This window comes from Salvelinus alpinus, chromosome 4 (assembly GCF_045679555.1).
Source record: "Salvelinus alpinus chromosome 4, SLU_Salpinus.1, whole genome shotgun sequence".
Classification (NCBI taxonomy): domain Eukaryota; kingdom Metazoa; phylum Chordata; class Actinopteri; order Salmoniformes; family Salmonidae; genus Salvelinus; species Salvelinus alpinus.
Genome location: NC_092089.1, coordinates 68,440,790 through 68,575,068, shown reverse-complemented (window position 1 = coordinate 68,575,068; position 134,279 = coordinate 68,440,790). Strand labels below are relative to the sequence as shown.

Here is a 134,279-nt window from a genome sequence, read left to right as displayed (position 1 = left end):
TCTTCCTGTCTGTTTTTCTGTGTCTGTTTGTCTGTCTTTATCTGTCTGTATGTCACGGCTGTCTTCTTCCTCCTCGTCAGAGGAGGAAAAGTTTGAAGGATCGGAGGACCAATATGCAGCGTGGTATGTGTTCATCTTGTTTTTAATAGAAAGAGAACACTTTGCGAAACTAATACAAAAACAATAAACGACGACCGTGAAGCTAAATAACAAATAGTGCTGACACTAAACACTACACATAGACAATCACCCACAACCCACAATACAAAACAGGCTACCTAAATATGGTTCCCAATCAGAGACAACGCAAAACACCTGTCTCTGATTGAGAACCATATCAGGCCAAACACATAGAAATAGACAAACCAGACATACAACATAGAATGCCCACTCAGATCACACCCTGACCAAACAAAACATAAAACATACAAAGCAAACTATGGTCAGGGCGTGACAGTGTATCTGTCTGTGTGTCTGTTTAAGATCTTATCATGAACCACTAAGTAGATAATTATGTGCCAAATAGTGGTTTTCTTACTTAACTTTTTCATGTGGTTATGTCACTAAAACTCTCTCATGTGGTTATGTTAATAAAACTCTCTCATGTGGTTATGTTAATAAAACTCTTTAATGTGGTTATGTTACTTAACTCTTTAATGTGGTTATGTTACTTAACTCTTTAATGTGGTTATGTTACTTAACTCTTTAATGTGGTTATGTTACTTAACTCTTTAATGTGGTTATGTTACTTAACTCTTTAATGTGGTTATGTTACTTAACTCTTTAATGTGGTTATGTTACTAAAACTTTTTCATGTGGTTATGTTACTTAACTCTCTCATGTGGTTAAGTTACTTAACTCTCTCATGTGGTTAAGTTAATAAAACTCTTTCATGTGGTTATGTTACTTAACTTTTTCCTCACCCCTTTTTCTCCCCAATTTCGTGGTATCCAATTGGTAGTTACAGTCTTGTCTCATCGCTGCAACTCCAGTACAGACTAGGGAGAGGCGAAGGTCGAGAGCCGTGCGTCCTCCGAAACACAACCCAACCAAGCCGCAATGCTTCTTGACACAATGTCCACTTACCTCGGAAGCCAGCCACACCCATGTGTCGGAGGAAACACTGTACACATTGGCTGGGCCAATTGTGCGCCGCCCCAAGGGTCTCCCGGTCGCGGCCTGCTGCGACAGAGCCTGGACTAGAATCCAGAATCTCTAGTGGCACAGCTAGCACTGCGATGCACTCGAGGCCCCCACTAAAACTCTTTCATGTGGTTATGTCATTAAAACTCTCTCATGTGGTTAACTCTTTCATTGTGCACAGTCCTGTCTCCACAAAGAAATAGCTCACCAGTGTTTCAAAGGGGAACTAAAAAACAGCACGGTCTGGATTGCTATTTCTGATTGGCTGGTAAAGCCAACCAGGAACAATGTTCTCTCAAGTGGATGGTCTGTTTATTCCACCAAAAGGTGGCCTTTTGTTCAGTCTGGTTTTGTTTAACCTGATAGAAGTAAAGCTTTTGAACATGTATTATCATATAAAAAGTTATCAATGCATCAGGAATGTGGGCAGATGTATGATATGTTACATTAATGTGTTTGTTTATTAAGACAGTAATAATAAATAAAAATGTCCCTCTTGTATGGGTTAGACATGGTGTAAAGTGGTATTAGGGCTTGTGTTTTGGTTCGTGTTGTTGCCAGGACAACAGATGGTTGTTCAGCCAAGTCTTGTGCAGATGGCTGGCACAGCGAAATGTGAATTGATCTGTTGACTCGAATGGTGCAGCACTCAACGTGATAAGGAGATTATGGGGTCTCTCCAAATTATCCCTCTGACTTGATGGTGTAGGTAGGTCAACATGAGGTCAACAAGTGAAAGGTATCTCTATTGTGTTCTTACATGTTTGACACCATTGATATAATAGTTGACATCAGTGATACAATGGTTGTCAGATAGGGTTTAAAGCAGTACTGATATCCTTTCCACTATTATGTGGAGACCCCTACTTTTATGATCTTTCCTTGTATTGGTTGTCATTTCCACTTAAATGCACAGTCTGTAATAGCAATCTCTGTCCAAATTCACACAAGACAGATGGTGACACTCAGGTAGCTAGATTGAATGATGTCTGGCCTCAGCAAGCTCTCACAGTCTCTCTGCAGAGTCAGACGTCCAAACCCTTGTCCCTAAACGTCAATCAACTCCATGGCGAACTGAATGGTTAAGGGTTCAGGTTTGGGATAGGGTTCAAAGAAAACCAGCACCTTGCACTGGGATTGAACACACAACCCCCGGAGCTGGAGCGTGTGGCTTACACACATTCACCATTCACATCCACAACGCCCTAATAAAACCCAAGCAACAATGACAAGCTACTGGGGACTGACAATCTGGATGGAAAATTACTGAGGTTAATAGCAGACGATATTGCCACTCCTATTTGCCACAGCTTCGATTTAAGCCTACTAGAGAGTGTGTGCCCTTAGGCCTGGAGGGAAGCTGAAGTCATTCCTCTACTAAAGAACAGTAAAGCCCCTTTTACTGGCTCAAATAGCCAACCAAACAGCATGCTACCAACCATTAGTAAACTTCTGGAAAAAATTGTGTTTGACCAGATATAATGCTATTTTACAGTAAACAAATTGACAACAGAATTTCAGCATGCTTATAGGGAAGGACACTCAACAAGCACTTACACAAATGACTGACGATTGGCTGAGAGAAATGGATGATAAAATGATTGTGGGGACTGTCTTGTTAGACTTCAGTGCAGCTTTTGACATTATAGATCATAGTCTGCTGTTGGAAAAACGTATGTGTTATGGCTTCACACCCCCTGCTATAATGTGGATAAAGAGTTACTTGTCTAACAGAACTCAAATATAATCCAGTTAGAATCAGGAATTCCACAAGGTAGCTGTTTAGGCCCCTTGCTTTTTTCAATTTTTACTAATGACATGCCACTGACTTTGAGTAAAGCCAGAGTGTCTATGTATGCGGATGACTCAACACTATACACGTCAGCTACTACAGTGACTGAAATGACTGCAACACTCAACAAAGAGCTGCAGTTAGTTTCAGAGTGGGTGGAAAGGAATAAGTTAGCCCTAAATATTTCTAAAACTAAAAGCATTTTATTTGGAACAAAACACTCACTAAACCCTAAACCTCAACTAAATCTTGTAATAAACAATGTGGAAATTGAGCAAGTTGAGATGACTAAACTGCTTGGAGTAACACTAGATTGTAAACTGTCATGGTCAAAACATATTGATGCAGTAGTAGCAAAGATGGGGAGAAGTCTGTCTATAATAAAGCGATGCTCTGCCTTCTTAACAACACTATCAACAAGGCAGGTCCTACAGGCCCTAGTTTTGTGGCACCTTGACTACTGTTCAGTCATGTGGTCAGGTGCCACAAAAAATGACTTTGAAAATTGCATTTGGCTCAGAACAGGGCAAGCCGGCTAGCCCTTGGATGTACACAGAGAGCTAATATTAATAATATGCATGTCAATCTCTCCTGGTTGAAAGTGGAGGAGAGATTGACTTCATCACTACTTTTATTTATGAGAGGTAATGACATGTTGAATGTACCGAACTGTCTGTCTAAACTACTGGCACACAGCTTGGATACCAATGCATACCCCACAAGACATGCCACAATAGGTCTCTTCACAGTCCCCAAGTCCAGAACAGACTACGGGAGGCACACAGTACTATATAGAGCCATGACTACATGGAACTCTGTTCCACATCAAGTAACTGACGCAAGCAGTAAAATTAGATTTAAAACACAGATAAAAAAACACCTTATGGAACAGCGGGGACTGTGAAGCAACACAAACATTGGCACACACACACACACACACACACACACACACACACACACACACACACACACACACACACACACACACACACACACACACACACACACACACACACACACACACACACACACACACACACACACACACACACACACACACACACACACACACACACACACACACTATACATGCACATGGATTTAGTACTGTAGTGGTGGAGTAGGGGTAGTGGTGGTAGTATATGTGGTAGTGGTGGAGTAGGGGCCTGAGGGTACAAAGTGTGTTGTGAAATCTGTGAATGTATTGTAATGTTTTTAAAATTGTATAAACTGCCTTAATTTTGCTGGACCCCAGGAAGAGTAGCTGCTACTTTGGCAGCAGCTAATGGGGATCCATAATAAATACAAATACAAATACAAATGTTAATAGCGCTCACCGTTGCCCCTAGTGGCCATTTTGACATCATCTCCTGACATCCTGCTTACCTGGAGGGACATCTAATTTCGCAGTGGATCTTGAGCGATCCCTCTGCTGGCACCGTGGCACGGCCCTGCCTGCTGCCATTCATGCGCCAGAAAGAGTGGGATCTCCTTAAGCGTACCCAGGCAGAGACGCCGACCAGATTACATCACCAGACCATGAGATGTTCAAGAGAAGGCCGGCCGAGGGTTAACCAAGGGTAACTGGGAATACCTGTAAACACGTTAATACCTGTCTCCTGTACTCCTCCTCAGTGGCCTCACTACCTCTTCTGCTACTACACGTATCACTGTAGCATAGAAATAGAGTGATTCTATTTATATGTACTGTACACTTCCTTGAAAGACACCTGGTACTCCAGGAAAGATGATGTGGCAATGTGCACTGCAGCAGAGAAAGCAGCAGGCACATCTTTAGTTTCATTCAGGTATTCCGTTTACACAACACAAACAATGAAGCTTATTCCTCAAAAAAAGTTCATTTTGGGTTCCACTGGGTCTGCAGTGAGCATGATTAGGTTATTTTCTCCATTGATTTGAGTATGACTCTGGTGTAGCTTATACGGTCATCCATATAAGGGTGATCCTATCTTATTGTAACGTCTGCCTTATAGTCATTCTGATAGTACACCGTATTGCTCTACTGATCAAAGATGCAAAATGACAAAAATGTTAACTGTAAATATAATGTGGCGGAACAATGAACATCTGCTCTGTGTACAATACCTAAAAGGAACCAACACTTCCTCATTCCTGTATCTCAGTGTTTATTGGTCAGGTCTGTGGTAAAGTGAATACTGTTTTAGGAATTATATTTTTTGGACTAATATTGATACCATAATATAAATCTAAACCAGTGTATACATTTAAACCAGTGTATACATCTAAACCAGTGGATAAATCTAAACCAATGTATACATTTAAACCAGTGTATAAATCTAAACCAATATATACATTTAAACCAGTGTATACATCTAAACCAGTGGATAAAGCAGTGTATACATATAAACCAGTGTATAAATCTAAACCAATATATACATTTAAATCAGTGTATACATCTAAACCAGTGGATAAATCTAAACCAATGTATACATTTAAACCAGTGTATACATCTAAACCAATGTACAGTGAGGGAAAAAAGTATTTGATCCCCTGCTGATTTTGTACGTTTGCCCACTGACAAAGAAATTATCAGTCTGTAATTTTAATGGTAGGTTTATTTGAACAGTGAGAGACAGAATATCAACAAAAAAATCCAGAAAAACACATGTCAAAAATTTTATAAATTGATTTGCATTTTAATGAGGGAAATAAGTATTTGACCCCTCTGCAAAACATGACTTAGTACTTGGTGGCAAAACCCTTGTTGGCAATCACAGAGGTCAGATGTTTCTTGTAGTTGGCCACCAGGTTTGCACACATCTCAGGAGAGATTTTGTCCCACTCCTCTTTGCAGATCTTCTTCAAGTCATTAAGGTTTCGAGACTGACGTTTGGCAACTCGAACCTTCAGCTCCCTCCACAGATTTTCTATGGGATTAAGGTCTGGAGACTGGCTAGGCCACTCCAGGACCTTAATGTGCTTTTTCTTGAGCCACTCCTTTGTTGCCTTGGCCGTGTGTTTTGGGTCATTGTCATGCTGGAATACCCATCCACGACCCATTTTCAATACCCTGGCTGAGGGAAGGAGGTTTTCACCCAAGATTTGACGGTACATGGCCCCGTCCATCGTCCCTTTGATGCGGTGAAGTTGTCCTGTCCCCTTAGCAGAAAAACACCCCCAAAGCATAATGTTTCCACCGCCATGTTTGACGGTGGGGATGGTTTCTTGGGGTCATAGGCAGCATTCCTCCTCCTCCAAACACGGCAAGTTGAGTTGATGCCAAAGAACTCCATTTTGGTCTCATCTGACCACAACACGTTCACCCAGTTGTCCTCTGAATCATTCAGATGTTCATTGGCAAACTTCAGACGGGCATGTATATGTGCTTTCTTGAGCAGGGGGACCTTGCGGGCGCTGCAGGATTTCAGTCCTTCACGGCGTAGTGTGTTACCAATTGTTTTCTTCGTGACTATGGTCCCAGCTGCCTTGAGATCATTGACAAGATCCTCCTGTGTAGTTCTGGGCTGATTCCTCACCATTCTCATGATCATTGCAACTCCACGAGGTGAGATCTTGCATGGAGCCCTAGGCCAAGGGAGTTTGACAGTTCTTTTGTGTTTCTTCCATTTGCGAATAATCGCACCAACTGTTGTCACCTTCTCACCAAGCTGCTTGGCAATGGTCTTGTAGCCCATTCCAGCCTTGTGTAGATCTACAATCTTGTCCCTGACATCCTTGGAGAGCTCTTTGGTCTTGGCCATGGTGGAGAGTTTGGAATCTGATTGATTGATTGCTTCTGTGGACAGGTGTCTTTTATACAGGTAATAAACTGAGATTAGGAGCACTCCCTTTAAGAGTGTGCTCCTAATCTCAGCTCGTTACCTGTATGAAAGACACCTGGGAGCCAGAAATCTTTCTGATTGAGAGGGGGTCAAATACTTATTTCCCTTATTAAAATGCAAATCAATTTATAACGTTTTTGACATGCGTTTTTCTGGATTTTTTTGTTGTTATTCTGTCTCTCACTGTTCAAATAAACCTACCATTAAAATTATAGACTGATCATTTCTTTGTCAGTGGGCAAACGTACAAAATCAGCAGGGGATCAAATACTTTTTTCCCTCACTGTATACATCTAAACCAGTGTATAAATCTAAAGCAGTATATACATCTAAACCAGTGTATAAATCTAAAGCAGTGTATACATCTAAACCAGTGTAGCTAATCACTGGGAGAGGAGATTAACATAACGATGTACTGGTCCCCTAATCTGAGTTGAGGTCAGATTAACACATGCCACTTCTGCCTCTATCCTCTCCCCTGTATCCAATGGCTGTCCTAACAAATTCAAGACAACTTCATGTACATAGACACACTGTTATACGTGCTAAACCTCCCGTTTTTTTCTGAAGTTCACTCCATAAGTGGCAAGTAGTAAAGTTATTGAAGGAGATTTTGCTAATGCCTAAATTAAATTGGATAGTGCAATGTAAACATGTTAAAATATGCATGAAATGAGCTGGTCCGAGTACACTGTCTAGACCTGACCGAGGCTGCCATTGTAAACATACTACAGCACATCGATTGCCAATAGAGAGCAATGGTAATGGCATATTACTGTAGCCACAAACTCCGCTATAGTTCATTCAAGCCTATAGCGAAATGAATGGAGTTTTTGTAGGGGTTTTGAATGAACTCTGAAAAGAAAGTCTGTGGTAAACACAGGCTTAGGAGATCTTATACGTTTTGTTCTGAGATAATCTTAATCAGTTAATGTCACGTTTTATGAATTGTGAAGCATTTATGTAATAAGAAAAAGCACATAAAGGCTTCATAATTCATAAAGTTCATGTTAACTGATATTATCTCATAGAACAAAACGTATAAGATCTCCTAAGCTTGTGTTAACCTCAGACCTTATTTTCGGCTCTTATTCCAAAACCCTATTCTTTCCCGATTCATTTCCCCCATAGGAATGGCTGAACGAACCAGAGGTAACTCATTTCTGGTTTTTAGGACTACAAGCTGGCGAGCTCTATACAGGTGACAGATTCATGTATTTCAAATGGGCACATCACATGTCCTGTCCATACAAAGAAGTTGGTGAAATCCTCGCTATTCTACAATCGTTTTTTGGGATTATACTCAGTCCCTCGTGTCAGTTCTAAAGATCCCTGATAAATGATATCTGGAATGAAAGGTTAAAACAAATGTTCCTTGCATCCCATGACAATAAAGCAAGATAGGCAATTCCAGTGTGTGACTTCTTTATCGATGAGATACATTGTTTGGACTCATGAGGTCACATGAGAAGCCAGGACAGCAGTGTCTGTGTGCAATCATTAGATGCGTCTTATCAGTAAGCCTCTTATGCCTTGCTCTTCTGGCAACCTGATTCTCCACTCCTCAAGGAAAACCTAAGATGCTATAAGTGTATAGCAAATCACTTCTCTTCACACATTCACACTGGGCTTAACTGGGCTCAGCCCTGCTTTTAGACACTGTGAATTGAAGAACAGTCAATGGGTGGACTGGGATGCAATCGCCATGTGCTTTTGGTACTGTATGGTCCATACTTTGCATTGTAAGCATGCATTACACCAATCAATTCAATCAATATGTATTTCATATTAATCTCCTATTTTTAGCAGGTGACAAAAGATGGATGTCGAGTGATTACGGTAAAACAAATATAAGCTTTGTTCAGGGTTCATTCATTCCATCTATTTCCAGGCCTCTTCCTTTGTTATTCAATTACTTTCCTGGGTGTTCATCTGACAGTTTCAGCTGAAGGACGAGATCACAAAATAGCTTATGTCTTCATCTAATCCCCTTACAGCTAAGCTCTCTCCCATTTAGCCCCCATGTGGCTGAAACTATATATAGATACACAATAAATAACTTCATCATTGTCCCAGACCAGTGGCGAGACCGGTACCAGTTATAACACACCAGTACTGCACCATGCAGGGTTATAAAAGCCACAACAAGTGACATGGAGAGTCAGAGACACTGAGGGGGAGATGGACATCGATATGAAAGGAGACTAACGTGTATGGCTGAAGCAGAAATATGTGATTTTAGAAAATATTATCATCTAAAAAATTGCCCAGTTCAAACAGTTGTGGTGCAGCGCTCTGTGTTGACTGTATATTGAGCTATACACTATATTGATACACTGTATAGTCACCCAACTAAAGTAAATAACTTAATCAGCCATGATGTTCATATGTTTGTGTCCTCCCATGGTTTCTCAGTGGTGATGGGCAGGCACATAGAAATTATTTACTTCCTGGAATGGGTACACTCAAAATGGCTGGCATTCCACCCATTATGCCATCATTGACCATATTTCTATGGGCAGGCAGGTATTAGCTATGTGCTATACAGTGTCGCTAAATTATCAGATTAAAGATGAAGAATACCAGGCTTGGGGAAGTGACAGGGCATGCCTCTATTTTATTATGTAGACAGCTGCCTTGAGATAGCTAGGCTCCCTCCATCAGTGTAGAACTGAGAGACAGCAGAGAAAGTGAAAGCAGATAACTAAGTTACCAGAAAGGGCAGGTTTTCTGTCAGATATTTCTGTGTAATTCATAGCTTGCATCAACATAGCAGCCCTGGTAATTGAATGGACAGCAACAGTAATGGGATGAGCCCAGGGTTATAATAAGACAGGGTCAGACAGGAGCAGAGCATGCTGTCTGTGTGTTCGGGAATGAACCTTTTTTTACACCAATTGAAATGACCGCATACAAAATGCTAATAATGTGCTGAACCCAACTCCAAATGTCAGTGAAATTGTTAGCAAAAATGAGCACAAAACAAAACCTGGCTTGTCCCAAATTTAAACTGTATGATCAATCAGTATTAAACAATATTATACAGTATCCATATGATTCTAAGGAAATATCTCCTTACTATACCTGCAGTATAGAAGGAGGCAGTACAGAGTCTGCAAGGGCCATGGGGATGATAGGAGTCTGGGTGCTAAATCACTACCCAGCTGTCACGCCCTGACCGTAGAGAGCTTTTAATGTCTCTATTTTGGTTTGGTCAGGGTGTGATTTGGGTGGGCATTCTATGTTCTTTTTTCTATGATTTATATTTCTGTGTGTTTGGCCGGGTGTGGTTCTCAGAGGCAGCTGTCTATCGTTGTCTCTGATTGAGAACCATGTTGCCTTTTCCCACCTGTCTGTGTGGGTAGTTGTCTATGTGTTGTTGCCTGTCAGCACTCATTTTTGTATAGCTTCACGGTTCGTTTGTTATTTTGTTAGTTTGTTTAGTGTTCGTTCTTTAAATAAATTAGTATGTACGCATCCCACGCTGCGCCTTGGTCTCCTCTCTTTGACGGCCGTGACACCAGCAAACATGTCCACATTGGCACGATGTTGGCCCAATGCGGGTTAAAACACTGGACCATGTAGGCTGCCCTTAACTTAAAACTTTCTCATATGTCACATGCACTTATCTAAGCCTTTTTACAGACTGTGTACAAGATAAACTTTTATGTTGACATCACACAACAGAACACTTAAACTGGAACGACACTGGGCTGGTGTGGGATTGCTGTGGGCTAGCCCCTATCTACCTTGCCCACCAAATACCCAAATGGGGCCATGTTTGCTGTGTACCCTCTTCTGACCCACCTACATCTGTTGAGAAACACAACAGAGCTGGAAGAACAGACCACCTCAGGGACATCAGTAAGGTTTTAGATTTGGGGGTGGGTGAGGGGTTAGGATGGGTGAGTCAGCAGTCACTGACCTCCTATAAGAAAAAGCTAGAGGGAGCAACAACAATGACTGGTTTGTGGCCTTTGGAAAGTCGTGAGATGAGATTGGGCCTGTAATAAACAGAAGAGTTGAGAGGGCGGGTAATGGAATGGGCTTGTACTGACGTCAGCTTGTTTGTGTATGTTATGGGTTTGTGTGGTGGGGGTGGTGGGCAATGGATTTCTGCTGAGTTGTAAGAGGCAGCACAGCAAAGCTGGAGCCAAACAGCTGCCCACAAACACAGTTCCAACCACTGGGTGAAGAGAGGAGGGGAAGAGGAGGAGGAAGAGGGGCGTTGTTTGCATGCCAAAAATAAGCCTCCATATCCATTTGGAGGCTGCTTTTCTGCCGGGAGAGAAAGGAGAGATAGAAAGGAGGGAGAGAAAGGAGAGAGAGAAAGGAGAGAGAGAACGGAGTGATAGAAAGGAGGGAGAGAAAGGAAAGAGAGAAAGGAGAGGGAGAAAGGAGAGAGAGAAAGGAGAGAGAGAAAGGAGGGATAGAAAGAAGAGAGAGAAAGTGGGGAGAGAAAGGAGGGAGAGAAGGGAGAGAGAGAAAGCAGGGAGAGTAAGCAGGGAGCGAAAGGAGGGAGAGAAAGGAGGGAGAGAAAGCAGGGAGAGTAAGCAGGGAGCGAAAGGAGGGAGAGAAAGGAGGGAAAGGAGGGAGAGATGGCAAGGAGAGCAAGGAGAGAGAGAAAGGGATGTTAGGGAGAGTAACAAAAGAAAAGGGCGGGGAACGGAGAAAGAGAGAGGGGAATAAGCTAGCCAGCACAGTGGAAAAAAGGCTGGAAAAGAGGACAAGAACGCAGGAGTGAGACAGACAGAGGCTGTGCCAAGCCTCCCACCTGAGTGTGCACGGCACGGCTGTGTTTTGTGTTTGGGATTTCAGGGAAAAGGAGGAGGAGAAGGAGGGGAGGAGGATGGAGCGTGGGGTGGGCCAGAGAAAGGAAGAGTCTGCTGGCAGCGTTGGTTTCACACACCAGTGATGAAGTGAAGCCCCTCGCAGGAATTCTTTCTGCTGCTGCGTCAGTTTTTTTCTCTGCCCTCGCTTTTCCTTCTTACTCACATCTGGAGCGGAGAGTCACTTCCTCTGTCTGTGCTGCCCAGCGTTGTCTTGTGCTTTAACAGGGCTAGTCCTCTCATCCTCTAGCCCCCCTTCACCTCCTCCTCTGACGACACTCTAGGGAGATACGGAACACACCACGCCAGGGGGACGGGACACTCCCAACACACTCTCAGCACGGGACCGACCAGGGACCCTTTACACCCCCCACCAACACCCCCGACCTACCCTCTGTAATCTACGTCTGACAACAGAGAGGAAGAGAGAGACTGTGGAATCTGGAGAGAACTGCAACCATCAACTGAACTTTCTGTAGGGTGTTTGCCCTTTCCCTTATATGGCAAAACAACTGGAAAAGCATTTGAATTGTCTGATATCTATCCACCACAGCAGGCTGTGCAGCAGGGTTTGTTTGTATGGCTGACTGACTTCTCTTGGTTCTTCTTTCCTGTGTTGTTTGCATGCAGGGCTTTTATTGAGGGGACAGCAGGCAGGAGCATTGCCGGTCTTTGGGGTGAGGCTGCAGGCACTACCCCCAGGGGTGGTTGGCTATACGCATCATTGCTCCCCCCCTCTCTTTCTCTCTCTCTCTATCTCTGTCTGTCTGCCTGAGAGGAACATCCAGCTGTCTGTCTGCCTGAGAGGAACATCCAGCTGTCTGTCTACCTGAGAGGAACATCCGGCTGGCAGCAAACTGCACACAGACACTGAGACAGTTGTTCTCTGTGGGGGAACTAACAACAAGGTGGGCCAGAGTTCAGCAACTGTAGTTCTGGAATCTGGACACAGAGAAATCTGTGGGAGGGATATTGACTCTGACTCTATAACGACAACAATCCTCAAATGCAACAGGATGTGTAACCCAGTAGGACCCTGGAAGGCGTGCCTGTCTTAAATGAGGAGGACTATTGTTGTTGTCCTGTGCCGACCTTACTAATGAGGACGAGGATGCTGGAGAAGCTGTGAACACTCAAGAGGACTGAACAACAAGAGCTCCTGACTGGAGGGTTTCGTGGTGCCATGACACAGGTGTCTGGGACAGACTGTGTGTGTGTCATCTCTGACCGTACACCTTGTTGTGGATTACCCTGTTGGACGGACAGACGCTCCACTGACTGACAGGTGGACAACAACAGCAAAGGTTGTCATGGCGATGGCAGCGTGGTACCACCGTGACATCAGCCGCGTGCATGCGGAGGACTTGCTGGCCCGGGCTGGGAGGGACGGCAGCTTCCTGGTCAGGGACAGTGAGTCTGTGCCTGGAGCCTACGCCCTCTGTCTGCTGTGAGTAGCCTTCCACCACACACACACGCGCGCGCATGCACGCATGCACGCACGCACGCACGCACGCACGCACACAAACATAAAATTCCTTTCCATCTCTGAGTGTGTATGGTCAATATCAACTCAGTGATGCTCACAGTCAGTGGAAAGGGAACTAACCTCACATTCACATGTGCTATAGAGTGTCTCAATGTCGGCATTGTAAATGGATTCAGCAGCCTGTCTCTCTGTCATCTTTATCATTGTCACTCTGAGCTGGGACAGCGGGCAGGGAGAAGGCTGTGGCTCACAGGGCTGCTGGAAGTCTATAGCTCCTGAACCCTCAGGTTGCCCAGTCCCGATACAGCCCAACCAAGCCTGGCCAGTGTCCGTGTAACCCTGGCTTAGGGCTCCCTGTCCCCCCCGCTACTCTCCTCCCCCCTCCCTTCAGTCTTCCCTGGGGCCCCTGGAAGAGGGCGGGAGCTACAGTGACCACACGGCTCTCTGTGCACAGCGGCCCGAGCCAGACACATTCCTGAAAGCTGAGCCCCACTGCTGCTCATGTTGCTCCCACCCCCCTCTCTCTCCCTCTTAGCTGTCTCATTCTCTCTCTCCCTCTTAGCTGTCTCATTCTCTCTCTCCCTCTTAGCTGTCTCATTCTCTTCTCCCTCTCTTTTGCTGTTGTTTTCTATTCTGTGTTTTTTCTGTCCCTCTGTCCCTCTTCCTCCTCTCTACGTTGTATGTAGGCCTAGTGCACACTAATCTAATCTCCACATCAATACAGGTCTGCTGTTTCTTTACATTATTCTCTAACTTCATTACAGGGAAATATGAATTCATTCTAGATGAATGATACCTGTGATTTTCGACCAGGCATCACAAGGCCATGCTTTCAGCAGGGGGCTTTCAACTGGTGTCTTTTCAACAGGGGGGGGGGGGGGGGGGTAGGCATTTACTGTACTGTGTTTAGAGATAAAGTAGAGATAAAAGTTAGCCATCTATTGGATACTTGACACAGACTAGTGGTATGATTTTGCTACCAAATGGTTATTATCGAACATGAAGCCCGCATGCGGGCCAGATGAGTCACTCCCCTCTGGCTAGTTTGTGTAGGTTGTGTAAATAGTGGTGTGTAAAAACGTGAGATGTGTGGGTAGGTTATTTCCATGTAAAGATGAGCACCAACATGTGGCGTTAATAGGATCATGTCAAAATGGGTGTCAAAAGAAAGCTAATTAAGAGTCTATATTTTTTTTAATTTAGGCATATATACATTATACAAGAGTTTTCCATCCTTAGAACATGGAATAAGCATAGGTTTTAATTCCTTGTCAAACAGATGGAAAAGGAGTCTGAGAAAACATCTACCAGAATAAGTCATAAAAGGAATTAGAAATACATCTAAACACAAGAATGCTGAAGTAAAAACCCTGCCAACTAATATCAACACTTATATTTAGGTTAGGAAAATATTTTCTGCTTTCTGTAAGTTGAAGATACATTGCCTTGTGCCTTGAAATTCTGTTACCAAAAACCCCCATATTTTAAAGATATTTTTATGTGGAGGGAGAATAATGAAAGTTCACAGAAGTAACCAGTAAAGGTAAATTAGTTATCAATTAGTTATAGAGTTTTTACCAATATCAATTATGTTAATGAATTGGCAACAGAATTTCAGAAAAATCTGCAACAGAATTTCAGAAAAATCTGCAACAGAATTTCAGAAAAATCTGCAACAGAATTTCAGAAAAATCTGCAACAGAATTTCAGAAAAATCTGCAACAGAATTTCAGAAAAATCTGCAACAGAATTTCTTCCTCCCTTCCACTGTCATGTTGATAACTGTTTTCTTTCACTTTCTGTCATCTGATGGTCAAAGCTAATGTGTCTGGACAACCCCTCCCCTAGGTCTATTTATTTCTGCAACAACATACTAACTCATCACAATTTGTGAGCAAGCTGGTTACAGTGCCTCCTAAAGACATGATTGACATCGGGAAAAGAGGGTGGGCTTGCTGATCAATAGGTGCCTTTCTTTGCGAGGCATTGGAAAACCTCCCTGGTCTTCGTTGTTGAATCTGTGTTTGAAATTCACTGCTCAACTAAGGGACCTTACAGATAATTGTATATGTGGGGTACAGAGATGAGGTAGTCATTCAAAAAATCATGTTTAAACACTATTATTGCACACAGAGTGAGTCCATGCAACTTATTATGTGACTTGTTAAGGACATTTTTACTCCAGAACTTATTTAGGCTTGCCATAACAAAGGGGTTGAATACTTACGTATTTACTCAAGACATTTCACCTTTTCATTTTTTATTAATGTCACGACTTCCACCGAAGGTGGCTCCTCTCCCTGTTCTGCCGGCGCTCGGCGGTCGTCGTCACCGGTCTACTAGCTGTCACCGATTCCTTTTTCTTTTCTGTTGGTTTGGTCTTGATTGTTTTCACCTGTATCTTATTTATTGTTAATTAGGGGCTATTTAAACTCCCAGGTCCCGCCTGCTGTTGTGCGGGCTTATCCTTTATGTCAGTGGTATATTATTGTTTTTGCTTTTACGTGTTGGTTGTCCGTTATTTTCCCTGGTTGAGAGACTATTCGGTTTATTGGTAATTTTGCCTGGTTGTTGGCTGGACGCAGCTGAAATGAACGTATTCATTGAAAGCGCAGCTCTCTGCGCCTGACTCCACACCTACCATTCCTAGCGATCCGTGACAATTAATTTGTAAAAATTTTGAAAATCATAATTCCACTTTGACATTATGGGGTATTGTGTGTAGTCCAGTGACACAAAATCTAAACTTCCCAGTAAAGCAATAAAAACAATCATGCATCCCAGATAAGTGCAAAAAATAGCCAACGTTAACATATGTAGCTTAAGAAACAAGGTTCAATAAATCAATAATTTGCTAGTAACAGATGACATTCATATTCTGACAATCTCTGAAACTCACTTAGATAATACATTTGATGATACAGTGGTAGCAATACATGGTTATAAGATCTACAGAAAAGACCCAAATGCCAAAGGTGGAGGTGTGGCCGTTTTCTATTCAGATACACAGTTCTGTAAGGCTTAGAGAGGATCTCATGTTTGTCACGGATCCCTCCGGAACTGTCATTACTATTCCCATTGATTAGTAATTGTATAAGTGTGCCCTTTGTTCACCATTATTCGGTCGATTATTTTTACAATGTCCGTTGGTCGTGTGAGTACCTGTGCTGTGTTGTTTTGGCTTTCGTGCCGCGCGTATTGCGCAGATGATTACGGGTCTCGTCCGGTGTGGTATCTTTATGTGCTTGTGTATTTATTCGAGGTACTCCTCGCTCTTTTGTTTGGGTCTCAACCCTGTGTTTTGTATACGTCTTTGTTTGGTCTTCGTCCCCGTGCCTTTACATGGCACGCTGTAATTTGGGTAGAAAAAAAACAAAACTATTACGCATTCCTGCGCCTGTCTCCTGAACATTTATACCAGTGTGACAATGTTAAATACTGTTGAAGTAAGATGGCTACAGGTTCATCAGTTACACCTAAAGCCCATTCTGGTGGGAAGCTGCTTTGGATCACCAAGTGCTAACAGTCAGTATCTGGCTAACATGTGTGAAATGCTCGATAACGTATGTGATATCAACAGAGGTATATTTTCTGGGTGATTTAAATATTGACTGGCTTTCATCAGGCTGCCCACTCAAGAAAAATGAAGAAAAATAAATTGTGTATATATGTAGTTTTGTCGATGTAAACAAATCAAAAACAGAAACGTCCCTTTTTCAGGACCCTGTCTTTCAAAGATAATTTGTAAAAATTCCAAATAATTTCACAGATCTTTATTGTAAAGGGTTTAAACACTGTTTCCCATGCTTGTTCAATGAACCATAAACAATTAATAAACATGCACCTGTGGAACGGTCGTTAAGACACTAACAGCTTGCAGACGGCAGGTAATTAAGGTCACAGTTATGAAAACTTAGGACACTAAAGAGGCCTTTCTACTGACTCTGAAAAACACCAAAAGAAAGATTCTCACGGTCCCTGCTCATCTGCGTGAACGTGCCTTAGGCATGCTGCAAGGAGGCATGAGGACTGCAGATATGGAGAGGCATGAGGACTGCAGATACGCCTATGTGCCAAACCCACCGTCGCTGGACCAGACACAACTGGCAAAAAGTGCTCTTCACTGACGAGTCGCGGTCTTGTCTCACCAAAGGTGATGGTCGGATTTGCGTTTATCGTCGAAGGAATGGCGTTACACCGAGGCCTGTACTCTGGAGCGGGATCGATGTGGAGGGTCCATCATGGTCTGGGGCGGTGTGTCACAGCATCATCGGACTGAGCTTGTTGTCATTACAGGCAATCTCAACGCTGAGCGTTACAGGGAAGACATCCTCCTCCCTCATGTGGTACCCTTCTTGAAGGCTCATCCTGACATGACAATGTCACCAGCCATACTGCTCGTTCTGTGCATGATTTCCTGCAAGACAGGAATGTCAGTGTTCTGCCATGACCAGCGAAGAGCCCGGATCTCAATCCCATTGAGCACGTCTGGGACCTGTTGGATCGGAGGGTGAGGGCTAGGGCCATTCCCCCCAGAAATGTCCGGGAACTTGCAGGTGCCTTGGTGGATGAGTGGGGTAACATCTCACAGCAAGAACTGGCAAATCTGGTGCAGTCCATGAGGAGGAGATGCACTGCAATACTTAATGCAGCTGGTGGCCACACCAGATATTGACAGTTTTTTTTTGTTCAGGGACACATTATTCCATTTCTGTTAGTCACATGTCTGTGGAACTTGTTCAGTTTATGTCTCAGTTGTTGAATCTTGTTATGTTCATACAAATATTTGCACATGTTAAGTTTGCTGAAAATAAACGCAATTGACAGTGATGAGTTTAATTTTGTGCCACAAAAGCCAAGTAGATATACATGTTTATAAACACAGGGCCGCTACAATTATTGTTATACAGTGAATTTCGATCTATCCCTTAGGTAGAAAACTTGAAGACGTCATGACGAACTTGCGGGCAAACATTTCTGTGTAGTACAGATCAGGGACCCATGAAAAAAATTATGTTACCGCAATTCCGTTACCGGGTGTAAATCCACTTACTGTGGCTCAATAACCAAAATAGATTTTTTCAGAGTCAAGGTGTCATGTCACCTTCCCATTCTTTCGGTAGACATCTTTTAATCTTAATCTTGAGGAGATATTTAACAGATCTTTTGAAAAACATGGTCACATGAAAAACGGAGGGAGATTTTACCAAAATTATTTTACTAAACGTTGCATATGCACAGTTCTTCCAGTAAATGTTTCTGCAAACTGTTCTGTGTAAATTGTTAAAAGCAGTCATTGTGCATAGAGTTGTATGGTTTGTTTAACTTTGAAATCAAAGGTTTTTGTTTGGCATACATTTTAAGTGAAAAATCTGAGTCTCAGCGCACTTCCGTTTCCATGGAATTGCCTGGTAGTAGTCATGTAGTCCCACGCTGTGCAGTGGACCATGAAGTTGCTATAATAACCATCTAACTGAGTCACACCATCAACAAATTAGCGTCTTGTTTATCTTTAACAAGGGCAGCACATCTGCTCATCCATATTTCATTGTCACTTTAAAGCGTGTTTTGCCTTTGAATGTTTATTTCTGGCCCATGACAGTGGTATAGTAATGTGTAGTGCTGTCTTGGGGTATATAGTACATTTGTAAATGTTATTTTCCCCTTTTCAGGTTCCAACGGCACGTTCACACTTATCGTATTCTTCCTGATGCAGACGGCCTGTTGGCTGTACAGGTGAGTGACCATCATCAGTTTAACTTTCCAAACCCCCCTCACATACACACATGACCTAATCCTGACAGTAACTAGGCTAATACTGTAGCATTTCCTACATGTGCAAGCATGATATTATCCTCTTGTAGCAACCACTTTCGAGAAAGAATGGACAGTACAATACTGTAGTTGTTATCGTTACAAAAGAGGTGTGTTATTGTCTGTTGTAAGGGAAACAGGAAGTGTCTTGTGTTCATATACTAGGCTCATTCTGCCTTAGGCCTTTTTGTTTGAATGGCATCCCTGCCATGCGGCTGCATGCTTGGAGAATGACCGCTGCACAGAGGAGAAATTGTGTGTGTCTCACAGATTCCTGACCTACCCACTCATTGACCAGTGCTCTGAGGAGGATGGGTCTGTTTGTGCTTTGTGTGTGCATGTGCCGTGGACAAGGATGTGTGTGTTGAGGGTTAGTTGGGTGGGGGATCGGGATGGTTCGGATTAGTTTGTGTGTGGCGGTTGTATGGGTGTGTTTTAGATAGTGACTATAGGGGACGACTCCTTTCAAGAGCCGCAGCTCCTGGTCCTAATTATCAGGAATGAGGGAAAAAACACAGTAACAAAAAACATTTGAGGCAGCCCGCAAACCAGCCTGTGCATTCCTTTACCATATCTGGTGCAAAAACAACAGCTCAATAACAATTGTCTCATAGAGACAGTCATTTAATGAGTCTTTGATTTGAAAACACCATGTAAACGTTCTTTTCAGATGAGGGCTGTGCTCCGTGTACTGTATCGCTGCTTCGCTTGTCAGTAAGTCAGTAAAGTCCCCAATAAGCAGTTTGTCTCACTCGCTTTGCTATTAAAAAACATTACCACATAGGGATTGCGTGGTTGCTTTCTTGTTTTTCTGAGGGTGCTATTTTATAGAAGGGATATTTTGAGCTAAAAGACAGGCCGTTTTTGTCTCCCTGAGTCGTTTAGTCTGTATTTTCTTTGTAATCACTTTTCAAGAGTTCCTCGAAAAAATGCATAAACCATTAGAGGAGTCCCTGGCAACTGGGGCAGGTAATGTCTGCCAAAAAGGGTTTTTCAAACCACACAATGAAAACAAACGTTTCTAAAATAAGACGTACAGGAAAGGGGCTTTTAGTTTGCAGTGTTGCTGTGTGCGCCCTTTGGGTCCTGTGTCTGAGAGTGTGTCCGTGGCATCTAATATGTCTATGCCCGCGGTGTGTGTGTGTGTGTGACTGGCACTTAATGTGTTTGTCTATGGCTGTTGAATATGTGTTTCCCCTCCATGTTTACTGTACGTATCTGAGACAGCTGGCTGTTGGAGTGTTTATAGCGGGCAGCGTTTGTGCGTGTGTACGGTAGACTGGCTCAGAACACAGAGGTCGGCTAGTAAACTGCTGGAACACTGTGACTCGTGGCAGCCAACCTTGCCAGTGACCAGAATTTGGGGGGGTTGTTTGTGACATCATCTCCTGTCCTGTGGCTGATTAGCAGTGGTTTCTGCAGCCTGCTTGGCAGTGAGTGTTTGATGTGGTTCTTGTTCTGGCTATGCAAACAGAGGTGAGTGGTTGTGACTTCTGTTTGGCACCTCCAGGGCCTAAGAGACCGCACCTCTACTCCAAGGGATCCTCCTGAGTATATCCAGGTCCATTTTGTTTTGGTGGACACTGTTCGAACAACACATGCGTATCCTGAACAGGTTCATATGGATTTGAGACATTTGTACGGTGTTCCAAGCTTTAGGAACTTTAGAGAAACAGTTTATAAATATTATCTTGATGGACGGTTTGCAGATCATTGTGGCACCAGTTCAGGGAATTTGTTCATCTATCCTGTACATAAAGGAAACTCTCATGAAGATCACCTGTTGTGTAGGTTATGTATCATGTGTTTATGGTATTTTTGACCTTTCTGGGTAACCACAGCCCATGTATGTATAACCACAGTATGTATAACCACAGTGTGTTTCCCCACAGACATCTCAAGGGGTGCAGGTGAACTGTTTCCGTACGCTGGGGGACCTGGTGTTGGGGTACCAGCACCCTCATAAGGGTCTGGTCATCCCCTTGCTGTACCCTGTGGGGAGGGACACAGAGCCTGGTGAGGAGAGCTCAGGTGATGATGAGAAGCAAGGGCTGGTGTGGAGTCCCAGCCCAGCCCCAGTCTCGGTCAGTACACCTCCCCCAGCAGGACCCCCAGTCACCTCATCCCCCCACCTCCTCTTCCTCCACAGGCTGCAGGAGCTCAACACACCCAGGTACACATAAATAGGGAAAAATGTGCAATATTGGTCTGGGGCTATTTAGGGTACTTTAGCACTGTAGTACTTTCCTGTGGCATCTAGGTATCTCCCTTCCTCTTCAGCTTGCCTGTGTGCTGCTTTCAACAAGGCTTACGTTTGCGAACACTCACGAAAAACGTTAGTTCCGTTATTCCGTTAGTTTCATCTACTCTTTCTGGTAAAATGATGGAAAAACCACATAAAATGTAGATTTTTTTACTGTGGTTTCACAGCATGGCAGGTGAGGTGGTTGGGCTGCTCAGTGAGTATCTGTGCAGTGAGCTGCCTCTGGATGTGGAGGGTCTACGTAGAGGAGCAAAAGGCCTACGCCATCTACACCACACCCTGGGCACCGCATGCCAGGGACTCAACAGGTGGGTTTCAGCATTTTGCTACTGCTATTACAGTTAAAGTGTTGTATGTCATTTAGTGTTTGTGATGTGATGGATTTGTTGGGAGAAAATGAAACTGATTGTCTGATCCACAGTGAGATTGATCTGACCATGTCCAGTTTGGAGACGCTGGCCAAAGTGTTTGACCATCCCACCTGCCCTTTAACCTCCACCAAGTCACAGGTACATCCCATCTGTGATATACCCTGTCTGTCCTACCCGGTCTGTTCTTTTTTTTACCCCATTTTCTACCCAATTTCGTGGCATCCAATTGGTAGTTACAGTCTTGTCTCGTCGCTGAAACTCCCGTACGGACTCAGGAGTGGCGAAGGTCGAGAGCCGTGGGTCCTCCGAAACACAACCCAACCAAGACGCACTGCTTCTTGACACAATTCCCACTTAACCCGGAAGCCAGCCGCACCAACGCGTCGGAAGAAACACACCGTGCACCTGGAGACCGTGTCAGCGTGCACTGCGCCCGGCCCGCCACATGAGTCGCTAGTGCGCGATGGGACAAGGACATCCCTGCCGGCCAAACCCTCCTTTAACCCGGACGACGCTGGGCCAATTGTGTGCCGCCCCATGGGTCTCCAGGTCGCGGCCGGCTGCGACAGAGCCTGGACTCGCAGTGCCTTATACCACTGTGCCACTCGGAAGGCCCCTACCCGGTCTGTCCTACCCTGTCTGTCCAACCCTGTCTACTCTACTATGGTCCACAACAGACCCACAAACTAAGAAGACAGGAAATGAATGGAAATCTGATCTGCTACGCCATCTAGTGAACTAATTGAGAAATTACTTTCACAGCGCATCACTGTTAAAAAAGTTTTAAATAAAACACCTCTAAATATGTTCCATTCATGGGGTACAATTCTATATTTATATCTGTATTGCACATAGCACATAGCTACTTAATACAGTATATTACTGTCCCTCCTTTTAGAATATGGGTAGAGGTCCAGACATGGAGTTGGACAGCCTGCTGTGTAAGATCTCTGCCCTGGTCAGCCTGCTGTCCTCCCTGGAGAAGAGGGTATGTACCCCCATACATACACACACACACACACACACACTATCCCCCAATGCAAACCAGTCTGATATTAATTTACTATACAGTCTAAAGCTCTCTATGCTCTTACTGTGCAGGTGCTGAAAGCTCTTCAAGATGCTGTGACCAATCACAACCTGGCTGTGCAGCCTGCCCCTTCCCGTGAGCCCGCCCCTGTCTCAGCTCCAGTCCCAGTCTCTGCTCCATCCCCTGCTTCTGCCCTTGCTCCAGCTCCAGCCCCTTCTCCAGCCCCAGTCCCTGCTCCAGCACTAGTCCCTGTAGCCAAGAACAATGCCAGGCCCATACCTGTCCACTCTTTTCAGGTGACAGAGAGAGACAAAGGGCAGCTCATACTTTTAGGGGGGCATACCAGCTGTTTAATCATATTTTGATAATTTTTGTGGTACAATATTGTATATCTTGCATCATCTTTGTGTGTGTGTGTGTCTAGATTAAGATGGTGCGTTACGGCAGACAGACAGTGTCAGTGGACTTGGACACAGGAGTGCTGCTGTTTGACAGGAAGGCCGGGTCATTCGGAGCGGAGACAGTCTCACACGACCGGAGTAAGAGAATAACATCAACATCTGACATTACTTGACCGAGTTCGATGAAGAAGCATTCAATGATCCTAACGATTCCCCTCTTTTTCCTTGCGTGCGCACGTGTCAGTTCTGCAGCTAGTCAAGTTCCAGAGCAGTCCAGCCAAGCTGCGCATGGTAGTGGACAGTCATCACAGCACCCCACGAGAGCTCATGTTTGAGAGTGCAAGGGTACATACAGGTCTACATTCATCTGTGTATGTTGCCACCCATTGGATTCCATTGTAGTTTTTATATTGACTGAGAACACTCTCTCTTCCCTCCAGAAACGGGAGGCGTTCTGCCAGCTGCTACAGCTGATGAAGACCAGACACTCCCATCTGAGCGAACCTGACGTCATCTCTGTGTTTGTGGGCAGCTGGAATATGGGTAACTATGACATCAATAGAACCTCACTGTCCTAGAGTAATATGTCTTCCGCTGTTACTGTCTGACATCAGTACTTTTACTGGTATGGCTACGGTTATTACAGGGTTATTACAGGGTTATTACACTAGAAAGCCACAATTTTCTTGTTAGAAACACCCTTTTTTTATTTGAAGCACTAGATGGTGGTCTATACTGAGTTGGACCCTCACTAATGATCTTAATGGTTGTGTGTCCAGGTGGCTCCCCTCCCCCTCGCAGTCTGCAGTCCTGGGTGACGTGCTGTGGTCTGGGGCGAACCCCAGATGAGTCCACAGCTCTGCTGCCTCATGACATCTACGCCCTGGGTACCCAGGAGAACTCTCAGGGGGAGAAGGAGTGGACCGAGCACGTTAAGGCTACCCTACACAGCTACACTCATATAGAGTACAAACAGGTGAGCATCAGTTTTTCCTCTATTGTCCTCCATTTAACTATAAAAAAAAATTGGGACAGAGACAATGTACAACAAAAACATAGAACACGGAGAAAGGAAATGTTGCACCAGATTTAGCAAACAGCTCATTTCCATCTGTTGTCCCCAGTCCTCTTTCTCCATCTCTCTCTGCTTATTTTTCTCCATCTCCATGTCCCTCTTTTCCTCCATCTCTACTGTATGTGTCGCTCTTTCGCTGTCTTTCTATCTCTGTCTCTTTCTTTCTGTCCCTATACCTTATTGGCCCTTTCTCCCAGCTTTCAGTGTCTCTGATTGTCATTATGCCCTTGCTCACCTTATAGGATATCTGTTTGATATACTTTTTCTTTTACCATTCATCCTGAAGCAATGAGAGCTGTTTATCTCTCTGTGACAGTTACTTTACACGCTCTTTGTATTTGCACAAAGAGGTAATAGAAAAGAGTGTATAAACCAATGACTTATATAAACCCTGGATTGCGAATGCTATGTATTGGCCAATGAGAGGATTTGAAACCACCATATTGGCACTCCCTAGGAGAGAGGGTTCTCCATAGGAATGAATGGAATTCTACAGTATTTCAATGAAATGTTTTAAGAACAAAATGACATCGATTTCAGTATTTTGTTGTTGTAGTGGGGACAGTAACATTCAGACTTTCAAAAAGTATGCTTTAAGGAAAATAATTGTATATATTTTACACTTTTTATTTGTATGTTTAGCTCACATAATATAATGAAAAAGTGTGCATTAATGTGTCTGTAATGGAATAAACGTGGCAAAAACTATGCATTTCTATAGCTTCCCCCCCAAAAATGTACAACAGTGGAGGAGTGCCAAGATGGGGGTGCGGTGGCTTCAAAATAGCTTCCCCTGTTTGTCATCTAGTGTATATATAAATCGTTGGTATAAACTGGAAGTTAAGGTTTATTGCTCATCCATTTACCTGATACTTACTGGAGTTAGCCTAGCAATAAAATGTCTAAAAACGATTGCTTATGTCTATGATTATGATACTTCCATGAAAAATCAAGATATATATGTTATCATTACTTTAGCTTTTTTCAATCAGCAGTACTGTAGGCCTATGTCTTGATTGCTCTGTTATAGTGTTCTGTGGTTATGTGTCCTGCAGGTGGCAGTACAGTCGCTGTGGAACATGAGGCTAGCAGTGTTCGTGAAGCCGGAGCACGAGAGTCGCATCAGTCATGTAAACACAGCCAGTGTGAAGACTGGCCTGGGGAACACACTGGGTATGATACCAGGCCCCTACTTGGGTCATCTATGGGTCGGCTACCCATAACACCACACCCTCCTCCTCGTCTCAGAAATGAATGCGTAGTATACACATACCAGTGGAGACTGCTGAGGGGAGGACGGCTCATAGTGATGGATGGAATGGAGTCAATAGAATGTCAAGGAAACAACATGTTTGATACCATTCCATTGACTCTATTCCAGGCATTATGAGCCGTCCTCCCGTCAGCAGCCTCCACGGACACATACTGTATCTTTGGCATAGCCTACAGCCAAAGACACGTGTCAAACTCATTCCACGGAGGGCCTACGGGTTTTTTGCTCCTCCCTTGTACTTGACTGATGAATTAAAGTCACTAATTAGTAAATAACTCCCCTCACATGGTTGTCTAGGTCTTAATTGGGAGGAAAAAACAAAAAGCTGCAGACACTCGGCCCTCCATGGAATGAGTTTGACACCCCTGATCTGTGATATCAGAGCACGATTAACAGGAATGAGATGTTGTCTTTTATTAACTAAATGAGGTTAACCTTTAAATGTCAAATCTGTTTGTTTCCAGGAAATAAAGGTGCTGTTGGGGTTTCCTTACTCTTCAACAGTACTTCTTTTGGATTTGTCAACTGCCATCTGACCTCTGGCAGTGAGAAAGTAGTCAGGTATGTACATATTGTATACACCAGTGGAGGCTACTGAGGGGAGGACGGCTCATAATAATGGCCGAAACCGAGTGAATGGCATCAAACTATGTGTTTGATGCATTTGATACCGTTCCGCTAATTCCGCTCCAGCCATTACCACGAGTCCGTCCTCCCCAATTGAGGTGCCACCAACCTCCTGTGGTATACACAACTGTATACACACCTATTTCCAATGGACGGTATATCATTTGGGTGTTAGTTGACAGATAAAACATTAGGGTAATGTTCAACACAACTATCATCAGATTGATGTACACTCTGTCCTTTCTATATAAGGACATGCCAGGGCTGTAGAGTGTATACGTTTCCAATGTATGTACGCAGCGTGTCTATGTGTGTGAGTTGATGTTGTCCCTCCCTGTGCTTGTGGTCCTGTCAGGAGGAACCAGAACTGTGCGGACATCCTCAGACTGTTGTCCCTGGGTGACCGGCAGCTCAGTGCCTTTGACGTCAGCCTGCGCTTCACACATCTCTTCTGGTGTGGAGACCTCAACTACAGACTAGATCTGGACGTACAGGTCAGACAAGCCCTGTCTCCTCTCCGCTCTCTGTTTCGTTGTTCCCCAGCAAATAGATCAGATGTAGTGTAACCCGAAATCAAGAATCTCCATAGACCCAGAGCCGTACCTTGAATCCTCTCATACTGAATCGCTATTGCTTTACAGGACATTCTGAAACATGTTTCCAAGCGGGAGTTTGATGAGCTCATGTGTGCTGACCAGCTGACACGAGAACGACACAAGAGGAAGGCCTTCCTCAATTTCAGTGAGTAGCATCCTACTGACGTCATGTCAAACTGTATGTTCCTGTGCGGGTGAAAATACCTGTTATTTATTCTTGTCAATAATTTCTCCTCTTCGTTGCTTTTGTCTCGGAATCTACCCCTTCTCTCTCCCTTTCTCTCTCTTTGTCCTGGTTAAGAGGAAGAGAAGATTGCGTTTCCGCCCACCTATCGGTACGAGAGGGGGTCCAGGGACAGTTACCTGTGGCAGAAGTACAAGACCTCTGGCGTGAGTCTATCTCCTTGTGACACTATCTGACACAACCTCTCAAAGCTACATTGTGTCCAAATCAGCGTGTTGTCTGAATTACATTCAAGCAGTAAGTGATGAATAATCCACACAAAGCATCATTTGTGAGCCTTGTGAAAGCAGTCAGTAAATAAGGGAATTGCATAATGCTAGGTTGGAAACCTTCGCCTTTGCAACTAGTGTAACTTGCCCCCCTAAACATTCTACACAAATAAGTATAGCTCACGACTGGATTTACTGTATGTGTAACCCAATCAGTCTCTATTGGGGTCACAAGGGGTGGATGCTTTGACGGCAGCTGTCATCATGACTACTAAAACTACCTCACAGAGTGAAATGGCTTGTATGATTGGAATGCAGTGTTCCCTACATTATATAATACCATTTTTCTAAATCAATTCTATGTTCAATATGTCCGCATCGAACACACACAAACACACAATAAATATAGCCATTCTTCTATTCTGTGTCTACAGGTGCGTGTCAATGTGCCATCATGGTGTGACCGGATTCTGTGGAAGTCTTACTCAGAGACACATATCACCTGCAACTCCTATGGTGGGTTTAGGTTTACGACATGGATGATTTTGATGGGGCTGGGGGCCACAAAAAAACGGAACTCATCATGAGGGGCCGCAGTGGCTCATGGGTCTGCGTACCCCCCCAACCCCATCCCCTTGTGAGAAAGCATTTTAGCGGCCCCACTCATGACAGCGATGACCGATATTTACATTTTAATGTTAATTTCCTGCAATTCTACTCATTTTGCCACAGGGTGCAGGCAAATGTTTGCAGTTTATGTGATAACTGATGATCAATGGGCCCCACCTCGGTCAGTAATTGGACCATGCTTACTACAAGTTTAGATAGCTGGCCGCTAGACTAACTTACCAATCGTTTTAAAAAATGCTGACGTGCTAATTGAGTGACTGCTGATGCACATTTCTAAATTGCACCATTACTCTAACTCTCAACAGAAAGTTGAGACCCCGATTGAGTTCCAACAAAAAACAAATATATATATATAATTTATTTAATAAATAGTATTTTTGTTATTATTATTATTGGGCCACAGGCCTACAAAAGGGCGGCTGTGGGCAGCTAGTTGCCCATCCCTGGTTTAGGACATAAACTCAGCAAAAAAAGAAACGTCTCTTTTTCAGGACCCTGTCTTTAAAGATAATTCGTAAAAATCCAAATAACTTCACAGATCTTCATTATAAGGGGTTTAAACACTGTTTCCCAAGCTTGTTCAATTAACCATAAACAATGAATGAACATACCTGTGGAACGGTCGTTAAGACACTAACAGCTTACAGACGGTAGGCAATTAAGGTCACAGTTATGGAAACTTAGGACGCTAAAGAGGCCTTTCTACTGACTCTGAAAAACACCAAAAGAAAGATGCCCAGGGTCCCTGTTCATCTGCGAGAACGTGCCTTAGGCATGCTGCAAGGAGGCATGAGGACTGCAGATGTGGCCAGGGCAATAAATTGCAATGTCCGTACTGTGAGACGCCTAAGACAGCGCTACAGGGAGACAGGACGGACAGCTTATCGTCCTCGCAGTGGCAGACCACGTGTAACAACACCTGGTCTGCCACTGCGGGGAAGACATCCTCCTCCCTCATGTGGTACCCTTCCTGCAGGCTCATCCTGACATGACACTCCAGCATGACAATGTCCCCAGCCATACTGCTCGTTCTGTGCATAATTTCCTGCAATACAGGAATGTCAGTGTTCTGCCATGGCCAGCGAAGAGCCCGGATCTCAATCCCATTGAGCACGTCTGGGACCTGTTGGATCAGAGAGTGAGGGCCAGGGCCATTCCCCCCAGACATGTCCGGGATCTTGCAGGTGCCTTGGTGGAAGAGTGGGGTAACATCTCACAGCAAGAACTGGCAAATCTAGTGCAGTCCATGAGGAGGAGATGCACTGCAGTACTTAATGCAGCTGGTGTCCACACCAGATATTGACTGTTACTTTTGATTTTGACCCACCCTTTGTTCAGGGACACATTATTCCATTTCTGTTAGTCACATGTCTGTGGAACTCAGTTTGACGTCTCAGTTGTTGAATCTTACGTTCATACAAATATTTACACACATTAAGTTTGCTGAAAATAAACGCAGTTGACAGTGAGAGGACGTTTCTTTTTTTGCTGAGTTTATTTTTTGTTGGCTCGTAACATTATATTCAGACATAGTGCCTTCGGAAAGTATTCAGACCCCTTGACTTTTTCCACATTTTGTTACATTACAGCCTTATTCTAAAATGGATTAAAGAAATAAAAATCATCAGCAATACCACTTGATGAAAAAGCTAAATCTGTTTTTTAGAAATGTTTGCTCATTTATAAAAAAAAAAAAAAAAAAAATACCTTATTTCCTTAAGTATTCAGACCCTTTGCTATGAGATTCGAAATTGAGCTCAGGTACATCCTGTTTTCATTGATCATCCTTGAGATGTTTCTACAACTTGATTGGATTCCACCTGTGGTAAATTAAATTGATTGAACATAATTTGGAAAGGCACACACCTGTTTATATAAGGTCCCACAGTGCTTGTCAGAGCAAAAGCCAAGCCATGAGGTCGAAGGAACACAGGATTGTGTCAAGGCACAGATCTGGGGAAGGGTAACAAAACATTTCTGCAGCATTGAAGGTCCCCAAGAACACAGTGGCTTCCATCATTCTTAAATGGAAGAAGTTTGGAACCACCAAGACTCTTCCTAGAGCTGGCCGCCCGGGCCAAACTGAGCATTTGGGGGAGAAGGGCCTTGGTCAGGGAGGTGACTTGGTCACCTGACAGAACTCTTGAGTTCCTCTGTGGAGATGGGAGAACCTTCCAGAAGGGCAACCATCTCTGCAGCACCACCAATCAAGCCTTTATGGTAGAGTGGCCAGACGGAAGCCACTCCTCAGTAAAAGGTACATGACAGCCCGCTTGGAATTTGCCAAAAGGCACCTAAAGACTCAGAGCATGAGAAACAAGATTCTCTGGTCTGATGAAACCAAGATTGAACTCTTTGGCCTGAATGCCAAGCATAACTTCTAGAAGAAACCTGGCACCATCCCTACGGTGAAGCATGGTGGTGGCAGCATTATTCTATGGGGATGTTTTTTAGTGGCAGGGACTGGGAGACTAGTCAGGATTGAGGCAAATATGAATGGAGCAAAGTACAGAGATCCTTGGTGAAAACCTGCTCCAGAGCGCTGAAGACCTCAGAATGGGCCGAAGGTTCACCTTCCAACAGGACAACGACCTTAAGCACACAGTCAAGACAACGCAGGAGTGACTTCGGGACAAGTTTCTAAATGTCCTTGAGTGGCCCAGCCAGAGCCCGGACTTGAACCCAATCGAACTTCTCTGGAGAGACCTGAAAATAGCTGTGCAGCAACGCTCCCCATCCAACCTGACAGAGCTTGAGAGGATCTGCAGAGAAGAATTGGAGAAACTCCTCAAATATAGGTGTGCCAAGCTTGTAGCGTCATACCCAAGAAGACTCGAGGCTGTAGTCGCTGCCAAAGGTGCTTCAACAAAGTACTGAATAAATGGTCTGAATACTTTTATTTTTAATAAATTAGCAAACATTTCTAAAATCCTGTTTTTGCTTAGTCATTATGGGGTGTTGTGTGTAGATTGAGGGGAAAAAAACAATTAAATACATTTTAAAATAAGGCTGTAACCATAACAAAATGTGGAAAAAGTCTAGGGGCCTGAATTCTTTTGACCTCCTTCAGCAAATACTCCCCATACAGCATACTCCATCATAGCCATTAAAGGATCATTACTTTAGTCTATGCCACAGGTTTTGATTGAGGTTGAATAGCATAGAGTGCTGAAGTGATCATTAGTGACATAAGAATGCTTGTATGATGGTGCAGTTAACAGAATAAGGATAATGGATACGGTTGTATCATTATGACTGAGATCTCTCTGTCTCCAGGTTGTACAGATGACATCTTCACCAGCGACCACTCGCCTGTTTTTGCCACATTCCATGTAGGGGTGACATCACAGTTCATTTCCAAAACAGGTGATTGTGGTTATTTTGACATAAGAATTTTGATTAATATACGTCGTATAATATAACTGTGATACTTGCTTGTGAGCCTCGATTTCTTTGCACTACAAAACAGACCCAAACTCTAGCATGGAGAGGGCCTGGATGGAGTTGGAAGGTGTTGAGGCCATTGTGAAGACGGCCAGCAAAGCCAAGTTCTTCATTGAGTTTCACTCATCCTGCCTTGAAGGTGCTTTGTCCTTAACCCTTTCTCATCTAGTTCATCTATAGTTCTATAATATACTCTGTGACTTATGTGATGAATAATTTAAGTCGATATCTGTCTTGAGCAGAGATCCGCCGTTCCGTAGAGAATGACTCACAGAGCTGTGATGTGCCTGGCTTCCTCAAACTGGGCTGGTCCCCCAAGCAGCTGCCCAAGGTAAATACATCAATCTGGAGCTAGATGAGCAAACTCATACCAAAGACGCATAGCTAACCTGTTTGTGTGTGTGTGTCTACATATCATAGCTTCTCCCGATCCTCTCAGACATGGAGTACCTTCAGGATCAGCACCTCCTGCTGTCTGTCAAGTCATGTGACGGATTTGAGTCATACGGTTGGTCATTACTCCTTCCCTTCCTGTTCGTAACCACCACCATTCACTATTTCCCCTCTCATCAGTCACTTAGTCAATCAATGCCCCTTGACCCTAGTCATTGAGATGTTTAGATTTTTTGAAGTGTATTTTAGGCACAGATCAAAGACCAGTGTACAGTCTTCAAATCTTAACTATTAGGAGAGAAAAAAGGTAAACTTACCAGAGATCGGTGTCTAGGCCGGGATCAGTGTCCACTCCATTGTTGATCCTACTGTTGACTCTGTAGGTGAGTGCTGTGTGGCGCTGCGCTCCCTTATCGGCGCGGCAGAGCAGTTTGAGACGTTTCTGACCCACCGGGGCGAGGAGATGGGCTCCATACGTGGGCGGGTCAGGGTCCACGTGCCCAAGGACCGGCGAGGAACACGGGAGAAGATCTACGGTGGGTTCGCCTGGCTGCCCTCCCGCCAACCTCATCACTGTCCTCCTCTCCTTCCTCTGCTCGCACTATCACTTCCCGCTGGGCTTCTGTTGCGACAGTCCATATGCCCTCTGGTTCTCCTGTGTATTTCTCATTGCTTCCTCTATTTGGTTCCTGATTGATCCAAGGCTTGGCTTTCTCTCTCTGTGGTCTCTGCCCTGGCTTCCTCTTTTGGCTCCTCGCTGACTGACCCTGACCAGATGCATCCTGAGACATTCAAAGGACACACAGTGTGAGTGGGTGCCATTTGCCCTATAGGTCAGGCATTATGCATTGCCATGACAACACACATGAACACTGCCACCACACGCCAGGGGCAGCCTTTACCCCAGACAACACAGGACATATGGAGAAGACATTAGTTAGATGGTGTCCAGTAAACATCTGTTTTGTCTTTTTCAGAATGGTTCTGCTTTGAGAAGGATGAGAAGGCTCTGGTGGGGGGATGCTTGTCTCCTCCTTCCACTCAGGCACCTATCAGCCGGTGAGGATCTTTTTGGTGTTTTTCAAGTCACTCATTGTAAAACCAGCCAACATACATTGTCAGCATATGATTCCGAGATATGATTAGTGATGGGAGATTATAGTATAGTTTGTCATTTAGCCTACTTTCATTATTATCTGTCCACCCATTTCAGATCCTCACCGCCTCCACCCAAGCCGGCCCCTAGCAGTTACACAAACCCTGCCTACTTCATATTTGAAGGTGTGTCTGTCCTGGGAAGAGTAGAGGAGTCTCCACCCCCTTGCAGGGACCCTCAGGTGGTCTGGGCCGGCGACTCCGCGCTGCAGTTACCCAAACTCTTCGGGGGGCGTGGCTGTGACAGGAAGTCCCCTCGCAGGTCTGACTTCACTGAAATCGAGATTCCAGGGATCCTGCCCCACTATCCTTCCACCAATGACCATCATCCACCCCAGACCAACTCCTCCTATCAGCTCTTCCCATCAAAGGACCCATCGCCAATCCCCCCTGCCCCAAGCCCCACCTCTCACTATCATGAACAACCCATACAACCACGACCAAGCAAAAAAAATGTTGTCCAGGACTCCATCCTGCCTGCCAAGAACCTGAGGAACATGTACATGAACCACTCCGCCATCATCAGAGAGACCCCCAGGAGAGAACAGCCTAGGGTGCACCAACAGGAACAAGCCATCCCTGTACGGAGCAGCAAACTCCCAGCCTTCTACCCATATGTGTCCACCTGTGTACCCCACACCCAGGCCTCAGCACCGTGGGTGGTGGAGCAGCCAGTTGGGCCCCTTGGGGACCACTCCCTCACAGCCCTGCAGATAGCCAAGTCACTCAGCGAGGTAGACTTCTTCCCAGTGGACCTTGAAGCTCCATCTACCCCATGCCAGAGACCGGCCCAGAGGAATGACCTGGCCATGGCGGCAGAAAGAGGCTACTGCTGGGAGAAAGAGGTGGGTAGATATAAAATGTTTCTTTTATTTTTTTATTTCCCCTTTATTTAACCAGGTAGGCCAGTTGAGAACAAGTTCTCATTTACAACTGCGACCTGGCCAAGATAAAGCAAAGCAGTGCGACAAAAACAACAGAGAGTTACACATGGGATAAACAAACGTACAGTCAATAACACAATAGAACAAATTTAAATCTATATACAGTGTGTGCAAATGTAGTAAGATTAGGGAGGTAAGGCAATAAACAGGCCATAGTGGTGAAATAATTACAATTTAGCATTAACACGAGTGATAGATGTGCAGAAGCTGACGTGCAAGTAGAGATACTGGGGTGCAAAAGAGCAAAAATAAAAAACAATATGGGGATGAGGTAGTTGGGTGGGCTATTTACAGATGGGCTGTGTACAGGTGCAGTGATCGGTAAGCTGCTCTGACAGCTGATGCTTAAAGTTAGTGAGGGATTTATAAGTCTCCAGCTTCAGTGATTTTTGCAATTCATTCCAGTCATTGGCAGCAGAGAACTGGAAGGAAAGGAGGCCAAATGAGGAGTTGGCTTTGGGGATGACCAGTGAAATATACCTGCTGGAGCGAGTGCTACGGGTGGGTGCTGCTATGGTGACCAATGAGCTGAGATAAGGCAGGGCCTTACCTAGCAAAGACTTATAGATGACCTGGAGCCAGTGGGTTTGGCGACGAATATGAAGCAAGGGCCAGCCAACGAGAGCATAAAGGTCGCAGTGGTGGGTAGTATATGGGGCTTTGGTGACAAAACGGATGGCACTGTGATAGACTACATCTAATTTGCTGAGTAGAGTGTTGGAGGCTATTTTGTAAATGACATTGCCGAAGTCAAGAATCTGTAGGATAGTCAGTTTTACGAGGGTATGTTTAGCAGCATGAGTGAAGGGGGCTTTGATGCAAAATAGGAAGCCGATTCTGGATTTAATTTTGGATTGAAGATGCTTAATGTGAGTCTGGAAGGAGAGTTTACAGTCTAACCAGACACCTAGGTATTTGTAGTTGTCCACATATTCTAAGTCAAAACCGTCCAGAGTAGTGATGCTGGGGTGGGTGCAGGCAGCGATCGGTTTAAAAGTATGCATTTAGTTTTACTAGCATTTAAGAGCAGTTGGAGGCCACGGAAGGAGTGTTGTATGGCATTGAAGCTCATCTGGAGGTTAGTTAACACAGTGTCCAAAGAAGGGACAGAAATATACAGAATGGTGTCATCTGCATAGAAGTGGGTCAGAGAATCACCAGCAGCAAGAGCGACATCATTGATGTATACAGAGAAAAGAGTCGGCCAGAGAATTGAACCCTGTGGCACCCCCATAGAGACTGCCAGAGGTCCGGACAAAAGGCCCTCCGATTTGACACACTGAACTCTATCCGAGAAGTAGTTGGTGAACCAGGCGAGGCAGTCATTTGAGAAACCAAGGCTGTTGAGTCTGCCGATATGAATGCAGTGACTGACAGAGTCGAAAGCCTTGGCCAGGTCGATGAATACGGCTGCACAGTACTGTCTTTTATCTATGGCAGTTACGATATCGTTTAGGACCTTGAGCGTGGCTGAGGTGCATCCATGACCACCCCGAAACCAGACTGCATAGCGGAGAAGGTACGATGGGTTTCGAAATGGTCGGTGATCTGTTTGTTAACTTGGCTTTCGAAGACTTTAGAAAGGCAGAGCAGGATGGATATAGGTCTATAACAGTTTGGGTCTAGAGTGTCTCCCCCTTTGAAGAGGGGGATGACAGTGGCAGCTTTCCAATCTTTAGGGATCTCAGACGATACGAAAGAGAGGTTGAACATGGTAGTAATAGGGGTTGCAACAATTGCGGTGGATAATTTTAGAAAGAGAGGGTCCAGATTGTCTAGCCCAGCTGATTTGTAGGGGTCCAGATTTTGTAGCTCTTTCAGAACATCGGCAATCTGGATTTGGGTGAAGGAGAAGCGGGGGGGGGGGGGGGGGGGCTTGGGTAAGTTGCAGCGGGGGGTGTGGAGCTGTTGGCCGGGGTAGGAGTAGCCAGGTAGAAAGCATGGCCAGCCGTAGAAAAATGCTTATTGAAATTCTCAATTGTCGTGGATTTTTCGGTGGTGACAGTGTTTCCTAGCCTCAGTGCAGTGGGCAGCTGGGAGGAGGAGTTCTTATTCTCCATGGACTTTAGTGTCCCAAATCTTTTGGGAATTTGTGCTACAGGATGCAAATTTCTGTTTGAAAAAGCTAGCCTTTGCTTTCCTAACTGACTGTGTATATTGGTTCCTAACTTCCCTGAAAAGTTGCATATCGCGGGGGCTATTCGATGCTAATGCAGAACGCCACAGGATGTTTTTGTGCTGGTCAAAGGCAGTCAAGTCTGGAGTGAACCAAGGGCTATATCTGTTCTTATTTCTACATTTTTTTAATGGGGAATGCTTATTTAAGATGGTGAGGAAAGCACTTTTAAAGAATAACCAGGCATCCTCTACTGATGGGATGAGGTCAATATCCTTCCAGGATACCCGGGCCAGGTTGATTAGAAAGGCCTGCTCGCTGAAGTGTTTTAGGGAGCGTTTGACAGTGATGAGGGATGGTCGTTGAACCACGGGCCCATTACGGAAGCAGGCAATGTGGCAGTGATCGCTGAGATCCTGGTTGAAGACAGCAGAGTTATATTTAGAGGGGAGGTTGGTCAGGATGATATCTATGAAGGTGCCCGTGTTTACGGATTTGGGGTTGTACCTGGTAGGTTCCTTGATAATTTGTGTGAGATTGAGGGAATCTATCTAAGTTTGTAGGTGCCTAGTAATGGGCCCAGACCTAAGGCTTTATCATTCAGTTTTTTGACTAGACATTTGTTTTGGTGTTTGATACAGGTCCTATATGGAGCTCCAGAGACGGTGCGAGAACTACTCAGCACCCTGGGTCTACAGAAGTACACTCTGGGACTCAGCCTCAACGGCTGGGACGACCTGGACTACTTCAGGTGAGAGGAGGAATAACGGTGGATGGAACCTGATTTGTTTGGTCTCGGTGGTCTAAGTCAGTCAGGGATACCTAAATTACCTTTGCTCTCTCCACAGTGGCATCACAGAGGAGGACCTGCGTGCAGCCGGAGTGTCGAACCCGTCGCATCGCCGGAGGATCCTGGAGAACCTACCCAGGATCTGGGATTCACTATAGACCTACTCACGTTGTTTGAGTTCTCAAACGGAACTTAATGGACATCGGTGACTGATGCCTGCCCTAATGGACTACTCGTCCTCTCTTCCACTCACGTCCGTTTATATACAGTAAAAAATAGTTTCTGGTAAGCAAACACACAGACATGGTGCGTGTCCCATGAAATCCTCATCTCATATCTGTTTCCATTCACACGTCCACATTATAATGCTCAAACATTTTTTTATATCCAATTTTAGATCCACATAGCTAAATATTGATTTTATGTCTCCCCAGCAGTCACCAGACGAGTGTTTACTGAGCATTCACACGCTTCACCTCCTCCCCTGCCCTTTCCACTGCTCTGCCGTTTATATAGAACAGCTTGTAAAATCACTCAATAAGGGCCGTGGAGGATGAAATGTACAGCTGTACATATTTACCAGTGCACATTTTAACATGGCCTGGAAAGTTAATAATAAGGTCTCGCTTTCTGTTTACTGTCCGATGGTATTATTATCTTGTCACTGTGGTGTAGCTGTTAGTGATAAGAGGGGAATCCAGTGGGAGGAAAATGCGAACCCTGGGCCCGTTTATTTACATTCTTACTATTACATTGTATATGTTTTTCTATTCTCTCCCTTGTCCCATAACTCTCGTGCGCTCACGAGATAATAAAGTGGCACCCACCCATTTAACATGAACATCACAGTCACTTAATCAATGCTTCTGTGAACTTAGCTTTCTTTTTTTACTGCCTTTTTAAACCGTTATTGTATAAAACTAACTGTTGACATATGTGGGTTCTTAGACACTGCTACTGTGTGAAGATTGAGGGCCTGAAACTTGTGCTTGACGCCTGTGGTTCCTTTCCTGTGGTTCTTTGCCAGTGGTGCTACTTTGGTCATCTGAGTTTTAGATATGCATTTAACTGTGGATCATAGAAGTTTACTACTTTATTTTCTGAAGGTTGTTGAATTAAGGTAATGAAGTATTACATGCAGGTGATGTTACATTTATTCAACCAAATGGGACACGACGTGAATAAAACAATGTTGTGTCAACATTATGAAATAAACTCTAGATATTTATTAGGACATTTGGGACCATATAATCCAAAGGAGATTGAGCATGGGGAGGTTTCATATCCCAGACTGTACTATGGAATTATGTTTGTTTTGTCTTCATATAAAACTATAAATTATCCACACTCTTAATGGTACAGGCCTTGCTGGCACAAAAATACAATAGCGGAAAAACAAATCGACCATGCCTTGATATAATCATCAACCTAAAATGGTATACCTAGCTACAGCATATAAACACAATTATATTGCAATCTTTATAGAAATGACAGAAATTCAATTGAATAGCTGTCATCATTTGCTTAATTTGCAAAATTATAACAGGTTTATATATTATTTTTGCTAATTGTTATTTTTTCTTGAAGCCTTTCTTTGTTGGATATCTTCCCCAAAACTTCCTGTGTCTGGTTTCACACTATATTGTCAGTTACACCCACAAAAACCACACTACTCTGTGCTGTACTCACCTGTTCCCATGACATGATTTGGGTCTTTTACATAATGCAAGTCAATGTCAGTACCACACACAATAGCTCAGTGGATGTTATCAAGGCCTGCATGTTTGAACAGCAGAAATACTTTTACTCTTGTGTAAATTCCAATGTAAAGTGTACCCATGGAGCGACAGTCATTATGGGAAAATAATAGGTATTTGTCCTTACAGCAAATGTTCTATAACTACGAGCTGTATGTGGGTCCGATATAACTTCGGAACCCAGAACCATTTCCTGTCTGCGCTGGCCATGTAAGTTCTACTCGTTCTAACACAGGCAAGAGTGGAGGACGTGTGTCCATGTGAGATTCTGAGAAATCTGTTGATATTATCGGTCTGTGTGTTTGCGGCCTGTGGTGGTGCATACGTACAAGTTAGTCATTCAAAAATGAGCCAACACATCCCTTTGTGTCCCCTGACAGCAGGTATGTGTCAGTGACCCCCTAGCTGACCGTAGAGGCAAATGTGTACTAGTCTCCCCTCCTGGACTCAGACACTGCGGTGGGGTGATGGCCACGGTGATAAGACCCCCGGCCAGACTGGCTCCGGTGGAACTCTCATGATGTCATCACAGGACATCCTCAGGGGATTCTGGGACTTTTGGCAGAATGTCAACATAGTGATCCTGTCTGCTCCTCTATAAACCCAACAGCCTTTGTCCACTACAGTAGGTTAGTTTAAAGCCAGGAACAAGATGATAGTGTGGCTGTGATTCTTTTCAAATAATTCTAATCCAACTGCTACAACTAATAATAATAAGGCTGTGGCTGCGGAGCTGACTTTTCCGGGACTCTGACTTTTTCCCGAGCGCATGTGTTTCTTTACCTCTACGTTAGGCACATATTTTTCTGGTCTCCTTCCCTTCACATTTCTTGCTGCCAGTCGTGAATGATAATTCACGACTGGCAGCGTTTTACTGGTGAAACGTCCATGCAGCGTCTGCATACCAACCATTTGATCTCAGATCAGTTTCATTGGGATATGCGCTTAGATCTTGAGTTATACTATACAGTGTTGTTTCCAAGTAGCCTGCAGAGCCTACTTTTGTGTTTTGCCTAGCGGAATGCGCTGTTGAGTTTTAGCCACATGAAAGGAAAATGTGGTGGTGTTTTTTGTCTTACAGTAATGCAATGCTATTATTTTATTTTATTTTATGTAGAGTACTATCCTCATGTGATCTTGCAGACATTGATTCAGCTTTCATCTATCTTTATTAAACAAGCACCATTCGCAAGAGTTCTCTAAAAGTAGAGCACAGAGAGCACATAAGGAGAGAATTAACACATGCGCAGGAGCTTGGGGACCTTTAACGTTAGAAAAAAAAGGTCTGGGAAAAGTTGGATCCTCAGCCACTCCATAATAATAATACACTGAATCTATAATGTGCAGTGAGTGTGTTAAAATAAATCAAATTAAAAAACACTAAATAAGGGCACAAGTAGACAGGGTACCTGAAACAAAGAACAAAGGGACAAACAGCAAAAAGAGCTGACGCTACAAACACAACAAGGAACACGTCTACAGTGAGCTCCAAAATTATTGGGAAGGTGACACATATTTTGTTGTTTTGGCTCTGTACTCCAGCACTTTGGATTTGAAATGATACAATGGACCTGGACCCGGTGAGGGGTAGAGCCTCGGTTTTGCGGCTGTTAAGTTGAAGGGAGTTTTGATTCATCCAAGCTCTTATCTCCTTAAGGCAGGTGTTTAGACGAGCACAGGCAGCAGAGAGACTTGGGGCAGTTTTCACCAGTGTTGTTCACCAGTGTTGTTCATCAGGGTTGTTTAAGATGAGGGAGGACGATACACATTTTTTATTATTTTTTTATTATGGGCATGGCCTTATTTCTATTAAAGCATATTGGATGACTGTCATTTATATTACATTCACCCAGCTCAATGTAACATCAATAAGTTTAGGCTACTACATGATACTCTAGTTTTCCCTATACTCTTCGCGAGGTTGCTACAACCTAGCCTATGAATGAAAGTTTACAACGTAGGTGCGCAGGTCGAGATACATTTTGTAATCAAGGTGACAGACATTGGCACATTCAATCTCGCCTTGCACACTTTTGCCTGCATCTAGCTGATCTAGGGTGTAATCATTCGTCCAACAGTTGCAAATGAGTTTCTATTGGACAAATTCAGGTTATGTTTATCCCCGTTTTGTTCTGTTTGCTTCTGTTTAAGAAACGTTTTTCAACAGAATCGGCGGAATGAATACACCCCTGATCACATGCAAACACAGTTCACTTTCATAGCAGCCACATAGAAACAGCCAGATAGAAACAGCATGATCCCTTGATCGTTGTATAATTCCTTCTCGCATATGCTCTCCTCCTCTCACCTTTTCCCTTCGCTTGTGGACTTCAGTGTTCAAAACGTCAGCAGGCTGTCATGTGCCTTTTACTGAGGAGTGGCTTCCATCTGGCCAATCTACCATAAAGGCCTGATTGGTGGAGTGCTATGGCCCTGACCTCCCCCGATTGCTCAGTTTGGCCGGGCGTCCAGCTCTAGGAAGAGACTTGGTGGTTCCAAACTTCTCCCATTTAAGAATGATGGAGGCCACCGTGTTCTTGGGGACCTTCAATGCTGCAGAAATGTTTTGGTTCCCTTCCCCAGATCTGTGCCTCGACACAATCCTGTCTCGGTGCTCTACGGACAATTTATTTGACCCCATGGCTTTGCTTTTGCTCTGACATGCACTGTCAACTGTGGGATCTTATATAGACAGGTGTGTGCCTTTCCAAATCATGCCCAATAAATTGAATTTAACACAGATGGACTCCAATCCAGTTGTAGAAACATCTCAAGGATGATCAATGGAAACAGGATGCACCTGAGCTCAATTTCGAGTCTCATAAAAAAGGGTTTAAATACTAATGTAAATAAATTATTTCTGTTTTTTATTGTTAATACATTTTCAAACATTTATAAAAACCTGTTTTCGCTTTGTTCTTATGGCGTATTTTGTGTAGTGTAGATTTTATAATAAGGCTGTAACATAACAGAATGTTGAAAAAGGGAACGGGTCTGAATACTTTCCGAATGCACTGTATTTGGTGACGTGAATACGTATATTTAGTATAGATTTATCTAAAAAGGATAACTTCCCTTTCCCTATTTAATTATTTTAAATTAAATTCACTGAGGGGATGGTCCTCCCCTTCCTTCTCTGAGGAGCCTCCACTGGTTTTCACATATAGCTGGGTGTCATCAGCAGGGGAATATCATTGATATTATCTGTATGAGTGCTCACCTGATGCTAACTCATTACCCTGGTAGTTTACTACAGATGGTATCGGATTAGATTTTATTTTTTTAAATACAATACACTGACTTTCTGACTGTGAAAGTTATATAAAGCAAGTCAGCCTGTCCTATGATTGGTACTGAGTGGGTTTCTGACTTCTCCATGGGTCAGGGGTCAGGGTTTAAAGGAGAAGGGAGAAGAGGGGCTGCACTGACCCCAGGATATGAGCAGTAGAACTGCCAGCCGAACAGAAGAAATGCATAGTAAATTAGCACCATAACACCATGACACTGCAATGAGCCTAATTTGTTTGAAGAACCAAAGAAGCACAATTACCCTAAATAGTCACTTACAGTATAAATCCTCAATAGCAATCGTTCACACGTGAAAGTTATGTTGTTTTAACAAGGGCATCTGCAAGGGTAAAGGAAAATTCCATTCAAAAGCTTTTGGTATTTGTTTAATTAGTCCACTTTTGATACAGTCCCAAAATGTTTTGTCAGCGATCAAGTTTTCAAGATGTAGAACAGTCAAAATACAGAAAGTGTAACAGTATGCTACGTTTGAAAACTTGAGCCATAGATATTCAAATCTACAATCCCAACAGGGCCACACCCATGGGCTCATACACACACAGTCTACATACCACAAGCTACAGTACAGGGATCAGGTCCCGTCTCAGAGTAGGAGCGCTGGTTTAAGATTAGGTCCCCCCTGTCCATGTAATCTTATTCATTGTGATCTAAAAGGCAAAGCTGTTCCTAGATCAGCACTCCTACTCTGAGATGCTTTGTGAATACGGGCCCAGTTCTGATGCATGCTATATGGAACTAAAAGCATAAATATTGTCGTTTCTGACCGTCCTGTTTGGAGTCACGTGAAAACTGTTACGGCTCTCGTCAAAAGGAGTGGACCAAAGCGCAGCATGGAAAGTGTTCATGATTTTTATTGTCAAAAAACACTCAAACATAATAACCAAAGTGAAAACGAAAGCGCACAGTATTGTCAGGGACAGACACGAAACAGAAAACAAGATCCCACAACTGAATGTGGGAAAAAGGGCTGCCTAAGTATGATCCCCAATCAGAGACAACGATAGACAGCTGCGTCTGATTGGGAACGATACCCGGCGAACAAAGAAATATACAAACTAGAATGCCCACCCCAAATCACACCCTGACCTAACCAAATAGAGAAATAAACAGGCTCTCTAAGGTCAGGGCGTGACACCCAGATAGATAACACCTGGACTATGCATCTCTGCCAACATTAGCTTACTGCTCATCCTGCCCACATTTATTTCTTTATGATCATGTTTTATCATTTTATCATTCACATTTCCGGAAAATGATGACGATGACGTGGAAAGATGGCCAGAGTCAATAGTACATTTCTCCTGTCATGCCAGGATCAACCGCTGTGTAAATGTGCTACTTTGCGACAACCATTTACAGAACTGTCTAAATATTAACCTTAAAGCTGTAGCAACGACCCACCAATATCAGGCTTGGCTGGCAGTAGAGTAACATGAGAATGAGACAAGCAGGACAGAGTTGAAGAGAAACAGTAGCATACTTTTTGATAGAATACAGTCTGATTAATCACTTTCATGGTATATTAACCTTAATACTCATTTGGAAAATCAAATACATAAACAAAGGCTATTTAAACTTCTGCCATTTAGCAAATGCTCTTATCCAGAGCAACTTACAGTAGTGAGTGCATATATTTTCTTGGTGCCCTGTGGGAATAGAACCCAGAACACTAGTGTTGCAAGGGCCATGGGCTATCAACTGAGCTACACAGGAATGGTAAAAAAGTCATGCATTACTCTCCATATTGATACAGCTGCCCTGGTCAATTAGTAGGCTAGTGCAGTAGGCCCTACAGTAGGTCATTACTGCTAATCGCAGTTCATGTTATTTCCACTTTGATTTATTACAGTTTGTTTCCAATTAAATACACAGTGGGTCGCCAACGGTGTTGAGTCATAAGATTTCGGCGCTTTTGGTTATGTGCCAGTTCTCATGAAATTGTTAGGGTTGATTCCTCTTCTATTGAAAGGAAGTTGCAGACTTAGGAGGTCAGACATGCACGCAGTGTCAACACATCTCATCAATTTTACTTCCCAATTTGGTCCCCGACACAGCTCATAAGCCGTGTGTTTGTGTTTTTCTGCTTGATATGATATTTGTGGTTGCGGTTATATGTGAATCATTTATTTTTGAGAAATCACTAATTCCTGCAAATACACTGAGTGTACAAAACATTAAGGACACCTTCCTAATATTGAGTTGCACCCCCCTTTTGCCATCAGAACAGCCTCAATTTGTTGGGGCATGCTCTCTACAAGGTATCGAAAGAGTTCTACAGGAATGTTGACCCATGTTGACTCCCACAGTTGTCTCAAGTTGGCTGGATGTCCTTTGGGTGGTGGATCATTCTTGATACACACGAGAAACTGTTTAAGCGTGAAAAACCCAGCAGTGTTGCAGTTCTTGACACACACCGGTGTGCCTGGCACCTACTTCCATACCCCGTTCAAGGCACTAAAATATTTTGTCTTTCCCATTCACCCTCTGAATGGCACACATAAACAATCCATGTCTCAATTGTCTTAAGGGTTAAAACTATTTTTTTTAAATCTGTCTTCTCCCCATCTATACTGATTGAAGTGGATTTAACAAGTGACATCAATAAGGGATCATAGATTTCACCTGGATTCACCTGGTCAGTCTATTTAATGGAAAGAGTAGGTGTTCTTAATGTTTTGTACACTCAGTGTACATGAAGCAATATTGTGAGAATTATGCTACATCACTTCAAAAGGCACATTTACAAAAAATAATCAAGTAATCAAAAAGTTAATATTGAGCACTATTTGAAATCAGTGTTATTATCATGCTAAAACATTGATTGAATATCGGGTTTAAAACGAATAACTTGCCTCAGTAATATCTGAGTTGTATTTCAGGGGGAAGGATGAGAAGAACGGGGCATATTTCCTTTAGACCGGACAGTCAGTCAGACGCATATCCCGTTTCCCATGTCTATCCAAGCCGTTTGCAGAGATAGTGCACTCACTGCACTGAGAGCAACGGTCACAAGTCAAGTCCGTCTCGGCAAGTCAAGTTTGTATCTACGGTGGGTAAGTTGTACATCTCAGTTCAACTTTGAAGTTATATATCCCTTATGTCAGGGTTATTAACTATAGTACAATTATTACGATGAGCCACATTGCGTTGCCAGGTTATCTAGAAGTGCGCATCCTCGTCAGTTTTTTTAAATTTATTTTTTAAACCATGCGCGCATTTCTCTGAAATCTTCCGCGGAACTATTTGGATTACAGATTTAGATACAACACCAATGTTCTCAGTTTATGGTTATAGCTCGGTATTTGGGGTTTATTTCAGGATAGGCTTTGTAGCAAATTAAATATTTTTTTAGGTTAGGCTATAAGCAGAGCAGGCTCTAGCCTTTTCGGTCGGGGGGGCCCACCAAACGGGCCTAATCTTTTAGTGGAACCCTTTGACAGCTGAGAGAAAAATGTACATTTGAAAATGTATTTCATGCAGTTTTAAGCATTTTGCCATGGGCAGAGATAAAATGTTGCCATGTTATTTTTTAACTCCTTCAATTCCACTCATTTTGCCATGGGGCAGAGATACATTTTTGCCATTTTAAAGCTAAATTCCTGCAATTCTACCCATTTTGCCATGGGGTGGAGTGAAGTGTTTTTGCCATTTTAAAACGAATTTCCTGCAATTCTAAACATTTGGCATGACTTATCCCATGTTAAAGATATCTGAGCGAGAGTGACTAACAAAATCAATGTGGCCTGCGTGCCCAGTCAGTATTCAGCCATGATTACAACACGTTTAGATAACTGGCAGACTAACATACTAACATATCCAAATTCTTAGCTGACATGGCTAATTGAGTGACAGTCAGTGACTGACAAAACAAGAGAAAAACTGCTAATGCACAACTAAAATTCGAACTTGCACTTTGTCTATTCTATTATTCTAACTCTCAACAAGTTGCGACCCCGACTGAGTTCCTAAAAAAAGGCTACTGCTTATATTGCTTATGCCTGGATCCGGCCCTGGCTATATGCAGTGCAGTAAACTTTTATGAGCATGTTGAACTTCAGTTCATTCTTCAAATATGTCAACAAGACATTTGTATTTCTAACACAACGTGCTGTTAATATTTTTCTTTCCGGAAAAAATTGAATCAGCGACTGCTTCAAAATTAGAATTAATACTAAATATATATATTTTTGGTGAAACTGTCATTTTCAGAGTGATGTAATTGTGGATTCCAAATGTATTCAATGTCTCCACAGATATTACAATACAAGCCTTAGCTCTCTGCTGAAGAGACAGAAGATGGACTCAGCCATTAACAGCCACCTTGTGCAGAACCAGTCCATTCTTCTGAGTGCTGGTCATTCCAACGAGACCTGTCGCTTCGATGAGGAGTTTAAGTACATCCTACTGCCTATTTCCTACAGCCTGGTGTGCGTTCTGGGTCTGGTGCTGAACTCTGTGGCTCTGTGGATGTTCCTGACCAAGATGCGACCGTGGAACACCAGCACCGTCTACATGTTCCACCTGGCCCTCTCGGACTTCCTGTACGTTCTCTCTCTGCCCACCCTCATCTACTACTACGCTAACCGCAGCCACTGGCCCTTCGGCGTGGCCGCCTGCAAGATCGTCCGCTTCTTGTTCTACGCCAACCTCTACTGCAGCATCCTCTTCCTCACCTGCATCAGCGTCCACCGCTACCTGGGCATCTGCCACCCCATCAAGGCCCTGACCATGGTGAAGCCACGCCATGCCCACGCCGTGTGTGGAATGGTGTGGGCTGCTGTCACGGCGTGTCTGGTGCCCAACCTCATCTTTGTCACCACCAGCCAGAGGGACAACGACACGATGTGTCACGATACGACCAATCCCGAGCAGTTTGAGGAGTATGTGGACTACAGCTCCGCGGTCATGGTCCTGCTGTTCGGCGTCCCCTTCATAATCATCATGGTCTGTTACTGTCTGATGGCACTGGCTCTGTGTCGGCCCAGACGGGGGCTCTCGTCCTGCCAGCAGAACTCACCCTCACGCACCAAGTCCATCAAGCTAATTGTGGTGGTGCTGGTGGTGTTCGCCGTGTGTTTTGTACCCTTCCATATCACACGCACCCTCTACTATACCTACCGTGTACTGAATGCCAAATGTGAATTCCTGAACGTCGTCAACTTTGCCTATAAGATCACCAGGCCTCTGGCCAGTGTGAACAGCTGTATTGATCCCCTCCTGTATTTCCTGGCTGGGGATCACTACCGCTCTAAGCTGGTCAAAGCTCTCACTGGAAATAGACCGACAACCACCAGCCTCTCTGCTGCCTGCCTGAAAAAGCGCCCCAAAAAGAACCATGAGATCGCGCTGGTCTATAAGAACCCAGAGCCTAAAGCCAGCGCTGAACCTATGAGATAGTGGGTTATACATATGGACAACTATGGGTCATCATATAGATATGCCTAAACTCCATGATATAAACAGGGAGGAAACAGTTAACAGTCCTAGGCTGGCCACTACACAGCTGCACTTTCTTTGGATGCTGTTCTGTCATTTCAGACACAGGATGACTACTGTCCAGGGTGAACGAAGGGGCCTCTTGACAGAGCTCAGACCTGAATGAGAAATGCAGTTCCTATAAGGCTGTTGGGTCAACGCAGCTAATGTCATATTAAAGAGAATGAAGAAGTGGGAGTACGGTTGAGTTCAGAAAACAGTGGTGGAAAAAGTACCCAATTACCATACTTGAGTGAAGTAAAAATGAAAGTCACCCAGTAAAATACTACTTGAGTAAAAGTCTAAAAGCATTTGGTTTTAAATATACTTAAGTATCAAAAGTAAATGTAATTGCTAAAATATACTTAAGTATCAAAAGTCAAAGTAAAACTATACATTATTTCCAATTCCTCATATTAAGCAAACCAGACGACATCTTTTTCTTGCTTTTTTATTTATGTGTGTTTAGTGAGTCCGTCAGATCAGAGGCAGTAGGGATGACCAGGGATGTTCTCTTGATAAGTGCGTGAATTGGACCATTTCCCTGTCCTGCTAAGCATTCAAAATGTAATGAGTACTTTTGGGTGTCAGGGAAAATGTACAGAGTAAAAAGTACATTATTTTCTTTAGGAAGTAAAAGTTGTCAAAAATATATATAACTAGTAAAGTACAGATACCCCCAAAAAACGACTTAAGTAGTACTTTAAAGTTCTTTACACTGCTGTTAAACAGTCTCCTTATCTCCACTAACACTTTAAAACAGTGTTGTAAGTATGTAGTACCGTGAGACATCTACATTCCCCCTTGTTAGTAAGAAGCTACGGCAGGTAGCCTAGTGGATAAGAGTAACTGAAAGGTTGCTGGTTCAAATCCCGAGCCGACTAGGTGAACAATCTGTTGAGCAAGGCACTTAACCCTAATTGCTCCTGTAAGTTGCTCTGGATAAGAGCTTCTGCAAAAATGTAAAAGCCAAGTCTGTTTAATACATGTACTCTACAGTCTCTTCCTACTCTGAATACTTATCTATTAATTTAATTCTGCCGGTTATAGTGCTTGTAAGACAAGAGTTCAAATCCTTTCAACCAGGGAAACAAAACAGTTTATGTGCCTCTGTCTGAGCCAAACTGTAGTCTCATAGACTTAATTCTTAACTGACTTGCCGAGTTAAATAAATAACATAAAATAAAAATATTACCACAGACTGTTATGCAAGGCCTGTTATGCACAGTAGTTACAGGACTCTGAAGAGCAGGAGGAAATGTATGTAATCTGTCATCTGTTTGTTCAGATTTGTGTTATTATGGTAGCACGTACTCAGAGAGAGGCTCTGTGGATGGGTATGACAGAATGGATAATTATGGATTATCAGTGAGTTACTGTGATCATCAAAAGCATCTCTTCCTATAACATTTTAAAAATATGATCCAAGGAGTTTGGCTGGTAAAAATGTCTTCCAGTCAGAGTGGAGGTGACGTTACAATTATCAAAAAAACTCAGAGGTTGAGGCATGCTGAAACAGTTCAACAGAAACAGTGTGTGTTATCTAAAAAATGTGTGGTAGCTAAAGCACTAGTCCTCTCCCAGCTGTATGTGTCCTTCAGCACAGTCTCCACAGCTGTCTGTCTGTCTCTGCTGTGAGGAAACCAGGGGAGAGGTGGTGTGAGGGAGTAGAGGGACTGAATGGGTGTGTGGGCTGGAGTATCAACTCCATCCAACAACCCACAGTTTGGATAAAGAGGAGATTTTCCTGCATTACCCCATTTGGATTCATTACTTGACCCAACATGGTCTTTTTCCGCACTAGTTTTGGTTGTTGTTGTTGTTGTTGCTGCTCTCAGAAAGACTGCCTTACTTTCCATGTGAAAGCAGATGTCTCTGTAAAGCAGATTGCAGGTCAGAGGTCCATTCCTAAGGGTATTTGAAGTACTATGTCGTGTTTATAAAAGGCATTATAACTCAGGTTCAAGGTATGATAGGAAGGCACATGGTTCAATAGGTTTATAACAATATCATGCCATTAAATCTATTTTTATAAATCCACATTTGCTCACTGTCATTTGGTTATAATTTTATTTTGTTATGTGCTATGTGTTATGTCAATATTTGTCAATATTTATCCATGACATTGGTTGATTAACCAAAATCTAAGTTGTGTGCGTATATCGAATTGAACTCCTTCGTGCTGCAGTGTCTTGCAGACTTGAATGGGGTTATGATAGAGGGAGAGTGTGGGAAAGTAATTGTTGGTTGCGTGTCTCATCCAAACATGAGGCGTTATCGGATGTAGGTCCTCCATGAATCAGACATGGGTGAAGCGAGGAGACCTGAGGAAGTGGGAGGACGGGATGGATGAAGAAACAACAGCAGGAAGTGAGCTGGTCATGGTACTGGACTGTTTGGGTTTTTCCTTCCCTGGTCCGTGCCAAGAAAACCAAGCTGGCCCCACCAACACCCCATGGAAAAGATCTTGTGTTTCCACTTTCCAGCCAAGGCTCTGTATTGATTGTCCATCGTAATCATCCATAAACAAACTGATATTGAGATCTGAAATAGGGGAAGACCAACTCTCCATAAAGCAATAGATGGTGTTAAAATAGTCACAGTACACAACAGGTGTATTCTCCATATTTCTGTAGAGCATTGTTAGTTGTTGTCAATGACAACTTTTACTTCATTACATTCCTAAAGTAAATAATGTACTTTTTACTCCATACATTTTCCCTGACACCCAAAAGTACTTTTGAATGCTTAGCAGGACAGGAAATGGTCAAATTCACACACTTATCAAGAGAACATTCCTGGTAATCCATATTGCCTCTGATCTGGCAGACTCACTAAACACGCACGCTTCGTTTGTAAATGATGTCTGACTGTTGGAGTGTGCCCCTGGCTATCCGTATAGAATGAAAAAAAGCAAGAAAAAGGTGCCGTCTGGCCAGCTTAATATAAGGAATTAGAAATCATTTACACTTTTACTTTTAGTTTTGATACTTATGTATATTTTAGCAATTACATTTACTTATGCATTGTTTGTTGTACGCCTTCAGTTATTGGTTGTCCATTGTCATAAACTAGTCAAACTAATGTTCAACTAATTGTCTGCAATTCATTGTTTTGCAATGATTTAGTTGTCTTGTATTCCCCGCTACCTTCATACCTCTGCTCTCCTTTCAAACAATGGTGCATTAAAGGGCATATTTAAATACAGATGTTATGCTCAAAGAGACGAGCTAGTTGCTAAAGCCGTCCACTGATGTAATAGCAAGCCCCAGGAAGAATATGATTTCCATGGATATTTATCTGAAGATTTGTAGTCTGGTCAGATTTGGAATCCCATGAGCACTAGCGCCACTCTGTGGGCTGACTGTGACAAAACCGATTAGTGGTGTGCATTGGTGCCTCTTACGTATCTAAAATTGAATATAAATGTAACAATGGAATACAAATTATATCTAGGCTTAAATGTAGATGTTTAGTACTGATGTACCTATCCATTAAAAAAAACATTTAATTTGAATGACTTTTTATATACAAAATAATTTGTCACATAAGTCTTAGGCCCAACAAGAAAATGTACAGTCGTGGCCAAAAGTTTTGAGAATGACACAAATATAAATTTCCACAAAGTTTGCTGCCTCAGTTTGTATGATGGCAATTTGCATATTCTCCAGAATGTTATGAAGAGTGATCAGATGAATTGCAATTAATTGCAAAGTCCCTCTTTGCCATGCAAACGAACTGGATCCCCAAAAAACATTTCCACTGCATTTCAGCCCTGCCACAAAAGGACCAGCTGACATCATGTCAGTGATTCTCTTGTTAACACAGATGTGAGTGTTGACGAGGACAAGGCTGCAGATCACTCTGTCATGCTGATTTAGTTCGAATAACAGACTGGAAGCTTCAAAAGGAGGGTGGTGCTTGGAATCATTGTTCTTCCTCTGTCAACCATGGTTACCTCAAATCAAAGTTTATTTGTCACGTGCGCCGAATACAGTGAAATGTTTACTTACAGGCTCTAACCAATGGTGCGAGAGAAAAAAAGGTATGTGTCTGTGTGTGTAGGTAAGTAAAGAAATAAAACAACAGTAAAAAGTAATTTGAAAAAAGAGTAGCAAGGCTATATACAGACACCTGTTAGTCAGGCTTATTGAGGTAGTATGTACATGTAGGTATCGTTAAAGTGACTATGCATATATGATGAACAGAGAGTAGCAGAAGCGTAAAAAGAAGGGTTGGCGGGTGGTGGGACACAATGCAGATAGCCCGGTTAGCCAATGTGCGGGAGCACTGGTTGGTCGGGCCATTTAGGTAGTATGTACATGAATGTATAGTTAAAGTGACTATGCATATAAGATAAACAGAGAGTAGCAGCAGCGTAAAAGAGGGGTTGGGGGGGCACACAATGCAAAGGAAACACGTGCCGTCATCATGGCTTTGCACAAAAGGGCTTCACAGGCAAGGATATTGCTGCCAGGAAGATTGCACCAAAATCAACCATTTATCGGATCATCAAGAACTTCAAGGAGAGCGGTTCAATTGTTGTGAAGAAGGCTTCAGGGCGCCCAAGAAAGTCCAGCAAGCGCCAGTACCGTCTCCTAAAGTTGATTCAGCTGCGGGATCGGGGCACCACCAGTACAGAGCTTGCTCAGGAATGGCAGCAGGCAGGTGTGAGTGCATCTGCATGCACAGTGAGGCAAAGACTTTTGGAGGATGGCCTGGTGTCAAGAAGGGCAGCAAAGAAGCCACTTCTCTCCAGGAAAAACATCAGGGACAGACTGATATTCTGCAAAAGGTACAGGTATTGGACTGCTGAAGACTGGGGTGAAGTAATCTCTGATGAATCCCCTTTCCGATTGTTTGGGGCATCCGGGAAAAAAGCTTGTCCGGACAAGACAAGGTGAGTGGTACCATCAGTCCTGTGTCATGCAAACAGATAAGCATCCTGAGACCATTCATGTGTGGGGTTGCTTCTCAGCCATGGGAGTGGGCTCACTCACAATTTTGCCTAAGAACACAGCCATGAATAAAGAATGGTACCAACACATCCCCCGAGAGCAACTTCTCCCAACCATCCAGGAACAGTTTGGTGACAAACAATGCCTTTTCCAGCATGATGGAGCACCTTGCCATAAGGCAAAAGTGATAACTAAGTGGCTTGGGGAACAAAACATCAATATTTTTGGTCCATGGCCAGGAAACTCCCCATACCTTAATCCCATTGAGAACTTGTGGTCAATCCTCAAGAGGCAGGTGGACAAACAAAAACCTGCATATTCTGACAAACTCCAAGCATTGATTATGCAAGAATGGGCTGCCATCAGTCAGGATGTGGCCCAGAAGTTAATTGACAGCATGCCAGGGTGGATTGCAGAGGTCTTGAAAAAGAAAGAAGTGTCAACACTGCAAATATTGACTCTTTGCATCAACTTCATATAATTGTCAATAAAAGCCTTTGGCACTTATGAAATGCTTGTAATTATACTTCAGTATTCCATAGTAACATCTGACAAAAATATCTAAAGACACTGAAGCAGCAAACTTGGTGGAAATTAATATTTGTGTCATTCTCAAAACTTTTGTCCACAACTGTACTCTGTTGTTAGGATATATAACGTTGTAGAACCCAACCACATACAATATAATTACCAATAGTATATACCACTGCACATCTTTACAGAAGATTCAGTCATCTCATGTAGGATGTTCTCAGCTTGGTCAGTAGGTGGCCCCATCGGTTTCTTTACTAAAGCATGGGCATCATGTGAAACTATATCAGTTAGTTACCTATGGGCTTATCGCGTTTATTGAGATATAGGTTGAGATTATTATGAGTGATGTTGAGTTGAAAGTAATCTTAACCCAAAATAAAAGAGGGAAAGTTTGGCAAGGAGTTTCTTCAACTATATTTTTTTCGGTGAAGTCAGTACCAAGTCAATTTAATTGTTATAGACATTTACTATACGAAGGGCCTCAATATTTGCTATAATAGCTAAACATTATGAATTTATACATTTTCATTGGTATAGTATAAACAGGCAAGTAAACAGGCATTGTATAGCTCACTGCAGAAGGTGTAATGAAAGCATAATGTTTATCATAAAGCAAGTTTAAGTAGCCTAGTCTCAGCAATTAATTTACAGCAGACGATATTTTAATGTTAGAACTTGGTATAAAATGAAGCTAAATACAAACATTATTTTTTGAAACCTCTATTCTGTAAATATATGGGAACATATTGTCTCTTGATATATGGTAACATTTGGGTAAAATATTGTTGTTCCTTTCAGACCTCAGTAATGAGAACATTTATTAATGCCATAAGTTCTCTGACATTTATGAATGCTGTTGGACTTATAAAATGCAATGGACTTATAAAATAACTTTTGTAATTTGCAAATTGCATATTTTTATAGATGTAAATAAGTCTTATGTAAATATTATATTGAGCATACCACATGCATATGGAAACTATGCATTGAAAGCCTACAACTTTCAGAGTATTAAAGTATTAAGGTAAACATATTTTAATAGAGTAATAAACAAATCTATTAAGTTATTGAATGTTTCTAATCCCTAAACATCTCGGCTATTTTTCAGGATATGGGGTTATACATTTTAAAAGCTTGATGAGTTTCATAAATACTAACTTATCAGCAGCCTATTTCATATATTTTCCACAAAATACATAAATACGTTGAAATTGGACCGATTTAATTGAGAATGTATATTCCTTAAATAAACACAGGAAAGATTACAAATTGTCCGTTTTTTCCTGAATGTTTTCATTTTTTCCCCTCGTTTTTTGGGAGGTAATCAAAAGTTATTTTTGATAATGCATGCAGTGTTTCAAAGTAATGCATGATACATATCGCTGTATTTAACTCTATATTGTACTGTAATCTATGTATTATTCTTCATACACTTATTAATTACACCATTAGAAAAGAAGAGGGATCCGTACGCCCCCCTCCTCGCCTCATGAAAGGCGCCGCTGCTCCAAGGACATGGCTCTGCGCAGGTGAAGAACATCTGTGCTGAATACTCAGGGTCACAATATTGTAGACACCAGACTATGTCAAAAAAAAAATACCCAACGGATAATACGTTTCTAATAATTTATTGAAGTTACTCTGAGGAATGTGTAGTGTATTATATCAAGTGTGAAAGGATAGAGACGTTCTGCGGGCGAAGCAAATTATATTCTCCATAAAAATGTTTTGCCGAGGAACAATGTAATATTGTTACCCAACGTTTGTGGAGTCTCTCCCACTCTCTTCGTGTGAGATTATAACCTCTCACGATCTACGTCAGGGGTGGGAAACTCCTGTCCTCGGGGGCCTGATTGGCGTCACACATTTGCCCCAGCGCCAGCTAACACACCTGACTCTAATCATGATCTTCAGTTTAGAACGCAATTAGTTTAATCAGCTGTGTCTGCTAGGGATGAGGAAAAAGTGTGACACCACTCCGGCCCCTAATGACTGGATCAATTGCCTGGAAGGAATTTGACATATGAGACCAACATTTGAGATGTCCACAGAAGAAGCGGGAACGTATATGACTATTTCAAAAGAAAGGTGCATATGTTTTATTTAAATAAGAATATATTACTAATATCAGGTTCACATTTTAGGCCTATGGAGGCTATAAAAAATGAAGTTGTGCCTCAAGGGAATCTACCATAGGCTATCCATCTCCACCCCCACCCTCAAGGACAATGGTAGCATCCAAATTAATTGATTTAGCCTTGGTTTCAAGCCTCCTTATTAGGAAATGCGACTGAGAACGAGATTTGGGTCTTGGAGGTGTGATTGGTGTCATTATGTGTGTGTTTACATGTGGGAAGTTTTAGTACATTCAGTCTGCCAAAACAGTACACAGTTAAATACATTTAAACAGTCTAACCAGGTCTTGGGTTTGGAAGTAGCCTAGGCTAGCTAGCAAACTAGCCAACTCCTTTGCCAATTTCCAAAATTGGTTTGACTTTGGATAGTGGGGCTAGTTAGGGACAGTCAATAAATTACATGATGTTAATAGGACAATATTTTCATATTGCACACCTTTTAGTTTTCTCATTAAATACTTTCAATATGTGTAGACCCATAAACATTTCTACAACTTATAGTTGGTTTGAGGCTTTTAAGTCATTGACATTTGGAGCCATTAAAATGTTTAAAAATATATTTAAAATCAAATCAAATTTTATTTGTCACGTGCCGAATAAAACAGGTGTAGACCTTACCGTGAAATGCTTACTTACAAGCCCCTTAACCAACAATGCAGTTCAAGAAATATAGTTAAGAAATATTTACAAAATAAACTAAAGTAAAACAATTAAATAACATTCAAAAGTAACAAGAAAATTACATAACAATAACGAGGCTGTATACAGGGGGTACCGGTACTGAGTCAATGTGCGGGGGAACAAGTTAATCAAGGTCATTTGTAAAGTGACTATGCATAGATATTAAACAGTGAGTAGCAGCAGTGTAAAAACAAAGGGGGGGAGGTCAATGTAAATAGTCCAGGTGACCATTTGATTAAATGTTCAGCAGTCTTATAGCTTGGAGGAGAAGCTGTTAAGGAGCCTTTTGGTCCTATAGACTTGGCTGTCCGGTACTGCTTGCCGTGCTGTATCAGAGAGAACAGTCTATGACTTAGGTGACTGGAGTCTTTGACCATTTTTTGGGCCTTCCTCTGACACCGCCTAGTATATAGGACCTGTATGTCAGGAGGCTTGGCCCCAGTGATGTACTGGGCCGTAAGCATTACCCTCTGTAGCACCTTATAGTCAGATGCCGAGCAGTTGCCCTACCAGGCGATGATGCAACTGGTCAGGATGCTCTCGATGGTGCAACTGTAGAACCTTTTGAGGCTCTGGGGATGCATGCCAAATATTTTCAGTCTCCTGAGGGGGAAAAGGTGTTGTCGTGGCCTCTTCACAACTGTCTTGGTGTGTTTGGATCATGTTGAGATGTGTCTGCAACTCTGTGAGGCATTTATTTGGGCTGCCCTTTCTGAGGCTGTTAAAGTCAATGAACTTAACCTCTGCAGCAGAGGTAACTCTGGGTCTTCCTTTCCTGTGGCGGTCCTCGTGAGAGCCAGTTTCATCATAGAGCTTGATGGTTTTTGTGACTGCACTTGAAGAAACTTTCAAAGTTCATGTCTTAAAGTAATGATGGACTGTCGTTTCTCTTTGCTTATTTGAGCTGTTTTTGACATAATATGGACTTGGTCTTTTACCAAATAGGGATATCTTCTGTATACCACCCCTACCTTGTCACAACACAACTGATTGGCTCAAACGCATTAAGCAAAGAAATTCCACGAATTAACTTTTAAAAAGGCACATCTGTTAATTGAAATGCATTCCAGGTGACTACCTCATGAAGCTGGTTGAGAGAATGCCAAGAGTGTGCAAAGCTGTCATCAAGGCAAAGGGTGGCTACTTTGAAAAATCTCAAATATAACATATTTTTTGGTTACCACATGATTCCATGTGTTATTTCATAGTTTTAATGTGTCCACTATTATTCTACAATGTAGAAATTAGTAAAATAAAGAAAAACCCTCAGTAGGTGTGTCAAACTTTTGACTGGTACTATATATATATATATATATATATATATATAAACACCGCTCAAAAAAATAAAGGGAACACTTAAACAACACAATGTAACTCCAAGTCAATCACACTTCTGTGAAATCAAACTGTCCACTTAGGAAGCAACACTGATTGACGATAAATTTCACATGCTGTTGTGCAAATGGAATAGACAACAGGTGGAAATTATAGGCAATTAGCAAGACACCCCCAATAAAGGAGTGGTTCTGCAGGTGGTGACCACAGACCACTTCTCAGTTCCTATGCTTCCTGGCTGATGTTTTGGTCACTTTTGAATGCTGGCGGTGCTTTCACTCTAGTGGTAGCATGAGACGGAGTCTACAACCCACACAAGTGGCTCAGGTAGTGCAGCTCATCCAGGATGGCACATCAATGCGAGCTGTGGCAAGAAGGTTTGCTGTGTCTGTCAGCGTAGTGTCCAGAGCATGGAGGCGCTACCAGGAGACAGACCAGTACATCAGGAGACGTGGAGGAGGCCGTAGGAGGGCAACAACCCAGCAGCAGGACCGCTACCTCCGCCTTTGTGCAAGGAGGAGCAGGAGGAGCACTGCCTGAGCCCTGCAAAATTACCTCCAGCAGGCTACAAATGTGCATGTGTCTGCTCAAACAGTCAGAAACAGACTCCATGAGGGTGGTATGAGGGCCCGACGTCCACAGGTGGGGGTTGTGCTTACAGCCCAATACCGTGCAGGACGTTTGGCATTTGCCAGAGAACACCAAGATTGGCAAATTCGCCACTGGCTCCCTGTGCTCCTCACAGATGAAAGCAGGTTCACACTGAGCACATGTGACAGACGTGACAGAGTCTGGAGACGCGGTGGAGAACGTTCTGCTGCCTGCAACATCCTCCAGCATGACCGGTTTGGCGGTGGATCAGTCATGGTGTGGGGTGGCATTTCTTTGGGGGGCCGCACAGCCCTCCATGTGCTCGCCAGAGGTAGCCTGACTGCCATTAGGTTGCACCACAGACTGTCCAGGAGTTGGCGGATGCTTTAGTCCAGGTCTGGGAGGAGATCCCTCAGGAGACCATCCGCCACCTCATCAGGAGCATGCCCAGGCGTTGTAGGGAGGTCATACAGGCACGTGGAGGCCACACACACTACTGAGCCTCATTTTGACTTGTTTTAAGGACATTACATCAAAGTTGGATCAGCCTGTAGTGTGGTTTCCACTTTAATTTTGAGTGTGACTCCAAATCCAGACATCCATGGGTTGATAAATTTGATTTCCATTGATCATTTTTGTGTGATTTTGTTGTCAGCACATTCAACTATGTAAAGAAAAAAGTATTTAATAAGAATATTTCATTCATTCAGATCTAGGATGTGTTATTTTAGTGTTCCCTTTATTTTTTTGAGCAGTGTATATATATATATATATATATATATATATATATATATATATATATATTCTTTCTTTTGTGAAAATAAAATTCACAAAAGAAGTACACTGGGTCTTTACCAGTCCTGTGTTAGCGGTTCGATATAGCTGTCAAAAATAAACATCCACGACAAATTCTCAGCCCCCCCCCAATCCCGATTAAAATGCAATGGCTGTTTATCATAAGGGATGGCTTTAGGACCATGCGGAGAAGTGCTCGTAGAGCAGTTTCCAGCCTGTGCACCTTTTCTGTCACTTTTAAAAAGAGTGCCATTTGCTTTGTCGGTCAGCTGTTTAGGCAGTGCACCAATTGCTTTGAATTTGATGTCGGCATTTGATCTTGGCCTTATAAATCTTATTGTAATCTGAGAGCCAGGGGTTCATTTAATATGGAATTGGAAGGTGGGGAGCCCTCCTTGTTGCTATTTTCTTGAAATTAAAATATAGATTGTGAAAGCTGTAAGCCTAATTGCTATTTTCATTTATTTGCCCAGTAGGCTAGTGCAATTTTGGTTTCGAGTAGGCCTATTGGTATGAAAAAACAACATCTGAACAACTTGCTCTTTCCCCAAAATACATGTCTTGTTTTTGCCTTCAAAGACAATAACAATTGTAGACTATATCAAATGTACATTGTCATGCAGTGACATAACGATAATTGAGATAATGCAAATAGTTAATCATTACCTAGTTGGGCTAACTATTTTAACTTCTTGCTGTAGGTCTACATCATCATCATCCTCTGCCTTCATCTCTACCTGTAACTTACCTGCCTCTGGTATAATGCATTTCCACCTCTCACTCTATCAGTCTTGCTTGTCCATCTTCTCGAATTAAAATGATATATTGTAACAGGCCAATCTGGTTGGCAAAACGTCATTAAATATTGCTAAGTTATTTAACTATAGTGTGGACGTAGGGCTGTTTTGTTGTATATAATGAGCACCCAGATGCAGCGTAGGCAACACAATGACATCAGACAGAGCCATGCTGGCCAGGGGAAAAACGTTTGTGGGCCGCCTCGGTATGTTGCAATATTAATATTCTCCAAGCAGTCTAGTTGATTCAAAACGTTTCAATATTATCTGAGCCGCCTCGTTCGTTGGCTATGTGGGCAGCATTGAAATAAACCTGACTCAATGAAAACTGTTACTAACCCTATATTCTCGCAAATTGATACTGACTTTGTGACCAACATGATCATATTTACACTTTGTAGTTCATTTTGACACTAGAATAAATGTTTCTGACTCATATCGATACCACACAGACCGTTTTCGACTAGAGAAGTTGTTTGTTTTTGGTTCAGGTGCCGTTTAAATATGTTTCGAATGGTCAGAAAAAACGTTGTCTTACAGACAGGGTATCAAGAAAGAAGCAGCAGGAGGCCTAAGAAATATTTAATTTGGCAAGTGGCGAATATCATGTCTGTGCTCTAGAAATTAGAATGTACAGTTAGGCCCATCTTAATTAATCTCCTATGAGACGGGTAAATCAGGAGACCGCCTGAAAAAAATGCGCCAAAACAGCAGAATTGAAATCCACTCACCCAAATCGTTGACATCATTTGTTGAATAATTTCACCATTGACTTTTGTTTTGTTTAATACTTTTGGAATAATACATGTTTAATGTTTATCAATTACAACCAATGTTCTTATAATTCGGTGCAGGGCGAGTTTGGCAGAGAAATTATACAAGCCATGAGTGTTGGAGAAGATAAGAAAACCAATGCATTACTGAACAGAGGTCAGTCTTGGAGGTCGGTGTTTTGCCTAATATGGTTATTTGTTAGCCTACTAGAAAGCATAAAATGAACACTGGAGGCTATCTACCCCTTTTAGTTTTATTTAATGTATTTTCTAACCAAAAATAGTTTTTGAGTATTAGTATTAAGTAAATTAACTTGTTTAGATTTCTGGGATTATTATCAATATGCCATATAATAGGCCTATGGTATCTGTGGAGCTTCAAATCTCTCTCTCTCTCTCTCTCTCTCTCTCTCTCTCTCTCTCTCTCTCTCTCTCTCTCTCTCTCTCTCTCTCTCTCTCTCTCTCTCTCTCTCTCTCTCTCTCTCTGTGTCTGTGTCTGTGTCTGTGTCTGTGTCTGTGTCTGTGTCTGTGTCTGTGTTCTTGTTTGGAAGAACTATTTGAAAGAAATTCAAGATTTCAAGGACGCACGGATTTGAATTTAACTGGAGAGGCTGAGAGCTAAGGGGAAGAGTGACATAAAGAGGAGAGAAGTTCATTATCCAGCTGAAAAGGAAACCAATGGCTTTCACAGTCTCCATGGGAACCGGCCTTTCTTTTGCTGTCAAACCTATGATAAGGTACTTCACAGCATTAAGCACAAATGTTGCAAGGTAAAAAGAGGAAATATTGCTTTCAAATGCTAATAGATGTTAGATATTGATTGGCATGGTGATTCATGTAGAGCTGTGCCCTAAATGATCACCTGCTCTCCAGCCTTTTGGGAAATGGTGAGTTTTGGCATGAGTGGCTCGGAGGTTATCCACTTTATTTTATTTTTTTATTTTACCGTTATTTTACCAGGTAAGTTGACTGAGAACACGTTCTCATTTGCAGCAACGACCTGGGGAATAGTTACAGGGGAGAGGAGGGGGATGAATGACGATGGCTCTGTGAGGCACTGAGGGCCTAGACTGCCCCAGATAACTCTCTCTCACTGATCATAACATTTGGTAGGGAAAAACACAGGCTAGCCACACTAAATTCACTGGAAAAGGCAAGCGATTCGTGCATTCGTGTGGAAACTGAATTTGAGCTGAAATTTATACGCCAAGGGTGATATCTGTTTACTTATTTTCTTTACTTGGTGCGGTTAGGTACTTCCACTCTTTCATCACTAACATTATGTAGACACAAATCTTAATTGGACAAGTACAGAGGCAGATAGTCAGCAACAACCAGACCCCACCCCACCCCTCCATCTTCTCTCCTGTTTTAAAATGTAAAATCCCATAAATACCAAACACAGGCTGCTTCGTGTCATCAGCATGTCATCATGCCTCTCAGAGTGGCCTTCAATGAGCTCCACAACACAATGGTGTTCATAGCCCCGGGAGCAGCAAGGTCAGGCCCAAGCACAAGGGCAGGCTGTGGAGGGTGGTGGAGGCCTAGTTAGTGGGGACCAGGGATTAGCATAGCAAGAGGGAGGCAGACAGGCAGGGGAGCCGACGGGTGGGCTTGCTTGCTGAGTGGGCGGGTGGGCAAGAGGGGGCTGTGGCACTCCTGGCAAATAGTTTTAACCCCTATTATAGCAACGGTATGGCGCCTCATCTTATCTGGGCCACTGCAGCCACCCATTAATATTCCGGACATATGGCAACGCTATCTGTGTCATTGTCTATTAATGGGAGGGATAATCACTCATTCAATTATCAGCCAAAGAGCAATCCCGCCTGCCTACCCTTGGTTCTCACCAGCGCTGGAGCCAAAACAGAGATGCACCAGTGAGAAGGGGAGAGAGATAGTAGGGATTACACCATATTAGCAACTTTAATTAGACAGGTGGCAGGCAGCATGTGAACCAATAGGAGTCTGACTCTGCCGGCGAACAAGAAGAACCTCTACAGGAATCAACAAAGATCCCTGCATGAAACGATAAAGTGCCGTAGCTTAAAAAAAAGTATTTTTTGTGTTAATCTTGAAACTCAGCGATAGAGACGATCAATGTCTTCTTTGGCATTGGGCAGTGTATCGTTTTTGAGATAGCTTTACAGTCCGCTTTAGAAGCATCAAAGTAAGTCAGATCCTGGCTTTACCCCTGGTCAGAAGTGGAAGCTGATGGATACGACTCTTAATTGCTTCCTCTGTCTGCAGCCTGACCCTGGTCCCTGTGGACCAAAGGTTTGTGAAGTGATCCACTGCAGCATTCATCCCTGTTGATCTCTTTGGGGCCCCGGATCCTGCTCTGTCTGTCAGCCTGCTGTGGGATCCTGCTCTGTCTGTCAGCCTGCTGTGGGATCCTGCTCTGTCTGTCAGCCTGCTGTGGGATCCTGCTCTGTCTGTCAGCCTGTTGTGGGATCCTGCTCTGTCTGTCAGCTTGCTGTGGGGCTCGTGGCCTGGATATGAGGGGGCGACTAAGGGGCTACCACCATGATGACCTCTGGCCAGCTCCTGGCCTCTGGATGGACTCTGTTGCCTTTACCCACACAGGCATGCACTTACACACAAGAGGGCAAACACACGCACGCACACACATGGACTCTCTCTCTCTCTCTCTCTCTCTCACTCACACTATCGCAGTGAGTATATTTAGTTCTCCTGTGTGCACCCATTCCCTTCAGGAGGTGGGTCATAAGATTGGGGTCACAGGGAAGATGCAAGTAGGGAAGTTGTAGGGAGTGTAAGAAAGGTAGGAGGTGAAATGTTAACAAAATCGTATAAAATCCAGAGTTTGATAAATTCTCACATTTTAAATTAACATAGGTGTCTGTGGCTGTGGAAGTCCTTTGTTGGAAGGCCCATTTTTCCACTGGAGTTGCGCTCTCACAGGGTCAGCAAAGTTACGAAAGTAATTAAAGCTCCATGATTCACCACTTGCTGCAGTGAAAAGAAAGCAAGCTGTCATTCTGATTTAGAAAAATAAATTACAATTTTAATAATGGTGTAGGGTGGGGGTACGAGGACGTCTGGAGTCTTGCTTGGTTGAGAGGAGGTGGGGAGTTACACATGGGGGGGGGGGGGGGGGGGTCCAGGGGTTGCTGGCAGCCTACTTATCAATAGTTGCAATTTTTTGAAACCACATCGGTAGTACATTGCAGAGAGCACAAGTGCCCTTAAAAAAAGAAAATCCCGGAACATTAACATACTGATTTCATGTGCGTGGCAAAGGGCCTGAGCCAATATCAGAGAGGACTCAGCACTCCTATTGTCTGCTGGGACTCTGGTCCCCTCTGATATGAAAATTCAATTATTTTATAACTAGATCTGGCGCTGCGTTTCGACAGTCGACGGTAGCGCCTTGCCAGCTGCATCAGTGTGGGGGACCAGAGGCTCCTGATAGCGAGAGGGAGGCCTTTCACACCATTGGCGTGTTTTTGGGGGACAAGATTACCTAAATGTGTTGCATTTAATGAATGAAAGTTAATTTAATGCCCTGCCATTATCTCACTCAGGTAATTCCAATACCGTACCCAATCTATGTTTACACACACTCACGCACTTGCGCACTCACTCATTCTTTAACACTTTGAATCTGATTCCCCTATACGCTGTCTGCCTCCAAATATGTTATGTATATATTTATTTTTCCCTGATGTGTATATGCTTAGAAAGGTAGAAACTATATCACACTGAAGTCCTTTTCTATGAGATGTCAGTCGTTTCCAGGAAGCAATTTCATTGGTTTAGAATAAATGCAATGTGCAATATCTATATTTATTTTGAAGGTGCATGAACATTGTTCAAATATGCACACGTTTCCAGTTTGTTTACAAGGTGTCAATGTATTTGTTTACGAGGCGATAAGGTTGTGCGTGCTTTTATTTAAGGCATAAGGAAAAGGTTTTGGACCTTTACAAATCCAAATGTCCTTGAGAAAAGCAATATTGTAATAGGTGAAGTGTAGCGATTTACTGCCGGTAAGCATGTTAGCATCTTGTACGAGGCGGAAGTCTTCGTGACGTTACGGAGCTACAGAGCTGTATGTTGCTGCGTTCATTATCTAAAGACCGGCCTTGTCCTATATTTTCCCATCAGATACAGCAGCGTCGTCACCGTTATATATCCATGTTGTTGGCTGAGGCTCCACTGTGCTGGCCCCCTCGACACCTACAGTCCTCTCCAGTTTGGGGGGTGGGGGTTCTGTTATGAGCAAGGGGGACAGGAAACCCAACCCCCCCACCCCGTCTTTACCCAGCACTCCCCAAACCCCAACACGGACCTCCTTCTTTACCCACCTGGAACATGGTGAAGACAAACCTGCCTCCCACCTCTGCTCATTAGGACATGGTGGAGTACATTCAGTTCTCACCCAGTAACATTAATTAGTATTCTCTGCATGGGGACTGCCATTAGCACTTCATTAGCAGTAAGAGTACCATTCAGACAGGGGACAGTCAGTGTCCAACACAATATGTTCTGGCTCTGTCTCTGTGTGTCACGGCAAAATGCTCCAATGTGAAGGAAACGGCCTCCTTTTGTTAGCACGTGTGTTTGGTGTGTGTGTGTGTGCAAAGTGCGCGTGTGCTATCCTTTCTTGCATATGCCTGCCTTTTTGTCTTCATGGTTAGCTGAGGGCTAAGATTTTGTTTTAAATACCCAGGAACTTATATCCCCTCCAAACTACAGCCATGAAAGGGCTCATTTTTCCTGTCCTTAAGAAAAGCTGGCCACACAGGTCTGTGCTGTGTGAGTGTGTGTTTACTTTAAGAATAACTCTCTCTGTCCTCTCACTGCTCTGGTCTGCTGTAAGGCCAAGCAATGGCTTTTCTATCAGCAGTGTGTAAGCTCAGATAGTGGGGCTGGTTGGTGTGTAAGCTTTTTACCTCCGGTCACACGGAAGATCTGATGAGCAGGCATTCTGGTCCCCTTTTCTCTTCTCTCTACCTGCACACCAGAACTAGGGAACAGACATGGGGAAGAGACAGGGGAGTTCCAGCCCCCCCGCCTCACCCCTCGAACGTACCGCCCCCACCATCAGCTCCCCTGTTCCCCATGGCTCAGGCGGACGGTGGCGGTGGTACCTTTTACTTCCCTAAATCCTAGAGGCGGAGAGCTGTCATTTGCCAATTTGGCCTGAATGAGGCGGCGATGGATTGAATGTCGTTTTCCCACCAGGCTTCGCCATCCAGCCCAGCAGGAGAGGGAGGGGGGCAGTGTGGAGGCGGGAGGGCGGCAGTGGGGAGGCGGGAGGGCGGCAGAGGGGAGGCGGGGAAGGGGTGTAATGCTAGAGTAAAATGAGAGCTTTATGGCATCTAATAGTATGTGATGGTGTCACTGATGTGGAACTTCCAGTAAAGACACCGCAGGTTGTTTGCCTTGCTTGCTCTCTCTCTCTCTCTCTCTCTCTCGCTCTACCGGCTGGGCGCTGACACACCTGTAAGATTATATGGGCCCAGCCTCTCCTCTAAGAGCTGTAATTTCTCCCTGATCAATATAATTATAATCTCCACATCACCCTCTCTAATGTCAATGGGCCACGACTGGTCCTGTTCAATGTTGTTGATAAAGCCCCCTCAGTACAAACACACACACACACACACACACACACACACACACACACACACACTACATACATATATATACGCTACATAGCCAAAAGTATGTGGACACCTGTATTTCATATTCAGTGTATTGCATTGTGGGCTATGTAGGGGGGGAGTAAAAACATCTTATTGCAAACATTTCATTGCAAAATCATGGGCATTAATATGGAGTTGGTCCCCCCTTTGCTGCTATAACAGCCTCCACTCTTCTGGGAAGGCTTTCCACTAGAAGTTGAAATATTGCTGCAGGGACTTTCTTCCATTCAGCCACAAGAGCATTAGTGAGGTTGGGCACTGATGTCGGGCGATTAAGCCTGGCTCACAGTCAGCGTTCCTATTCATCTCAAAGGTGTTCAATGGGGTTGAGGTCAGGGCTCTGTGCAGGCCAGTCAAGTTCTTCCACACCGATCTTGACAGACCATTTTTGTATGGACATCGCTTTGTGCACGGGAGCATTGTCATGCTGAAACAGGAAAGGGCCTTCCCCAAACTGTTGCCACAAAGTTGGAAGTACAGAATCCTCGAGAATGTAATTGTATGCAAAGATTTCCCTCCACTGGAACTAAGGCCTAGCCCGAACCATGAAAGACAGCCCTAGACCATTATTTATCCTCCACCAAACTTTACAGTTGGCACTATTCATTGGGGCAGGCATAGCGTTCTCCTGCCATCCGCCAAACCCAGATTCGCCGTCGGACTGCCAGATAGTGAAGTGTGATTCATCACTCTAGAGAACGCGTTGTCACTGCGCCAGAGTCCAATGGCGGCGAGCTTTACACCACTACAGCCGACACTTGGCATTGTGCATGTTGATATTAGGCTTGTGTGAGGCTGTTCGGGCCATGGAAAACCATTTCATGAAGCTCCCGACGAACAGTTCTTGTGCTGAAATTTCCAGAGACAGTATGGAACTCGGTAGTGAGTGTAGTAACGGAGGACAGATGCTACGCGCTTCAGCACTCGGCGGTCCCATTCTCTGAGCTTGTGTGGCCTACCACTTCGCGGCTAAGCCGTTGTTGCTCCTAGACGTTTCCACTTCACAATAACAGCACTTACAGTTGACCAAGGCAGCTCTAGCAGGGGAGAAATTTGACGAACTGACTTGTTGGAAAGGTGGCATCCTATGACGGTGCCACGTTGACAGTCACTGAGCTCTTCAGTAAGGCCATTCTACTGCCAATGTTTATCTATGGAGGTTGCATGGTTGTGTGCTTGATTTTATACACCTGTCAGCAATGGGTGTGGCTGAAATAGCCAAATCCACTAATTTTAAGGGGTGTCCACATACTTGTGGCCATGTAGTCGGTTTGTGTTGTACTGGCTGTATAAAGCACACAGAGAAAGGGAGGGGTCACAGGAAGTAAAGTGGTTTCCTTTAGGGTCATTGTAATCTTCATTAATCCCAGGTAGACTGGGAGCTTTGAGTGTCCTCCTCTCGCACTCCAACCTAGAGATACGGGGAAGATGAAACTTAACACTGGGACATGGCTCAAGGCTATGAGCCTCCCCTCACCCCCAACACACACACACACACAGCCTACCTCTCGTCACACACACACACACACACACACACACACACACACACACACACACACACACACACCCACACACACACACACACACACACACACACACAGACACATACACACACACACACACACACACACACACACACACACACACACACACACACACACACACACACACACACACACACACACACACACACACACACACACACACAGTCAGACAAACACACATACACCAACACATGCACGCACACACAGACGGACACACACACACCAACACAGACATACACACAGAAACACACAATCAAGCATTACACTGACTGCCATATCGATTGCTAGCATGTTAGTCTAAAGCCCCATTGGGCGCTCATGCTCTGAGAGATGGGAGGTTAAAGGCTTCTTAAATGTCTATATCAATCTGCAGGGTTGTCACGGTGACAAAGACTGGAAACAGAACATCATTAGCTGTCAGCACGTGTCACGCAGGATCATCAGAACAACATCCTAGAAGTGGATGGATGGCCCTCACTGTCACTATCTCTATGGACATTAGGGCTAGATCAGCCTCTAATGGCATTGCTGTAAATACCGTTTCTGGCCCCAAATGTTTTTTATAGTTTGAACTCAAATGATCACTAATGTATTTGTACTTAGTTAACCTGCTCAGATGACATGAGTATGTCTTAGAAATTCAGAAATGCAATATCCAGTATTACAGTGGATCTAATAGCACTGGATTGCATTGTTTCTCTTAATACAATCTGTTGAATACTAATATGCTTTTGACCCAGTAAGGGTATTGTCCATTCACGGCCACACAACGAGCATTGTAGTCCATTCTCCTGGGATAGAAGACATTTTGTTTTTGTGCTCTTTTCACATCAGCGCTCCCTTTTCCCACAGAAACCCTCTCCTTTCTCCCGCTCCAAGGCAGCCCTTTTCAAGCTGGGAAGCTCCAGGTCAGTTTCCCTTTCCAAGTTTTACGGCCTGCCATGTTGTCTATTCTGTTCAGCTATTTAAAAAATGTTGAATATCAACAATGGCTTTCACTGGTGTATTGTCAACTTTTGTATGAAGCAATCTTGGCTGAATGAGATGGGTCCCAGAGCAGGGAGGGCTTGGCTGCGGCATGCACCGCTACACCACTGGCGCCTGCCTGGCTCTCTCTCTCTCTCTCTGCTGCAGGCAGGATCAGGGAGGCAGGAGCAGCCGTCCCTCTAGTCCCTGTCTCAGCCCAGCCGCTGGGGTCTGCATGGGGCTGAGAAAGCCACCCCCTCGTCAGTCCTCTCCGCGAACCCATCCTCATCCCAGTTTCCCCTCCCCCTGCCTCTGGTCCTGTCGTCTGGGAGCCCCCGAAGGTGTGACACCTCACACAGGGATCGGAGAGCAGGAGCCCCGGGGGCCAGTCAGAGCTGGGTGAGTGTTTGTGCGTGAGCTAGTGGTGGTTGTGAGGGAGGGAAGTGGGAGGGTGGTGTAGAGAGAGCTGGTGTGTGTCGCTCCGTTCTGTTCTCTGAGTTCGGTTCTCTATAGCTCTATGCAGTTCCGAGGTGGCAGAAAAGCTAAGGGCAACACGTTTTTGGCCTTCATGATTCACAATGTTTTTATTTGCAAATTCATCGAGTAGGAATGCATTTATTGTACGATAAATCATTGAAACATTGTCACGTCCTGTCTGGCAAAAATATCAGATGACTACAGATATCTAATTCTCTGTAAAGGTATTATCTGTTGGTCCTGATGCCATCATTGTGTATTGTGTGTCTATTGAGTGACAAAGTTAGTAAAAATTGTAGGGCAAAAATTCAAGTCACATGGTGGACACGGCCAACAAAGGAGGTAATGTGATAAGTATGGCTATCAGAGCAGGTGTGTTGCTTTAGATCAGAGCTCAAACTAATGGCAAGTTGGTGATATTTCTAATAAATATAAATACAGACACAATACAGCTTGCTGACTGTAATGTACGGCATTGTATTCATACACAAATTACGTTAGCCTAGCTCACATGGATTCAATCGGTACCACTTTTAGAGGACTCTAAATCGAGCTTCAAAACCACTCCAAAGACAACCCTCGTAACAGTTTATGTAATGCATGGCATGATTCACTATTCCCTTCATACGCCTGAATACCTTTGTGCGTTTATGCTGCTGATCATGTGTTTGTACAAGCACGTGCGTCCGTGTTTTGAGTGAGTGAATGAGTGAGTGAGTGAGTGAGTGAGTGAGTGAGTGAGTGAGTGAGTGAGTGAAAGAAAGTATAAAAGTGAGAGCGCTCCAGTTGGCGGTAGCTAAGTGTCATTGTGTTGCTGTCAGTGAGGAGTGCAGTGAGTTTGTGAGACATCTCCTCTCCACTGGAGCAGCAGCTTGTATCTGCCATTGACATGTCAGTCTCCGGGGCATTGAGCTGTCCTCATCTCACCCCTGTTGTGGGACACTTGCGTGCGGGCACTATGATTTCAAGTCAGCACCGTCTGATGCGCAATGTACAGTTGAAGTCGGAAGTTTGCATACACCTTGGCCAAATACATTTAAACTCAGTTTTTCACAATTCCTGACATTTAATCCTAGTAAAAACTCCCTGTTTTAGGTCGGTTAGGATCACCACTTTATTTTAAGAATGTGAAATGTCAGAATAATAGTAGAGAATGATTTATTTCAGCTTTTATTTCATTCATCACATTCCCAGTGGGTCAGAAGTTTGCATACACTCAATTAGTATTTGGTAGCATTGCCTTTAAATTGTTTAACTTGGGCCAAACGTTTCAGGTAGCCTTCCACAAGCTTCCCACAATAAGTTGGGTGAATTCTGGCCCATTTCTCCTGACCGACCTGGTGTAACTGAGTCGGGTTTGTAGGCCTCCTTGCTCGCACACACTTTTACAGTTCTGCCCACAAATCTTCTATAGGACTGAGGTCAGGGCTTTGTGATGGCCACTCCAATATCTTGACTTTGTTGTCCTTAAGCCATTTTGCCACAACTTTTGAAGTATGCTTGGGGTCATTGTCCATTTGGAAGACCAAATTTGCATCCAAGCTTTAACTTCCTGACTGATGTCTTGAGATGTTACTTCAATATATCCACATAATTTTCCTCCCTCATGATGCCATCTATTTTGTGACGTGCACCAGTCCCTCCTGCAGCAAAGCACCCCACAACATGATGCTGCCACCCCCGTGCTTCACAGTTGGGATGGTGTTCTTTGGCTTGGAAGCCTCCCCCTTTTTCCTCCAAACATAAAGATGGTCATTATGGCCAAACAGTTCTATTTTTGTTTCATCAGACCAGAGGACATTTCTCCAAAAAGTACAATCTTTGTCCCCATGTGCAGTTGCAAACCGTAGTCTGGCTTTTTTATGGCGGTTTTGGACCAGTGGCTTCTTCCTTGCTGAGCGGCCTTTCAGGTTATGTCGATATAGGACTTGTTTTACTGTGGATATAGATACTTTTGTACTTGTATCCTCCAGCATCTTCACAAGGTCCTTTGCTGTTGTTCTGGGATTGATTTGCACTTTTCGCACCAAAGTACATTCATCTCTAGGAGACAGAACCCGTCTCCTTCCTGAGCGGTATGACGACTGCGTGGTCCCATGAGGTTTATACTTGCTTCCTATTGTTTGTACTGATGAACGTGGTACCTTCAGGCGTTTGGAAATTGCTCCCAAGGATGAACCAGACTTGTGGAGGTCTACAATTTTTTTTTCTGAGGTCTTGGTTGATTTCTTTTGATTTTCCCATGATGTCAAGCAAAGAGGCACTGAGTTTGAAGGTAGGCCTTGAAATACATCAACAGGTACACCTCCAATTGACTCAAATGATGTCAATTAGCCTATCAGAAGCTTCTAAAGCCATGACATAATTTTCTGGAATTTTCCAAGCTGTTTAAAGGCACAGTCAACTTAGTGTATGTAAACTTCTGACCCACTGGAATTGTGATACAGTGAAATAATCTGTTTGTAAACAATTGTTGGAAAAATGTCTTGTCATGCACAAAGTAGATGTCCTAACCGACTTGCCAAAACTGTAGTTTGTTAACAAGAAATGTGTGGAGTGGTTGAAAAACAAGTTTTAATGACTCCAACCTAAGTGTATGTAAACTTCCGACTTCAACTGTGTGTGTCGTTCTGACGGAGATCCTCTTCATTTAATTTTGGGGCTCCCGAGTGGCGCAGCGGTCTAAGGCACTGCATCTCAGTGCTAGAGGTGTCACTACAGACCCATGTTTTGATTCCACGCTGTATCACAACCGGCCATGATTGGGAGTCCCATAGGGCGGCGCACAATTGGCCCAGCATCGCCCGGGTTAGGGTTTGGCCGGGGTAGGCCGTCATTGTAAATAAGAATTTCTTCTTAACTGACTTGCCTCGTTAAATAAAGGTTAAAGAAAAAATAAAATAAATGTTAAAAAATTATCCCCTGTACAAGTGAAAGGCACTGGCTCTCTGAACGTAGTGTATACACAGGCCACAACCTGCACCATGACAAACCGTCTATTCCTATATTGTTAGTACTGCTAAAAGCATATTACCCTCAGTCAGTAATGTTCAGAACCTAATGTCCTGTAAGTGTGATGCCATACTGTCTGTTTATTTTCCAGAATGGAAAATGCTCGTGTGGTGGGAAGTGTCTTTTTGAGGAGGTAGTTGTATTTTCTAATATAGGTCCCATGTTGAACCATATTATATTAGAACCCCCCCCCCCCCCCCCCCAAAAAAACAACATTTGTCCTCATTCCAGATGATCTTTTCTGCATATGTAGACCACAGGAGGCTGCTGAGGGGAGGACAGCTCATAATTTTATCTGGAACGGCGCGAATGGAATGGCATCATACACATAGAAACCATGTTTGGTGTATTTGATACCAGTCCACCTATTCCACTCCAGCCATTACCACGAGCCCGTGCTCCCCAATTAAGGTGCCACCAACCTCCTGTGGTGTAGACTATGCACACGTTCATGTGCTATTGCTTATGTTGTACATGTTACCAAATGTTTTTATAAACTTTGTAGTTTGGGTCCTGGATGCTGATTGGCTTAAAGCCGTGGTATATCAAACATGATAAACTGGGTGGTTCGAGCCCTGAATGCTGACTGGCTGACAGCCATTGTATATTAGACCATATACCACGGGTATGACAAAACATTTATTTTTTCCATTCTAATTACGTTGGTAACCAGTTTATAATAGCAATAAGGCACCTTGGGGTTTGTTATATACAGCACCTTAGGAAAGTATTCAGACCCCTTGACTTTCTCCACATTTTGTTACACTACAGCCTTATTCTAAAATGGATTAAATAAATGAAAATCCTCACTAATCTACACACAATACACCATTATGACAAAGTGAAAATAGGTTTTTAGACATTTTTGCAAATTTATGATAAAAAAAAAAATGATTACCTGATTTACTTAAATATTCAGACCCTTTGCTATGAGATTAGAAATTGCGATCAGGTGTTAAGTTTATCATCCTTGATGTTTCTACAACTTGATTGAAGTCCACCGGTGGTAAATTCAATTGATTGGACATGATTTGGATAGGCACACACCTGTCTATATAAGGTTCCACAGTTGACAGTGCACGTCAAGCAAAAACCAAGCCATGAGGTCGAAGGAATTGTCCGTAGAGCTCAGAGAGGGGATTGTGTCGAGGCACAGATCTGGGGAAGGGTACTAAAACATTTCTGCAGCATTGACGGTCCCAAAGAACACAGTGGCCTCCATCATTCTTAAATTGAAGAAGTTTGGAACCACCAAATCTCTTCATAGAGCTGGCTGCCTGGCCAAACTGAGCAATCAGGGGAATGACCAAGAACCCAATGGTCACACTGACATAGCTCTAGAGATCCTCTGTGGAGATGGTAGAACCTTCTAGAAGGACAACCATCTCTGCAGCCTTTATGGTAGAGTGGCCAGATGGAAGCCACTCCTCTGTAAAAGGCACATGACAGCCTGCTTGGAGTTTGCCAACAGGCACCTAAAGGCTCTCAGACCATGAGAAACAAGATTCTCTGGTCTGATAAAACCAAGATGTAACTATTTGGCCTGAATGACAAGCGTCACGTATGGAGGAAACCTGGCACCATCCCTACGGTGAAGCATGGTGGTGGCAGCATCATGCTGTGGGGATGTTTTTCAGCGGCAAGGACTGGGAGACTAGTCAGGATAGATGGCAAAGATTAAATGAGCAAAGTACAGAGAGATCCTTGATGAAACTCTGCTCAGGACCTCAGACCTCAGGTTCACCTTCCAACAGGACAACGACCCTAAGGACACAGCCAAGACAACGCAGGAGTGGCTTTGGGACAAGTCTCTGAATGTCCTTGAGTGGCCCGGCCAGAGCCCGGACTTGAACCACGATCGAACATCTCTGGTGAAACCTGAAAATAGCTGTGCAGCAGTGCTCCCCATCCAACCTGACAGAGCTTGAGAATGGGAGAAACTCCCCAAATACAGGTGTACCAAGCTTGTAGCTTCTTACTCAAGAAGACTTGAGGCTGTAATCGCTGTCAAAGGTGCTTCAACAAAGTACTGAGTAAAGGGTCTGAATACTTATGTAAATGTCACATTTCAGTTTTTTATTTTTAATACTTTTGCAAAAATTCTAAAAAACAGTTTTTGCTTTGTGATTATGGGGTATTGTGCATACATTGATGAGGGGGAAAAAAGCATTTTAATCAATTTTAGAATAAGACTGTAACCTAACAAAATATGGAAAAAGTTAAGGAGTCTGAATAGTTTCCGAATGTACTGTATGGCCAATATACCATGGCTAAGGGCTGTCTCCAGGCACTCCACATTGTGTCGTGCTAAGAACAGCCCTTATCCGTGGTATATTGGCCATATACCACAAGCCCTCGAGCATTATTGTTTAAATATATCACGGTATGACGCAAAATTACTTGTTTACTGTTATAATTATGTTGGTAACTAGTTTATAATGGCAATAAGGCACCTTGGGGGTTTGTGGTATATGGCCAATATAGCACAGCTAAGGGCTCCATCCAGTCACTCTGCGTTGCATCGTGCATAAGAACAGCCCTTAGCCGTGGTATGTTGGCCATATACCACAACGCCTCTGGCTTTATTGCTTAAATAGACCCTGGTTAAGTCGTGAGTTGATGTGTTGCTACCTCTGGAGGTCCAGCAGGGAGCACAATCATCTGTTTCACCTCTCAAATTGAGCTAAACTCACCCCTCCTTACCACAGACAAGGTGACCACCAGCAGCACCCTCTTCTGAGGCCAGCCCATCCATTATCCTGTCAACACGCCCACTTCCACACCTTACTTCGGGCTCCGCACAGAACAATGGCTGTAATGAAATCATCAGTAATCCCCCAAAATCATCTCGTCACGCTCAAGGTAATTAATGTATTTGGAGGGCGATGGCTAACTCTTAATTAAATTGTGCCCTTTTTTAATGAGACCATGACTGTGACAAAATGTATGGTCACTATCTCCATTATCAAGTGCTTGGCGTGCCACAGAGATTTGTCATTTTCACAAAAATTATGCACAGATTAGGCATAATGACGCTAATGATTAATATATCAATTTTATACTTGTTTGTTTCTCTCTTAAAGATTTGTTAAATGACCTTTTGTAATTACCTCAGCCAGCTTTGGCTGCTGTAAAAGCATCCGTTTCTGCAATTAATGCACAAGGTATTTCTATTCCACATTTATTTTGGGGGAAAATACAGATAACAACTTCATGGTATTAATCATATTACAACATTGGGTTTATTTAATTAATTAAAGATACACTCTGCCAATTAATTTAGCATTCTCACAATATTATCTTAAACTAATGACGGCTTGACAAAGAGACTTTCTTTTTCTTTTTTAAAGGGGCTAGATTAGTGTTATCTCAATGATGGCTAAAACAAAAAACAGCCGCGTGCTGGGGCATGACGCGAAGCAAGAAAGTGACAATCCAGCACTTTCTCCCAAACAATAAAGGAGAAAGTTTCTATTGTTTTGGGAGAACTGTAGAACATGCCAATGATTCAAAAGATACATGGGAAATAATGAGTGCTGTAATTAACCATGAAGCAGGCAATAAGAGTCTTTAAAACGATAATGCAGAGTAGACAGAGGTGGTTCATAAAATGTGATTTACAGGTGGCAACATCACTAAACAGGAAGGCATCATCAGCCTGCAGACAGACAGGGTATTGTGTTATAAAGCCAGCAGCCTAGGTTAGAACAATGACATTAAGCATACCTTACCCAGAGTCATATACACTCTCTATGGCTCTGACTGTACTTACCCCTCTGTCTCAGCACACGTCTTTTGTGCTGACTGCATAGTATTCGCCACATTACACATATAGTGAAGGCATCCACAAGACTAATAGACCACCACAGATACAGGGCTACAGTTCATTCAGAGAGGAGATGGCTGGATATGATTTGCCCATAGGGTCAATTGAGATGACAGAGATTACAACAGATTATAATCTAAAGGGTTTTTTTCAATTGAGGAAATTGTCAACTACAGAATCTGCTCTGAACAAACATAGAAGTTGTCATGTTAGGTCCTCATTCTAAAACAAGGGGTTGTTAGAACTCCCGGCTTGACTCACTAGCTCAGAAGCAATGAGCATATTTATAGAAACGTTCTGCTTAATTAAAACTTAATCGAAATTAGCTTTCAATGGTCGTGATCTTATAATGCAGGGTAATTCTTCATTTAACGCACCATATACCAAATGTGTTCTTATGGCTGTTTTTTTTAAATCATCCATACTAAAAGTAAGGGATTATTGTTTTAAAATGTGCTCCAGGGAGGAAAAATAAATGGTACGTTAATTTTAAATGCTTCTTCTCTAATGCCCTTTTTGTGTGACATATGTTAATTATAACTTTGAGTTTCATTGGTTTATAACCCTTATATGAAATGCATATTTTGCTTAAAGGCCCAGTGCAGTCAAACACGTGATTTTCCTATGTTTTATATATATTTCCACACTATGAGGTTGGAATAAGGCTGTGAAATTGTGAAATTATAATAATGCCCTTTTAGTTTAAGATATGTTTGAAAAGACTGCCTGAAATTTCAGCCTGTTTTGGTGGGATGGTGTTTTGCCTTCTATGGTGACATCACCATGCGGTAAATTAGTTAACAGACCAATAAGAAGGAGAGTTCCAAACCTCTTTCCCAATAAAAACTCATTTTCAGTTTCCCCCTCCCCACACAAACCACTCCCAGACAGTCCTAGCAAAATTCTTGCTCGAGAAATGTCCCTTTGCTAAGAGGCCATTTTTAGTTTTTGACCCTTTTTAACCATTTAACAGTAAGGTACTTAATTGTTACCCAGAAATGATATTGAGATAAAAACAGCTGCATTAGACCTTTAAGGAGTCCTTCAGGAGTGACTAAATGATTTCCTAAACTCAGTCTATTCAACTTAGTCACACATTAAGTGTGTTATTTATTCTAAAACACAAGTAAACAACCCATTACACTTTAGTGTTCAGGATATTCATTTGAAATAACCTTTTCCGGAGAGGAAGAAGCTATTGCTACAGTCCATTTAGGCCTGAGAGTTGTAGCTCAAAGGTCACTGTATCTTATGTCTGTAAGGTGAATGCTGTCTCCTCAGTGGATGTGTGCGTACGTGTCACACGTGTATCGGTGAGTCTGTGGGTGTGCCTGAGAAAATGTGTTTATGTATGCAGCCACGAATACGACACCAAGTAAGACACATAAACCCAGAAGTGGCTAGCCTCAGGACACTCTATTGGCTAATTGAGATGGAGCAGAGAGAGTGCTGGGTGGTCACGCCTTGTCTGCTGATGACAGTGGTGGGTTAAAGAGATTACACCGGGGACTGTGTGTATCAGCAGCCATGGCCCGGCCCTGCTCACACTGGAACACAATGAGCAACGACATGCTTGGGCTGCTGGGAAAAAAATAAGCCTCCATTTCAGGCATTCCTCACAGACAGCTACAGGAGGGTCATAACATGTTGCATGTTGTCTTTGCGTCCCAGCTCAGTTGAGATGGTTACATTCCAGAGGACCCAACAAAATCAAATCGCATTTTATTTGTCACATGCGCCGAATACAACAGGTGTAGAGCTTACCGTGAAATGCTTACTTCCAAGTCCTTAACCAACAATGCAGTTAAGAAAAATAGGTGTTAAGAAAAATATTTACTAAATAAACTAAAGTAAAAAAATAAAAGGGCAACAATAAAATAACAATAACGAGGCTATATACAGGGGGTACAGGTTAGTCGAGGTAATTTGGGTAATATGTTCATGTAGGTAGGGGTAAAGTGACTATGCATAGATAATTAACAGTGAGTAGCAGCAGTGTAAAAAAAAGGGGGGGGGGGGGAGAGGGTCATTGCAAATTGTCCAGGTAGACATTTGATTAGCTGTTCAGCAGGCTTATGGCTCGGGGGTAGAAGCTGTTAAGAAGCCTCTTGGACCTAGATTTGACGCTCCGGTACCACTTGCCGTGCGGTATCAGAGAACAGTCTAGGGTGGCTGGAGTCTTCCTTTCCTCTAGAGGTCCTGGATGGCAGGAAGCTTGGACCCAGTGATGTACTGGGCCGTACGCACTACCCAAGATGCAATTTGGGTGGTGGTGGTGAGCGTGGACATAATATAATGACTCAGAACTGAGCCTCACCGGTGCAATGAAAACACAACAAGTGACTCTTCTGCAGCAGTGAAAAGAATGCACCTCTCTCCATTAGCTCCAACAGACATATGAAACACCACTAAAGGTCATTGGCCCCCTGTGAAAAGGGGAAGTTAGTAATGTTCTGAGTGTTGGTTTTGTTTATTTTTGAAGGTGTGACGGACAGTCCCTCCATCTAATGACTGACTGGGTCATGGACATGGCTTTCAATGACATGATGCTCTAACAGTCACACACTGCCTCTCATCCTCTGGTTCACAATCACACAGCTTGTTTAGTCATGAAACCCACTTCCCCCAGCCCTCCTTTACACCCACTATGTGATGCATTGGGAGCAGTGATGCTATACATACAGGCATCTCTTGCATCTTTAGCCTATGGAATGAACAAATGTTGAGGAGTTGTTAGACCTGTCTGTTCTCTGCATTGTGTTAACAAAATCTGGGCATTATATTGTTTGAGAGAGAGAGAGAGAGAGAGAGAGAGAGAGAGAGCGAGAGCGAGAGCGAGAGCGAGAGCGAGAGAGAGAGAGAGAGAGAGAGAGAGAGAGAGAGATCACCCCAATCCACAAAAGTGGAGACAAATTTGACCCCAATAACTACCGTGGAATATGCGTCAACAGTAACCTTGGGAAAATCCTCTGCATTATCATTAACAGCAGACTCGTACATTTCCTCAATGAAAACAATGTACTGAGCAAATGTCAAATTGGCTTTTTACCAAATTACCGTACAACAGACCATGTATTCACCCTACACACCCTAATTGACAACCAAACAAACCAAAACAAAGGCAAAGTCTTCTCATGCTTTGTTGATTTGAAAAAAGCCTTCGACTCAATTTGGCATGAGGGTCTGCTATACAAATTGATGGAAAGTGGTGTTGGGGGTAAAACATACGACATTATAAAATCCATGTACACAAACAACAAGTGTGCGGTTAAAATTGGCAAAAAACACACACATTTCTTCACACAGGGTCGTGGGGTGAGACAGGGATGCAGCTTAAGCCCCACCCTCTTCAACATATATATCAACGAATTGGCGCGGGCACTAGAACAGTCTGCAGCACCCGGTCTCACCCTACTAGAATCCGAAGTCAAATGTCTACTGTTTGCTGATGATCTGGTGCTTCTGTCCCCAACCAAGGAGGGCCTACAGCAGCACCTAGATCTTCTGCACAGATTCTGTCAGACCTGGGCCCTGACAGTAAATCTCAGTAAGACCAAAATAATGGTGTTCCAAAAAAGGTCCAGTCGCCAGGACCACAAATTCCATCTAGACACCGTTGCCCTAGAGCACACAAAAAACTATACATACCTTGGCCTAAACATCAGCACCACAGGTAACTTCCACAAAGCTGTGAACGATCTGAGAGACAAGGCAAGAAGGGCCTTCTATGCCATCAAAAGGAACATAAATTTCAACATACCAATTAGGATCTGGCTAAAAATACTTGAATCAGTCATAGAGCCCATTGCCCTTTATGGTTGTGAGGTCTGGGGTCCGCTCACCAACCAAGATTTCACAAAATGGGACAAACACCAAATTGAGACTCTGCATGCAGAATTCTGCAAAAATATCCTCCGTGTACAACGTAGAACACCAAATAATGCATGCAGAGCAGAATTAGGCCGATACCCACTAATTATCAAAATCCAGAAAAGAGCCGTTAAATTCTACAAACACCTAAAAGGAAGCGATTCCCAAACCTTCCATAACAAAGCCATCACCTACAGAGAGATGAACCTGGAGAAGAGTCCCCTAAGCAAGCTGGTCCTAGGGCTCTGTTCACAAACACAAACACACCCCACAGAGCCCCAGGACAACAGCACAATTAGACCCAACCAAATCATGAGAAAACAAAAAGATAATTACTTAACACATTGGAAAGAATTAACAAAAAAACAGAGCAAACTAGAATGCTATTTGGCCCTAAACAGAGAGTTCACAGTGGCAGAATACCTGACCACTGTGACTGACCCAAACTTAAGGAAAGCTTTGACTATGTACAGACTCAGTGAGCATAGCCTTGCTATTGAGAAAGGCCGCCGTAGGCAGACATGGCTCTCAAGAGAAGACAGGCTATGTGCTCACTGCCCACAAAATGAGGTGGAAACTGAGCTGCACTTCCTAACCTCCTGCCCAATGTATGACCATATTAGAGACACATATTTCCCTCAGATTACACAGATCCACAAAGAATTCGAAAACAAATCCAATTATGATAAACTCCCATATCTACTGGGTGAAATTCCACAGTGTGCCATCACAGCAGCAAGATTTGTGACCTGTTGCCACAAGAAAAGGGCAACCAGTGAAGAACAAACACCATTGTAAATACAACCCATATTTATGTTTATTTATTTTAACTTGTGTGCTTTAACCATTTGTACATTGCTACAACACTGTATATATATAATATGACATTTGTAATGTCTTTATTGCTTTGAAACTTCTGTATGTGTAATGTTTACTGTTAATTTGTATTGTTTATTTCACTTTTGTATATTATCTACCTCACTTGCTTTGGCAATGTTAACACATGTTTCCCATGCCAATAAAGCCCCTTGAATTGAATTGAAAGAGAGAGAGAGAGAGAGAGAGAGAGAGAGAGAGAGAGAGAGAGAGAGAGAGAGAGAGAGAGAGAGAGAGAGAGAGAGAGAGAGAGAGAGAGAGAGAGAGAGAGAGAGAGAGAGAGAGAGAGAGAGAGAGAGAGAGAGAGAGAGAGAGAGAGAGAGAGAGAGAGAGAGAGAGAGAGAGAGAGAGAGAGAGAGAGAGAGAGAGAGAGAGAGAGAGAGAGAGAGAGAGAGAGAGAGAGAGAGAGAGAGAGAGAGAGAGAGAGAACAGTCTTTTGTTTTCTTTTGGAAATTGACCCTCACATATTTCCCAAATATGTATTTATAGATGGCATACAATCCTTGACATAGACTGTTTTTCGAAATGTTGCTAATGTGACAGACTAATCATGGCTGCTCAAAGATCGGCCACTGCTTAATATGCTTGGCTACAACAGTGACGTAGGAGTTGCCGCGCACATGATGCAAACTGGTGTGATATCATTAGGATCAATAAACAGACAGTAATTCCTGTCTGCTGCAGTGATGCTGTTGCTCGTTAGGAAAAAAAAAAAATATTATACGCACAATTGAGGAATATTGTCTGACACTGGCATCGACTATTATGCATGGCACATTATGCCATTTTTAAAGGGTCTATAGACAGCAGACTGAAAACATACTGTACAAAAATATGGAAATGGGAATACTGAATTAACATTCAGTTATAAATTAATTAACAATAATGTACGCCCTTTAGTTGTATTCATAGACATACGGAGTGTGTATCCTGGTTATTTAACTTTGCAGAAATCTTTCATTTGGGGGATTCAAAGTTGTGGTCATTTTGTCAATGCAATTAGTACATTATGTAATCTCTGGTGAAATGTGATTAGAAGCTAAAATGACCCTGCATTACATCCAGACATTAAACACGTGAAAATATAGCCTATATGCAGCAACGCATGCGGTTAATAACATTAAACATCTACAGGAGCATGCCTTCGTTCAACTGTTATTACTTTTACAATAAACGAGGGTAATAATCCCACTGTACTGCCCTTCCTTGAAGTGACACATGCATATTATTTTAGGACGCAGCCGTTCACACTGGCACAATGGGAACAGCAGACCGTACGTAAATTGCATCTTCATTTGCATTCCTGGTCCAAAAATCATGCAAATCTTAATGAGACAGTCTCTATTGTGGTTGTAATTGAAAACCCATTCTTTATTAATTACTGTTTCTCAAAGGCCTTGTCCGCAGTCACTGAGCTGAAACAAAAAAGTTATTGATTCCAGAGGCCGTGGGGTTTAAATGGACATCTAATGCAATGGTTTATAGTCCGTTTGAGGGGATATCCATATTTTCCCAGGCCAAATGTAGAGTTTTCCCTTATGGATTAAATAGAGAACTGGCGGATCAGTTTCACATTTATAACACATTTATTTTCTCTTTCATTGTATGCCAAGCAACAAACCCTTATAGCCAGCAACTAAAACCACCACAATGATTTATTTACAGGCATATTGATAAGGCTAGTTAAATACCACAGATACACCTCTCTATTCAATTTGGGGGGTTTAAATCAGTCAAAAGTCTTTATTTAAAAATGATAAACGCATAAACGGCCACGTCTAATATATTTATTTCAGTGGGGATATTATGTTTTTCATGCGCCTTGCAGCTCTGCGCCAGCACATTGTCCGTCCTGAATTCAATTTCTCTGACCAAAAGCTTTATTCAGTCAGTTACGCTAAGCTTGCATAGGGAACTGCGTCTCCTTTCAATGGGGGAATTAATGCAGCTTTTGTGTCAATTAGACCGAAGTAGAATGAATTTTAATTAGCCTAAAGCCCTGCGCAAATATCGTTGTTCATTATATACTATTTAGTATATCTACCTCCTTATCATATTGTGCGGATATGCGATAGCGGGGCTTTCTGCCATTTCGATATTGTTTATTTACTGCTCATTAACTAGATTCAGATAATCACTGAAATAGAGATTATACAACATGAAGGGTTGCACATGTATTAGTGTAGGCTATAGTGTTTTATCCTGAATTCACCATCTGGGGAATATGCTTTTACCCAATACATTTTATTTTAAAAATATTTTTGTATAAATTGGACTATTAAAAAAACCGTCTTGGTTGGCCAAGCCTGTTCTTGTCATTGAATGGGAGCTCTTGGCCAATTGTTGATGAGAGGGCTTCTGTTGGTGCTGGGGCAGGTTATCGAACGAGGCTTTAGTTGGATATTTCACAGAAAATATCTGTGTGTGTCTTGGATGATATACTATATTGAAGACATTTTTATAAAATAGGCTTTTTTATTTGCCACTCAATTGCTGCATCTATTGGTGATGCATGACAAGTTGATCAAATTAAAATGAAGGTCCTGTTCAGAAATAAACTATCAGATATGGCTACTTTTGTTTGCATGCTCGTTGCACATTACTCGGCATGCTTGAAAGTATTTGGAGTACATTTGTGAATGTTCAACAGTGTGATTCTGAAAGCCGTGACGCTCTGGGGCCTGAGGGGCATGGAACTCGCTGAGGCCGAACACTGGCAGGCTTTGCTGGTGGTCCTCCTCGCCCTCCACTGTCCATAATTAGGAAATTAGGTGCACATCGTAGGTCCTCCTTACTGAGCCCCGAGTTTTTATTTTCCCGCTGTCTGGTCGATTTCCATAAAACGATTACAAGCGGATCAGTTTTTGAATCTTCCCAGATAAACAAATGACTGGTTTCTGAGAATTAGATGGGTTAACTCAAGCACAGAGGTTCAGCGACATGTCCTGTGCTCTGTTAATGGCGGACCAATCAACACAGCTTTTCACTGAAATGCGCGGGGGGATGTCTGCTCTCAATTGATTAACGTCTAGGCAAATCAATATTTTGATCTATGAGCTGGATAGCAAGTGTAGAACTGCGTTTCTATGGCTATTAATTTATTTTGTCTTCAACTAAATGAAATGTACTCTTTCTCTATAGACACATTTTCAATGTTCGCCATCGTCAAATGTATTACATCAGGTTGTTATTATGTGGTAGGCCTATATGGACTCTGGATACATTTTTTAATGTCAGGCCTGTGTATTTTCAAGCCTAGATAATAATTATGTTGAAAAAAGGTTACAATATTTAATGTTTTGATATCGAACAATCTAACTTTTCGATATTGAAATCCAATTCATAAGCATAAATATGCTTACACAACTCCAATATGTTAGATGTAAATTGAGATTTTGAACTTCTTTTGGTGAAATCCTGAAGTATTTAGTGTGGAGAATTTCCTCATGAATATTTGAAACCCTCGATTGCTCACAGATCTGTGGTACTCAATATTGAGTGGCGGAGGTGTTAATTGAGGACGTTTTCGACTGGCGAAGGCTTGTAGTCATTAGCAGGTGTAAAGTTTGCCTGAGGGCTGCGAGAGAATGTCATATCTGTTTAAACTGCTCAACAGGAGCGGTGTTTCGGGTCGTTTGTAAAGCAACACATGTAAATCAGTGACTCTCCGCGGTGACCATTTTAACAACCATTAGCACTACAGAGCGAAAACGTTTTACGCACACGAGCTGTCGAATTTTTCGACAAGTTAAATAGGAATAGTAATTTTCTCAGAGCACCATCAACCCTTCAAAATAAACTTTTCGAGGAGGTACCTTGTTCGAGCTATAGGCAGTCGTCTCTCCACAAGAGGTCGTTGATGTATCAAGGTTTCGTCTTTCGCCGGTGTGCCAGTCCCAATGTTGGCTGTTTTTAGGACTGGCTACTGAGATAAACCAAAACTAGTGGAGAAATAGCAAGTGAAGTCGCACTTGCAAATATAAACGGACACGGTAAACTGACATTTTAATCCAGTCTATTGTGACAATTACGCACATTTACGCAGTTTATTCCAAGTAACCCACATCTATGTTTCCAAAATGTTCAAGCTTTTTTGATTAATCAGAATTTGTCAACATATTAACAATTTAATAAATTAATTCTAATTCAATTCATGACAAATCCCCATTTTGAAAATGATAATCAGACACATTTTCAATAGGCCTTTTTTAAAAACAGATTGGCGTCTGAAATTGGCTGCAATTGAAATGGTATTGACACAAACCCTTCCGTATGAGGGAGCACGATAACCTCAAATTCTATAGATGCCAGTCCAGCACAATAGTATTATCTTGATATTTAAAGGACGTGAGAGAATTCATGAATGAAGGGAGAGAATACCACTTTTCTGCCTCGATATTTGCCTTGCACTCATTTAGGCCTTTTGGAACCCCGCCTACATGTCGCCACTTGAATGGGATTATTTGATTTCCACCTTTTTCTTTACCAAGACCGTTTACAAATTAAGAAATTACGCCTGGCGCACTTGCTCTATATATAGACAGGGTTTGCCAGAATTAATTCATAATAGTTTTATACGCAAGTGTTACGTGTAAAATTGTATAGCACTTACAAGTCTATACCATTTACAAACTCCAACCTATATATTGCACTATTAGGCTAATATATTTGATGATCAATTTAAATTGTCGACGTGATCCGTTCAATCAAATGTATTCGTTTTATTTAAAACGCTACAGGCTAAGATTCCTTTTGTTTCTGTCCGGTTTCAGACATATTCTAAAATGCATATATACATTTAGAGTACGCTTTAATTACTTAGATGAACTAAAATATAATTTAACTGCCTTATAACGTGTTCTTTATGTATAAAGTTGAATATCTCTCTCTCCAACTCAGCCCAAAACAGAGCGCTGTGATTGGTCGAGAGCCACTCATTGTTACACTGTCAATCCAAATCACATGGCCCAGGCACTAATAACAGCTGAGGTTGGCGGACAAGTTTGCAGAGTTCTGTTTTAGAGCCGTGGTGAACAGAGCTTGCTGACGTGAAGTGAGACATTGGAAGCACCTGGCAAACTAGCAATACCTAAGCTTCTTTTGACAACTTTTTTCCCTCACATGAGACTGGTGGTCAGTACTATTTCTACCTCCCTTTTAGCCTGAGGGCATTTTGTTATACATTTTCCGCGCCTGAGAGTTTACATTTAAAGCCGTTTGAATGTATAACATGATGGAAACCGAGATCAAGAGCCCGCTCCCGCAGTCCAATTCGGGCTCCGCTGCGGGCAACAAGAACAACAGTGCCAACGACCAGGACCGGGTGAAGAGGCCTATGAACGCTTTCATGGTGTGGTCCCGTGGACAGCGGAGAAAGATGGCACAAGAGAACCCAAAAATGCACAACTCTGAGATCAGCAAGCGGCTCGGTGCAGACTGGAAACTTTTGACCGACGCAGAGAAGAGACCCTTCATCGACGAGGCCAAGCGTCTGCGCGCCATGCACATGAAGGAGCATCCGGATTACAAATACCGTCCCCGCAGGAAGACCAAAACCCTGCTCAAGAAAGACAAGTATTCTTTGCCAGGAGGACTTCTGGCGCCAGGTGCCAACGCTGTTAACAACGGCGTCTCGGTGGGACAGCGGATGGACAGTTATGCTCACATGAATGGCTGGACAAACAGTGCGTACTCCCTCATGCAGGACCAGTTGGCCTACCCTCCGCATCACAGCATGAACAGCCCTCAGATCCAGCAGATGCACCGGTATGAGATGGCAGGGCTCCAGTACCCCATGATGTCCTCGGCGCAGACTTACATGAACGCAGCGTCCACGTACAGCATGTCCCCAGCATACACGCAGCAGACCTCCAACGCCATGGGCTCCATGGCATCCGTGTGCAAGACCGAGCCGAGCTCACCTCCACCGGCGATTACCTCCCACTCCCAGAGAGCGTGTTTGGGGGATCTGAGGGATATGATCAGCATGTACCTGCCTCCCGGTGGAGACGGCGCGGATCACTCTTCCCTTCAGACCAGTCGGTTACACAGTGTACACCCGCACTATCAGACCGCGGGGACTGGCGTGAACGGAACGCTACCCCTAACCCACATTTGAGAAAATGACTAAACTTAAGTACTTCGGATACTTGAACATTTTGATTGCTAAAAGAGTCGACGTTCAGTAGTTTTGTTTAAAACAATGAAATTGTATTTTTTATCTCATCTCAATGAGTTGTCCATGTTAAAAGCATTTTTAAAACTACATATCCTGGACTGAAGTTGAATGTTGAGCCCACCAGAGTAAATTGCATTGCAAAGAGTCTTTTATCATGAGTATACGCAATCAAATTCTGTAGGAGAAATGGACTTCTATATTTTAATGCAATTTTTTTTCTCTATGAAAAAGGCATGTGGCCTCATGAAGACGCCATTGTATTTCAGAAAAGCTGGATGGAGAGTTGGATCATAAATGTTTACACTTAATTTGTAGAATGTCCGTTTGTGTCGGCTGTGTCAATCTTTGTAGTCTTTTTCTTTATGACCTAGGTTTTAATGAAATGTAAGACTGTGCGGGTCGCAAGCGCAAGTTTATTTATAGTAAGTTGTTTTTTAAGCTTGTGAACCCTCTGTAGGCCTCCGTCATGTTCCATTTTTTGTTTTGTGACAATTTCCCTTTCTGTGATGTTTTGACAGTGTCAGGTTAACCCATATCATGGGCCAAGAGGTTTTATTTAAAACTGACGTTTCTACTTTAAGACCATCCTCTATTCTTAAATGATGAATAAATTTGTACAAAACAAGATTACTGACTCCTATGTTTTTTTGGGGGTGATTGTGTGGGGTATGAGCCACCTGTGTTGTACTTGTCTATAGGGGATATGACGTGAGTTTGATGGGTGAAATCTGTCAGGTATCCTAGGAGATGCCGCCTCACAGAATGAAATGAGCATAACCTTGAACAGCAAGTGATTTATCGTAGACGATGTGTGTAACGAAGTGTGACTAATAAACTCAAACATGCTGGATGAACGCGGTCTATAACTCAAGTTTTCCTCAAATAGGCCTATAAACAAAAAGTGAAATCTAGGTCTAAAGTAGCGTGTAGCCCAATATTTAGGATAATTCTGTTAAGTTTAATGACTAGTCTAATCTCTTCCAATTATCGAAATATACGCCTATTTCAATAAACTTTGGTTGCAGAGTACATTTTTGACTCCATGAATATGTAGGCCTATTCCTAAATAAGGGGTATCCATGATTAGCCTACTGACTTGTACAATGTTGTTTTGACATAGGAAAACAACGCAGCACCTTTTAAATATCTCAATGTAAAAGATAATGGGCCTATAAAAAGTATACCTAACCATTCCAAGTTATTGCTGACATTTTCCCATACTTATCTGAGAAGGGAGATTGTTTAATTTACTCTGTCCTGAATTGAACTTCTTACTGATTTGCTTCTAGGCATATTGGACCGCTTTAATCAATAGTTTAACTTTAGTTTCTTCCCAAACCATGCAACATAGCGTAGCCTACTCAATATAGTTTTTATTTCGAAATGGAATGTTTTGTCGGTAAGCTATATTTACTGTGGTCTATAGTTGGTTTTATGGAATGTGTCTCTGAATGGTTCTATCAGATAAGTTATGGTGACAACTGCCAAGCTGGTGAACTCTGAAAGTTGTGTTGACTTTCTTTTATAATGTAATCGTTTAGACCGCTAATTTTTACACCTTGGAATTCAGCAACGTCTTCCTCAAGTCTTTCCAATATTGACTTTGGATCAATGTAAATCAACATTTTACATTCATACATATTATAGTGGGGAGTGGGATAAGTTGAGCCATTTTTTATATTCAGCGTCACTCTGACAAGGCAGAGATAGTATTCTTTCTAACGAAGATATCTATGTGTATTCCTGGAAATAATCAGAATTCATGTAAACATTACAGTTTTGAAAACTGGTCTCTTGGCACAACTTACCCCGGCTGCGGGACAGGGTAAATTAAGCTGCCTTAACATTTCTGTACAGAATGAAATATTACCACTACCTTTTAAAAACCATGTCAATCGTTATTTACAAAACACAATTCAACACAATCACAATCTCTTTTTTTATATTTTAATAAGTTTAATCTTAACACAGGCTTATCACCTAACATATTTTACTTTTTAAAACACGTTTAACATAGGCTCTGTTGTTACCTCATATCCCAACGATAATGCCTTGCATTACGCCTGGGAAGAAAACTCAACTTGCCATTGGCTCAACCGTTGGCTCAATTTATCCCATGGCCATTTGCTCAACTTACCCCAAGGCAAACATTTTGATTAGCCCACACAGCTGCTACAAGGATGCACATTCATGCTAGGTTTAGGACCTCATATTGAGGCTTATATAGACCCCCAGCTGATATATAGAAACATCTTAAAAGTATCTTCTTTGGTTCAGATACAAGCATAATGAAACATCTGACACTAAATTAATTTGACTTGGTGAAAATCAATTTTTTTTGGACCTAACTTGCTTATAACTTTTTCCATGTGGTTTCTTCCTTCAGACTTCATAAAATGATGACTTCTTCCTAAATATTTGGTAACATTATTAACTTTCTGTATGGTTTCCGAGAAACAAGGGTGGCTCAATTTACCCCTTTGGCACAACTTACCCCACTCTCCCCTACAATAGTAGCAGATACAAATGTGGATATAGGCCTATACCTGTAAATCCATTCCTTTATTGCACACAGTTTATCATCAACATGTTCAATTGGTTGGATAATGAGTGTGAATAGGCATATATTAGTCAATACTTTTTGAATAAATGAATTAACAAGCAAAAGATACAATTCATGTAAGAATTCATAGGTCTACACGTGTTATTGACAAAGTATAAGCTTCATTAAGCTTTTTGAAATACTTCATTTCCAGACACAAATATTTTTATAATCTTTTTTTGTCACACTATTCAAAAGCTGAAAAGTATTAGATTAAATTAAATAATTTAAATATTATGACATTTAATTAGTCATCCTTGTTTTGAATGTGACTTGACAAACTGAATAAAATGCTTGAATATGAAACCCGACTCATACACAGAAAAGGTATCCTCAGGTTTCTGCTTAGTTTTGGCTGCTGTTAGGAAGTAAGATACTTAAAGAAGGGATTGAGTCCATTTGGATGCAATTCCTTACAACTTCACACACACACACACACACACACACACACACACACACACACACACACACACACACACACACACACACACACACACACACACACACACACACACACACACACACAAACACACACAACAATCTGAGACCCTGTTTCTTGGCATTCCAGCACACTCCTTCTGTCCAACACCCTTACAGCAGAGGTATGGAGCAAGCAGGCAGGTCTATACTGGTGCAAAGCACCCTGGGATAGGCCACGCTGGCCACCAAGTGGGCCGGAGCGTTGGCTGTCCCGCTGGCCTTCCCACACTCCCTGTGGGATTTGATCCACAGCTCAGCAAAGCGGCCTGGATTAGCCCCACGCACCTTTGTGGAGGGAAAGATTATCCAGACCTCCCTGCATTCACTGAAAGGGTCTTAAATCACTCTAGTGCGCTAGCGGCCGCCCGTCAGCTAATCACCCTCTCCAAGTAATTTTTTTGCAATTAAGCAGCTTTTCCCTCCCCAGTCGGCCATGTCAGAGGTGTTTGCACTGGGCCGGAGTCAGAGAGAATGGTGGTTCTGTGCCATCTGTCAAAATGTGCTAGATCAGTCAGTTGGTATGTGATCCCCGAGCGGAGCGGCCTCAGCCCTCATAGTTTGTTTGATAACCGAGGAGGATTCAGTTCTGTTGTACTTTTCCATTAGGATAGCAAGGCCCTACAGGAAATATGATGCAAGAGTTATCAAAGTTCTACTGCTGCATTTGATGTAAGAGGTATCAATGTTTTTCTGGTGCATTTGGGTGTAATGCATTGTTTTCCCATCTGAGTTCTTTGAAAACCGTATACAGTACATGTAGCTAAGTAGCCAAACTATTATCCGTGTTGTTTTTCCTGAGGACGCTTATAACATGGCTAATCCTGATTTAGTTCTGAAATGAGATCTTGGAAAACCGTATACAGTACATGTAGCTAAGTAGCCAAACCCTGATCTATTGATTGGGTGTGAATGTTCTGGCAGTGAGAACATTGTTGGAGTGCTGTTGGCCACCGTCAGCCCCCCCCCCCCCCCCCCCCCCCCCCACACCTGCTGATCGCCCACAGGGCCTCTCTCAGGGCCTGTCATGTGGAGCACTGTGCACACTCAGCAAGTGCGGGCATATCCCCACTTCCATCTGCCTATGACCTCACTGGGCCTGTTTGTTTAACCCCCCTCTCCAAAACGAACCTAATTATACCCCTGTAGAACACGGATTCAGCGGATTCCCAGAGGATTCTATCTGCTGCTGTGTGGTGCTTGTGCTGGTTTGTGTTAATGCGTGTTTAACTGTTTGTGTGTGTCGTTATGCTTGATATCATTTTTTTTTCTGGGCATTTTTTATTCTCTTCCACTTACGTACATGTATTACATTTTTGTATTACAGAGCTTCAGTGTCATATTTGAATTTCTATCCATTTTTCCTGTTGTCTTTTCATTCAGTTGTGACAAGTCATGACACACTTATTTGGGTGTCCTAGTATGTTAACTAGGTGTTGTGAGGGATTATGAGTAGGTGTTTTAGATCTACATCAATGTCATAAATGGAAAAGTAATTCTTAAAGTCTGTGACAGGCCCACTGACTGATGTTGGTGACATCACGCGCCTACTATGTGGCCTGAACCTGCTCAGCAAGTCTATATCAGGACACACCTCGTTCCAAAAATGAACACACTTTTACATACTTAAATCAAGCTCTTACTCTTCAAACAGTCACTACGTGCGTCATCCAACATGGAAAATGGGTTAAGACTGATTTGTGCCATATAGTGTAGGTGACAGTTGCAGTGAGACAGAAACTCAGATGAGATGTTAGACTTAGTCTGTCTATCAGGCTCCATTCCAGTCCAGAAGCCGACTTAGGCTTTATTGGTATTGATCTGCTATGACTGGGATCTCCAGGAGGCCCTTCCCTCTGATCTCAGCTGGCCTGGCCTGGAGCGCACTGTATGTCCAGCTTGGGGCAGGCCTGTCCGGAGTGGTGACACTCGTGTGGGACCGGCAAGACTGACAGCCAGCAGAGGGGTGTGTTTGTGTGTGTCAGTCTGTGTGTGTATGTGTGTGGAGGTGCGGGGGTTGGGGCGATGTGGTGGGGGTTAATCTTCCTGAACTGGGGCAGATGTTGTTAACAAGCTCCTCTCAGGTCGGCTCCCTGCGTGGGAAAATGGCATCAAATCCTCCTGGGGTCAGGGCTTTGGGGCTGACCCTCTGAGAGCCATCCATCCAACCATCCCTCTCTCCTCTCCTGTCCAGCCACTCACACTCACTTACTCACAATGGCCCAAACTGACTGATAGACAGCCCTCAGTCAATAAACCGAAAATGAAATTGGACATTTTCTCTGTTCTCTCACATTTTATTGTATCACCTTAGTTTAGAATTTTAGTCCTACCCTTCCTGGGTGGATATTCAGTGCGTTCGGAAAGTATTTTGTTACGTTACACCCTTATTCTAAATAGCTTTTCCCCCCTCATCAATCTACACACAATACCCCATAATGACAAAGCAAAAACATGTTTTAGACATTTTTGCAAATGTATAAAACAATAAAAAACTGAAAGATCAAATTTATATAAGTATTCAGACCCTTTACTCAGTACTTTGTTGAACCTACTTTGGCAGCAATTACAGCCTCGAGTCTTTTTGGGTATGTCACTACAAGCTTGGCACACCTGTATTTGGGGAGTTTCTCCCATTCTTTTCTACAGATCCTCTCAAGCTCTGTCAGGTTGGATGGGGAGCGTTGCTGCACAGCTATTTTCAGGTTTCTCCAAAGATGTTCGATCGGGTTCAAGTCCAGGCTCTGGCTTGGCCACTCAAGGACATTCAGAGACTTGTCCCGAATACTCTCCTGCATTGTCTTTGCTGTGTGCTTAGGGTCATTGTCCTGTTGGAAGGTAAACCTTCACCCCAGTCTGAGGTCCTGAGTGCTCTGGAGGAGGTTTTCATCAAGAATCTCTCTGTACTTTGCTCCATTCATCTTCCCTCAATCCTGACAAGTCTTCCAGTCCCTGCCGCTGAAAAACATCCCAACAGCATGATGCTTCTACCAACATGCTTCACCGTAGGGATGGTTTCATCAGACCAGAGTAAATTGTTTCTCATGGTCTGAGAGTCCTTTATGGTGTCTTTTGGCAAACTTCAACCATAAAGGCCTGATTGGTGGAGTGCTGCAGAGATGGTTGTCCTTCTGAAAGGTTCTTCCATCTCCACAGAGGAACTCTGGAGCTCTTTCAGAGTGACCATTGGGTTCTTGTTCACCTCCCTGACCAAGGCCCTTCTCCCTCGATTGCTCAGTTTGGCCCGGGCATCCAGCCCTAGGAAGAGTCTTGAAGGTTCCAAACTTCTTCCATTTAAGAATGATGGAGGCCACTGTGTTCTTGGGGACCTTCAATGCTGCAGAAATGTTTGGTACCCTTCCCCAGATCTGTGCCTCGACACAATCCTGTCTCTGAGCTCTACGGACAATTCCTTCGACCCTATGGCTTGGTTTTTGCTCTGACGTACACTGTCAACTGTGGGACCTTATATAGACAGTGTGCCTTTCCAAATCATGTCCAACAAATTTAATTTACTACAGGTGGACTCCACTCAAGTTGTAGAAACATCTCAAGGATGATCAATGGAAACAGGATGCACCTGAGCTCAATTTCGAGTCTTATAGCAAAGGGTCTGAATTCTTATGTAAATAAGGTATTTCTGTTTTTCACTTTGTCATTATGCGGTATTGTGTGTAGATTGATGAGGAAAAAAATGTCTTTAATACATTTTAGAAATAGGCTGTAAAGTAACAAAATGTGGAAAAAGGGAAATGGCCTGAATAGTTTCCGAATTCACTGTAAGCACCAAGCCGCCAACAGACGTGCTCCCTAATGCAGATGTCTCTTGTTAATTATAGCTTATGGTTGCATTGCCGTGCATTACACAAACACAAAGAATGCAGATTGGGAGACGCTTGAAAGGCAATGCCACCGCCACTCCAGAATCAGAGTAGAGCCTTAGGACCAAATGACTTCCATTGATGTCAGTAGGTAAAATTATTAGAATGAAAGGTTTATAGACGTTGGACAGCAATCAGGTGTAAATGTCGAAGACATGCGTGTTAGGGAATGGTTCTTTGAATTAATTCAATTTAAAATAATGGTTTTATTTGTTTTTCAATCAAACATACACACTGTGTGTTACGGCTGTTTTCCTCCTCTTCGTCTGAAGAGGAGGTGTAGGGATCGGACCAAGACGCAGAGTGGAAAGTGGTCATTATTTAATGAACACTTCAAGATACAAAAAACAATAAACGTGACCAAACCGAAAACAGTCCCGTGTGGCAGGAACACTGACACGAGATACAAACACCCACAAACACACACGTGAACCCTGGCTGCCTAAGTATGATTCTCAATCAGGGACAACGATTGACAGCTGCCTCTGATTGAGAATCATACCAGGCCGAACGCACAAAACCCCAACATAGAAAACAACACATAGACAACCCACCCAACTCACGCCCTGACCATACTAAATAAATACAAAACAAGAGAAAACAGGTCAGGAACGTGACATAACCCCCCCCTCAAGGTGCGAACTCCGGGCGCACCCCCTAAAACTCTAGGGGAGGGTCTGGGTGGGCGTCTGTCCGCGGTGGCGGCTCTGGCGCGGGACGTGGACCCCACCTTAACAATGTCTTTGTCCGCCTCCTTACTCGCCCCCGTGGCCTCCTCCTAACAACCACCCTCCATGTACGCAGCACCGGACTAAGGGGCAGCTCCGGACTGAGGGGCAGCTCCGGACTGAGGGGCAGCACCGGACTGAGGGGCAGCTCCGGACTGAGGGGCGGATCCTGGCTGGCTGGTTCTGGCGGATCCTGGCTGGCTGGCTCTGGCGGATCCTGGCTGGACGGCTCTGGCGGATCTTGGCTGGACGGCTCTGGCGAATCCTGGCTGGACGGCTCTGGCGGATCCTGGCTGGACGGCTCTGGCGGGTCCTGGCTGGACGGCTCTGGCTGGTCCTGGCTGGACGGCTCTGGCTGGTCCTGGCTGGACGGCTCTGGCTGATCCTGGCTGGACGGCTCTGGCGGATCCTGGCTGGACGGCTCTGGCTGATCCTGGCTGGACGGCTCTGGCGGATCCTGGCTGGACGGCTCTGGCGGATCCTGGCTGGACGGCTCTGGCGGATCCTGGCTGGACGGCTCTGGCGGATCCTGGCTGGACGGCTCTGGCTGGACGGCTCTGGCTGGTCCTGGCTGGACGGCTCTGGCTGGTCCTGGCTGGCTGGCGGCTCTGGCTGGTCCTGGCTGGACGGCTCTGGCGGATCCTGGCTGGACGGCTCTGGCTGATCCTGGCTGGACGGCTCTGGCGGATCCTGGCTGGACGGCTCTGGCGGATCCTGGCTGGACGGCTCTGGCTGGTCCTGGCTGGACGGCTCTGGCTGGTCCTGGCTGGCTGACGGCTCTGTCTGCTCATGGCTGGCGGAAGGCTCTGACTGCTCCTGTCTGGCGGAAGGCTCTGGCTGCTCCTGTCTGGCGGAAGGCTCTGACGGCTCGGGACAGACGGGCAGCTCTGACGGCTCGGGACAGACGGGCAGCTCTGACGGCTCGGGACAGACGGGCAGCTCTGACGGCTCGGGACAGACGGACAGCTCTGACGGTGCTGTGCAGGCAGGCAGCTCAGACAGTGCTGGGCAGATGAGAGACTCTGGCTGCGCTGGAGAAGAGGAATGCTCTGACAGCGCTGGACAGGTGGGAGCAACTGGGGAGAGAACACGGAGAGACAGCCTGGTGCGGGGGGCTGCCACCGGAGGACTGGTACGTGGAGATGGCACCGGGTATACCGGACCGTGAAGGAGGACACGCGCTCTTGAGCACCGAGCCTGCCCAACCTTACCAGGTTGAATGATCCCCGTTGCCCTGCCAGTGCGGCGAGGTGGAATAGCCCGCACTGAGCTATGCTGGCGAACCGGGGACACCATTTGTAAGGCTGGTGCCATGTACACCCGGCTCGATGCCCAACCTAGCCCTACCAGTACGGCGAGGTGGAATAGCCCGCACTGGACTAAGCACGCGTACTGGGGACACCGTGCGCTTTACCGCATAACACGGTGTCTGACCAGTACGACGCCCTCTCACTCCACGGTAAGCACGGGGAGTTGGCTCAGGTATCCTACCCGGCTTTGCCACACTCCGCGTGTGCCCCCCCCCCCAAGAAATTTTTGGGTCTGACTCTCGGGCTCCCAACCACGTCGCCGCGCTGCCTCCTCATACCAGCGCCTCTCTGCCTTCGCTGCCTCCAACTCCGCCTTGGGACGGCGATATTCCCCTGGCTGAGCCCAGGGTCCTTTGCCGTCCAGGATCTCTTCCCAAGTCCACGAGTCCTGTGTCTTCTGTTGCTGCTGTCGCTGCCCTTTCCCACTCCGCTTGGTCCTTTGTTGGTGGGTGTTTCTGTTACGACTGTTTTCCTCCTCTTCGTCTGAAGAGGAGGTGTAGGGATCGGACCAAGACGCAGAGTGGAAAGTGGAAAGATACAAAGTGGAAAGATACAAAAAACAATAAACGTGACCAAACCGAAAACAGTCCCGTGTGGCACGAACACTGACACGAGATACAAACACCCACAAACACACACGTGAACCCCGGCTGCCTAAGTATGATTCTCAATCAGGGACAACGATTGACAGCTGCCTCTGATTGAGAATCATACCAGGCCGAACGCACAAAACCCCAACATAGAAAACAACACATAGACAACCCACCCAACTCACGCCCTGACCATACTAAATAAATACAAAACAAGAGAAAACAGGTCAGGAACGTGACACTGTGTATATTCTTTCTAGGCCTGTACCATTTTCTTACTGTGATATTCTGTTATCAGGGCGAAAACAGTTGGCAGTCTTGAGCGTGTTAATCTAGGATTGTTGCCCAACAGCTTCGATTGAGACTCCTGATAAGGCGTGTGGAATCTCAGAATGAAGACATACTGTCTCTGGCTTAGAGTGACTAATAATATCCAGTCATTCAGGGTTGGGGTAAATGTCAATTCTATTCAGGAAAAATATGAATGAAAATAAAAACAGGGAAATCGAAATTCTGATAGACAACAAGCGCAAACTTTATTTATGATTTTAATTTTAATTCATAACTTCAATTGGCATGCTATACTCAGCATAGTCCTATACCACCTGCCCACTCAGACATAGTGTGAAGGCAGGCCAGAGTATCTCCTCTTCACTCATGTCTTTATGCGTGCCTCACCCATGACTCACCAGTGTAGGGGCGTGCCACGCTACCAGCCAGATTACTTTACATATGCCTCAGATGTCACTAGAGTTACCTTTCCTCAACAACACCCAGCTCCCAATTTCAATATTTTATTATTTAGGAACCTAATCTGTCCAAACACTTTTTTTTTGCAATTTCACTTGCGATTTACTTCCTGAACCTTATTCTAGGGTTCCAGGGCGTTCAAAAAACATGAACAAAGACTCCAAAAACATCCAGGAAGAAGTGAGAATGACACAACTTCACGTGTACAACGTCTAAAGACCTGCATCACTATACTGAGAGCTTTGCTGTTTGTAAAAGGACGCATTTGGGTGTTTTTGGAGTCTTTGTTCATGTTTTTTGATGCCCGGGAACTCCAGAGTGAGGCTCAGGAAGTGAAGGTAGGTTCGTGAGGTAGGTTTCTCCAAATCAAGTGAAAAATGTCTGGATCCTTCTATAAGATTCCATTTATATAAAAATAGATTAGGTTCCTAAATAATGACATTCTCCTGAATCCACAGCCCTGTTTGTTTTTGCACGGCAGGTGTGTGTGAATATGAGACTCATCAAACACGAGACAGGCTTTACAGTCCCTTTGTCCACAAAGATAACAAACACAAATCACACCCAGGGCTGGGAAGGTAGAATTCGCTGGGGGTGGTGGTTGTTGGTATAGCGAGGTGATATTTTTAAAGGGTTCTCCCTACAGCGATTCTTTGGTTTGTGTCCCAGAAAGCCCTGTTGTTGACGTGCACTTGAACTTGTTTGGGAGGATGACTGTATGTAATTGGTGGATGACACACATACACAGCCGATTGGGAAATAGGGTTAGGGAGCTACGTTAGCATAGATACACTATATATACAAAAGTATGTGGACACCCATTCAAATGAATGGATTCGGCTATTTCAGCCACACCTGTTTCTCACATGTGTATAATATCGAGCACACAGCCATGCTATCGCCATAGACAAATATTGGTAGTAGAATGGACTTACTGAAGTGCTCAGTGACTTTCAACGTGGCACCCTCATAGGATGCCACCTTTCCAACAAGTCAGTGTGTAAAATGTCTGCCCTACTAGAGCTGCCTCTGTCAGCTGCAAGCGCTGTTAATGTGAAGTGGAAACTTCTAGGAGCAACAAAGGCTCAGCTGCAAAGTGGGAGGCCGCACAAGCTCACAGAAGCAACCGTCAGCACAATAACTGTTTGTCGGGAGCTTCATGAAATGGGTTTCCATAGCCGAGCAGCTGCTCACAAGCCTAAGATCACCATGCGCAATGCCAAGCCCCATGGATCTCCCAGTCGCGGCCGGCTGCGACAGAGCCTGGACTCGAACCAGGATCTCTAGTGGCACACTGCATCACTGCGTGCCTTAGACCACTGCGTGACTCGGGAGCCCCCCCGGTGACCACATACTTCTGACCATGTAGTGTACCTCCATCATAACCTGTTTAAAGAAATCAAATAACATACAGTAGTGGTGAGTTGGTAAAATCACCGGGGAAGCCAGGAAGAAATGCCATATTACAACCCATGTGTTGTGATAATTGCGATGTTTGCTCTATAGCCTGTTAGTTCATATGCCTTGCCACTGTGATATATAGGCCTAAGGCTGAGACAATAAGAACACAGTGGCAGAATAAATTCAACCACACCTTTGTTTCACCACAAAACCGCAAAGCAACATCTGTCCGGTGGATTCCAAAAAGCACATTGCATGTAACAAACCGTTACATGACCTACGACATGGTCAATCAAGTTAATGTTTCTGACATTTTCGGATTACTAAACAACTATTGATTTAGAACACCGGAGAGTTACCGCAAGTTGCAAAGAAAACAGGAGCTGCCTCCACTATTCCAGCACCATTTCAACTTCAACATTTCAACATCATCTAATCACCTATGCTAAGTCTAATACAGTGACAACTAAAGATACCAACAAATATTTAGTCCAATCAACGTAAACTAAATATCATGTGGCTGTCCAAGGTATTGATTTCTGTGTGTGTGTGTGTGGGGAGGGGGGGTGTAAGTCGAAAAAAACATGTTGACTCCAATGCCATCAAAAACACCAATGCCATCTTCCTCTCTTTCATGTTGCCAAAACGGTCTATCACTCTGTCATACAGTACACACTTTTAGTTGTGGTCTTAGGCTACCTGGCTAAAATGCTCGCTCGCTAGCCTAGCTTCCTTTCTTGGGCAACAATTAGCCAGCTTGTTAACGTTGGCCGACTACAACTAGTGTAACAGTATAACTTTAAACCGTCCCCTCGGCCCGACACGGGTGCGAACCAGGGACCTTCTGCACACATCAACAACGGTCGCCCACGAAGCATCGTTACCCATCGCTCCACAAAGGCCTTGCAGAGCAAGGGGCAACACTACTTCTAGGTTTCAGAGCAAGTGACGTAACTGATTGAAACGCTATTAGCGCGTACCCGCTAACTAGCTAGCCATTTCACATCCGTTACACTAGCTACATATTGAACTTCGGTCCTCTCAGGTCAGGGGCACAATGTATGAATTTAATGGTTGGATCAGAATCACCATTATAGTCATTGGCCGGTACAGAGAATTAAGTAAAACCACAAGGACTTCAGGAAACAGCAGAGGGAGCACCCCCCTATCCACATCGACGGGACAGTAGTGGAGAGGGTAGTAAATTTTAAGTTCCTCGGTGTACACATCACGGACAAACTGAATTGGTCCACCCACACAGACAGCGTGGTGAAGAAGGCGCAGCAGCGCCTCTTCAACCTCAGGAGGCTGAAGAAATTCAGCTTGTCACCAAAAGCACTCACAAACTTTTACAGATGCACAATCGAGAGCATCCTGTCGGGCTGTATCACCGCCTGGTACGGCAACTGCTCCGCCCACAACCGCAAGGCTCTCCAGAGGGTAGTGAGGTCTGCACAACGCATCACCGGGGGCAAACTACCTGCCCCCCAGGACACCTACACCACCCGATGTCATAGGAAGGCCAAAAAGATCATCAAGGACGAACCCCCACCCGAGCCACTGCCTGTTCACCCCGCTATCATCCAGAAGGCGAGGTCAGTACAGGTGCATCAAAGCAGGGACCGAGAGACTGAAAAACAGCTTCTATCTCAAGGCCATCAGACTGTTAAACAGCCACCACTGACATTGAGTGGCTGCTGCCAACATACTGACTCAACTTTAATAATGGAAAAATTGATGTAAAAAAGGTATCACTAGCCACTTTAAACAATGCCACTTATATAATGTTTACATACCCTACATTACTCATCTCATATGTATATACTGTACTCTATACCATCTACTGCATCTTGCCATCTTTATGTAACACATGTATCACTAGCCACTTTAAACAATGCCATATTTATATGGTTACATACCCTACATTACTCATCTCATATGTATATACTGTACTCTATACCATCTACTGCATCTTGCCTATGCCGTTCTGTACCATCACTCATTCATATATTTTTATGTACATATTCTTCATCCCTTTACACTTGTGTGTATAAGGTAGTTGTTGTGAAATTGTTAGGTTAGATGACTCGTTGGTTATTACTGCATTGTCGGAACTAGAAGCACAAGCATTTCGCTACACTCGCATTAACATCTGCTAACCATGTGTATGTGACCAATAAAATTTGATTTGAAGTGCAAATCCCTATCTCCATCCAGGAAAGAGACAATTTTAGCCAGTTAGCTAGCCACCAGAGGATAACAACACAACAAGATGCAAGAATTTAAGTTGTTTCTCTCAATTACGTTTGGCTTTTGATGTGATTGTGTGAATCCATATCCAAACTGGCTTCCCTTGACACTTTTTTGTTGGTGCGCCAGGACCATTCACAGTTGAGCTCACTCAGTTAAGCTCAACACTGATTGGCTATTATTTAATATTTGTTATCAAGGGACGCCAAATGCTCGTTGGCTTCCCTTTCATTCAATGCTATGGGCGGCAACTATGTCATACTCTTTTTGACCAGACCTATTGTGCGTGACCTAATATGTCCTATTTCACATTGTCTACGAACACTCGCAAAGAGCAGTAGTATTTACTCTGACCCTGGTTGACCCTGTCTTGAGAGCCTAGAAAACAGGGCCAAGTGTGTGTGTGTGTGAGTTAGGCCCGAGGTACATATGCGATATGTCCAGTGACATCGATCTGATTACGGGATTCTATAGGGACGATACAGTTACAATGCAGCGATTGGGGCGCGGGGGTTGATGGAGGTAGGGGGCGACGCAAGGGGCAGATTAGGCCTCTCATCTAGGCCACAGATATTGATTAGTGGTGGTTGGGGGACAGTGAGAAGGAACACAGATTGACAGACACACAATTGGCGCACGGTGCCGTAGACCCATCAGATGGCTCCTGATCGTATTCGTATTGTCACGATCTGTGTTCATTAAGCTCCTGGCTGTAACCTGTCTCAAACTCAATACCCATGCCGCCCCTCCATTCAACACCCTCCCACACACACACGTGTGCAAACACACACGTGTGCAAACACACACTCAAATCCCCCCCACACAACCCATACACATACAAAGCCCCCCCCCCCACAAACATATATATATACACACATACATCACACATAGACCCCCTCCACAAACACCCCACCACCACACTAACTCCTGTGCAGTGGGGGATAAAGTTCCCTCCCTGATCTGTGAGGGGTTTATGGGGGTCCCCTCCTGCCCTGTTCTACGGAGGAGGGGAGCTTGGTTACCCTGGGGACGTGGGGGGAGGTGGGACAACCTCAGCCGCGGCTCAGTTCTGACTGACTCTGTCACCTATTGATTAGTTGCCATGGTGAGTTAGTCAGTGCTCTCTCCCTCCCGGACGGAGATGAGTCCTGGAGAGTTAGGCAGTGCTACCCAGATGAGCCTCATTCTGCCCAGGCTTTGTCTGAAGGGGGCTGTGACCTCTCTCCTTCTCTCCACCTACTCCCTTTTGTCTTCTCTCACTTGTTTCTAGGACCGTGTCATTAGGCGAGTGTCTCTCCCGAGGCTGGTTCAGTTCATCTGCACTAGAGCCCTGTCCATCTCCTCCATCTTGGTTACAATATGCATACAGCCAGTCTCATGGGGACGGATAATAATATAGATTGTAAGTAAATAGCCTCAAGTTATTGAGCTGTGAAATCCCCCTCCACCACAGGGTTTCTATCTTGTATGATCCCTCTTCACTTATCTATGTACTGTCCTTGTTATGGTCATAAGTGGGGCCATGAGTTTTTCTTGACTATGCGATGTAACCAGAAAAACTCTGGGCCGTAGCTTTAGGCAATGACTAGGGTCCAGAGTTTTTTTCCCCCAGGCAAGGTCATTTGAGATCAGGAAAAACTCCTGTCCCTGGTCATTAGTTCTGAGACAAAGGCATGGTAGACCCATTGGAGGACAGGGTCCCTGTGGTTCCACCTGCAATAGCTAAAACCTACACAGTAGCTGGAGCCCAGAGGCCGTCATCCACCAAGGGCCAATCTGCACTTCACACCTCGGGGGCCATTAGCATGCAGCAGGGACTTGAAGGGAGGCCTGCTATGGACATCCAGGGCCGAGGGCCCACAGGTGGGGAGCAGGAGACAAGAGACATGAAGGAAGATGGAGAGTATAAGACAGAAGATAAGGAAAGCCAAAGCGCAGCTCAGCCACTCTGGAGTGTTTATGGTGCATTAGATCTTCCTATCACCTTCCTTGGCTCCTCTTTCTTCAAGGCTGCCATGAGTGCGTTAATGTGGGCTTGGCCTGGAGGCCTCACCTGTCAAAGCGATGAAGTGTAGTCTGCTTTCTTTCCATTTGAGGAAAAAAGTCATGGGGGGAAAATCTGTTAAGTAGGAGGCTGTTTTTTCTTCCTTATAAAAATCTTGGCAGCCTGTATTTAACTTTTTGGTTCTTCAAGAAATGCTCACTCTTCTCTCTATTTAGGAGCTGTGTGCAGTTCATCTAGTTTAACCGGAAGCTTGTCCTCCCCAATATCACACCTCAGACGCATAAACATGCCAGTGCTCCCCATCTCACCCCACCCAGGGGGCCTCCCAGGGGGCCTGCATGGCTTTAGTGCCTGAGCTGTGACACCAATCAGGGGAGATGGCGGGCTCCTTTGTCATGCTAACACCAATCGCCTCTAGTTTCTTATTCAAATGCCCCCCTCCTTTTCTCCTCGCTCTCGCCCCGCTCCCCACCCTTCTCTTCCTTCCTCTCTCTCTCTCAAGTCCAAGTAAATCCACTACTGAGCGAGGGGGAGAGAGAGCAATAGAGAGAGAGATAAGGGATGACAGAGAGAGAGGGAGAGTGCCTGTGCCCCAGGGCTACTGAGCTGATCTGATCTGCGGGAGAACCTCTCTCCTGGGGACCAGCCCGTGTCTCAGTAGTCTCAGAGCATGGGGCTGTTACCATGCCCAACGGAGGCCAGCCATTTCATATTCAAACGCTACACTCAGGCCTATGACCTGCGGGGGGCTCTTTATGGCCTAGGCCCTAGGTCAGGGGTCAAGATGGTGATTTAATAGCCCAGGCTAAAGAAGGAAAAGAGCGGGGGAGCAGGGTGATTTAGGGGCTGAATGAGTATTAAAAAAGCATTTTTCCTAAGTTGTCATGTAAATTGGAATCCCTCTCTCCTCGCTTTCCTCCTTGCTCGCATAACTCCTCTGTGTTCAGCCGTGGACTTTCCTTTGAAAAAAAAGTTCACTTTCGCCAGTCTAGACGCCATTCCCGCCCGACTTGTCAGACCTGTAAACAGTAGCTGTGGAGGAGGAGAAGTTGATGGTAGTGAAATGGACGAAGATTATAGATGGAGATAAAGAGATGTTAGCTAGGGCTTTTTAACACATCTGCTCTGTGCGGTGCCACCGCGTCTCAAGTGTCCGATGTGCTGCAGCTGCAGTGGCCTGTTATTCCGGTCCCTCTGGGTGTGTTCTCCTCTGCACTGGGAGAGGCTCCAGTGACATAGGACAGGTGTGTGTGTGTATGTTGTAACGGGGAATACAGGTGACTAATACCATTTTTCTGGCAGAGTTCCTGACTTGCAGATGTAATTAACATGCTGACTACACCGGGCACGCGAGCATGTTGATTTTGTCCATCCACACCAGACGCGATCAGGACACGCAGGTTGAAATATCAAAACAAACTCTGAACCAACTATATTCATTTGGGGACAGGTTGAAACACATGAAACATTCATGGACATTTAGCTAGCTAGCTTGTTGTTGCCAGCTCATTTGTACTGGGATATACCATTGGGTCGTTTTCTACATGGAATGCACATTGTCTTTTTTTTTATGGATCGTTGTAGAACAAAATCATGTGTTCTCTACTCCGACAATTAATCCACAGATAAAAGGGGAAACCTAGTCATCTCTCCTCCTTCAGGCTTCTTCTTCTTCTGTGCACTTTATATGTTGGTTTGCAACCAACTTTAAGGTGCATTACCACCAACTGGACTGGAGTATGGACCTCAGTTCATCTTTCAATCACCCACGTGGCTATATGCTCCTGAAAACTAATGAGGAGATGGGAGAGGTGGGACTTGCAGTGCATCAAGCATCAAAAATAGAACCAAGTTCTATTTTAGCGCCTGGCTACGCAGACAAGCAGTTTGGATGAAATGATTGAATAACATTTATGTGTACATCTATTTTGCAAGGCTCGCGCATGCAATGCGGGCGGTGTCGTCAGCATGTAAGCCACCTCTGTTATCCTTTACCAAAACGAAATATCTTGTTTTTACCCTTTCTAGTTTCTGCTCCCTCTGTGGCTCCATACTGTCTAAGCATTTGTGACTCCTACAGCTTTCCTTCCCCCAGAGGCAAAAGCCTTCCTTCATTATTTGACTCATCAAAACCACAACACCATATCAGCTTATAAGTAGTGCTGCAGATGAGGCTTTGATGGTGAGTGGATGTGAGGGAAGCTAGCAGAGGATAGATGCTGTCCTGAAAGACTTCGGTCACATATGAACTGTGGTGTTTCTGTCTACCTCGGCCTAGTACTCTTTTGAGGTTGTGGACTTGGCAATGACGTCTAGCCTTTGTGCATACATCCTTTTTTATCTTCATGAAACGCTGTGTTTATTGCTACATTAACAGGATATTGTGTAATCCGTTTACAGGTAGCCATGCCAACCCCATTGGAGATGTATGTTTGAAGATAATCATAGGAAATCCTCCACCCAACCCAGAGAAACCCTCTCCAGGTCAGCAGCAACCCTGGAGTACCCTACTACCTGACAGGTGGGTTGTACAGGCCCACTCAGGCTCTGACATGGGCTTTGGTGGACTTCTCGTTCTAACTCCCAAACCATAGCTAGGGTCAAGGCCATCTAAATTCCTGCCAATTCAGAAACGGACTTACTCTCCTATCATGGCATTAACTCTGATGACACAATGATCCTATCATGGTGGTCTGGGGTCAGGGGGGCTCACGGTTGTTGAGTGGTGTGTGTGTGAGGCAGGACCAGGGGTAGGGGGGTTTGTGTTGGGAGCGTGGTGAGGTGCACAGCTGCAGCCACACTGTCATTACTGATCCTCTGGTGGCTGGGAAGAAAGGGGCTCCTTGCCACATAGGCCGCCCTCCCCCTATTCATGCCTGCCCGCCCTGCGCCCAGGAAGGGTTGGTAGCGCCAGGCGGCCCCACTCACAGTTCACACTCTGTCACGTGTGGCAGCAGGGAGGTATGGAGGGGGGGGTTAGAGGGAGAGGGTAAAGTAGGAGGGAAGGGGTGTAGGGGTGGGCTCCCTCTCCTCTCATCTCCCCTCTGACCATTCTGTTTCCCACCCTTCACCCCTCTCTTTCTCCTTTCTCCTCTTCCCTCAACCCTCTCCTCTCCATTCTCTCCCATGCACCTGCAGCACTTGTGTCCAGGCCGTAGAGCTGAAGGATTGGGGTGTTCTGAGGGTTGGAGGGGGACACCGTCAAACAGCATGGGGAAGACATTTCTAACTGCTGCTTTTTGATATGGGACAGTGTAATATCACATTGTTTAGACTATATGTAATGTAGTTAGACAGAGAGGGAAGGAGTTTACAGTATTTGTATGGCATGTCTTTCTAGCTGTCCCATAAAGTAACCTTTATGGGTTGGTGTCAATACTCATCTATAAGAAGTGACTGCTAACAACCGATTAACCCTAAACATGCCTGTCCTCTATACAATCTGATGTTGCAGCTCCGGTCTGTTTAGCTTATAGCTAATAATACAGTAACTTAATCAGATATGTACTGTAGGTAGGACAGGTAGATAGGACAGGTATGTATGACAGTGGTCCTTACAGTACTGAAACATTCCTTATTTTTGAGCAGATTTTCACAGGGTAACCCAGTGGTTTAATTAATCACATTATTCATTTACGGTACATTGTGTTTTATTACCTTGAACCCTGTGTTTGGATTTCAGCCTCACAACTTAAACACATGTAAATCATATCAAGTCATGATATTCCCGTTGATCATCATATGCAGCGTTCTGTCTATTCCCCACCTGTTGTAATGTTCAGTCATGGAGAACTTTTCACTCCCTCCCCATGCACGCCAGACCCCCCACACTACAATACAGCTATTTGGAAGAAGGAGGCAAAAAAAATCTTCTTTTCGAAAGAAAAACCACGAAGGCTGACGAAATCACTTTAAACGGCCCTAATTCTGCCATTAGGCGAGCAGCAACGAGAGGCAGCACTGAGGCGATTGGCTGGGCCTGCACTCCATATTCACAGGCCCAGGATGAAGCTGGGCGGCCTGCTGAGAAAATGGTGTCGTAATCAGGAGCCGCATGTTCTGCCTGATCCTGTACGCCAGCCCCCACCCCTCTCTCCCTCTCCTCCCCGCCCGTGACTCCCTTTCCTTCCCTCTTTCTGGCTAGTAAGGAGATCCTAATGAGAGTTTGGATGTACTGAGCTCCTCATATGTGAGGAACTTGGCAGGAGGGAAGGGAGATTGGGCCTGAGGTGAGGGTGGGAGCTGGAGGTAGAGAGTTTGGGAGTTGGAGGGTGGGAAGGTGGGTGTATTTTTTTGTTCCCACATTTGATTATTCAGGTTGGCTGAATTAAATTCTAGACCCATAAAATTCGTATCCCCTCTGGGGTCTATTTGCATATATTTCAACACCCCCCACTTCCCTATTCCCCTTTTCACCCCAGAAAGTGAAAGAGATGGCGAAGCAACCAGGCCTGGCTAGGCTTTAAGATGTCACCATGGTGTGAAATATGGGTGAACAAGCAGGGGCTTTGAAACTCAAACTGACCCCTCTTAGACCTTTTTACACACACAGACACACACGCACACGCAGACGCGCATATGCATGCACACGCATGCACACACACACGCACAAACACACGCACAAACAAACACAAACTTTTATTCAAATGATCATTTACAACATTCAACAGTTATGTGGTTTGCAGTTTTTACACAATGGCTATAAATAATCACTCAGGGGAATAGTTGGTAAGGGGTACATTATGCCAAAAACACTTGATTGAATCACAATGTAACAAGTGCTTGTGATACGGAAACAGTGGTGTATCTTGACGTGACATCATTTGAGGTAAACCTACAGGAACATTATACAAGGGACATATTTCATAAATATGTCTAAAGTCCATTTTAATTGTCCCAATTTTACACTCAGTGGAGAAAGTTGGGGATTAATTTTCAGACAGAAATGTTTTGACGCCAGGTCTTAAAATTCCATTTGGGATATGTGCCCAATAGCGTATATAAGATGAGGGGAACACACAGGTAGCTAGGCAATGGGCACATGTTCTGTCTGAGAAGCTAGCTGGCTATAACAACAACAACAACACAAACCCATGCAGATAGCCAGCCATAGGAGACACCTGTTAGTTTGGCTAGCTGAGTTGAGCTTTTTGTTGTGCCCCGTGCCATGCTCTGGCCTAATGGCACTTGTTTTATGGCCCATCTGTGTGGAAATGTGAGGGGGCATGAGGGCTGAAGTTGGATGGTTATGGCGGCGTAATTGATGGCATTTAGTCACATGGGGTGTGCTGTTGCTGTAACCCCCCCCCCCCCCCCCCCTTTAGGACCCCCCCCCCCCCCCCCCCCCCCTCCCCCCCTTGCCCGCACCCCGGTGCACAGGCAGAATGCAGTGTCAGGAGGCTGAGCACTGAGCGGCCATTGTGTGTGCTAACCAAAGCGGAATGGCCGGGTGACAAAAGGGGGAGGAGTGGGCTCAGGGCGCACAAAGCCAGGGGGAGGAGAGGAGAGGGTTAGTAGAGGAGAAGGAGGGGGTGTGGAGGGGCGAGGGGCGTACTGCTGGGGGCTAAATAGACCCACTCAGTCCCATGCACCCCCAAAACTCCCTACAACCCCTCTCAACCCCCTCTGTACCCCTCTCTCTCCTCCTAGGGTGTGTGTTGCCTGGTTAGGTTGCCCACTTGTTCCGAAAGAGAGTGGAAGGGGGGAAATACAACACCTGAAACGGCAAACACGTTGTTATTTTTACATTCATGAATCATGTCTTTAAACGGGCTAAAATACGTAGACAGCACGTAGTAGTCATCATTGACCTAAATCCTTATCAAACTGTCCAGTGAGCATTTGGTCTCACTAGCAGGTGTTGCTGGCATCCTAAAATAGACTCAATGACTTGCTGCTCAGTTCACCCACGTTCAACATATACTGTAAGTTTGGAGTAAAAAGGTAACTGATAAACTGATCATTCAACATCATCTGAGATCCAATCTGACATCTGACCCTAGGTTAGATTGAGGAACTTGTTCTATATCCTCCTTTTATAACTTCCCCCCAACACAGCCATGTGGATGTGATTGATTGCTGAGGGCCCTGTGGTGTTAGAGAGAGAGAGAGAGATGGAGAGAGGGAGAGGGGTCTGTGAATCTGTCTAAACCAACCAGTAACCCTCACCAACCCTTCATAGAGATACCTGAGAGAAGAGACCACTCTAAAACACACAACACCAAACCCCTACCCTAATACCATCATCCACCCCAACCAGAGTTCTATTAGTAATATCCCTCTCTGGCCTACATCAATGGGGTTATTTGGATTCAACTAGATATCTCTCCGTCTGTCCAAAAGTGACTGCGGGGACAGCCAGCCAGTGAGATGTCTGCGTTAGATCCATGTCTTTGTGTTACCATGGAGATAACCTCAGATGGCCTCCAGTCATGGATATCCCCTGTCCCACCCCTTGGCTGGTCACCAAACCCACAAAGGGCCACAGGGCCACTTTGAAGAGGCCCCTCTTCCTTGTCGGGCCCTTCCTCTCCCCTCTCAGATGCAAGGTGGACTCAGGAACATCAAAGGGATGCTCTATAGAAACTCCCCTCCCTCCTTACCATTTGAAAACCTTCTTTATTGCTGCGAGCCTCACTCTTTTCTGTCTATTTACAAACCACACTGTAGGGCCCAATAGCAGTTTCCCTTTTTACTGGTTGTTTGCGGCCGGGTTAGGAAGTAGCTTGCTGGGTTGTTTTGCTTTATCTTTTGTGATGTAACTAGAGGGTCAAACCCAGGGGCATGCATAGGTCATATAGCAGTAGTGAACTGGTCGGGTCAACCCTGGAACGCCACAGCACACATCCTTCCCCTACCGCCACTCCTACAGGTGTGTGTGTTGTGCCCAGAGCTAGTGTCTTGGCCCTCCCTCACCTCCAGCACTGCAGCCCTCTCCATCAGAGCCATGACCTCCCCAGCCATTATCCCCATGCAGCCTGTAAATCAGCCTGCAATCAGGGCCCCTTGGCTCCCGGAGCCCTCACCTCGCCACTCCAGATGATTCCCCTGGCTGATTGGGCTAACTGGACTCCTGTCTGTGGAGGCATTAGCATGGATTGTTTTCTGGATGGCACACAGATGGAGCCGCGTTAGCATTCACACCTCACCTCCGCCACCGCTGAGCCCCTGAGACTGATACAAGGGAGACATTTCTGTCATTTTTATTTACAATTCCGTCTTATCAAAGCAGGTGTGACTGCAACCCTACTATAGTAAGTATATAGTTCACTCCCCAACCCTGTGTCTCATCCATGAGGGCCCCATAGGTACTCGGCAGCAATCAGAAACTGACCCATGGCATGTCTTACTGTCATGCCCAAGGAGAAGACCTGATAGACTCTGTGTCTGTGGTATTAGATAGGTAGGGATGATAAAGTGAGTGAGGACATCATCTAGCTTTCATACAGGCTGTCTTGGCCCTCCCTCACCTCCAGCACTGCAGTCAGAGCCCTCTCCATTGAGTTGGTTTCCATTCGCGAGAGTGTGAATCTGTGAGACAGAGAAAGAATCAGAGAGTGAGTGGTTGAGTGAATCTGTTTGGCTTGTGATTAATAGCCCTCCTCACAGGTCCAAGAGGCTTCTAAACAGCTTCTACCCCCAAGCCATAAGACTCCTGAACAGCTAATCAAATGGCCACCCAGACTATTTGCATTGCCCCCCCCCCCCCCCCCTTCTACACTGCTGCTACTCTCAGTTATTATCTATGCATAGTCACTTTAATAACTCTACCTGCATGTACATATTACCTCAATTACCTCGACACCGGTGCCCCCGCACATTGACTCTGTACTGGTACCCCCTGTCTATAGCCCCGCTATTGTTATTTACTGGTGCTCTTTAATTATTTGTTTTTCTTATCTCTTACTTTTTTTTGTTGTATTTTCTTAATACTGCATTGTTGGTTAAGGGCTTGTAAGTAAGCATTTCACTGTAAGGTCTACACTTGATGTATTCGGCGCATGTGACAAATAAAATTTGATATGATTTGATTTGACACACACCAACCCCCCCTCTCCCTGGATAAATTATGCCCGGAGACAGCCATTGTCTAGAGCCTCGTGGAATCCTGATGACATCACAGTTGCCCAGGCTCTACTGCGCTTAGTGACCACTCAGCTCTGGACAGGCCTCATGTCTGGCCCGAGAGAGAGAGAGGGTGGGGAGAGGTGGGAGGAGTGGAGAGAGGGGAGGGATGGGTGGGGCAGACAGGGGGATGAGAGAGAGAGAGAGGGTGGGGAGGGAGGGAAATATAGAGAGAGGGATAGGTTGAGAGGTGGTGTATTGGAGAAAGAGGGGGCTGATGGGGGGTGTATTTTGTATGGTATGTGCTGTATGGAGGGAGTTAGGGTTCTCATAGTCAGCAAAATCATTCCACAATGTACAAACATCCAACAGATTTGTCTTCCACGTGGAAGACCCCAAAAGCTACATGTAGGGCAAAATGGGAAAAAACGAACTTTCTGTATTTAAAACCAAATCACCTTATTCATCTGGTAAAAGTTCTGTCACTTACTCTTCCATTCTCATCAGAAAAAAGACTAGCACTTTAGAAATTGAATAACCCACTTTTTTTATCTGCCGCTATCAGACATATCTGGTTAATCAATGACGGGAAACCAGAAGGGAAGCTGGTCTCATTTTCTACCTGACCATAGAAAGAGAGGAGATACTCAAAGAATATCATTTACTTTCAGAGATAGGAATCACACAGTGGGTTATTCTAGCCTCTCTAAGAATGACTGCGTACGTGCGTGTGTGTGTGCGTGTGTGAGAGAGACGGATAAAGAACAACAGAGAGAGACAGATAGAGAGAGACGGATAGAGAACAGAGAAAGACGGATAGAGAGAGACAGATAGAGAGAGACGGATAGAGAGAGACAGATAGAGAGAGACGGATAGAGAACAACAGAGAGAGACGGATAGAGAGAGATGAATAGAGAACAGAGAGAGACGGCTAGAGAGAGACGGCTAGAGAACAGAGAGAGACGGATAGAGAGAGACAGATAGAGAACAGAGCGAGACGGATAGAGAGAGACGGATAGAGAACAACAGAGAGAGACAGATAGAGAGAGACAGCTAGAGAGAGACGGCTAGAGAACAGAGAGAGACGGATAGAGAGAGACGGATAGAGAACAACAGAGAGAGACGGCTAGAGAGAGACGGCTAGAGAACAGAGAGAGACGGATAGAGAGAGACGGATAGAGAACAGAGAGAGACGGATAGAGAGAGACGGCTAGAGAGAGACGGCTAGAGAACAGAGAGAGACGGATAGAGAGAGACGGATAGAGAGAGACGGATAGAGAACAACAGAGAGAGACAGATAGAGAGAGACGGCTAGAGAACAGAGAGATACGGATAGAGAGAGACGGATAGAGAACAACAGAGTGAGACAGATAGAGAGAGATGGCTAGAGAGAGACGGCTAGAGAACAGAGAGAGACGGATAGAGAGAGACGGATAGAGAGAGACGGCTAGAGAACAGAGAGAGACGGATAGAGAGAGACGGATAGAGAACAGAGAGAGACGGATAGAGAGAGACGGATAGAGAACAACAGAGAGAGACAGATAGAGAGAGACGGCTAGAGAGAGACGGCTAGAGAACAGAGAGAGACGGATAGAGAGAGACGGATAGAGAACAACAGAGAGAGACAGATAGAGAGAGACGGATAGAAAGAGACAGATAGAGAGAGACAGATAGAGAGAGACGGATAGAGAACAACAGAGAGAGACGGCTAGAGAGAGACGGCTAGAGAACAGAGAGAGACGGATAGAGAGAGAGACGGATAGAGAGAGACGGCTAGAGAGAGACGGCTAGAGAACAGAGAGAGACGGATAGAGAGAGAGACGGATAGAGAGAGACGGCTAGAGAGAGACGGCTAGAGAACAGAGAGAGACGGATAGAGAGAGACGGATAGAGAACAACAGAGAGAGACTGCTAGAGAGAGACGGCTAGAGAACAGAGAGAGACGGATAGAGAGAGACGGATAGAGAACAACAGAGAGAGACTGCTAGAGAGAGACGGCTAGAGAACAGAGAGAGACGGATAGAGAGAGACGGATAGAGAACAACAGAGAGAGACAGATAGAGAGAGACGGATAGAGAACAACAGAGAGAGACAGATAGAGAGAGACGGCTAGAGAGAGACGGCTAGAGAACAGAGAGAGACGGATAGAGAGAGACGGATAGAGAGAGACGGATAGAGAACAACAGAGAGAGACAGATAGAGAGAGACGGCTAGAGAGAGACGGCTAGAGAACAGAGAGAGACGGATAGAGAGAGACGGCTAGAGAACAGAGAGAGACGGATAGAGAGAGACGGCTAGAGAACAGAGAGAGACGGATAGAGAGAGACGGCTAGAGAACAGAGAGAGACGGATAGAGAGAGACGGCTAGAGAACAACAGAGAGAGACAGATAGAGAGAGACGGCTAGAGAACAACAGAGAGAGACAGATAGAGAGAGACGGATAGAGAACAGAGAGAGACGGATAGAGAGAGACGGCTAGAGAACAGAGAGAGACTGCTAGAGAGAGACGGCTAGAGAACAGAGAGAGACGGATAGAGAGAGACGGATAGAGAACAACAGAGAGAGACAGATAGAGAGAGACGGCTAGAGAACAGAGAGAGACGGATAGAGAGAGACGGCTAGAGAACAGAGAGAGACTGCTAGAGAGAGACGGCTAGAGAACAGAGAGAGACGGATAGAGAGAGACGGATAGAGAACAACAGAGAGAGACAGATAGAGAGAGACGGCTAGAGAGAGACGGCTAGAGAACAGAGAGAGACGGATAGAGAGAGACGGATAGAGAGAGACGGATAGAGAGAGACGGATAGAGAGAGACGGCTAGAGAGAGACGGCTAGAGAACAGAGAGAGAGAGACGGATAGAGAACAGAGAGAGACGGATAGAGAACAACAGAGAGAGACAGATAGAGAGAGACGGCTAGAGAGAGACGGCTAGAGAGAGACGGCTAGAGAACAGAGAGAGACGGATAGAGAACAGAGAGAGACGGATAGAGAGAGACGGATAGAGAACAACAGAGAGAGACAGATAGAGAGAGACGGATAGAGAACAGAGAGAGACGGATAGAGAGAGACGGATAGAGAACAACAGAGAGAGACGGCTAGAGAGAGACGGCTAGAGAGAGACGGCTAGAGAGAGACGGCTAGAAAACAGAGAGAGACGGATAGAGAGAGACGGCTAGAGAGAGACGGCTAGAGAACAGAGAGAGACGGATAGAGAGAGACGGATAGAGAACAACAGAGAGAGACTGCTAGAGAGAGACGGCTAGAGAACAGAGAGAGACGGATAGAGAGAGACGGATAGAGAACAACAGAGAGAGACAGATAGAGAGAGACGGCTAGAGAACAGAGAGAGACGGATAGAGAGAGACGGATAGAGAACAACAGAGAGAGACAGATAGAGATAGACGGATAGAGAACAACAGAGAGAGACGGATAGAGAGAGACGGCTAGAGAGAGACGGCTAGCGAGAGACAGATAGAGAACAACAGAGAGAGACAGATAGAGAGAGACAGATAGAGAACAACAGAGAGAGACGGCTAGAGAGAGACGGCTAGAGAACAGAGAGAGACGGATAGAGAGAGACGGATAGAGAGAGTCGGCTAGAGAACAACAGATAGAGAACAGAGAGAGACTGATAGAGAGAGACGGATAGAGAGAGACGGATAGAGAGAGACGGATAGAGAGAGACGGCTAGAGAACAGAGAGAGACTGATAGAAAGAGACGGATAGAGAGAGACGGATAGAGAGAGACGGATAGAGAGAGACGAATAGAGAGAGACGAATAGAGAACAACAGAGAGAGACTGATAGAGAGAGACGGATAGAGAACAACAGAGAGAGACGGATAGAGAGAGATGGCTAGAGAGAGACACAGAGAGAGACGGATAGAGAGAGACGGCTAGAGAGAGACGGATAGAGAACAACAGAGAGAGACGGCTAGAGAGAGACGGATAGAGAACAACAGAGAGAGACTGATAGAGAGAGATGGCTAGAGAGAGACGGCTAGAGAGAGACGGATAGAGAACAACAGAGAGAGATGGCTAGAGAGAGACGGATAGAGAACAACAGAGAGAGACGGATAGAGAGAGACGGATAGAGAACAACAGAGAGAGACGGCTAGAGAGAGACGGATAGAGAGAGACGGATAGAGAGAGACGGATAGAGAGAGACGGCTAGAGAACAACAGAGAGAGACGGATAGAGAGAGACGGATAGAGAACAACAGAGAGAGACTGATAGAGAGAGACGGCTAGAGAGAGATGGATAGAGAACAACAGAGAGACGGCTAGAGAGAGACGGCTAGAGAGAGACGGCTAGAGAACAGAGAGAGACGGATAGAGAGAGACGGATAGAGAACAACAGAGAGACGGCTAGAGAGAGACGGCTAGAGAGAGACGGCTAGAGAACAGAGAGAGACGGATAGAGAGAGACGGATAGAGAGAGACGGCTAGAGAGAGACGGCTAGAGAACAGAGAGAGACGGATAGAGAGAGACGGATAGAGAACAACAGAGAGAGACTGCTAGAGAGAGACGGCTAGAGAACAGAGAGAGACGGCTAGAGAGAGACGGATAGAGAACAACAGAGAGAGACGGATAGAGAGAGACGGATAGAGAGAGACGGATAGAGAGAGACGGATAGAGAGAGACGGATAGAGAGAGACGGATAGAGAGAGACGGATAGAGAGAGACGGATAGAGAGAGACGGATAGACGGCTAGAGAGAGACGGCTAGAGAGAGACTGCTAGAGAGAGATGGATAGAGAGAGAGTGAGGGAGAGAGCAGAAATGTGGCTCTGGTGTCTGAGCTGGTCTCTTTTTACGCTTGTTAGAACTGTCTCTGATAGTAATTATGGTAAAGTGTACAGCCTGTTTACACCATTACGTGTCACAGAGTTGTATGTTTCTGAGGGGAAAAGGATGAGAGTCTGAATTTACAGCAAAAGAGTGGAAAATATTTATAATTGTGTGGTTATAATTTATAGTGAGCGTATGTGACTGCTGGTATATTTGTATAACAGGAGGCTGCTGAGGGAAGGACGGCTCATAATAATTGCCGGACAGAGGCAGTGGAATGGCATCAAACACATGGAAACCATGTGTGTACTGTATGTGTGAATGTGGGTGTGTGTCACGTCCTGACCTTAGTTCCTTTTTTATCTCTATTTTGGTTTGGTCAGGGTGTGAGTTGGGGTGGGCATTCTATGTTTTTCATTCTATGTTTTGTATTTCTATGTGTTTGGCCTGGTATGGTTCCCAATCAGAGGCAACTGTCTATCGTTGTCTCTGATTGAGAACCATACTTAGGTAGCCTTTTCCCACCTGGTGTTTGTGGGTAGTTGTTTCCTGTTGTGTGTTGTCTTCACCTTTCAGGACTGTTTCGATTTTCGTTGTTTCACTTTTGTTATTTTGTATTTAGTGTTCAGTTCTAATAAATTATCATGGACACTTACCACGCTGCGTTTTGGTCCGATCTATCCTGTTCATCAGATGAAGAAGATCGTGGCAGTATGTGTGTTTTGCTGTGTGCGTCAGAGAGAGAGAGAGAGAGAGAGTGTGTGTGTGTGTATTGTGGGGCATGGAGTGTGGGATGCCAGCTCCGGGAAGCTCAGCACTATAGAAACCTGAGCCAGCAACTCCTGAGACAATGAGAGAAACATGTGAGGTTCTGGCACATGGTGGCTTGGATTACCTACCTGTCCTGCCTCACTCACTCTCACTCACGCTGCCTGCCTGCCCTCCTCCCACACTGAACTTTTGGCCCAGGGAGCACAGCTGCTGTTAACTTTCTGCACCACTCTATCTTATTTACTATTTTCATACTTTCCTTCATTACATCCCTCTCATCTCCCCAACTCTTCCTTTCCCCTGTCATCTCTCTTTCCCTATATCTCCCCCTCCTCTTTTTACTTCTCTGGGTCATCCCTCCCTCCCAGTCTTGATCCTCAGGTGTCTGGCTGACTGGGTCTCTGGGTCATCCCTCCCTCCCAGTCCTGATCCTCAGGTGTCTGGCTGACTGGGTCTCTGGGTCATCCCTCCCTCCCAGTCCTGATCCTCAGGTGTCTGGCTGACTGGGTCTCTGGGTCTTCCCTCCCTCCCAGTCCTGATCCTCAGGTGTCTGGCTGACTGGGTCTCTGGGTCATCCCTCCCTCCCAGTCCTGATCCTCAGGTGTCTGGCTGACTGGGTCTCTGGGTCTTCCCTCTCTCCCAGTCCTGATCCTCAGGTGTCTGGCTGACTGGGTCTCTGGGTCTTCCCTCTCTCCCAGTCCTGATCCTCAGGTGTCTGGCTGACTGGCTGACTGGTTCTTCCCTCCCTCCCAGTCCTGATCCTCAGGTGTCTGGCTGACTGGGTCTCTGGGTCTTCCCTCTCTCCCAGTCCTGATCCTCAGGTGTCTGGCTGACTGGGTCTCTGGGTCTTCCCTCCCTCCCAGTCCTGATCCTCAGGTGTCTGGCTGACTGGGTCTCTGGGTCTTCCCTCTCTCCCAGTCCTGATCCTCAGGTGTCTGGCTGTCTGGCTGACTGGGTCTCTGGGTCATCCCTCCCTCCCAGTCCTGATCTTCAGGTGTCTGGCTGACTGGGTCTCCAGACAAAGGGTGTCCCCCACCATCCATTCACAAGCCACAGGTGAACTCTCCTACACCGGGCAAACCTGACTTTCAAGTCTCCCACAGACATTTGCACATACATATTGGGCCAGTCTCCTCTCACCTGTGCAAATAGAACTGGTTAGGGTGAGAGAGAAAGAGAGAGAGAAAGAGAGAGAGAAAAGAGAGGGGGATGACAGGCAGAGTGAGGTAGGGAGAGAGAGATATATAGAAGGGTAGAAGTTGAACAAAACAGAGAGAGAATGACAGAGAGGGGACGAGGGGGAATGAGAGAGAGAGAAATGGAAAGAAAAAGAGTGAAAAGAAGAGGTCTGCTGAGTTTTAGTTACAGGGTGGGGCCCAGAATACCTCACAGCTAAGCAAACCTCCAGTACCACAACAACTCACCTGGGCTCTCTCTTCTACCTTTCACTCTGTTTACTCTCTCAATTTCGAGAACTGTCCGTACACTCATTAGAGAGTGAGAGAGAAACTTCCATGAACCCTCAAAAGGGTTTCTTTTTGAGGTTCAAGAGTTCATACATGTAAAGTCACTTTTTTCAAATGCAAAATGTCACCTCTCCCTGTCTCCCCCTCTCCCTCTCTCTCTCTCTTCCTCTCTCCCTGTCTCCCTCTCTCCCTCTCTCCCTGTCTCCCTCTCTCCCTGTCTCCCTGTCTCCCTCTCCCCCTCTCCCTCTCTCCCTGTCTCCCTCTCTCCCTGTCTCCCCCTCTCCCTCTCTCCCTGTCTCCCTGTCTCCCTCTCTCCCTGTCTCCCTGTCTCCCTGTCTCCCCCTCTCCCTCTCTCCCTGTCTCCCTCTCTCCCTCTCCCTCTCTCCCCCTCTCTCTCTCTCCCTCTCTCCCTCTCTCCCTCTCTCTCTCCCTCTCCCCCTCTCCCTGTCTCCCTCTCTCTCCCCCTCTCCCTGTCTCCCTCTCTCCCTGTCTCCCTCTCTCCCCCTCTGTCTGTCTGTCTGTTCTGTCTGTTCTGTCTGTTCTCTCTGTTCTGTCTGTCTGCGTGCAGGTCGGGGCCTGAAAGATGTACCAGACCTGCCAAACATTGGCCTCCACCTCGCCCTGCAGACATGGCTAAACTCAATCACACACACACACACGCACCTTTCAACAAACATACCATACTTCACTGTACAGACACACACAGTTTCACAATCACACCCATGTTCACATGCAAGAACACACATTGTTTTACATTGACATTTTTTGTCATTTAGCAGATGCTCTTAGCCAGCAATTAGGGTTAAGCGCCTTGCTCAATGGCACATCAAAAGATTTTTCACCTAGTCGACTGGCCCAACACTCTGAACCACTAGGCTACATTCCGCCCACACACACGTACACCAGGTGCGCAACTTTCGCTGGGGACAGGGAGGGACATGTCCCCCCACATTCTGAAATTGCATTTTTGTCCTCGCCAGTTTTATCATTGGAATGTGATACAAAACAAGGCAACAGTGGGCTTTAGGACCATGCGGACGCCTCCGAGCGGTCGGGTACACACGCACGTACGCACACACACAGTTTCACAATCACACCCATGTACACACACACACACACACACACACACACACACACACACACACACACACACACACACACACACACACACACACACACACACACACACACACACACACACACACACACACACACACACACACACTCTTTCAACATCATTCCCCTTTAATTAACCAGGTTAGTCTTGTTCAAGAGAGACATGGACACTAATTCCCATTCACACCCATGTAAACACACTGTCACTCCTTAACAGTCAATCTCCCACAGTTACATGCCACATCTTTCAGGCCCTAACACACAAACATGCTGCATTTTTCTGCATTCACACGGTCCCCCACACCCAAACATAAACACTAAGCATGCACTCAGCCTCTCACACATAGCTTGGCCCTATATTTGAACACCAACACACTATACACACATTCTTCCATGCTCCAACACACCCACAGGGGCCCTGCCTTAGTCGTAGACTCTCCTACCCAATAATGACAACGCGAAAATAGGTTTTTAGAATTTTGGGCCAATTTATACAAATTAAGGAACAGAAATACCTTATTTACATAAGTATTCAGACCCTTTGCTGTGCCACTCGAAATTGAGCTCAGGTGCATCCATTTCCATTGATCATTCTTGATGTTTCTACAACTTGATTGGAGTCCACCTGTGGTAAATTCAATTGACTGGACATGATTTTGAAAGGCAAACACCTGTCTATATAAGGTCCCACAGTTGACAGTGCATGTCAGAGCAAAAACCAAGCCATGAGATCAAAGGAAGTGGAGCTCCGAGACAGGATTGTGGCGAGGCACAGATCTGGGGAAGGGTACCAAAAAAATGTCTGCAGCATTGAAGGTACCCAAGAACACAGTGGCCTCCATCATCCTTAAATGGAAGAAGTTTAGAACCACAAAGACTCTTTCTAAAGCTGGCCACCTGGCCAAACTGAGCAATCGGGTAGTAGGGCCTTGGTCAGGGAGGTGACCAAGAATTTGTTTAACACTTTTTTGGTTACTACGTGATTCCATGTGTTATTTCATAGTTTTGAATTCTTCACTATTATTCTACAATTTAGAAAAAAGTAAAAAATAAAGAAAAACTCTTGAATGAGTAGGTGTGTCCAAACTTTTGACTGATACTGTATGTTTCCTGAGCTTTCTTATATCTCCTGGATATAGGAAAGACACTTCAAAACCTTATTCCTTATGATAAATTTTTTGGCATTTTTTTTGTTGCCATTGATGAATGTGTTATTCAATGCGTTTCTATGGGATTTGGTACTAAAGGCCAAATTCAATGTTTTATCAAATATATATTTTTAATGTATTTTTTAACACCTAAAGGGGTCCTAAAAGTCAACATCAAATAGCTAAATGATCTATTGTATGTACATCTTAAAACAATGACATATGTCAGTTTATAACCCCCCCCAAAAAATCTTAGACTCTAGAGAATTAAAAACATATACCTTTAATTCTCAGCATCAACAAAACTCTCTCTATCCTCTATCTTGTTAAGTGTGTTAAGATGTAGTGGCCGCAGCCACTTGATCTTAATGAGTGCTTGTTTCCTTTGAAACGGGGTCTGTTTGGCATGGTAGCTCCATCCTGGTGGACTAATTCCATGACTAGAGAATGGAAGATCATAGGTTCAAATCTCACTGATGCTGTGTCACAATACAAAATACATGTGTTTGCATGATCAATTCCTACGGAAATGAACCTACCTAAAAATGTCAACTCTTGGTCGTTTTTTCATTAGTCCACTGTTGATAAGGTCCCAAAATGCTGCATCATCACGTTGATGTGGCCGGTGACACTGTGGTTCTTGAGAGTACAATATCTTGAAAACCTGACTGCTGACATGCAAAACATTTTGGGACTGTATCAACAGCGGACTAATGAATATTATTATTATTATTATTTTTAAATATGATAGATTTTTTCCCCCTTGCCTTCCTTTCTGCATTACTAGGCACTAGTAACATCCGCATTTCGCTGCACCCGCTATAACACCAACTAAACTGTGTATGCAACCAATAAACTTTGATTTGATTAAGCTTGATTCTTTTGGGAGACGTAAAGTGGTAAGCCTTCTAAGCTATGGTGTGTCTGTGTCTGTTTGTGTTGGTATAGCGGACTGGGTGTAGTGACACGGCTTGTTTTGATACTACTCAAACAATGTTTATGATAGTATTTCTATGAATGGGTCTCTCTGAGTGTGGTTGTGGGTGCAGTATCTGAGGTTATGTTGTCAGCTGTGTTTGTGAGGTTGTTATGTAGTGGTTATGAGATAGCTAGGGCGGTTGTGAGGCGGTTGTGAGGTGGTTGTTGTTTTTCCACGGCCTCTGGGCCTTCCTGTGTGACAGTAACGTGAGGTAAACCCCAGTAAATATGTCTTAGTCCTCCTTCCTCCCATCTAATTCCTCATTACCTCACAGTAGGCTGTCTCAGGGGAGATTTAGAACGCCCCCAAGGCTGTGGTGTGTTTGGCTATGTTTTAATGAGTGTGTGTTAACCCATGCGGTGAGTGTGTTGGACCACAGAGGTTCACTGCGGGAAGCAGGTAGCCCTGCAGCCAGGTGTGTGACCGTTGAACACATGGGTCATGCAGGTGACACACTTTCTGGGGTCTTCTGAATATGTGTGTGTGTGTCTCTCTGTGTGTGGTTTCACAGCCCGTTCGTTACACTGGCTTACGTAGGTCCACTGTGTCTCTGTCCTGTTCTATATAGAAAGAGCTTTAGAAAGACTTCATCCAGAAAAAAAAACACACTGACTTAAGTCTACTCACCAATCAAGCCCTATGACAGTGTTCGATACAGATGAGTTAGTCTCAGATCTTATCCACACTAACAATCTTTGTTAAACGTTTAGAGAGGACCAAAAGAGGTGCGAGTCGGAGACACACTTGTGTGCTCTGTTGATTGTTGATTTGATATTAGTGCATTTGTCTGGGGACTCGGGGGTTTGCTCATTCTTTCAGCTTTTATCAGCGTAACTGAACGCCCAGCCTCGTCAATCTACCCTCTCTACTTGTCTACCTGACTGTCTGTGTCTTAACCTTAGTCAACCCTTGTCTTTAAACAAACTCATAAAATCACAGTTTGTTCCCAACATTGTTCAAACAAAGCCTAGGAAAAGCCAGAGGGGACTAGAGGGAAATCTGTCAGCCATGTTCACCAGCCCCCATCAGTGGAAGGAAGAAGTACTGCAGGATGGATGTTTTGATATTTTGAAGGAGAGAGAGGATCTACATTTTCATGTGCGTAGTTGTTTTACAATCGTTGATATTTTTGTTATTATCAAATGTTTGCTTGTTATTCAATCTCGCAGGCTGATTCCCACCTTTTGGAGGGGACGAACTACATGTTCAAGCTCAGCTTTGAACTGCATTACAATAGCCAATGTTATCAATAGCCAATGTTCTCAATAGCCAATGTTCTCAATAGCCAATGTTTTCAATAGCTAATATTATCCCAAAAAATAGTTCTCACGAACATCAAAACGGTATTCATTAGTGCATACCACGATACTACAACCTAAATAAATGTTCTGTTATCTTCTTTTAGTTAATTCATATCATTAACATTCCTTGTAACAAGAACCGTAAAGTTTTCCCTGTAAAGCCTTTCTAATGATGTTCTGTAGTCTGACAGAGCCAGCCACGCTGTGTAAGCAACTATAGGCATGAACTAGTGGTGTTGAATTGAATCCGTTTGCGATATGTGTGATTTCTCCTCTGGCATTGTGTCTTCTACGACAGTGTTTACTGATAATTGAGTAATTAGGTGTAAAAGATAGCACTCCCATGGCTCAGTACAGCTAATCTTACCTGCCTGGGTTCCACTGCAGATCAGGTTTCATCACCTCAAGAGGTTAAACACTGCAGTTTAGCAGCAGCACGTCATCGCTTCCCTAAACGTGTGTGTGTGTGTTAGCGGCTTTAAAAATGCTTAACTGTCCTCATGCTATTCACTAAACAGGCCTCAGAGATGAGGCAATCAGCAGCAAGAAAGTGCTTAGAACCTCTGAGAAAAGATGATTGTTTGGCTTCACAATTGCAACAAAAAAAAAGGAAGACGATAATTTGACATTTCTTTTGTGAGTTTCAAAATCGCACCCTGAAAGGAAAGTTGTCGGGCACACTTCATATAGCTAGCAGCCTCACCTGCGTTGGTATTCCAAAGACAAACAACAATGCGTGCTCTTGGCCACAGACAGAGAAAGTGGTCATTATTTTTTAGTTACAGTGGCCATTGAGGTTGTGAAAGTAGTTCAACATGATGTGCATGTCATTACGGTGTAAAGAGACTTTTGTAAGTCACTCTACTCCTCTTCCTGCTTTCGTTAGGCTCTCAGTTGAAGAGCAATGTGCACACGCACACGCACACGCACACGCACACACACACACACACACACACACACACACACACACACACACACACACACACACACACACACACACACACACACACACACACACACACACACACACACACACACACACATTTACCAAACAGATAAGGCTCTCTCACACCTCTGGCATGGGAAGCCATTACAGCACCATTACAGCACCATTACAGCACCATTACAGCACCATTACAGCAAACCCACAGAGTTATATGCTGCAGCGTCCCTGCACTCCACTAGCCTACTTTCTCTTCCTCTTTTTTACTTTCTTCACCAAATACCAAACTCCACCTGGGCCTCCAACCAGAAGTGGATTCGGTTACCGATGCATTTCCATTTGATTGTCCCAAAAGGGGACTCGAAGAAGTAAGCGGTATGACTACGGGGGATCATATTTATGTAACACACACACAGTAATCCCACAGGACTTCCATTCCAAGCCACACCCAGGAGTAGTGGTAACAGGAGAACACCTTTCACAGGGTCAGATTGGAAGAGGTGGGAAAAACAGGAAGGCAGAAAGGTGCACAAAGCTTAGTTTCACCTATCCATACCTGCTATCCTCCTTCTGTCTCTCTCTCGCTCTCTCGCTCTCTCGCTCTCTCTCTCTCTCGTCCACCTTTTCTTTCTCACTTTCTCTCTAAAGTTAGGGCTTCTGCAACATATCTGAGCCATTTGAATATTCGTATCTGCTGTTAATTTGTGGTGTTTTTCTTCTCCCCCCTCCCGTAGTGTTTGCCTAAGAGTTGGCTCCTCTCAAAGGGGACAGTAATATCCACTGATGTAATGAGTGAGATAGGGATCTTTTGTGCACAGCGTTATAAATTGTCACCGTAATGTGAGTGAGTGGGGAGAGCGGGAGAGAGGGGAGGGAGAGAGGGGTGGAGGGAGGGTTGGATAAAGCAGTACGGCTGGAATCCACAGTGTTGTGAGAGCCCATACCTTTCAGCTTCATTAAACCAATTTCACGCCGAGGTGAGCTATGAGAGGAAGCTCCGAGTCTCAGCGGTAGCAACAATGGCACATTGAAGGGACGAGGCGAAAGTAAATTAGGTACCACTTCACAGACGGCAAATTAAAATCTGAAAGTTGGATAGGAAAAGTTGAGGGGAGATGATTATGTCTTTATTGTGCCCCCCAATCTGAGAAAAACCCTCCTTCCTTTTACCAACATCCTTTGTCCCCCCCACCTCCCCAACCCAATCCTCAGAGAAAAAATTATCTATTTCTTGTCTGATAATTGGTTTTGAAGATGGCCCCACTCAAAGCCTTAGTAAATCTCAAACAGCAAGCTGCGTGTGGACCTCCTTTCAGAGACTTAATTTGCTTGAGCTTATCAGTAACATTTCATATCCAGGAAAATCCTATCAATTGAACTTTAATGTGCTGCTTATTTCTGTGCAATCATTGACCTCCCGTGGCCATTGAGCTGTTCTATTGGGCAGGGAGCTGGCTGTTTCTCAGTCAGCCCCCTCAAGGTGCAGGTTTTAGCCTTCTCTCTGACACAGACACAGTCCTCTCTGCTTATGGAGTTAGTATTACTATTTACCATGGCATTACATGGAAATCCATATTTGTTTGTGTCAGATGTTGATTTGATACATGTACAAAGTATATCTCTTAAATTCCATTGACTCTAATCTGATATGTAAAGTTCTATGTTTTGACAGTGTTTTTCAGAAGTGTGGTGAGAGAGAGGAGCGTCAGAAACATGAAACTTAAGATAGCAGAGTGGAAGAAGAGAACAAGTCTTTAGCACTTTGAAACCAGACACCGGGAGGTAGCAGATCCATTGGGTGGCTAAGGATCATGGGTATAGTGCGTCACGTGTATGTCAGTGTGTCAGCGTGTGTGTGTGCGTTCATGCGTGTGTGTGAATGTGTGTGTGAATGTGTGTGTGAGTGTGTGTGTGTGTGTGGGGAGGTGGATGCTGACAGGGTCTCTCTCTCTTTCTCTCTCTCTCAGGTTGACTGGGTCACTCGGGGGGCCCCGGACCCCACACAATGCCCTGGCAGCAGTGTGGGCTTTACTGGGCCTCTACAGAGCAGCGCCGAGCTGCTAGCTTTACGAGAGACAGACGGATGGATCCCCTCACCTCGCGCCATAAAGCCACCAGTCGGGGATAAAAGAGGGCAGGTGCGAGGGGAAGCATTGAGAGCTCACCTGCACCCAGCAGGGAACAGCCTCTATCCAGCCAACCCAAGAGGGCCTCCACATTCAGCCTCCTCTCACTAACACCACTAATGGGGAACAGGGGCACTGTCAAAGAAGAGGAGAATCCTTCCTTGTTTTGGATGGCCTGGGATCCTTATTAGCTGTTAGTGCTAGAACACAGCTATAATGGTGAAGAGTTCAGTGCAGTTAACACAGATGTTGACAGTGCAGTGCAGAGCAGGCTGCAACAGGTTGCTGCTAAAAGCTGTAATTACAGTATGATCTGGAGACTCTAGTTACTGGGAGAGTGAGAGTGGTGGGATCCTTATGAAAAGTGCCAATTCTGAATGTATTTTTAAGAGGCACTTGTTGGAGGGAGAACATGGTTAGGTAACAGGTTGATCAGGAGTCTGACAGGGAATGGGACATACAGACAGACTAACTGACAGAGGGTCAGGATTGGAGACAGGAGGCAGGCAAGGTGGCAGATGGGCTAAGCGACAGACAGAGACAGGTAGGCATGGAGTCATGGAGCCAGGCAGTCAGGGAGGCAAGCTGTCGACCCACCCTGGGTAGCTTCTGCCTTCCCTGTTGGAGTGACAGATGTGTGGTGAATCTTTAGCTCTCCTCACAGCTCCTCACTCTCCACTGTCACCGCATCTGTCCCTGGCAATGTCACCTCCTCAGTCCCCCTTGGCTCAGCCCCCTCCTGTGTAAATGCAGGACAACAAAAATGAGTTCAGCGGACTTATTGATTAGTCCAGCCTGCACTGGGTAGCTTCATTTAATGACCTCTGTGACTCATCATTGACAAGGCTTTGTCTTTGTGATTAGTTCAAAATTTCACTGGGCATATGGGAACCCTGTGTCTCACTCAGTAGGACAATTTAAACAGAACATCTGTAGCCTAGCAGATCAATGCAAAAATTTGCATGTTGATCTACAGTGCAGAATTATGAGCATATTTGAATATGTTGACATGGATCAAGCAGATAAACAAACATTTGGACGTTGATAAGTGGGTCATGTTTGTGGGACAACAACAACAGAAAAGAAGAGGTCAACGTATGCTCTCAACCGAACACAACGTCCTGTCTCATTGTCTGCCTTAAACCCCACTGTAAAAAACATATACTGCCTCGGCCATAGTAGATGGTAAGTAGCATTTTATCCTCATCAGTCTAATCTTCTCAGACGCCTCAATGTTAAAGTGTCTGGACTCGCCGTCTCCCATCCACTGTCCCTCTCTCCCACTCAGCTCAGCTCAGCCTGGCCCTGGCGAGAGATGGTTTATTTAAATTGAAAATTAGCAAAACAAAACAAGGGCAAGAGGATCCCTGAATGGGGCCCCTTTCTCTGGGAGCTCCTGTGCCGTTGAATAATGCATATGGGAGAAAGTAAACAGCAGCCTCGGGCTCCGTCCAAGGAACAATGGGCCGCACACAGCCCAACCACGGCGCCTGTTTTTATTACGGGCCCTGTCAGTCCCCTCCTCCCTCCCTCCATCCATCCCTCCCTCCAGTACCTCCTCTAGCCTGGGAATCGTGGGACGCAGGCCAGGCAGCAGCTGCTGACCGCTCCACACTGACCCAACACACTCCGCGACCTGCAGGATAACTCCACACACACGCCCTCCCAGCCAGCACACACCACCACTGCATACCTCCACTGTCACAGCCTGCATGCCTGCCTACCACCACTACAGTGCATACATATACACAGTCACACCAGGCAGCAACTGGTTGGCCACATCCAGATGGTGTCTTGTGAGGAAATGTTTGAATGCGCTGAATGTTCGAAACATAGAATTTATGTTTTTGTTCTTGTCATGAATGACTGACTCATTTAGACTCAGGAAAATATCAGACTTTACCAAATCCAACCCCTATTTCTGAGATCTTGGCTTGGACAGTGACGGGTCACTGTGGCCACTTGTGAACTTTTCTCTCCACTAGAACATTCTGTCTGTGTGTGTTCTCTCTCCGATCAGGCTGGCATTGAGATTCCGGTCTTGCTTCTGGCTTCAGCCTGGGCCGGTTGCCATGCCGACGGGCAAATTGGCTAGCAGGATGAGTAGTGATGTGATGTGGCTGTGGCTTTAAAGTCCCAACAAAGACTGTATTACAACCCAATCTTTGCATAACACACTATTGTTGTCACGTTCTACTGATATTAATCCTCCTGCTGCTGGAGACGTGTGTGTCTCTCTGTGGAAAGGTGTTGTGTGTGTGTATGTGTGTGAACGTGTGTGTATGGCTGGACACCAGAAGTCACACTAAAGATTATCTACAGTCACAACGACTGAAGATACATACTGAATAAAATAAAGGATTTTGCAATGATTTTGATAGTGAAGTTAATGTTTTAGTCAGTTTGTTGACATTGCTCTCTTTCTCTCTCTCTCTCTCATACTGTTGTAGTCCAGGTCTGTGTCTTTAGTCTGGCTTGAAAAAACTCAACAATGTTCATGGAACCTCCATACTCCCCGCCTCACCTCAGCAAACATCCCTGGGCCCTAGGCCTGAGACGAGTCTATAGCAGCCTGGCCTTATAGCCTAGTCCCTGAGTGTGAAGGGACATAAAGAGAGGGGGAGGGGGGGTCCCTGTAGCAGGAGCGCATGATACCGGGCGGCTGCAGGATGTTTGAGTTGGTTTAACAATATCCTCTGACAGTGAGGAGGGGACAGACACAGGCATGATCCAGGTCTTCACCTCTAGTCCATTGTTCCCCTTATCTCATCTACTGCTATCTGGGGAGGGGATGGAATGAGGGAGGGAGGGGGGAGGAGGAGGAATATTGGAGCATGGCCACTGATAATGAAGAAACACCACTTTTGTGTTTAGTGTGGACACACACACACACACACACACACACACACACACACACACACACACACACACACACACACACACACACACACACACACACACACACACACACACACACACACACACACATGCACACACACACACACACACACAAACTGCAGCAGCCAGTAGTGAACACGGTGGTATGGGTCAGTGGTCAGCTAAGCTAGGATTGTGCTGAGTCAGTCAGTCGTTGGATGTTCCACGACTTTACACATCAAAAACAACTTGGAGCCATGACTTGGCAAATATCCCAGCCTTGGCAGAGAACCTGAGATTTCAATGAAACACAGGATTTATCCATCTGAAAACCAAACGAAATATGATTCCTGTCAGTGTCATCTATGTCAAGCAGTAAGCGTGTGTTATTTTGTTGTGTGCAGGAGCTCTTCAATGGATTGTAGTGATGGAGCTCCCTGTCTCAGGCTGATGAGGCGTACACTCAGGTGTATAACACAGGATGTCTTGTCTTGTGTTTCTCTGGCCCCGTCCTGGCGGTCAGGAGAGAAGTGCTCCATGGGGGTTATCAGCCTGCAATCGCCATCCCACTCCAGACTCTGGTGCGTGGGTTGGGGAGAGGGGGCCTGCACCCCTGCGATACATCACTGTCGCTATGGGATTCCACATCTATCAAATAAAGTTAGGCATTTGCCTGTGTGGCTCAGGTGACGGTGGGGGAGGGGACTGAGAGGGGTTGGGGGTAGTGGGGTGGAAGCCCAGGGGTGACAGAGTAACCCTGACCCTGCAGTGGCGGGGTGGGGGAACCAGAGAGTTAGCCAGCCCAGCGGAGGGAGGGGGAGGGGGAGGGAGGCCTCGGCCCCATGGCCTGGCCCCGCCTGGTCCCTCTGTCCTGGAGGCAGACTGAGACTGTGGGAATATTTCCTCTCTAACAGGGCCAGCTGGTCCCAGGGGAGCAGTTCCCCTTCCGGGAGCGACAGCAGCAGCTCTCCCACCCTCCTCACCTCAACACAGCATCACAGGCCTGGAAGAACCAGTTCAATCACCATCCAGATCACAATCACCATTGACTACGGGTCATTCTTGAATTGCGGGGGCATTACATTTTTCTAGAATAAAAAATATATATATTTGGTTACTTCTTCCCATTCCAAATGAACTAATATGACAGCTTAATTACTTTAAATAGTCTTTATCATTATGATAATATCAGTGCCACCAGTAGGTGTAGTAACACCAATGACTGTTTTACCAATGATAAATTGGTAATTGATTTTCTTAAATCTTAAATATGCTCAAATCTAAGGTCATTAACCCTTTAAAGGTAATTTACAAAAGTTGTGATGAATCATTTTGCTCACAATTTAATTTCCCTTCATTTAAATTGGGTATCACCAATTACACTTTTTATTTAGCGACACCAAATTATCAATGGACTCCTCAAATGTATGACATACTAAAAGGGTGTAAAAAGCTCAAGGTCCTTGTATATATTTATAATGACTGATTTTCAAGGCGGTAACACCAATGACATAAAACGTAGGGATACAGTACATATTATATTTTAAATAAATAAATAAATAAAAACAAGGTATTTCAATAGCCTTCTTTGTTTTTATCTATACAATATATTAAATACTTTGTTTACTTTCTAGCATTACAAATAATAGATAGCTAACTTTAAATCTCCAAAACATGTCATTACAACTCACCAAGTACTTTCAACAATGCATACACATACAGTTTTGCATTAAGAAGGACTTGATAAACAGTTCAGTATAAACAAAAACATATCATGTGTGACTATTTGTCATTTTAAAGTGTTTTTCATGGTTGCAATGGCGAGGGACACAAATGCCACCGCAAGTCAAGAATGACCCCTACAGCACAAGGATGGGATAGGGCTACAGGTATTTGTCTGTTGGTATGACTTGTAACTTCTGTATTCATGTGTGCGCGCATGCACACACACGTGCGCGCGCACACACACACACACACATACACACACAATAGTACTGTTGTGGTTGATGACAATAAATCATCAGGAGTGTTTTTTTTCTTGTTTCAGATCAAATATCTCTGGTTCCCACCAATGAGAAACTCAAAAAGACGAGACAATGAACGTAATGCATGTTGTTATTGTTGTTGTGAGAAACCCCAACTCATCTCCTCTTCTAAAGGGGAAGTCTCACTCTTGTGCCACTGGTGTCGATCTCCCCTCACAGAGACGAGAGACGGACATGGCATCACTCAGTTCCCCCTCGGACTGGACAACAGGTCTTATGTAAAGGAGCAGAGTGGTAGTTTTTCTGAGTGTGTGTTCGCTTGTATGTGTGTGTGTGTGTCTGCATACATGGTGGGGTAAGAGGTTTGTAAGCTGATCAGGCTGTGTAATGATGTGCTGTGATCATCAACTGTGTCTCATTTCAGAGAGAGAGAGAGAGGGAGAGAACTCCTGTCTTACTACTCTGTAGGAAATATTTCACATATGAATCACCTACCGCCCCCACATTTATGATCCACATCAGGATAGATAGAATAATGAATTACATTCTAAAGCCATTAAACATAGACAGAACAGTTATGCATTTTAATTATCATCATCCTTTAAAAAAATCACATTTTAATTGATTTAGTTTCCATTACATAAGTGTAGGAATATTTTTCTTTTAAAAATACTTCCAGGTTATGAACATTTCTGTCACATAAGACGTATGATGTGTATTGAAACCCCACTCCCATAACTCATTGCGGTGACAATGCAAAACAGAGCCGAAGACACCACGGCTTGATAAGCAGGATATACGGTTACACCTGCTGATATGTAGATAAGATTACATTTAAGACAGAGGGATGAGTGGTGGAGGTGTAGGAGGTGGGTAAGAATGGGGGGATGGGGCTCCTCAGTGATGCATGAAGAACAACATCCAGGCTAGGGTAAGGTTGGGGTTGGGGCCGGGGCTGGGCGGATGGCCAAGGGGTCGCGGGGTTGTGTTTACCTGTGGTAGGTATTTCCTCTGGGAGCTGATAAGACCGACGGAGGGGAAGTGCTGCGTTCCAGGTGAGTGCAGAGGGTCCTGCAAAACGACACTAAACACCACCAACCCCCAACCTATACCTATACCTACCTCTCAGACTCCACCCCTACACACACCCACACACAGATCCCGCCACTCCTCGACATTCTGACGCACACCTCACGCTCTGGCACGTTCTCTCACTCACCAAGACACATTAAACACACATTATGGGCATGGTTTCTCGCAGTCATTCACAACCTCACTGACACACATAGGCCACTCATGTTTAGTCAGCCATGTTATACTATGTCATACTGTAGCAATGGTAAAAAGGCAATGCAATGGGATTGTATCTTTATAAGATATCCCATACAATTCATAATATCGTATAATAAAGGTAGGATAGCTTGTAGGTAAAATCCACTGTTGCTACATTCATTTTGGACTCATAAAGGAATTATATACTGTATACCCATTGATTCTTGAAAAATATAACTTATTAAGGCCCAATGAGCTAGTTCAACTGTTGTACCCCATCAGAACCCAAAATAGAAGCTTGTCTTACTCCAATGTTTGTAAACAAAGAAAATGTAAACAAACACGGTATAGTCTAAAAACATGGTTAAAACTATCATTTTGATACCACAGATGGTCGGTCCTTGTATCGATAACCTTGTCTATGAATTTGAGACTGGTTACATTTCTCCAGCCCCATCCCTCAGCTTTTACCAAAACAGTGGTGGGGTGGGCACTTTGTTATTGTTTCAACTGCGGATTGGTCTTTTAAAACTGCACGAGAAATCTTCAATTCACAGTCTGACCTGTTGATTGAATAAAATCCGTAGGCATAATTTATGAATTCTTCCACCCTGCAGGAGTGTCATAGGATTAGGCAGCTGTGATATGGAGTCCCTCTTAGTTTGTTTGTTATGATTCTGTCTTCCCCTTCCTCACCTGGCCCAGCTATGAGGCCCTCCCCCCAGGGTGCTGAGAGGAGTCAATGAGCTAGAACATGTTAACAAGGGAAGCCTAGACCAATGTACTGACAGTCATACAGAAAGGGCAGGGAGGAGGAAAAGGCCACTATGACAAAGCACGGTGCAAGAAATTATGCAAGAAATGATAGGGCTGCCCTTTTAGAAGTTGAATGGTAATCAAATGGTCCATTAAATGTTGTGTACCTGTCCTTTGTTGTTGATGGAAACCACACAGTACTTGCACCCTGGTGTTTGTTTTTGCAGAGCTTGGTGACAGGACTGGAAGCTCAGGTTCCCATAATAAATCACTCTACCTGACTATGACTAAACTTGACTACATTTAATTTCCTTGTTGTACCTCATATACTAGAATATAAAACATGAGCTGGCGCACACCCAGATTTTTCTTGTGTGGAGGTGCTGACTAACGGCGAATAAACTCTAAACTCTAAAAATAAAAATAATTGATTGGGTAAATCACCAACGTTTCGGGATCACGGTGCCTTCTTAAGGAGTTTACATATGGAGTGTGCGACTCTCTTTATTTATTTAATCATTTAAAAAAAATAGTTAATAGTACTTCATATACTACACACAGCAAATTGTCCAATGTTGATATTTTTCAGTGTAAAATTTCCTGTGTTGATTCTGGTGTTACATTCACTCTGTAATATTTCAATTAACACTTAGTGGTGTATAAGAACCCCCAGGTTTGGTGTTAATAACCAGAGTTATCGTTTTACTCTCTGGAGAGTAAAACAGTCCCATCAAAACCACACCCATTATTATCATATTTCGCAGCACGCAGCTGCAGGTAGATTGTTTTGGGTTGTTTTTAATATCTGTGCGTGTACATTGATTGATTAATTAATCTCACAATACACAAAGATAAATAACATACATTTTGTTTAAACAAATCCAATCAGTTAGTTATATTTATTGCACCCGTTACTGAAATGGTTGTTATGGTTTAGGTAGTGGATTTTATGACGTCTCCCAACCCTGATAGTCATTCTGAATGCAGGTTGTGGGTAAATAAAACAATCCAACTTTTGGATATCCTAACTCTGGCTGGATTCCAATAGGAATTACACATAACTTTGCAAGCCAGCCTAATGTTATTTGCAGGCCTGATGTGGCCTGTAAACCAGGAGTTTCCTAACACCACTGGGTTAGGGTTAAACTAAGCCATCAACTAGGTCAATAAGTAAGACCTTATTATATATGTAATGTATTGTAATAGCGTTTAATTTTAATGATAACATTTACCCAGGAAGTAATTTGGTGAATGCCACAGGCCTTTAAAAGGGAAAAAATCAACAACCATATCTCTGTCATTAACAAATACAGTCATTGGTGTTAACTCTATAAATTACTCAAAAAGAAAAGGCACCCTGGGAAATATGCAAATGAGGCTTTATACCATACAGTTTTAAAACAACACCCAAAAATGATTTACTGTAACACTACAGGTGTTAATTTATTACACTAAGAAAGTGTAACAGCATCATCACTAAGCAAAGTGAGTCCAGTTTACTCTAAATCAAGTGTTATGTTTTACACTACAATAGAGCTATGCAAACACCACAATCAAGTTCCTTTGAACACTTTAAGAGTAAAATGGGGAACACTGGAGCAAAGTTACATCTTTAACACTTTCAAAAGTGTTAATTTTACACCCGTACAGTGGGACTCATATGTTCACTGAAAATGGTGTACATTTTACACTTTCAGAGTTGAATGTACACCATTGACTTTGCTATGCACCATCATTATAATACATCGTCCAAAGCAATATGTTTTCAACTTAGATTTCGAATGTTACGATATTGAGAATGAAATGAAAGTAGGCCCACACATGCCATATGTGAAATGTTTTGTAAAAAAAACTAAAAAAAAACGTTATTTCTGGATTTTGTGGGCGTCGTGTGGGTTTATACGCTGGTGTGCCTGTGTGTTACTGTGTGTGTCAGAGTAGCGTGACTGTTTTCTGCTAAGGAGATGAAAGTAGTGTATGAGGTAGGTGTGTAGTGGCACCCCCCACTCCTTTCCCCTCCACTCCTCCTCTCATCCTCCTGCGCTGCAGAAAGCCTCATTACTCTTAAGGAGCTGCTGAGGTAGCACACGGCTGCCATTGTAGCCAAACCAAATACGGGGCCCTATCCAATCCCTCTCCATCCTCCAGGCCCCCCACTTCAGCTCAGCCCCCCGGACCAAATCCCATTTTCAGGCTCCACAGCTGCCCCTGTTCCCCTAGACCAGTTAGCCATGTCATTCTATGCGGCCCTTCAGGGTCGGGCGGGGAGGAAACAGGCCCGTTTTGTTGCTTCGCTGTCTCTGATATGACTTCAGAAATGGAAATGAAGCAATGGATCTTCATTAGGAGAGGCAGGTGTCCACATGAAGCGGGCCCAGGTGAAGAAGGAGCAGGGAGGGCTGTGGAGGAGGGAGGCGTGGGTGGGTGGGGTGTGTGTACGTGGATGGGAGGGGGTCCTTAGACCGCCAGGCTGTCCCCCATACCCTTCCATCCCCCCCACACCGGGTCTCCGTAATGTACGTAATGCACCACCGCCTCTCTACCACCCCACCGCCCCCACCCAGCACTTAATTGCCCATGTAATGAGCTGCAGTGAATGGGATTACTTGTGTGGAAGCACTTGAGGAGCCTGTGCATTGGGGCACCTCCTGCAGGCCCTTAATCTCCAGGGAATACATT

General features: G+C 44.3%; 3 protein-coding genes and 1 long non-coding RNA gene across 6 annotated transcripts; all 4 read left to right on the top strand.

The window, feature by feature from the left end:
* The first annotated feature begins 11,002 nt into the window (after window positions 1-11,002).
* On the top strand, window positions 11,003-37,685 carry LOC139574248 (phosphatidylinositol 3,4,5-trisphosphate 5-phosphatase 2B-like). The gene is made up of 26 exons (XM_071398646.1): window positions 11,003-13,035; window positions 18,747-18,810; window positions 20,781-21,061; window positions 21,319-21,459; window positions 21,573-21,660; window positions 22,421-22,510; window positions 22,624-22,848; window positions 22,977-23,091; window positions 23,198-23,298; window positions 23,394-23,496; window positions 23,733-23,929; window positions 25,084-25,201; window positions 25,766-25,862; window positions 26,284-26,422; window positions 26,570-26,669; window positions 26,826-26,914; window positions 27,412-27,493; window positions 30,884-30,973; window positions 31,077-31,190; window positions 31,294-31,382; window positions 31,472-31,559; window positions 31,828-31,980; window positions 32,422-32,503; window positions 32,658-33,444; window positions 36,301-36,410; window positions 36,508-37,685. Exons 1-26 carry the CDS (start codon window positions 12,899-12,901, stop codon window positions 36,605-36,607), a joined length of 3,780 nt encoding a protein of 1,259 aa, XP_071254747.1. The 5' UTR covers window positions 11,003-12,898; the 3' UTR covers window positions 36,608-37,685.
* Window positions 37,686-44,438: 6,753 nt separating this feature from the next.
* Window positions 44,439-50,507, top strand: LOC139574244 (P2Y purinoceptor 4-like). Of its 2 annotated transcripts, none has more exons than XM_071398643.1 (2): window positions 44,439-44,564; window positions 45,769-50,507. In XM_071398643.1, the coding sequence occupies exons 1-2, from the start codon at window positions 44,467-44,469 to the stop codon at window positions 46,910-46,912; spliced, it is 1,242 nt and encodes a 413-aa protein (XP_071254744.1). In that variant the 5' UTR covers window positions 44,439-44,466; the 3' UTR covers window positions 46,913-50,507. The 2 variants fall into 2 exon arrangements, with proteins under 2 accessions (XP_071254744.1, XP_071254745.1); XM_071398644.1 differs by having other exon boundaries at window positions 44,446-44,568; window positions 45,769-50,081.
* A 17,133-nt stretch (window positions 50,508-67,640) lies between these two features.
* LOC139574247 (uncharacterized) lies at window positions 67,641-127,083 on the top strand. 2 transcript variants are annotated; one of them, XR_011674743.1, is made up of 4 exons: window positions 67,641-68,173; window positions 73,972-74,125; window positions 104,408-104,528; window positions 117,666-127,083. It is a non-coding gene; the product is annotated as an uncharacterized lncRNA (long non-coding RNA). The 2 variants fall into 2 exon arrangements; XR_011674742.1 differs by lacking the exon at window positions 73,972-74,125 and having other exon boundaries at window positions 67,646-68,173.
* LOC139574246 (transcription factor Sox-3-like) lies at window positions 84,404-86,640 on the top strand. Its single transcript, XM_071398645.1, has one exon. It carries the CDS (start codon window positions 85,057-85,059, stop codon window positions 85,951-85,953), a length of 897 nt encoding a protein of 298 aa, XP_071254746.1. The 5' UTR covers window positions 84,404-85,056; the 3' UTR covers window positions 85,954-86,640.
* Window positions 127,084-134,279: the final 7,196 nt, after the last annotated feature.

Excerpts from the sequence above, each read along its gene's own strand:
- LOC139574244 (XM_071398643.1), top strand. The coding sequence starts at position 44,467 with ATGTCTATCCAAGCCGTTTGCAGAGATAGTGCACTCACTGCACTGAGA. Across the intron at positions 44,565-45,768 it reads AAGTCAAGTTTGTATCTACG|ATATTACAATACAAGCCTTA; the intron begins GTGGGTAAGTTG and ends ATGTCTCCACAG.
- LOC139574246 (XM_071398645.1), top strand. The coding sequence starts at position 85,057 with ATGTATAACATGATGGAAACCGAGATCAAGAGCCCGCTCCCGCAGTCC.
- LOC139574248 (XM_071398646.1), top strand. The coding sequence starts at position 12,899 with ATGGCGATGGCAGCGTGGTACCACCGTGACATCAGCCGCGTGCATGCG. Across the intron at positions 26,423-26,569 it reads GACTAGATCTGGACGTACAG|GACATTCTGAAACATGTTTC; the intron begins GTCAGACAAGCC and ends ATTGCTTTACAG. Across the intron at positions 32,504-32,657 it reads ACTCAGGCACCTATCAGCCG|ATCCTCACCGCCTCCACCCA; the intron begins GTGAGGATCTTT and ends CACCCATTTCAG.